At 33.1% G+C, this 131,881-nt stretch overlaps 4 protein-coding genes across 6 annotated transcripts in view; 3 read left to right on the top strand and 1 right to left on the bottom strand.

Annotated features, from left to right (window-relative positions):
• The window catches only part of prel (preli-like), a 4,838-nt gene extending 1,927 nt beyond the window's left edge, over positions 1-2,911 (top strand). For all 3 annotated transcript variants that reach the window (XM_013315089.1, XM_013315090.1, XM_013315091.1), the window contains exons 4-7: positions 804-909; positions 1,566-1,712; positions 2,062-2,271; positions 2,682-2,911. In XM_013315089.1, coding sequence (XP_013170543.1) covers positions 804-909; positions 1,566-1,712; positions 2,062-2,238 — 430 coding nt within the window. In that variant the 3' untranslated portion in view covers positions 2,239-2,271; positions 2,682-2,911. The remainder of the gene's footprint in view (positions 1-803; positions 910-1,565; positions 1,713-2,061; positions 2,272-2,681) is intronic.
• A 2,466-nt stretch (positions 2,912-5,377) lies between these two features.
• LOC106119941 (probable methyltransferase-like protein 15) lies at positions 5,378-7,046 on the bottom strand. Its single transcript, XM_013315068.1, has 2 exons — positions 6,852-7,046; positions 5,378-6,767 (listed from the first exon to the last, which is right to left on the bottom strand). Exon 2 carries the CDS (start codon positions 6,491-6,493, stop codon positions 5,426-5,428), a length of 1,068 nt encoding a protein of 355 aa, XP_013170522.1. The 5' UTR covers positions 6,494-6,767; positions 6,852-7,046; the 3' UTR covers positions 5,378-5,425.
• A 2,996-nt stretch (positions 7,047-10,042) lies between these two features.
• Positions 10,043-95,603, top strand: LOC106120392 (neurexin-1). The gene is made up of 28 exons (XM_013315736.1): positions 10,043-10,159; positions 29,255-29,651; positions 29,768-29,901; positions 50,764-50,908; positions 68,666-68,807; positions 81,150-81,299; positions 81,613-81,773; positions 83,005-83,031; positions 84,804-84,962; positions 85,190-85,342; positions 87,007-87,114; positions 88,418-88,610; positions 88,860-89,051; positions 89,219-89,362; positions 89,451-89,665; positions 89,843-89,960; positions 91,176-91,775; positions 91,917-92,117; positions 92,324-92,440; positions 92,623-92,801; positions 92,889-93,060; positions 93,150-93,367; positions 93,464-93,640; positions 93,769-93,875; positions 93,946-94,166; positions 94,243-94,536; positions 94,623-94,768; positions 94,911-95,603. The coding sequence occupies exons 2-28, from the start codon at positions 29,322-29,324 to the stop codon at positions 95,067-95,069; spliced, it is 4,962 nt and encodes a 1,653-aa protein (XP_013171190.1). The 5' UTR covers positions 10,043-10,159; positions 29,255-29,321; the 3' UTR covers positions 95,070-95,603.
• Positions 95,604-99,211: 3,608 nt separating this feature from the next.
• Positions 99,212-101,137, top strand: LOC106119928 (uncharacterized). The gene has a single exon (XM_013315054.1). It carries the CDS (start codon positions 99,212-99,214, stop codon positions 101,135-101,137), a length of 1,926 nt encoding a protein of 641 aa, XP_013170508.1.
• Positions 101,138-131,881: the final 30,744 nt, after the last annotated feature.

Genomic DNA, 131,881 nt, shown 5'->3' on the forward strand with positions numbered 1-131,881 from the left:
ACCACACAGAAATCAGGCGTGAAGTGGAAGAAATTCCGCGTTTCGTCTGATGAGTGTGCGTCCCAGAGGCCTAATTTAGTCCTCTTTCCCTTCCCACCCTTTTCTTTTAAGGAAAGGATTCGAAGTGGAAGTGGACTTTCCGGATGAGAGGATGCACGGAAAGGGAAGATATTTTCTTTCTGTGCATCCTCTCCTCCGTCGATTAAAGGTAGACAACGCATATGCAATTGCGTATGTCTATGGGCAACGGTCACTTCGCTATTTTAGCGATTTCAGGTGGCCGCTCGCTCGTTTGCCGCCATCTGATATAAAAAAAATATGTATTTTGTATACAACATAATTTTTAATCTGTTAATACTAGTGTTTTTATCATCTGTTCTATGAAATGTATAAAATAAACCATCAAACTTCCCTAGTTGTTTACATTAATCACATTGTGTTAAAGCCTTATCTTATCTGTGGTGATGCATTAATGTTATCAGTGTTTATTACTCTCTCAATTTTAAACAAACCTTAAATATCCAAAATTGTATGTATTAGCTGTCGCCTGTGACTCTCGGAAATTTAAAAATGTCTCAATAAGCTAAATTTCAGCAAGATCCGTTCAGTTGTTCCGATGATACCTACAAACATCCATCCATCCATTCACATAAACATTCACTTTTGTAATATAAGTAAGATTAGGAATTTCTATGTAAAGAAATGGGTTTTTAAGAAGATATTTGAACTTTAATGAATTCGAAATCAAGGTCATTTATGGATTTATTTGTTAATTCTCTGTTTAAATTTACATTTTGTTATAGGTTTTTCAATGCCAAATCAGTAAAGATTATTGAAGAGAGTATAGTTGATCCTAAGGAGAAAGTTCTAGTCACATATACAAGGAATTTGGGATATACAAAAGTCATGGTGAGTTTTCCTGGGTTATCTCCTTGAGTCTACAGCAAATTGTACTAAGGGTCCACTTGCTTGGTGTAATATCATGTCCACAGAAGTGACAGTGAATGGAAATAATTTTGCTAGAAATTAGACTAGATGTGTATTCATTGGTGAGGTACAGTCACAATTATAATTCATTCCAATGTACAATGCAAAACATAATGTTGTGTTGTATAAAACACTGATGTTTCTATAGCACAGTCCAATTAGGTACACTGCAGTGTACTGTGCTGTACAAACACTGACCTCTGTATATGGACAGGCAATAAACCTTGTTATTTTGTGCCTATTTGATCGTCGCCATTTTGGCGCTGACTGTTGCGTTTAGTAGGGGTTGTGAGATTTCGAACTAATTACAGGAATAGAATTACTTGTCAGGAACTTCAACAGCCGCGTTTGAGTCGGAACAACGCAAAAACTTTCGTTTCCAAGCAATATCTATCGAAATGTCTATCCATTAATAGATATCAATGTTACACCGCTACCATTGCCGCCAAAATGGCGAAAATTAAATAGGCACAAACGCAAAGTCTTATTATCCAGTCATTTTCTAAAGGTCAGTTTGTATGTACAGTTCAGTACAGAGGTAGTTCTGTATTGACGGGGCTATGCTATACGTTGCGCAGAGTGTGGTGGAGCGCGTGGAGTACCGGTCAGTGGGCGGGCAGACAATCGCGCACCGCTCGGCCTGGATCGACTCACAGGTGTTCGGCTTCTCGCGAGCCATCCGCGCTTTCGGGGTCGACAGGTTCCGCAAGAATTGCACGCAGATGGTGAGTCGCTATACAGTAGTAGCCAAAACAAGCCAATTTAATTCTGACTGTCAAAGAGAGTATTGGGTTTGTATGTATGTAATTTCCATTGTGACGGTTTAGAGCTTAACCGACTGAACTGACTTTCATGAGTGAGGTGTCATTCGATTCATTTTCTTCCTTAAGAGATGTATTTCTAAAAAAGTAGTTAAAAGAGCGAGTTAAAATCTCTTTAGCCATGACTTATTTTTTCAGTGTTAAATCTTATTTTTCAATATTTTCAAGTACCTGCAGATACGTTGTAACATCCATCCATACATATAAAGATTCGCATTTATAATATTATAAGTATGTATGTATAATATTATAGGTGAATGGGTTCAACCATGTACTGCACGCGATGTTCCCGCGTGCGAGTGGGGCGGGTGGTGGGGGTGTGGGGGGCGGGGCGCCGGTGCGGGAGGCGCTGCGCGAGATGCGTGACGCCGCCGCCGCCGCCACAGACAGGGCCAAGCACAACGTCCTCTCCTCTGTCAACACCACATAACCAGACTAGTACCCTGCATCACCACTCTGCCTGGTCAGACATCGTTCTCTTCTCACAACTCACGCAGAGAAAACATACCTCTATTTATCATAGTTCTGACCTCTCGCTCTTTCTTTCTTTGAATTCAGTAAAAAATTCAAATTATAGTCACCATCATTATAGTCTGAAATAGTTGCTAAGTTTGATATTTAGCTCTCTTACCGTGGGTTTTACAGTATCAAAACTTATTGTCTCTCTTGTTCTATTTAAAACAGACAGAGATGACAGGATGTTTGAATAAAAAATACTAAAACATATTGAAATTTCATGTAAATAGCAAAAATATAATAAAAGTTTATTTTACCGAATTAATAGTTTGTATAATCTTACATTTTACGCAAATATTTCATAAACTTTCAGATTATTTGCTGAGGTCAACTTTAAACATTAACTTTTATTTGCAGGACCGGGCTCTCATAAACATTCTGCTGTCAAACTGTTGTCATAGAGCAGACATCTTCACACCAGTCACAGAGCAGTCCATAGACAAGAGGCAAAGATTTTATACTTTTGTGATTTAACTGAACTTAAATTTCAGTGATAAATCCTTATTTTGAACTCTGAAAATAAAGAGAAATGTATATTACAAATCATACCTCGTAAAATTTAAATATAGTTATATCATTTTTAGAAATTTTCTTGTTTTTTATTAACAGATTATGTTAAAATTATATCTAGGACATACTAAATATAATATATATGGTAAATTTATTATTATGCCTGATACATACAAAAAATATTTAAACTATTAATTTCTTCATAGAAAAATGGTTCATCGGAATTGTAAAGCTCAAACGGTTAACAGAAGTTTTTTTTTGTAAAAATCCCTTATAAAGACAATGTTTTTTTTTTATTAATATTTCAAAAGGGATTTTATAATTATGTAATTCTTATATATAAAATATAATCAGCATAATATATTTTCTATTTTCTTCACTTCGTTCTTTCAAAATGCACCGATATGAAAAAAAAACCTATTTAAACTGATTGAAAATTTTAGTAATATCTAGTTATTTACTGTTAAAATTATATAAGTAATGTTTAAGAAAACAATATGTATTTGCCATATTCTATATGTAAAAGTATGACCTACATATATATAATTATATAGATTTTAATATAATTACAACATAATTTAAGCGAGGCTTCCACTGAAATGTAATATCATTCAAAAACTGTTTGTCTTTATCTTTATAATAGGGATTTTTTAAATTTATCATTAATCAAATTCCATTTAAAATATTAAGTAAACTTTTAACATAATATGGTTACCAAAAAATAATACCTTCTCTTCCCATACTTGTCTTTTCTCTTCCTCTCTTCCTCTCTTACTCATTCACGAAATACATAAAACTGTCATATTTATACCATTTTTCACTGTGAAAACATGTATATAAACATATATTTTCTTACCACTACTGACGAAACCATATATAAAAATATTTTTCAAATAATTATGAACCTTTTTAGAGGCTTAAAAACACTAATTTAGCCATAATTTTGTTATTGTTAGGAAGAAAATCCGAAATTTAGCCAGTGTATTGACTCAACGCTAGCCTTACTAAAGTGTCAACGTTTATGTCCCCTCACTATTCATTCTGACACTTGACTTTGTAACGAAAGCACTTTCGCGCCAAAGGATTCATACTAAATAATGTCTAAAATTATGAAATGTTTTTATTATGTTCCATATTTTCACTGCCTACGTTTTGTATTACATTAAAAATGTAAGCTACTTGTACCTTTAACCACATTCCTACTGTGGCCTTGGAATATGCTTGTGAGTTGAAAAAAAATATTTTTATTTATAATAGAAATTCAAAGGTTAGTCGAAACTGCATAAGCGAGAACTTGGGGGTCAGACAAAGTAACATTCTATAGGCGATGTTGCTAATCCAAAAAATGTATGGATGTGACTATCACTTCCATTTTTTTCTATACATTTAACACGTGTTACACTCTAGCCCCCAAGATGAGCGAGAAATTTTTATTAGCGAGATTCATTGTCCGGTCCCAATGAACCTCCATAAGCGAGAAACTACTATAAGCATGAAAAATATTGTAGTTCTTTATATTCTCGTTTATCCAGGTTCGACTTTTATATATTCTGGATTTTATTTAAAATTCTAAAATCTTATGTATTACTTTTGATAATTTTCAAAATTGTAAAAAACAAGGGTTTTGATTAATCAATTAAAATAATATTTCTCAACTTGAATTATGTACGGAAATAAGCATTTAAAAACTTGACTGAAATCTTCCATTAACATCTGAATTTGAGAACTAAAATTTTGCTTAATGTTTTGAAAAAAAAAATTGTTGTAAAAATGCATAATAAAGTTTATAAATGAAATCTTAATAAAGCTATAATATTAATTTTTTTTAGCTTAAAAATGCTTTGATTGTTTATGAGCTTTGTTTGAAAAAAAATTATGCGAATCAGATGAGCATCGATGTTATTCCTATAAAACCTTTTTTTATAAATATGTCTATGTTTATCTACCATTTTTTGTTTTTATCAATTTCGCCAATATTAGTATAGGATATCTGCATTTTAGCTTCTTTACTAATGATTATAAATAAGAAGTTTTAACATTGATTTAAAAATATTTTTTTAAACTTAATACAATTTACTTAGATTTATGTATAAAAGAGAGTCGAAAATGGCCAATATTTAGGTTCAGAAATGTTTATTTAAATAGTAGAGTGATAATTAGAAGTAGAACCAATGTGGGAATGTAAAATGGAAAGATGCAAATATAAATTATTTATCAAATAATTCAATGTTTTTTTTTCCTATAAATTATCAGAGTGACAATTGACTATTTAAAATGGCAGAGTAAAATACCAAGGAATTTGCTGTCTAATGCAGAAAAGGCCATAAAAAAAAAGAAAAAAATATCATAAATGCAAATAGGATGGATGTTTGTTAGCAAGTATGTCTAGAATGGCTGTATTTAATATCGCTGAAACTCGGCATAGATGTAGAACATAGCCTGGAAGAATACATAAGCTACTAATCAAGTTTTTTTTTAAATTCCTCGCAGAGGAAGTCGCAGCGCCATCTACCGACTTCATAATGTAAGTGAAAAATGCGTCATATAAAATAAAATGTATATTTCTAGTCTAACATGAATAAAGTAATAAACTATTTAATTTTGACAGCGGCTCGTAGCCGTGCACTTCTACTTCTAGGGTTCCTCTCCACTTCATCATCAGATGGTACTTCTACATGCTTATTTATAGCTTTCCACGGACTGTCCAAAAACTGATTGATAGTATCTTGGTCTTGAACCAAAGTTGGACTCAAATATCTCAAAGGTACAGGATTGGCTACATCATTAACAGTGTTGCCAGCGATATGTCTTTTTACTATTGTATCTTCCAATGAATGAAAACAAATTGTTACCAGTCTACCGTTAAGTTTCAAATAATACTTTGATAATACCATTCCATAATTTATCTCGTTTAGTTCATTATTAACGAATATCCTTAATGCTTGGAACACTTTTGTAGCATTTGATTGAGGTCTTTGTAATTTATCAAGTCTAAATTCATTTGGACAACATGAATCAACAATATCAACCAATTCTCTAGTTGTTTCGATGTTCTTAATCATGTATCTAGCTTGTATTATAGTTTGTGCAATTTTTGCGGCCTTTTTCTCTTCACCATACACTTTGAAAATTTTATACAACTCTTGTTCATTAGCAGTTGCTAACACTTCTCTAGCAGTTATTTGATTTGGATCTCGTCCAGCATCCATTCTCATATCTAAATATCCATTTTTACTGATAGAAAATCCTCTTTCTCCATTATCTAGTTGCATTGATGAGCATCCAAAATCAAAAAGTATACCGTCTATTGATGATTGTTTTATATTTCTTTCTTTTAAAAGTGCTGGCAGCTCACTGAACCTTCCAAGTAAAGGTATCACTCTATTTGGGAACTCTTTTGACAGTTCTTTAGCCTTTTCATATGCCACAGGGTCTCTATCAAGTGTTATTAGCTTACAATCGGCAGATGTAAGTAACTGTCTAGAGTGGCCACCTGCACCAAATGTCATGTCTATGTACAATTCATTGTTTGTAGGTTGTAAATACTTATTAACTTCATTTAACATTACAGGCACATGATCCTTATATTGTGCAGCTTCTGTGTTTATTTTACGCTTGAAAGTGTACCGATAGAAATGTTTTAATTGCCGAGGTAACATTTTTTAATCTTTGTTAAATATCTTTTTAAAGAAACCTTTGTTTTCTTCTTTTAAGTAAGTTAGCACTTCATTGGATAGCATCAAGTTACACTCTTCCGTGTTAAGACCAGTTGCTGTACTGGTCTTGAGTCTCTTGTACTTGTTTTTATAGTAATTGTCAGCTAAACGGTTAAGGGAATTGTACTGGCGATTACACAAGTCTGTATCTAAATTTTGTGTCTGTGAAGTTTCAAACGCTGCCTTAACTTTGTCACGTATAAATTTCCCTAGGTCCCTGAAAACAAGGGTATCATAAACATGTATTATGCAACATTAATGGGTTTAAAATGCGTATTATTAAACATACAAGAGAACTAACCTGTCGCCCTTTGTACTGTCAAGAGGCCACTTAGCTATGAGTCTTGTAAATTTTTTGTATTGCGTAGTCATAGCTTATTCATTATACAAATTTATTTTAGAAAATTATTACATGTACACATACAAATTAAGGCAGCTAGAAATAACCTTAATCAATAGACATTAATATTTGACATTAGACTGACGTTTGACTTTGATATAAGGTTGCGAAATACGCAGTGAAAAGAAACAATAGGTAAGTAACGCGATATAATATAACAAAAGAATAACAATAACAGAAATAAAGAAGTAAAAGAGAAGTTAGTTTAAGATGATGGGTGTACGTTTTAGTAAAATGTTATATAATGAAATAAAACAATATAGCTGCCCGGAAACATACAACTCCTTGCCGCATAGCGGAAAACCTACGGAGCTAATTTCTTGTACTGGCAAAATAATATTAAAAACAATCGTTACCATGGCATTGATATTGTTGATTGGTACCAATTTATCAAAGTACGTTATTTTAATCTTTGCTGACTTAAAAATTTTATGTGTAAATGCTAAATATGCTGGAAAATATTTATAGCGGCGGAGAAAAAAATACTTACGCAATTAATGTAGGATATACCGAAAATAGTGGATTTTACTTTTAAATTACATTAGGTTGTTTGATGTATTGCTATATATCAATTTAGATTGTGGCGCACTCATGACAGGGTTTATTTATTGTTATCGTGGGTTTCTGAGACGAACGTACCAGTTTAAAACATATTACTGTCTGTTTCGACAAGGATGGCGATATGTTTTACAGAGATTTTGGTTTCAGAAATCAACAGTGAATGAAGCTTTATATGCCATTTCTCCAAATAGAAACGTCAAATGCCGTACCTGACAGTTAAAACGACATTTCCACATATTTTGAGAAAAAGAGATAAAATGAAGTAAAGTTGGGAAATAAGGGTAGCTAATGTTACATAGTTGAGTAACTATAATGGTAATTATAGACCAAAGCCATGACTTTCCAAATCAAGGGAATATAAAAAAGTACCTTTGATTTTTAGCTATGTAGAGTCATTTTGTGAAAGTATTGCCAAACGGGATCCTTGTTGCCCTCGATTTTCTATCAGAATGCTGACGTCACTGGACGTCGTTTCATCCGATAAGGGTACATTCACATCCAAGTTATAAAATACTTATCAAATTAATTTGATTAAATGTAACTTATCAATTGCGATATCTAAAAAGAAGAACAAAATGTGAATATTTTTTCCTCTGCTACAAAGTATCAAAAACAGGCCTAGATCGTGTTATTGCGATGTTATTCCGTGTGCATGACCCCTAATACTATGATTGATTGAGCGTAACCTCATTAGAGGCATCGACCGACGTCTGGCGGCCGATTCCAAGACGATTCGTAAATGTTTGTCACATTTAGGAATTTCAAACTTTATTTTTTTACGAAGACCGAAAATGATATTACCTTTTCATCGTTAAATTACTATAACTATTTTTGCAGAAAGTACCCAGTAGAAAGTTTAGTCTGATCTATTTCTGTACTTTTTTATTCTGTGTCCTAATATTATAAAGAAGAAAGATTTGATTGTGTTGAACAGGCTCCAAAACTACTGAACCGATTCGTAAAATTCATTCACTATTGGGAAGCTTTACTATCCCTGGGTGACATAGGCTATATTTATTACTAGATTTTTTAAATTTCGCGAGGACGAAGTCGCGAGTGGTATATGCTATATTAAATAGAATTTATTTATTAGACTTACCGTTTTGATATGACGGCTCAAAAAAATTAATCTAATAATTTTAACTTCGTTCTCGTTAATTTAAAGTGACTCTGCTTATTATATTAAGTTTGATATTTTTCAAATAATGTTGTACATAAATAAATATAATACGAAGCTTTAATTTATTTTTACTTTGAAAAGCTAAACTATGCTGTAGAAGTACGACGGAAAAATGAAACGAAAAGTAAGAGTTTTGATCAAAGACTAAAAAGAAAATATTATAATAAAATGTTTTGAGCGCGGCGCGTTTGAAACGTGAGCCGCGTGTCTTCCGCTAAGCGAAATGAGGGCAACATGAACCGTTATATTTGCGCAGCCTTGTCTTTATTGCTCGACTTCCCGCCCAAGGAAGTACTCTCCCACTGCACTTCTGAACGACTGATTCTGTTCCCGAAAATCAACATTTTTTCCCCTCGACTTGTCTCCCTCTACCATTAATAAATACAATAACGACTTAAGTTACAACTTCACATTTCATTGCTGCTTTAGTACTACAATGGGAAAGCATTTTAAAAGTTCAACAAGCAATGGAATTTAATATTGTGTAATCTTCATCATCGAAGATATTATTGGTAGCGGGTAACACTGAACGTTACAAAGTGTGTGCCTTTTGTCTAGATTAATGTACGCTTTCATCAATGATTTAGAATTTTATCCCTTTCAGTGTTAACAGCGATTACGGAGTGACAAAGTTTGTTGATATAATGCTCTCAGGCAAACACTTTCACTGTATATAAAGTTGTTTGAATACCGTTGTTATTCACACTATAATAATTTTCTAATAAGTCGAAATTGACAAGCGAGAATTGGATGAGCGAGACACCTCTGTAAGCGAGAAAGAAAAAATCGTGTTTTTTATATTCTGACTTATCCTGGTTCGGCTGTATTTAAAGTTAGTTTACGTGATGCTTAATTGTTTAATTATCATTAATTTCCATGAAAATTGGAAAGTTTACTACGCTACGCAATGCTACGTGCTACGGCAACATTACTACGTAGTACATTCGGAGCGCATTGTAAGTTCGTAGCACTGCTATGAAAGATATATTTGTTCAAGTATTAACAAGTAAGACATACAAAGTTACAATATTAATGATATTGTTTTGTTACACATCTACCAGATGACCCCAGAATCTAATGAAAGTTGTAAAAGTTGTTAAAATAAATAAAATAAACTGATATTCATAGCCATTTGTAGTCGATCTACTACGTTTCATGATTGATAGTAAAGTTAAATTTTAAAAACCAAATTTTTTTTATTAAGATACAAGTTTATTTCTTTTACTTGCAATATATAATTTAGTGGAAGTCCAGCTTAAGCGGTGGGCGTGTTGCGCGCGCAGTCGTCCGCCATTTATGTCTGCAGTCGGTGTCGGCGCGCTACGCTCGCGCCATGCAGCGGTACTCGCTCTAAATTACATAAGCTCAACTTATATATTTTAATTTCGAGTGTATGTGTATATAAAAGTGTACATAGTGTTTGTTTAATTTAATATTTGGATGCTGACGGTGGATAAAAGCTGTACAGGTAAGGCTTTAGTTTGCGAGTACATCCTTTATGACGCTACGCTACATCCTATGTCCTTGTTTTATGTATCTTATGTTATATACGTACTACTACATTCAGGAAGAGGATTTATATACACGATTTTCATTTAAAAATTCCTATTCCTATTGTTGTGTACGCGTGAGTCCTGTTTTGTTTGTTATTGGGTTGTTTCGATTATTGATTTTGTTGCAAGGCTTCTATTCTTTAGACGAGTTTGAAAGTCGTCAAGACGGAAAGTAAATAACGTGTACGAAATTCACAACTTAATTTTATTTTGTACAGAATTCTGTATGCCATTCGTGCATACAATAATAGACGAATATTATTAGTAGTATATGTTTTATGCATATGTCAAATTAAAAAAAAAAGTAAAACTTTGCTGTTACGCTTTAGGTAGACGGGATTTGACTTCTTTTCTTTTTTTAATACAATGTTTCAAGCATTTTACTTAAATGTTTTCTTTTTGCATGTATTTTTTACATTAGCTTTTTAGCCTTAATTTGTTACCCGATTAAGTATGCCTAAATTCTTATAACTATAAAATTAAATAGATCTTTTGGTAGTTTTGTGTCAAATTCCTTATGACGTATTCAGGAAGTATACCTCATGTTATCTTGCTCAGGTAGTAATGACATTATAAAGGTACACATATTGTATGAGGTCAAGCGTAAAATAAGGATTTCTATTAAATGTTAACTCGGTAGCGTGTAGGAGGAACATCCCACGCGCTCACGAAATGTCAGTTCATTGAAATTGAAGCTTTATCTTGGAAATACGTAGTTATGTATTAACCCTGTATATATTTCGAATATTTCAAAAAACGTTCTAACATTTTTAATGTATTTAAGATAACATTTGCTGGGAAAAGAAAATAAAATTACGAGTAATTTTGTTAGTACAAAAACATACTTTAAAAGAGATATTAAAGTTTTCTAGAAAATATAACAAGATTAAAGTTATGAATAGTCTGTGGAAGTTAGAAAAATATACTTTTCCTTTGATAAATACGAGTAAAAAGAATTTCTCTTCAAAAGCAAACTTTATCGGCTTTAGATATCGTAAAGATCCGTGTCTAAGAGTTTTTGCAGGCTGAAAACGCTGTGTAAAAGTTCCTTACATTTCTCCGACATTAGTTCTAAAAGGTCCGACGTGTTAGCTCTATAAATTCTTAACTGGAATTGGAGTTACTTTTATTTTAACGATTCAACTTGTAAGGTACTGAACGGTACGGTAAAGTCAAACACGATTTTTTCTGACAAATGCCATCGTATCATCATCGACAAAATTTGTATTAAAATTAGTGCAGCGAACCCCACTCCCGCCCCCTATTGAGCGTAAAGTACACCAAAAACTTCATACTGATCTTGGCACAAATGACTATGACGATAATATCTCTTGTCGGAAATATTCGTGCTAGGCCCAATCTACGGTTATGATATTTTACTTACTATTACTTATCTATTCCAGGATAAACTTTAATAATTATTTTACAATGTACAACTGCAAATTAATTAATACTTTTTTATTGCTTGGCATGTACTTCGTTCCTTGACACATGTGTACAAGAAAATATTTTAATCAACATTTTAAATGATAAAGTTAACAACATAATACAAAACATCTTAATTTTAAATAAATAACGCTTCGAAGGGCGTAGTAAAGATTTTCGTCTTGTGGGAAATCACGTTACAATATTTTCTCATAATTAGTTTAACATCGTTACATTGTCGCTTTTGATATTATCTTCTTATGAAATGATGGAAACAAGAGAATAGACCTTTGATCGTTATGTGATTCTTGAAAGTCGTGAGCAAAAGTACGCTTAATTTAGAAAACTTGCTGGTTCCTGAATTTTCCTGCAGCCTGTCTAGGGATACCTTCTAAAAATATCTATGCATGCAAACATTCGCATTTCAATTACTTTAATGTTACAACAATTTTTTTTAATATCTTAAGGTGGCAAATGAGCCAGCGGCCACCTGAAATCGCTGATATAGCGAAGTGACCGCTGCCCATAGACATACGCAATTGCATATGCGTTGCCTACCTTTTAGCTACGGAGGAGAGGATGCACAGAAAGAAAATATATTCCCTTTCCATGCATCCTTTCACCCGGAAAGTCCACTTCCACTTCCAAACCTTTCCTTATAAGAAAAAAGGTGGGAATGGAAAGAGGATTAAATTAGGCCTCCGGGACGCACACTCATCAGACGAAACGCGGAATTGCTTCCACTGGACGCCTGTCTTCTGTGTGGTCGTGGTATTTTACCGGGCGAGCCGGGCCAATACGTGCGAAGATGTTAAAGCGGGCTCTACCACTGTTAAATCAGTAGAAAGATTAGTTGTTATCATTCTTTATATACTCTAGAAGTAATTATAGTAGGAAATACGTACATTTATTTAACACATTGAACCCGACTAGTGAAATCCTACAATATACAAATAAGACAAATCTCGATTTTGCTGAGTAACAAAGATATGATAACAATGCGTTTACTCAGGAGCGAGGAAAGCTTTTTTGCTGCTCTATTCTTTTTACAACAATTGACGTAAAACACAGAGGGTCATATCCTATTAAGATGAAAAGTCTTTCTCATTCAAAATGTAGGTAAAAGTCTTTGATGTTCCTGACTAAAGGAAGATATTAATTATTTTGGAAATGCACGTAAATGTGCTCTTCATTGTGTACAGGTTTCAATAAAATTTCCCATATTCATTGCTAATTATGACCACAATTCTGTGTTACAAGCGTGTTAATTCTAAGTTTGAATTTAACTCGTTATAACATATGTATGATTACTATTGTTATTTCTATTTCAAAGGGATTAAAAATGTTGGACAGATAATCTGAAAACAAAAAACTATATACGTATAAAAGTTATAACAAGGTGTGGTGGTAACCGGCAACTGGCAACTTGGGCAGTTAACGCGGAGTTCGGGTCAGCGCAGGCAATTAAATATAGAGATGATGCCTGTTAGCGCTCCAGTTAGATAAGTTACTGTAGTATTATGTCGGAAATCATTGAGAGCAAACTTTATCTTTAGTTAGAAATGATAGTGTTTTGTTTTACGATGTTAACTTTTTTACGATAAAGGAAGCAGTTTGTTGGTTTGACGGCAGGGACACAATATTTTAGTAATATACTAAAATAGGATGTGAAATTTTTAATTAAGAACAGTTATAAAGTCTGTGTTTCAGACCTGTAGCATAACTCCGTGATAGTGAAACTGTAGTGAAACGTCGCGAGTAGAACTTGGTCTGTCTTAGATAAGATTGTACGCTGTGAATCTAGCTTTACTAAACTAGACTACTAAATATAAAATGTAGATTTGGTTTGGATAAATTTTGATAAAACTTGGACAAATACTATTTTGCTTACAAGCAGTTTCGCTAGTAAGGTATACCTTCGTTATATACCTTAGTTAATCTAGAAATTGATAGACATAACCTTAAATAAATGTAAATGTTCCTCAAGTCGCAGACGTTTAGTAATTAGATAAGAAAATTAGATCTGGTACCGCGAAGTGAAGTGCAGATATTAGCGTCTAATAGCTTTAATCGCAACACCTTCGTATATTCTGACTACCGACTTAACAATTTCTACCAATTTATATTCAAGTCGTCTTTTGTTCACATGTATAGGTACATATTGCTATCTCACTCACACTCTTTGAAAAAAACAGAGATAACAATATTTTTGTTGGTTTCACGTTTAAATAAATTTAAATTTTGGACACAACGTATAGGTTTTTTCCCAGGTATTAACGTTCGGAATTGTTTTTTTTTTATATTTTGGGATTATACAAAGATTAGCTTTTTTGTTAGTCAAGATATTATTTGAATTTGTATAAGCTGCAACATTTTATACAACAGAGTTAAGTTGGTGCTTAAGTCCTTGTTCAATTTACTCCGACGTTCAAGCTCTTAAACACATCTATGTAATTGCGCTTCCGGTGCAAAAGTTTATATAATTCTCTAATCTTACTTATTCTTGCTAGCTAGTAACTTTAAGTTTTGCAACTTTCTGTTTGAGATAAAGTAGAGAAAAGCAAGAGAAATTATACCGTTATAAGGATCTCTTTGTGTTAAAATATAATTTGCCCTGCATTATTTTTTAGAGATTTATACTTCACAACTAGTCTATATATATAAAAAATTGGTGTTCGTTAGTCTCGCTAAAGCTCGAGAACGGTTGAACGGATTTATCTTATCTTGGTCTTTAAATGTTCGTGGAAGTCTAGGGAAGGTTTAAAACGTGAGAAAAATTTGAATAATTGCCGGGAAAACCCTAAAACAGTCCTTTTCTTTTTACCATATAAACGACTGATTAAATCTCGTTGAAATTGGCATAGATGTAGGACATAGTCTGGAAGAACATATAGGCTATTATGTTTTCATAATTACGCACGGACGGATTCGCGGGCAACAGCTAGTAAGTAATAATTTATAGTCCATGTTGCTTAATACAAATATTTAACTACACAACAGCGTTACGTCCGAATTGCAAATCTGAAATTCAGCTCTGTTACCTTTACGTAAGTAAATAAAGCTCGTCTATGCTGCGCTTTGAATACAATTAAAGCTTTTAAATTTAAGCTTTTGCTACGAACGCAAAAAACGAAAGCAGGTTTAGCAATTTATGCAGATTTATACTATCACTGTTTTGTAACTGCTGTTTTGTATACGAACCTGACTGTAAATTTTCTGAGAATTAAAAGTTATGTTGTCCTGGTACATTAATTACATAGAAACGGTTTTTTTTTAAAGAAAAGAGTAAGATATAAATGTTTTTATTGTTTCTCTTTCAACTTCTGTCTTTACATCAATCGTACATTACATTTTGTATTCATCTCAAATAAGATCCCAAGAAAGTACGAGTAACAATTCTAACCTAAACACCATTACTTTAAATATAATAGATACATATATAACATTTCTCAGTTCCGTACTGTCTCTACCACAGGTATTTGGAAGTAAACCACACTAGAGATGATATCATATGTGTAAATCAGCTTGCATTTAGATAGTACGGCAGCTCGGTTGTTTGTAATTGATATTATATGCCACTCAATGTTAGTGGCATTTGATACTAATCAGGCCTATCACGAATATTTGTGACAATGGTATCGTCATCGACAAACTTTGAATTCACATTTGTGAAATAGCGAAGTGACCGTTGCCCATAGACATACGCAATTGCATATGCGTTGCCTGCCTTTAATCGACGGAGGAGAGGATGCATAGAACGAAAATACTTTCCCTTTCCTTGTATCCTCTCATTCGGAAAGTTCACTTCCACTTTCCATCCTTTCCCTATAAGATAATGATAGTAGTACTAATTCAATAATAACTTTGCAATTACTTTGATATTGTTTTACTAAGGTAACACAATATTGTTTGTCAAAATTAGGATGTTAGATTGTCTGTCAGGACCCTGCAATTGAAGTCCGTGGTCCCTACCTACCCCTCTGGTTTACAGGCTTAAGGATATATAATATTTTATTGTGTAACAGTTTTCATAACTATTGTTAGTAACGCCGTTGAATTTGTAAACGAATTATGTTAGTAATTAAAACTAACGTAAATTTATGAGAACCTGCAAGCGCAGAAGCTTCGTAGTTATGAATTGCTTTTGTTCAAGTGCAGTTGTTACATTGGCTGCAGGATTCACATATTATTTATGTCGCATTGTTCTGATAAGTTCAAACAGTTGGTACAGACAGACAATGGACTATTCTTGTTGTCTTTTTATCATTTAAGATAAACGAGTAGGTGGCCTGATGTTGAGTTACCGTGAATTTTCATTTTACTTTAGATGTTAATTTCGGTATTATGATGCAAAATAAATATTAACAGGGCTAGAATGTTAAATAGAAAAAAACACGCTTTTGAAGACACACGATGATGACAGCATGACAATGATGAGGACAGGCTATTTGCATGTTTATCTCCCAGCAATCATCAAATACACTTAAATGTTTTTAATTCTATGTTTTATTGATGAATTGTAAGAACATTTAGTAAGTTTTATAAACCGTACAGTGGAGGTTTTCGTCTCTAAGGTCAGTTTGGTCTAGAGTTCGAATTTGTATTACAAAATGGTATATGTGTGTGTTTAGTTTAAACTTGAAGTTATTATTTTTTACTGCCTACTAACTTTTAACTGCAGGCCTTTAAGTGTCTAAAACGATTGCAAGACTAATATGGTTAAATTCTTGCAAAGTGTTCATAAAATAATCGAGTTGAACCAATTTATGTTCAGTATCCAATAAAAGGTATTCCCCAGTACATTTTAGTGAGATAACAAAAGCATTGCACAGGGTAGCAAGTGTTTTGCGACGACAAATACTTCGCTAACAATGCCCCGAACCAGCAATTTATCGGAGCACGAAATTGTCTGCTCAGCCATACTTGCTTCTATTAAATAATTAATTGTTTAAATTACAACATCTTACTAATATTATAAATGTTTAGATGGAATTTTTATTTGAAGTTATATCCAGGACGGCTGAACAGATTTCGATGATATTTGGCAATGGCGCATTTCTGTTTTGAGAAGCTCGATTCGTCGGAATGTAAACGCGGCAGTAAATTCTCGGAGCATTCGCTATGTGCTTTAGCGTTCTTTTATCATTTTGTTTATAGTTTGGAAGAACACATAGGCTACTAAGTAAGAAGTAAGACACACAATTTTCACTCCAAAATAAAAAAAATGTAATAATCATTCGAATAGATACGTATACCATGTTTCCATTTTCATTATTTGCGATAAAATGAGCAGTGTAATGGAAACACGTTGTATTTGCAATAGCGGAGTGTTCGCGGAATGCCAGGCCAGAGCGCGCCGAGACCACAATTTGAACTAGCAATGCATACAAACATATAATCAAACACGTTCAAACATATATAACTTATATTGAAATGAATATACATATACTTTACGGATTCCACTCTCTCCAACTCCAAGCTATTTTAAGCTTTATGTCCGTTCGCTTATGACCTTTAGTAGCCTAAAGGTTTATAGCAATTATTATAAAGAGTTAGGTTGTCATTATAATATTATTCCTTGCGGCAGTATTTCTTCTTTATTTATAAATGTCAGGTTTTAGTTTTCTAACGTTATGGATTTAGATTTTGAGAGAGAAAGTGAGGAATTCCGCGAAAATTAGTAGTAGGTAATCAAGTAGCATTTAACATGATATTGATTGTTTTAGCTATTGGGCTGTTTTAAAACTAAAGCTAATATAAGATAGAGTACATTCTTTGGGTTATTTTATTGGCGACTCAAAGCTGAGAGTTCTCAGACACGATATCGATGATAGCGCGTGAAGTGCCGTCGAGTGATGTCTTTGAGGCGCAGTCACTCCATCTGCGGTTTTCACAAACCTCGTAACTTAAATGATATATTAAAAAAACTTATCCATTGGTTTTAAAAATTATAAAAAGGCAAATACATGCATGCAGAGTTTCATAATCGTGTAATACATTTCGACGGCTTGGCTATGGTTCAATATGGATAAATTTAAGTTCTTAACCCAGGAAATTATTACGTTCTTTTATTATACCAGCAATTTAAAGTTACAAGTTGTCAAAAGCCTCCAAAAGACAAGCAAAATTTAACACATTTCCTTTACGTTATAAAGAATTTTATTCATATTAGAAATTGTTAAGATATTAAATTTCCAATAAAAGTCGAAAACAATTTTCGTAAGTTCAAAGTTGTCCTGTACAACCCGAGGCCGCGGAGGGAAGTTACATTGAGTTCAGAAACGTACATATAGTGGGGAAGAAGAATGGCCTAGTATCAATTAATTGTTAGGCTACAAATTTTGAGTCGTAAAACAATATTTGCGTGGAAAGAGTTTGCAGTGTGATGACAACTGTTTTACAACAATTATCGCCTTTCTTTTCATTCTCCTAAACTAAACAGAGCTAATAATAACGAGTTAGAGCCGACAGCTGAAATTCAAAGTAAACAACTGATGTTTTTTTTTTAATATTGTGTATTCTACCTGCGTCATTCATCGAACAATATTATAATAAAATAATTTATAAAACATTTTATGTTGTAACAATTCTAGAAAAGTCTTCTTTACGTTATAAAAGTATCTTTTATTACAAAGTCAATAGAAAGAGTGCAAATTATTTGATGTGGAATACTCGAACGTGTCGAGTGCCAGTTCGTGACTTTTGCAAGGCTTGAAAAAGTGTACGTAGTGATCTTACCTTAATGTAAAAAACTTATTACGTACGATCAATTTTCTAACACTTATCTGATTTGAAAGAATTTTTCCAAAGAACTCTTTTCTTCACTAAACATAAAATTGTGGTAAAGTGTCATAATGAATTATAAAACATAACTTTTAATAAATAAAATATTCACAATACTTTTTACCAATCATTAACTTTTACCGCCAATTTCTATGTCATGTTTCTACTATATGACGTGGCGCGTTCTGATTGGTCGATCACACGAAAGCTGACGGGCCGTTCGGATACGCGTTATAACAATTGTTAAATCACTTCTAAAGATCTTCTCGGTTGAATTCAAGTAAATCTATGGTCGGTCGTAGCTTATAAAGTTTAGAAAGTTCTCGTTAGTAATTATGCGGTAAGGATTACTTAAACTTGGCTTTATTTAAAGAACTTGAGATTAGGGTGTGATAGAAACTTATACAAAACAAGGGTTTAAAATTTATTTATTTTTATACTGTTGGTTAGAAAGATTGATCATTTATTTAGAAACGTTCATGATAAATAATTCTGTTTTCTAGACATGTGTACATATTATTGATATCTATTTTGCATTATTCTGACACAATCGGATTTTACACGAATAAATCTATAGTAAATAAACATTAGAAATCATTTGCATTGGGTTTACATAAAGAGTCAGACTGACAGATATATAACAGTGTGCCTTCGAACGTGAAAAGCCGGATTTCTTGAGCCCGTAACCAATATATTTGGCTGAAACGTTTTCAGACGGAAAGTACTAGGATTTATCGATACCTGCTCAGTTCATATTTTCGACCTTTGATATTTTGATATTTCAAGTTACGCAATGAACTGTAGACGCTCAAGAAAAATATATCTTTATATATATAATTCTTCTGTGAGTGTGTATGTCACTGAACTTCTCTCAAACGACTGGACCGATTTTGATGAAATTTTTTGTGTGTGTTCAAGGGGATCTGAGAATGGTTTAGATTCACAATTTTGTCCGCTGGACAATGTATTTTTAATTTATTAGTAGTTGTTGATTTTGGAATGTTTTACATTGGATCCGATAGACGGCGCTACCATCGCAGTGTCAAATTGTCAGACAACTTCTGTCGGGTCCGCTAGTATTATTATATATTTGATAACAAACCGACCAATATTAACTTTAAAATAATCTTTTAATATGTATTTTCTAAGATAATTTATGTCAACTATAAAATAATTTTCTTTTTAATGTCATATGTTATAAATAGCATATATATACAGCGTGTCCCTAAATTCAACGATAAAACACTAATGGTGTAGCCAGATCGATAAAATACTAAAAAAAAATCCAACTCTCTTTGTTTAAAAGTTACATTGACTTTTGTAACTTTTCTTCTAATTTTATACCCCCCCTCCCACCATATCATTAGACACTGTGGCTCCAAATATGTTTTTTTGTATTAGCTACCAAAGTAACATACCTATCAATTGGAGTTAATAATTGGACCAAAACAATCGTAATTTATGCAGAAAAAATAATTAACTTTGACAGTTTTCTTGAAATTTTAAAACATTTTAACTTTTGACCAACTTTGACATGCTACTGTATAAAAAAATGTATAAATGACACGCTGTATATACATATAAGTGTACTCAATTCAATGATTTCTACTTCATTAACCTCCAGGCTGTGCCCTATATCAGTAATAACTTCAAGGCCAGCCGTGTAGCTGTGTGAAATAGGTCACTTAATTACGTTGGAAAACATAAGGAAAAAACTCTTGTCGTATTTTATCGTAGCGTATATCAGATTCATTCATTTATTTAACAAATACTTTTAAAATCTGGCAATACCGTGTTCCTAACACAACATGTTTAGTTTGGATTACGTTCAAATGTGTATAAACAAAGTTAAATCGCAGCGGCGGCTGTGCAGTGCGATTTAAATTGTGTTTACTCTCGCGGAATGGTTGAATCTGTGCTTGCAGTTTTACGGCTCCCCCCGCACCGCACCATACACCTCCGGTATTACTGCGATTCTAGTGTTTATTACTACTTATACTGAATAAGGATTATTACTATGTTTTTTTTTATTCAGCACGTAATCCTGTCATACTTGGACAGATTCTATCACTGGCAATGTGTCCCAATCCTTTATTGTCCAAATTTTGTAGCCAAAAATGTATCCGTAATGAAAACAGTCAAACATAACGCATTTATACTTTGAATTAAATAAATTTAAATGTACAAAATGAAAAATAAAACGATAGATATTATAAAAGTTATTTCGAGGAATTGCTTCGCGGTAAACTTAAATATGCAACTTGTCATTGTGACTAGATCTCACCGCTTTCAATCGGGAGATGTCGACATTTTTCCACGCTTCCTGAAATGAAATTGAATAAGTGAATAAATTTATTTCTGTTATACCGATATTTTAAATGTTACAAAATTGTATTATTTAATGTAAAACATACTAGCTTTTGCCCGCGACTTGGGCGGTGGTTTAAAAAAGAAACTTTGAAATTAACCTATCTGATGTTCCAGACTATGTACTATGTCTATGTCTTAGAGCGAGATTCATGTAGCTGTTCTCAAGATACCTTGTAACAAAGATCTATCCAAACATTCGCATTTATAATATTAGTAATATAAAAAACTGTTCTCTTTAGAATAGACAAAGTTGTGGCGTAACAATTATAGCGTAATATTATATTAAGATACATGTTATTGTGCATGTTCCACTTGCATGCGTTGGCGGAGATCATAGAATTTTAATAAAATACTTTGTATGTTGTAGATTCAACATGACTGATATTGAATCCAGAAGGGTTTGTTTGAACAGTATCTTTGAGATCTCCACAGTTCCATTCAGAGAATGTCAAACTTGTAACTTGAATATAAAGATAAGATGAATAGAATATTTTTATATCTTTTTCGAATGTTTGAATAGCTTATTGGTTTTGAGCTTTATTAGGAATAAGTTGCACAAGAATACATATTCAAATACACAAAAGTCTTTGGGAAAGAAGTTTATTTCAAAGTCAAAAATTGTAATTTTTCTTAACATTCTTTTCTCGTTTTTAATTATTGAGACGAGGCACAGAAAATGTGAATAGTTCTTCACGGGGCAGTGTGGTGCCAAAAGCCTGTTCACATCTGGAGAGCAGGTGCAAAAAACTTAAATTGCTCGCGTGTGCCAAAAATGTTCACGTTAAAAACGTGTTGGACATTTTTCTATTATTGTCCAATCTGATGATATATATCATTGGCTGTTATTCAATGAATAAAAAAAACGAATAAGATCGCACGACTACATAATATTTAAAGTAACACGAACTGACTTTTTAATAAGACAGCGTTAAAATACTTAATAAATTTCAAAAGGTATAGATATATGACCAGATTTTTTTTTATTTTCAGCAAGTCCTTTGCAGCGAGGCTATACAAAGTGCTTTCGCTCGGAAGAGATTCCATAATGAACTTCAAAAATGTATGGAACTGACACGCGACAAATAAGTGACTAAACGAAAGTTATTATCATTTCTATAAATTTTTTTAGTTCATTATGGAATCGCTTCGGAGCGAATGCTCATCATATAAGAATCATTTTGACTACTACATTAAAACAACCATAATTTATTTATTTATTTAATGTTCGCAGATCAGTAGAAAGATGAAATATTTAACTCAGAAACAGTAAATACATTTGCAATGCGTTATATCTCAATAACAACAGTATAATCCAGTAATACGAGACGGATTGACAGCTCATTACGTTACAGCTTTAGTCTGTAATGAGGCTAATTATATTTACAAATACTTGGCTTATCGATTGACGTTTCTATTAAATTATTCTGTCCTCGTCGGTATTTCCAAACCGCTAAGACTTAGGGTCCTTCAAGAAGCGAGCTTATCACCACCTCAAAGGCCGACAACGCATCTGCGGTTCCACTGGTATTGCTGATGCCCATAGGCGTCGTTGAACACCTCGGTGTTCCCGCTGCTCGTTTGCCACCTTCTGTTATAAAAAAAACAACATGTGCGATACGAACAAAACACCTTCTATATTTATAATTGTGATTTAAAATTCTCAAATACACATTTTATTGCAAGGCAATAAATTTTTTGGATTAGAAGTAGAAATAGCGTGGAGTTTTTGAATGTTTGAAAAATGTGTACATTATTTAATCCGTGTCTTCGGTGTGTTATATTTTTGTAAAAATTTGTAATAAATTAATTTGTATATGAAGGAAGTAATGTGTCTCAGCTGCCAGCAATTCTTATAATAATTGAAGGAATCTATTTATAATGTCCTGTCTATACTATATTTAAATCTCTTTGTGTGCAAATAATTTTAGTAACAACTTTTATTCCATCAAACTATTAAAAAATTCAAGTACTCAAATCAATTTTAAAAGGAGTACAAGTAGAAATTCGTATATTTTCTTTATTAATAGTTCTTAAGATGTGGCACAATTAAAAGTTTTTAATTAGCGCGTCGTGCCAAAGGCCAAAGTAAGTCTTAATAGGCTTCTTGTGACGAGAGATTCGTGCTCCGGTCTTACAAATGTCGGCCAAAAGTAACCAGTGTACGTTTGCCAGATTCTCGAGTAAGTTATAAGAGATTTATATCTAGAATATAATCTTTATATGCCTAGGAAAAACTCAAAATACAAATATTATCGTGACGTGGTTTAGTTATTCGGAAAAATTAATTCTTGTAAGATAAAAATAAACAACTAACCTTATTTAAAAATTATATAATAAATGCGAATATTTGGACGGATGGATGGATGTTTGTTAGATTGTATTGAACGGTTCCATAGATCTCGGTGAAATTTGGTATATATGTAGAACATAGCCTGGAAGACAAACGGGCTATTACTTAAGATTTTTTTTATTCCGTGCGGACGGAGTCGGGGCGACAGCTAGTAATGTAATTTAAAAAAGTCATCATTGAATATGAGAAAACTTAACGCCTCGCCTGTACTTCGAGTTTTGTGATAAAGCCAATAATACTGTAAGGGCAGAATCATGGTTGAAAAGCTTATTACACGAAAGCTTAGTATCTAACAAGATTATTAGCTGCGGTGAGGGCAAAGGAGCTTTAGTAATAATCAATACTTGGTTTTTACCTGTTTAAACCAATATTTTTGAGTGCATGATAATTCTTTTACATTTAGGAATAAATCGCGTCGTGGGTTTAGACAAAAAATTTGATTAAGGATAAAATTGTATTTTTTACGTTTATTTAGTCACTAGATTATTATTAAATTTTAGAAGTTTAGTACAACGCTTAGGTTAAGAAATTTTCGTTTCGTGTTTAAAGTTCATTGTCCTTTGCACCTTTGATGTTTTTCATTAAAGCAATAACCGTGCGAGAGCGGCTCGTGCAGAGGGCGCTGGAGTGCAGGTGACCACTCCCATTGAAAACATTACGAGCTTACTCTGATGCGTGAACTTTTCTTTTTTTTCTACCCTAACTATTTTATTAACAAAATAATATTGAATATTATTAAATAAATAATTTTTATCGCTGAAAAACAAATCTAGTAAATAATTTATTAAGATGTTTTTAATAGGTTAGGATAAAAATCCTACAGCTATGAAACTCAACATGAATAAAAACCGAGTTTAAAAAAAGAAACAGTCACAAGTTAAAACGATATTTTATATTTTACTACTCTGACATTATTTTGTAAAAAATAAACATTTAAATATAGTGTCTTATAGTCTCAAAAAAAATTGTTACACGTTAATAATTCACTTAAAATATACAAAAACAATTGAAGTTTTGCAATTTAACGGGAGCGTATTTCACCTCAACGTTACCAATTCAAACGGTATTCAACATTCCGAATCCTCTGGAACATTCCACTTGCGAAGTAATATCGGGGATATTACGCGATTCACACAGATTTACCAACATATTACTTATCGAAGCTTTGCTTTTAAAAGGTTATGAAGAAAATAAAACCGTTTATTTTAGGCTTAAGGTTAATACAATGAAAGGAATATTTTTTTAATAAGATAAGATAAGATTAAAAATCACACAATTTCATATAAATTAAAATAGTAAAGAATTACTATAAAAAAGTTAATTAAGTGTTTGTAGATCATTTGAGTTTCTCGCTATAAAAATGGCACATTTTTATATTTTACCTACAAAGTAACTACGTAGGATAAATATTTACCTACAAAGTCACTGCTAGTTCATAGAACTTGTAACATAGTAGTGATTGGTCATAGTACGCACAAAGCAATCACGAATGGCGGATTGTGTTGTGCAAACAATTTGCATTCCGCACGCGAGAGGGCGCGCGGGATGCGAATTTAACGACCGCAACCCCCTCCCACTACCCCTCACCCGCCCACAGACCGCATCTGCTAATATTGTGTCCGCATTGCTTGTGTTATTGCGTTGAATAAGGTATTTAAATTAAGAACGTTCTTACTAAGGGTTTTCATTGTCGAAAAAAACACTGTTTTTCTAAAAGGCATCGGAACGATCTCACATTTTTCAGTCAACTGAATCATCGAAGTTTAAGTTATTTAACTACGTCTTTTTCTATCAAAATTAGTAGACATTCATAAAGTAAAAAAAAAAGTTCACGAAGCAGCAGCAGCAATGCGTTCATCTGTCCAGATCCACACCATTCTTGACCCCAGAGTCTATAATTACGTTCGTCCGAAATTAAGAAGCACTTCTAAAGAAAGATATACAACTATTCTGAAGTACGAATAATGTCTAATATTCTAAAGATATATTTATAACAAAGAGATAAATTAGACAGCAACAATTTGAAGCGGGATGTAAGCACGTTTCGTATTGAATCGGCTGTGTCGTGTCAGTGCGGGTCCCGATATTAAACTTTACTGCACCACAATGTTCCGAATACGATATTAACCGTTCATATAAACGTAGCGTAGCCTAAATAAAATGTTTTATTTCGATATAAGCGAGATAATATTAAAGAAAATGTTGTTATCGAAAAATAATGTAGTTAAGTTGCGTTTATCCTCATGTAAGATTATTTGTGTGTGCATTTTGAATTTAGATTTCATGTTGTGTAACTTGATTACCAATGAAGGTCCAAATAAGAAATTCTCTCAACTCATTATACGTCCCCAACGAGAGGCTCGGAGCCTATCCTATGCTAGGGGTGACTAAGCCATAGTCATCCACGCTGGCCCAGTAATAAGAGATTAACCAAGATTAATAACAAAAATGGAACTCTTTCAAATCTTACTAACATATATAATATATAAATGCGAATGTTTAACAGATGGATGTTTGTTAGAAGGTATCTTCAGAACGGCTGCATGGATCGTTGACATTTGGCGTAGATGTAGAACATAGTCTGGAAGATCATATAGGCTACTTATAATTTCTTTTTAAATTTCGCGCGGACGGAGTCGCGGGCAAAAGCTAGTATTTTATAATTTGTATCAGTTTCGTTTATAATTTTTTGTTGTTTGACCTGTTTGTCAAAAGAGATTGGCGCATTTCTTTTTTGAGAAGCTCGATTCGTCGGAATGTAAACGCGGCAGTAAATTCTCGGAGCATTCGCTATGTGCTTTAGCGTTCTTTCATCATTTTGTTTGATCACTCGAATGAATCGGCAAAGTGGCCTCCTTTTATGCAGTTATTGCGGAGAGATATCGAAGCTTTTGAGGTCAGTTATCTAGATTATAGATCTATTTTTATGCTATTCAGTATATTCTTCAAATTAAATACATTTAAAAGACTCTGTTCGCATTTTAGCTTGATTAGGATTGTAATTGTGGTGTTTGCTATTTACTTTTATTTATGATACCTTTTTTTTAAGATGGGGGAAAGCGTTACGCATACCGGGTGCCTTTCGGAAAGTCACTCCGGATATGTGCGACTCCACATGCCTAGAGGAAATGGGACATGGAGCCTACCTACTAAACCCCCTCTGATGGTATATGATACCTTAGCTTACTTATTACATTTCTTCTATAGGTATTATATTATAATTTTGATTAATTACGTGTCAAGCTTTATGTCATGTTTATTAAAAACACGCCACAGTCGTACCTAAATTACATTTAATGTATATAGCGTTGGTCGTATACCTACGCTACTTTAACGCAACATTGTTTTTACTGTGTTCATTTGATTGAAATTAATGTTTAATCTTTGAGAATTATTCAAAAACTATTTTTAATTATTTAGAATGAATAAGAAAATGATTAGAATATATTATGCTTTTAGATTGTTATTGCGATCTTTAGATTGAATAAATTTGGACTAAATGGATGTTATTTGCTGATAAGGATAAATGGTTCAATGCATGATTTCGGTTTTGAGTTTTAATATGGTTTAAGTATGATAGTATGCAGTTCTTTTATGTTTTTTATAAATGTCAAATTATCGTATATTTCTTTGTGGTTTTTTGTGCTTATGAAGTACAAATACGCTTCGAAGCTTAAGTTCAACAATTGGAAAACAAAGTGGGACATTCCGAGCATTGTAGCAAACAAAGATGGATGTTCTTCAAAACAACGGAGTCGTACAATTTGTGCAAAAATCTGTGAAAAAACTGACAAAAACCGGTTTGGGGCGGATGCCAACTCCGGTATTTCGACTTGCAACACTATGCAAGTCACACACGTTAGGTTTAGCATGACGATTTTAACTTCTCATGTATGCCTGTAGGCAAACTTTAGCGTGTGTATGACAAAACTGTATATGAGTGCTCGTACATATAAAACAGGTCAAAATGATCATGCAAAACCTAACTTGTGTCGCCTGCATGATGACGTTATTTTCCGAGGCGTGAACTTTGCGATGTATAATATTCGTGGGGAAAACACGTGAACGTTGGATTGTTGTTTCTCAATAGTTTGTAAATGCAACCTTATTCTGATAAAATAAAATCTGATTCTGCTTGGACTTTTACTTTAGGACATTAGATGGAATAACTCCAAATATATATATATATGTATATATATATATAATATAAAAGAAAGTCGTGTTAGTTATACTATTTATAACTCAAGAATGGCTTTACCGATATGGCTGAAAATTGGTGAGGAGGTAGCTTAGAGCCAGGAGACGGACATAGAATACTATTTATTAATTTTTTTTCCAATTTATGCCTTGAAGAGCAGCTTTTTATTTAACTTACTAATATTATAAATGCGAATGTTTAGATGGATGTGATGTGGATGGATGGATGGATGGATGTTTGAAGATATCTCTAGAACGGCTGAACGGATCTCGATTAAATTTGGAATACGTATAGAACATAGTCTGAAAGTTCTTTCATGTGTTCACATAGGCTACACTAATTAAGTTTTTTTTAGTCGCGGGCGACAGCTAGTACTTGATAAATTACTTAAATCGTTTGTAGTCTGTTTTTGTGAGATAATATTATTTTGATTACGAAGACATCTATGGCTTTACTAAGAAATTATTTATTCACAGAATATTGTGAAACCTTAGAATATATTGTGGGAGTTTTAATAAAGGTCGTCTAAACAATTTGCGGTTAAGTTAAAATATTTTGTTTTATAAATTAATATTATATGAATAAGAATATTAAATGTAATCGAACAAATTAATTACGTACTAATTGAAAGAGACCGCCTCAAGCATTCGAGTATAGTAATTATCGTTTACGAGATTAATAATAAATATTAGTAATTAGGATAAATACTACAAGCTATTGGTTTTGTAACGTATAATTAGCAAAATAATATAATAGTTATTTATGTGTTAACTTGTATGATATTAAATGTAGATAGATGAAAAAGTTAATGTAAACTTTTAATGATAAGACACTATTACTGTACTTATAACATAGAAGAGACTCGTAGCAAAGTGTTACGGTTTTCGTAACACTTTTGCTACGAGTCTTTTGCTTTCGTGTATTAAAATTATTTGGACTAATATTTAAATTAAAAAAGAACTAATAAGAAAATTTTCCTTTGCATAAGTTTCTTAAAGTATTAATTCTTGTTAAATAATATATATTTTTATGTATTTATAACAAAACCAAAAGAGTCGCTTATAACAGTGTAGCAAAACTGTTAAATCGTTTATTGACTTCACGTTAAAAATGTCTAATTAACTTTATTTATTTCAATAGAAATTTTCCAATTGACCTAATTAAATAAATGAGAGCAGAACAACTTCCGTTTTAATATTCATACGACAAACTTGAACGCTAAGTCAAAACTTGGCACCACCGCTTTCCGTGTCTGAACAAATTAGGCACCTAATGGATTTTTACAGTGCAAAAGTTGGCACCTCCATCTACATTGAGAGAGCGTTTGCCTGCCACTACTGAACTACTAACTCTTACCTGTAGAACTGATTAAGAAAAACATATCCCTTCAGAAGTTTTAAATGGAACCAATTAATTGTTTAGTTAATTTGTCATTACCGGGACTATGAGTTAGTATGAGTAGTTACTATGAGAGTTATTTTGGTATTTATGCACATTTAGCACTATGCGTTTAGGAAATCATTATTAACGTAAACTTTACGATTTTCAGATTTTACATTTCGTAACAGCTCATTAGCTAAAGCTATATGGCATAAATGCCATAGTATACAAAAAGTATTTTTTTACATAACAATAACTGACGCACGGAAATACATTTCATTTGACATCTCGTCACCTCACTGACAAGAGTATATATTTTTATGTATTTTTTTATTATTATTTATGTTTTCCTCTATGTGAATGTGTATGTCTCGCACTTCCATTGTGTTGAATCCTTAAAAGATTTCGATGAATAAGATATCGATTTCTATTCCGCCCCGAAGTATAACAGTCAGTCGGCTTTATTGATTTCGTCTAAATTTAATTTTGCTAATTTTGTTGCAGGAAATCGAGAGATGAAACGTAAAAGGTGCAGGTGTAACGTCGCTCAGTGACGTGTCCGGTGTCCGCAATGAGCGCTGACGTCACCACAATGCTTCACGTCCTCTTCTGTCTTCTTTCGCTCTCTCTGCACAGGAACTTAGCGTTCGTCCTCGACAAACAGAACCCATACTCACAGTTTCGAAAATGGAACGCCGGACTCAACGGAACTTTGGAACTCGAGTTCAAGACAGATCAACCAAATGGGTTACTTCTGTACACTGACGATGGTGGAACTTACGACTTCTTTGAATTAAAATTGGTGAATGGAGCTCTGAGATTGAGATATAATTTGGGTGGGGGAGCTCAAATAATAACGGTCGGCAACAATCTGAATGATGGGCACTGGCATAAAGTTCAGGTGAGAGCTTAACAAACACATTTACCATAATAATTATTAAGTTTCCAGTGCAATAACAAAACAAGGTACTTGAACCAGTATTTTAAAAAAGCCTAAACTTATTTTGACATCGTCAGGTTGCCCGACGTGACGAGCACACGTCTCTTACGGTGGACGGCGTGACGCAGAGCAAGACGTCACGCGGCAAAGAATACGTATTCGGCAAGTTCGCCTCCAACTCAGATGTCTTCGTTGGAGGCATCCCGCCATCGTAAGTAACCTCATATCCAATAAAACTTTCCCATGATATTAGTGTGACGATCAAACATTTTTTAATAAAAAGATTATTCAAATAGTCTATTAAAGTTTCCCAAAGAATGAATATGAATTAAACGATTATTTCTATTAAAATAAATTAATTTGACACTTAGATCATTAACAATTCTCTCAGCTATCGAGTTTCAAAGGTATAAATTACCTTTGATACTCGATGTCGGGTAATAGCTAATGACTTTAACTAATTGTTCCTTTGTGTAAATTTCGGCCCCTCGGGCTAAACGTGCGTACACTAATTATGCCCTCAATTGTACAGACTATAATAGAGTCTAGCTAAAGATTTTACAACTTAAAATAATAATAAACTCTAGGCTATTTTCTATCTGCCATGAAAAGCTGTATTTTGACTTGCTCCAGAAGCTAAGTTTAAAAAATTAAGGGTTAAAACATTGCAATTATATGTTTAAATATCTGTCGCATGCGACTCCGTCCGCGCGGAATTAAAAAAATGATTAGTAGCCTATATGTTCTTCCAGACTGTTACACTTCGATTTAAGTTTCATAGATATCCGTTGCTCCGTTTTGAAGAAACTTCAATATATATAAACTTTCGCTTTTATAATATTAGTAAGATTACGATAACAGTTACTTACCTTATCTGCGGTGTATGCTATGCTTGCTAAGACATAAAACTTTTAGAAGGAAACAAACAACAAAATTAATTTCACGACGTTCCAAAAGTTAAAACCAAAATAATTAAAAACATTTAAAGTCTATTCTTGTAGTATTTATTTATCATTGAGAATGAAACAAGCATAAAAGAATTCAATTATCCACAGCGACAGTGATTAAATGAAAAATACAAAATCAACACGTGCCGTGCTCGTGATATCCATTCCTTGATTGAATTTGCCGAAGCGGATACGGATATCAGAGTTAATAATGCGCCCGCTACTGCCGAGTGGATTTTTCATTTCAAACGTTAATACACATGTCAACATTCTTTATTGTGTCTGTGTGGAAATATAAAATCTTATATTTCTTTGTAATGTTTGAAAAAAAAATTCTAAGTCGCCAGTTTCTTATTTTAATGTCAATTACATTTAAAGTTATTAAGATTATTTGTAACAGCCAAAAGAAAAAAAAACAAAAATCCTTTTTATAACATCAATTAATTTATATTTTTTCAATAAACCTATTTCTTTTTTCTTTAATATTATTAATATTAGGAAATAGTGTGGTAAAAAAAATAATAAATCAAGCCGTCCATTGAAGTAAAATGGGGTCTACGCCATTTTGTCATTGATGTCATCTTAAAGGATGTAACGCGAGGATACATTTAGGATACAAAGCGGGTCGGGGGTGGGTCTGCGGCCTCGATAAGCGAGGACATGTCGTCCTACTTACAAGACACTAAGATACATAATATAATAATAACTACTTAAGCTTTAGAAATAACTAAAAAGAATCACAGCATTTCATGTGCGTTGTGTCATTCACAGCGTGCTATATTATTTAGGAACGAAAGATTACCTAAATCTGATAATTGTTTTAGAATTATGTAATTAAAAATAATAAATGCAACTTTTTAATATTATATATTTGGGAGTTTATTATTGAGTTTAAAATAAGGTAATACTGAATTTAAAAGTAATCAAATATTAAATATAATTTAATATCGCATTAATTATTCTAACTTCACTTTAAGTAATTGTTTAAAGTATTTCAGGTATTTAATTTGTAACAATTAACCATTTACTACAAACTCTTGCTTATGTTAAATGAATGAGAAATACGCGCGTGAAATTATAAGACATTCCAACGTTTAAAATGAGATTTGAACCTACTGACTCGTAATTAAATTCCCGAGTACTTTGCTAAACGAAATTAAACACGACGGAGTCAATTTGCAAGATTGATTTTCGTCTTTTCAACGTCAATATTACTCGTACTTTCTTATCTTCAATCTTTTTAAGTAAAGACATTAACCCGCGTCAATTATAAAGAGTGAACAAGTTAGGTAGAGACTATATATAGTATAGTATAGTATAGATGCATTAAATTTGACTTTATTACATAAGTTCAAAAAAACTTAAAGTAAACGTGTACTTAAGCTACATCTTTGTTATGTATTTTTATAATTAATTACTCTTTTAAGTTAAATTGAATTACAGGAAATCAATTTCAATTCAACTTAAAACTAAACAATACACCAAAACAAAAAACTGTTTTCTATTCCCCAGTCTATCTAAGTTGTTAGGGTACTAGCATTTCCGCGGACGAGAGCGAAAGCGTGCCCGTGGCCCCGTCCCTATGCGTTGGAGGAACAGAGAGGTTTAGTGGGTAATCCCACATAACTATCGCGTCCCCCCTAGGGCTCGGAGTATGCAAAAAAAACAAAGGGTACTAGCATTTCAAAGTCGGTTAGTTAGCTTCAATACACAATCGGCTTTACTCTGTGGCACGTTTGAGTTACAAAAACCGTGGTACAACTGTTTTCATTCACTGCTAACGTTCTGAGGTTTGTTTAGGCTGTAATCTGAATGGAGTGTTTTGAATTTAAAATTTCTCTATAGATGTAGTACAAATTTCATGTCTTTGTACTTTATATGGGTAGGAATCTTGTTGTGATCTTTTTAAAATTTTAACACAAACAACATAATTACGACCGTAACCGAAAGGCGTAGGCAGAGACCATAGAGTCTTATTTGTCATGTATATATGAATAATTTAATGTTTTTAATTTTTAATACATGCATTGTTTATTACAATATTTTGGGGTAAAATCTCAAATTGTAAGCTAGCTAGCTAAGTGGAGCTTTAAAAATTCTTATTTATTTCATAATTCTATATACCATTTTAACAGTGGTAGAGCCCGCTTTAACATCTTCGCACGAATCGGTCCGTCTCGCTCGGTGAAATACCACGACCACACAGAAGACAGGCTTGAAGTGGAAGCAATTCCGCGTACAGTCTGATGAGTGTGCGTCCCGGAGGCCTAATTTAGTCCTCTTTCCCTTCCCAACCTTTTTCTTATAAGGAAAGGATGGGAAGTGAAAGTGGACTTTCCGGATGAGAGGATGCATGGAAAGGGAAAATATTTTCTTTATGTCCATCCTCTCTTCCGTCGATTAAAGGTAGGCAACGCATATGCAATTGCGTATGTCTATGGGCAACGATCACTTCGCTATTTCAGCGATTTCAGGTGGCCGTTCGCTCGTTTGCCACTTTATGAAATAAAAAAAATCATATAGTAGTTCTAAGTGTACTGTAGGACGAATGAAAATATGACGGTCGAGGGATTTTTAGGGCGTATGAATGCTTATATAAATATTATGTTCCATCTATTTGAGAAATATAATGTACTTATACTATATACTGTAGCGCGGGTACTATCGTGAAAGCTTTTACATTTTGTTGTAATAAAATGAAATGAAATCAACAATGAATTCGACCTCAATAGTTATCGACACCTTGGCCCAGATACTGTTCACACAATTAATAAAAATGCACTCTGACTCTGTTCTATATTACTACTCTTATTCATCAAAAAACAATTATTATTTTTGCTCTTTTTTCCAATACTGCGAGTTTACACTACCGAAACACGTTCATAAAAACATATCGTTGTCTTTTTATTTGTTTTTAATAAACCAAAGATAATATTTGAATTTTATACAGGACTTTAGGCACTAAATTAAAAATAAAAAATTCTTGTGGTACTTTTTTATTTAATATAATTTTGCTTCTTTGGTCAACTTTTTCTTATTTTTTTTAATTTCAGGGGTTTTCTTTTTTCTACTATACAATTCGTTACAATATAGAAGAATAGGTGTGTCAAAGGAAGGGTATCTCCATAAATATTCCTGTCAGGTACCTTACGGAACGCTTTGCATTAGATCCCCCGGAACAGGTCATGTGACGTCACTCCCCTCTGAATAATGGCAAAATCGTGTCCGTTATCACAAACTATTACAAAGTGATAGAAAGTTTCACTCTTATATGAAGAACGAAAAATTGGAAGACATGTGAGATTTTTTAATAATATTATGAATAAAACGCTACGTTACTTGTTACGAGATATTGGCAGTTTAGATTTTACATATGACTAGCCGTCCGCGACACCGTCCGCGCAGAATTAAAAAACATAATCAGGGAACTATGTGTTCTTCCAGACTATGTTAAATATCTATGCTAAATGTTATCGAAATCCGTTCAGACTTTCTGGAGATACCTTGTAACAAACATCCATCCATCCATTTAAACATTCGCATTTATAATATTAGTAACATTTTGATATTTTTTTTCCATTTCTGACCTCAGAACATACGTATTAAGGATTCATACTAAAAGGCATAAATACGAATCAATTTAAAGAAAGCATGGAAAGTGGAAGTGGACTTTCCGAATGAGAGGATGCACGGAAAGGGAAAATATTTTCTTTCTGTGCATCCTCTCCTCCGTCGATTAATGCAATTGCGTATGTCTATGGGCAACGGTCACTTCGCTGTTTCAGCGATTTCAGGTAGCCTTTCGGTCGTTTGCCACCTTATGATAAAAAAATACAATTTTAATACAATTAGTGTATACGCAAAATCTATTAATCAGCTTAATGTTGCCCTTTTAATAGTCACATAGAAACGGACACTGCTAAAGGACTTTTGTTTAAAACTTTCTAATCATTTCCATTCATTACAACTAACTTTAAGTTAAGTTTAGAACACAACCGCAACCTCAGCCGTAACCACTCAAACCCTCACTTGTTATTTACTAAGGGTGCGACTTTTGGTTAACACTAGAGAAAACTAATTTTAAAGTTTCATAATACTTTAAAATGAATTATACACGCTAAAAACATTACTCCTCTGTCAGTTGGGATTAATATAAAATAATAAATTAAATACTGAATACTAATTAAATTGAGTTTCCGAGAGTTTAATTACGTGGATAAGGACTTTTAAGGATTAAAATTAATTGGTTTATGATATTAACGGGAAAATATTTTAAAAAGCTTTAAAGAAAACTTTCATTGCTAAGAGTGTTTCCGCTTTCAAATTATGATTAAACATTTTAAATGCACTTTATATATTAAAACTAAGCCTATAATTTACTAAAATATATTATTAAAAGGAGTCCCTTTAGGCAAGGTCCCGAAGATACTGGCAGCGTTCCCTCTTTGGACAGCTAAACTAATTCTTTCAAATTCACTTATATGTAACTTGAACTTTTAGGTATTATTGTAATTGAATTATACAAAATTTAATTACTAATCTTACTTTATAATTAAATTAAAGTAATTCAGTGACAAAATGTTTCAATTTAGTCTCTAAACGCTAAAGTCTTGCTTGAGGTGAGTCTAGCTTTGCGGCGGCCATTTTGTTGCGCCATCGCCTCCGCAGCTGTATTCAATCCATTTAATACTCTAAATACTATTTCAATTCAGATGTATAATTGTATACAATGAAGTAAAATATTAAATTGAAATGGGAATTGCGATGCAGAGGTTGATAATGCAAACATTTTTTTTCTAAATTAGTGCTCGTTGTCCATAGACATTCGCAATCTAACAAAAAAAACAAACTGAAGTTTAAATTAGTCTGTTAAAGTCACGCAACTTATTTAAAAGTAAAATATTTTTTTTGTTAAGAAAAATAATCTTATATATAAAATTCTCGTGTCACAATTTTCGTTCCCATACTCCTTAGAAATGGCTGGACCGATTCTGATGAAATTTTGTGAGCATATTCTGTATGTCTGAGGATCGGCTACTATCTATTTTTAATCCCGCGCAGACGGAGTCGCGGGCAACAGCTAGTAAAATATAAAATTAATAAAGTTGATATTAATTTTTACAAATTTAATTCTAATATTAAATTCTACTTAGTTACATACGTTTCTATGTAGTTGAAAAAAACTCTAAAAGATGTTTTAAAAGATTCGTGAGATTTATCCGTTAGATAGCGACCGAGTCTTTTTTAGAATTCGTACAGAATAATTTATGAAAATGAGAATCCACTAAAGCCGGATTGCTTTTTGAATCTCGATTTTATATTACATTTTAAGGCCAATATCATTGTGAAAAATTTATTTTACTTAGTATTAAAGGTTCTGAATTGCACATTATTTATAACGAGCAATATTTGAAAGGAAAGTTTAAAAAAAAAAATTCAAGCTGGGTTAACTAAAAATTAGAATTTTTTATTGTTGAAAACATTTTAAATTTCTGTCAAGTATTTTAACCGTTGAAATATTTTATACCGAATTAATTCAATGTTAATTCTAATTTTTCAAGCTGTACAAATATAATGTATGAAAAACCAGACATAATAGAAAACGTCTTGAATATTTTAGTAAGTTTAAAACAGATGGCGCTCTGCACTCTGAGGTCGTCCGATTACATTCTAAATTATTCATTTTCTATTGTCTAGTTTTGTAACAGTGGTCTGTCATGAAAACTGATTGCTTTGACTTTTGACAATCCATTTTGTTGAATTTACTCTTTTATTGCTATGATTCCATGACATTGAGTACTAAAAAAAATGTTAGAAATATTGATAATGTAAATTTGATAAAGAGAAAATAACTCACTGACCTTTATGTCTGATTTGTAAAATGTTTGTTTTCAATCTTTGTCTTCATGTATTTTCTTGTTTTCCAAATTGTATCTCATAATATTATGCTTAGTTTTACATGATATGTACTGTTATTTTGTTTATGGCTAGTGCACTCCTAGGCCCCGAGATACAAGCTCAGCCTAGTTTGGGGTCTGCAAGATACTTCACTGTATATTATTCTAACGTGTTTTTGTGAAATAAATTTATTCTTATTCTTAAAGAGATAAATATTTCCGTCTACAGAAAGAAATGTTTAGAAATTGTATTATCATTTATATATAGAGTACCATTATTAATATTAATAGCTCAGAAAAGTATTGTGTAGGCGATGACTCTTATTTATATTGTACTAAGGTCTTTATTTGTTCACCCTATTCAAGGTAGCACTTAGCGTAACGCAATTCAACAATTATCAATTCCAAAGGGTCCGAATTTTAATAAGAGGTCGGGGATGTTTAATATTTGGAAATGGAATAATATATAACATTAAATAATTAACTACGCTGATTCATTTGACTACTTTTGTTCAACTGGGAGATTATAATTTGTAATTCTGTCACGTAGTTACAGGGAGGTCTCATATCTTAGTAAGTTAGCACTTTTATGTCCATGTGCATACCAAGAAGGCTGATTTAATTAAGATAGAATAATGTTTCTAAAAGTTCTACATTTGGTTCTTACTAGGATTTCTCATATTACTGTAATTTATTAAGTTTTGTAGATTTTGAATAATATTTTTATTATTTTTAATGTAATTTTACGCTACAATATTTTTCCAAACATTTTTCAGAAAGGTTTAGTTGTTACTTATTAATTTTCTTCCAATACTTGGCTTCAAATTCGCACCATATTTTCCATATCTAATCATTGTAATCAACATATTCTTAATTCATTGTTTACGTTCGGGTTTGATGAAGCGATAAGCCTGTAAACATCCCTGAGGGCGCGCGCTGTTTGTTCGAAGCTCATAACTTATGTCTCCCTCCCACTCGTGTGTCAATATGTTTGTTCATAACTTCCGACTCCCTCGCACTCTGAGCGTCGTATTTGATCTAGAGCTTTATTGTAAGCGCTTCGTTTTGTTTGTGTTTGAAGCGAAGGCGGGTTTTGAGCCAGTATTCGTAAATATAATGCGACATAGTTATGTGGCCCGGTAAGAGATGCACTGGAATCGCGGTTAGCTCGAATAGAAAATGTTTAAAGTCTTCGTAGACATTGAAAACCATTTAACTGGTTTTCAAAGCTTACAAAGTTCCTGTTAATTAAGTTTAAAAACATTGTAGAAGGATTTCTTTCGTATATTTTATGGGAAATAATGTTAAAAGGTAATTTTTGTAAAGTTTAAAACCGTCGTAGTTAACCGCTAAGTATAACAAATACGTTCGCAATGCGGCCGCGTGGTAGCGCTGCGGTCGACTTTTCATTGCTCAAATATTTTCTAGACGACATTTTCGTGTTGGAAGTTAAAATATACTTATGAAGTAGGCGTTTAATTGGATTTTAAAAATGAAAATTTAATTTTTTACGAACTTATTCAAGTAACCTTGGCATTGTTTTTAATATACCTTTTTGTGTTATAATGTTGGTGTAGAAATGTTAATAGATACAATTTAATATCGATGATTTTTATATCTAAAGGAGACAAAGCAAGCGCGCACTTGACTTCGCCAAAACAGCGAAGTGTCGTTGCCCATAGATATCTGCATTTGCAGATGCGTTGCTTACTTCTAATTGACAGAGGAGGGTACGCACAGAAAGAGGACATTTCCCCTCTTCTTAATATTATTATAGTTGATATTTCTTATTTTGTTTAGATTTGTAATTTAAATAAGAATCATCAAAGTTACGCTTTTCAAAGTAAAAATATTGTGCATTGTAAATGGAAATATCATATTATTTGTATTGCAGAATAAAAAAAATACATTTCCAACAAAATTGGATGAAAATGATTCGATTGAATAACAGAATTGCAAATAACATAACACCGCACAATCCTCTTCGGAAATTGCTCTCATTTTTTGCATTCAAATATTTTTCATCAGAACTTTAGGACATTGAATTCTTTTTGTTGCGATATTTATTGGAATGTAACATGAATTAAAAAAAAAATTCAAAAAATCTTGTAAAATACCACTGTTTTTTTTTCAAAAAGTTTACGAAGTTTAAATGTGTTTTGGCATTAGAAGCCTACTATTATTAAGACTCGTTAGTTATATTAGGGCCTGTATCATAAATATTAGATAAAGGTTACAAGGGGATTACATGTGTTAGCGGTCGTCCGTTTGCTCGTAACGTGGGAGGTTGATAAATGACGTCATATTGTAAACGTATGAAAAAGGTCCCTCATCGATCTTACAGCTGTTTACACTAAATTAGGTTCATTCAACTGAACTTTTGTACAGCAAACGTGTTAAAAAAATAAATCGATAAGGTCATAATAGGATAGCAAAATTTTATCTGTATTGTTTACCTCTATGAAAACTGAAAATGCCAGAGTTTACAGATGATGTTACAAGCTTTCTTATAAAAAAAAACAATGATATAATATTCATAACTAAGCTCCATTAAGTAGGAATGAGGTAATTTGGATAGAATATTGTGGTAACATATGCTATGTAATGTTTCAAACCAGAATGATATTTAATAGGAAACAATGTTATCTTTTTTAAAAGCAAATAAATAATATTAATGTGGAAATACGACTGACTAGCTGTCTGACTCTGTCATAAAAATAACATCATTAGTAGCCTATGTGTTCTTCCAGTCTTAGTTCTACATCTATGCCAAATTTCATCGAGATCCATACAACCGTTCTCGAGATACCTTTAAACAAACATCCATACATCCAAACATTAGCATTTATAATATTAGTAAGATGTTATCTGATATATAAACACGGCTAAACACTCACGTATATTCGTCCGGTAGCGGCACCGACTAGTTTCCAGCCCATCGGGGGCCCTTCATCAGGATGAGTGGTACTGGTGTTATTTCGCTGGTAATACTAGTCGGTGCCGCTACCGGACGAATATACGTGAGTGTTTAGCCGTGTTTATATATCAGTTTAGTATGTCTCACGAAAGTTTGAATAAGATTTTATCTCTATGAATATTTTTACTCTATTACAGTATACTGCAGTACCTTTAGTTAAATATACGTTGATTTTCAGTTGGACGAATGTAATTATAATAACATTTCAAAGATGAATATTGAAAAATAATATGAATAGTAGCTATTGATATGAAAAGGACAAAGGAGAATACAGTAATAACTGATTATTAATTATTCACAAAGGTTTTTGATGTAACTTGATGATATTGTTCCAATGAAATCGTTTCACATTACATTGGTTCGTGTCATTTGGTATTATTGATTGTGAATTCAGAATATATTAGTAGGCGTATTATTTACTCATTTTAACAAATTGTTTTTAGAAGGATGACATTGTCAATGAAAGATATTACTTTTGAAAGAGTTTGTGTCACACAAAGACCTATATGTATTTGTTTATCCAAAAAAAAATATATATATAATGATAAAATGTTCTTCAACTTTTATGTGCTATTTTAATATGGTTAATAGTTTTTAAAATGATGTATTTATTTTGTAACTTTTTGCAAATCCGTAATAATTCGGTCACGCGAAGTTGACAACACGAAGCGTTCGTTCGTCACGTGAAGTATTTTTCTTTTTTCTGTGTTCATTTCATTTTTAGATCTTATCTTACAAATATTTACAACCGTTTACAGGCGTAAGACATTTTTTTTCGCACTCAAGACGACGCCGCGTCGTAACATGGCTAGATAAGTAATTCGTTATTTTTAAACGAAGATATTTTTGACACAGAAAAAAAATTCTATTGCTACAAAACGGCAAACCAATTGTGTTGTTTCTGTAAAATCACCGAATAATCTTTATATATGATTGCTTGGTTTATTGTTTGGAAATTACAGCTTTTGCTTCATCTCGATTTTAAACCGTCTGTTGAAGTTCTGGCTGTTTCTATCTGTGTTATTAGATCAAATCTTAACCGACTGCGCTTAATCGAGTTAATCAAGTAGGCACAAAATATCATGGTTTATAGCCTGTCCATTGTCAGGGGTACTATCTACAGGGGTATCTACTACGGTGTCATCAGTACATGTGTGCTCTTTGAGAATAACAAAACGTATCTTATATATAAAATTCTCGTGTCACAATTTTCGGTCCCATACTCCTCCGAAACGGCTTGACCGATTCACATGAAATTTTGTGAGCATATTGAGTAGGTCTGAGAATCGGCCAACATCTAATTTTAATCCCGCGCGGACGGTGTCGCGGGCGACAGCTAGTATAAATATAAATGTCACGGCAATTGTACGGTTATATATTTCATTGTTTGAAAGCTTTTTGACAAGTTAAACAGAAGCACTAAATATAGCGGTATTCCTTAGCGGTATACTTCAACTGTGATGTACACAAGAAGCGACGTCAGAATTGAATCCGCATTCGAGCAAATAAGGGAACCGCGGAAACATTTAGCGATCCGACTTACTCCGTCGTGTAGAACCACAGACCGCAAAGGATTGTTGGGTGCTGTATGACGAACTAACTCCTCAAACATCGCTTAGTAAGATAAATAATAGACCTATTTTACTAGTAAATATGAGAGATGTCTATTGTTTAAATATTTATCTACAATTGGTTTAGTATTCTTTTGGTAGTTTTATAATTTTTAGTCACATGCTACAGAAGGCCAGAAGAAGAATACGGAAGGCAAAGCAAAAATAATATCTGTATATAATAGTCTACGTTAAGGAACATTTTAGTTTTCATAAATCAACATTGGTTAAAAGTACAAATGACTGATTATTTAGCCTATGTAAATTGTGCATTTACTTTAGTTCGAAGAAAAATCGTCGTTCGTTCAATTTGCTTTTATTTAGGGATGAAATGAAATTGTCTTTCTGTCCAACACAAAGAAAACTAATTTATATTTGTTGATTTGTTTCGTCCCAGTTGACAGAGATCCAAAAGTTATATAGAATTTAGGTTAAATTGTAAAAAGGTCAATCATTAATGCATAGTCTATTTTCTGATGTGAAACTATTCGTTCGTTCTTTTAGCATTGTTTGTACTAATTTAGTTATAGCGATCAGAGACGTTACTTTAGTTTCATCTCTAGTCAAAAGGCAATTGAAGATCAACGTTTTATAATAAGCTATGTCAGCTTATTGATTGTATCCTAGCTGTCGCCTGCGACTGCGACTCCTCGCGGTACTAAACAAAAACCAACTTAATAAATAGCCTATCTGTTCTTGTTGACTATGTTTTTTATCTGTGCCAAATTTCATCGAAATCCGTTGTGCGGTTCTGGAGATACCTTCTAACATACATCCATCCTACTATACATATCAACTTTCGCATTTATATTATTAGTAAAGTTTTGTTGTCAAGAAATTTTGATTAATATGGTAGTTGTATTGTTATCTCTTTTTTTTCAATGAGAAAAAGAGAGATGAAAATATAACCTTATGCAGATGTTTCGACAGATAGAAACATATTGTATCTCATCTTGGAAATGTATTTAGAGAATTCTCTTGACAATAATTGTTGATGTGACCTACTTTGACAGTTTCAGGGTTGGAACGACATTATTTTTATAATATTGATCTACATATTTGTCAGTCGAGTGTAGAAGGTTTCAGCTTTGTTAAAGTGAGACAGATTCAATACATTTGGGATATTCTATTTCTGTAACAGATATGGATTGATTTGAACTTTTCACTAGCTTTCGCCAGTGACTCTGTCCGTGCCGAATTAAAAAAATTAAATAATAGTATTTGGCATAGAAGCAGAACATCTATGCCTTCAGAAAGATCTTTGCAGCGGTTCTGACGATGCCTTCTAACAAACATACATCCATTCATCCAAACATCGCATTTATATTAGTAAGAAGAAGTGAAAAGTAGTAGGTCAAGCTTGTTTAAACCATTGAATTCTTATAGTTATTTATTTGTAACGTAATAACACAAGCGTCTTATTTGCGTGCAGTATGTCTAGTCGAAGTTCGGATCTATAAATTATCATCACTATTTCGTAACCTTAACATGTTCAACGCTGTTTCGTAGACGTTAGTCATGCAACAATCTAAGCTTGTAAATCCAATAGATAAGATCCAATGTATCGACGGCTATTGCGTGATTTTGAAAATATCATTTAAGTTATAAGGAAATTTTGTGTAATTCTATGACCAATTTACAAAATAATTGGCTATTCTTGGCAGATGGTTGGATGGATGTTTGTTTGAAGGTACCTCCGGAACGACTCAACAGATCTCGCTGAAATTTGGCATAGATATAGGACATATTCTGGAAGAACAAACGCTAATATTAAGCTTTATTTAATTCCGCACGGACGAAGTCGCGGGCGACTGCTAGTAATTTTTAATTTCAAATAATGTCACTGTTAATACATTGATTTTGTTAGCTTGTTTCCGAAAGACTGATCTTGATGAAAAAAAAATAACTTGAAAATAATCTGTAGAATAATCTTAAGAGGAAAAGGTTCATCGTATCACCGAAATTAAAGTGGATACATAATTTAGAGAGACATCTTATTTCGTTAGAGTCGTATTTATTGTTTAATAGGACAGCTTTAATGGGAAGCTCTTAATTTTGATAACATTATTGCTAAGGAACGGGATGGTAGAGCTTCTGAATGTTAATTGAGTTTTCTTCTAAGAAATTTGGTACGATTGAGAATTTTTACCTTTTTCCTTTGAATTGTTTTCATTTATAAAAAGAAATATTAAAAAAAAAAGATATTTACGTTAAGAGATGCGATAACATTAATGATTTTTTAAACAGCCAGAAATGTTGGCTTTTACTGATTGTCACAAAAAAATAAAAGAAAAGTCAATCGTAACAAAAAAAAACTTATTAAGTTATTATCAGTCGAATAAAGTAGGCAACGTATACGCTACTTCAGCGTATTTAGACGGCTTACTTGTTTGCCACCTTATGATATAAAAAAATATATGAATCATATGACAAATATGGTACAAAACATTTATTGACGTATTTACTTGACGTAACTACGATTTCCGAACGTAACAGAACAAAGACTATTATGTTTCGAAACTACGCCACGCTACGCTTCTAACTTACACCAGTTTTTATTTAGAAACTGTTTTCAAAATAAAAAGAGGGCGCTGTAAAATATGGTGTCATTAATACTTAAGTACTGCCGGTTTTCTTTCTTACATTCGGAAAGCGAAACGGCTCCGTGGTACAATATTTTGTATTTAGTACTTTTCCTACAACTTCCTTTTTTAAACCGATTTACTATACTTAATACTATACTTAAATAGTACTTAATACGACTGTCAAAAGAGTCCCTTCCTAATTTCGAATGATGTGACAATTGAATACAATTACTATCGTTGTCTCTATTTCTTTGAAGGGAATGAAAGGGATAGTCATATTGTTGTAAAACAGTGGTAATTCAACGTTAACTCTGGTCACAAAGGCGTGCGTGATTGTAAACATTTTTTCATTAAATTGTTTTTAAAGCTTACCTAATTACGTAGCTATTGTTATTAAGTTCTTTATTATTCATCTCTTGACACTTGGGATTGAACTTTGAACTACATATGGCCTCTTGACACCGCGCCACTGACACTCGTGAGTATCGCTGGATATTCAATAGCTGTTTTACATTGTTTTATTACGTATTATTTACTAAAAAAAACGATAGAAAAACACACTACGTTCGTATCTCCTCTTTTACTCTGCTAATGCAATCGCCTTCTAATTTTTCAGATTCTCTTGATTTAATATTATTTAAGAGTAACATTATTGCACTGCTTATCACGACCTCAAAGGCCGGCAACGCATCTGCGGTTCCTCTGGTATTGCTGATGTCCATGGGCATCGTTGAACACCTCGGTGTTCCTGCTGCTCGTTTGCCCCTTTCTGTTATAAAAAAAACTGTCATTTGTTTTTTCTCCTTTCTTTGAGGACTTTGTCCTTGTACATATCTTGCCTGAATAAATTAACGCAGAATAAAAAAAAATCTATGATTAATTTTAATGAGATCCATGAAGCCATTATGAAGATACGTTGTAACAAACATCCATCCATGTAAATATTCGCATTTATAATATTAGTAAGATAAGCAAGATTGTTAGTTGTCTTCGTAACTATTTTTATCCAGGCATATATATTTCACGTCTGAATGTAATCCCTTCTGTGTAATTAAACTGTGAGATCGCTTTAGGCTCGCGTAGACAACGTCTTTATTGCATCACGTAGCAATTCCTTTAGCTACGTGATACCTTAAAAATTCCAGAGAAAATTCTTTCGGATGATTCAAGAAAATTGTTATCTTTAAATATTAATAAGCTTTTTAATTAAGTCTTTTAAAATAATTTGTTGCTATTTTAAGTTGGATTTCAAAGAGTTAAATAAAAAAAATTGTTGATATTTTTATGTAGAGTGAAAATTAATGAATTTACATTTGCGGTTAAATTTGAGGTTATTATTGAATTACTTTTTGTTTTATAATAAATTTTTCGTTTGCCTTCTTATATTAATCAATGAAAATAAACACTATAAAACGACATATTTAAAATGACAATATGTGTTGCTTGATACGTGAATAATAAGAAACCACGCGATGTGATCCGGTTACATCAGCTGGTTACGAAGTCACGTCGCTTCATTATGCAGGGGCCGCGTGTTGGCCATTCATCCCGCACTCCGCTGCGACCCTGTTGAACCTCACTCGAGACATCTGCCAACTTTCAATGCTGCACCTTGCTGGTAAAATTTTCATGGAAAATATTACGAATTAAAAAAAAATAAGACGAGAATATAAATTAAAAAATCCATGATAAGGCTTAAATCGAATGTTCTAGATATTAATATATATTTGAATGTAAACACAAAAGTTTTGAAGTTAATAAAGACACGAATAATTAATACGCAAATAAGATGGGTTTAAAGCTGTGAGCCAAGTCAAAGAGGTAAAGTGCAATATAACAGCTCATAGCTTCTTGTAATATGAAGATTAAATTTTATTGCGTTTGAACAAAGTACAATATATTAAAAAGCATGAAATATTAAAAGGTATTTTGAAAATGGTTTCATAAAGAGTGGATCATTCCCGACCGACCGCTGTGACCTGATTCTCACCACTTCCTTTTGAAATAGGTAAACTGAATTCTATTCGAAGCGAAGACAATGACTGAAATAGGATTTTAGAAAAGAACAATTCGATGAGAACAAAAGAATCTAATTGTAACAATAAGACCTATGAATAGCTGAAAGGCAGTTTTTAAACTAACTCAATTTACTTTAGTCATGATTTCATGAAGATTTAATATTATTAATGGACACCTAACTTGTTTAATGTTTTTTTTAAATCATGAATAGCTTTATGGACTATTCAATATTACTTTAACTGTGTCATAAATTATGTTTGTCCGCTCGCAAAATTTTCTCAAAAATTGGTTTCGTTTCACATATTGTCATAATTGTTTTTATTTTTTTATATTTTTGTATTTTTATTTTTCACTGTGGTAATAATATTGAAAAGATTAAATAACTGTTTATTTTAGTTTAATAATTTATCTTTTTATATATTATATTTTTAATAACTATTTTTTTTAAATTGATTTTAAACAACTAAATTTAAAAGTATTTATTAGTATTGTTGTAGTCTTGACCTATTTTAGTTAAGACGAACCATTTATATTAAGGGACGGATCTATTAGAGAAGACAGTATTCATAGTCGCGGCCAACATCTGACCTTGTTCCGTCTAGACAGCTCGCGACAGACAATCTAGATAATCCCTTACTTAGACTATGGATTAGGGACGTACATCAGGACAACAGTTGATTAAAGTCAAGGAATAGAGGTACACAATACGTGACGCTTTGTGTAATTCTGTTAAATTAAATCCGATTTATGTTAATATTTTTAGCTATTATAATTTCATAGTTCTTTTTTTCATGTCTTTCTAAAGTATACAGATGAGTCTTAATTTATCAAAAATCTTTAAATCACAGTACCAAAAGTAGAACAAACCTTCTATTTCTGTTCAAAATTAAATTACTGGTACTTGAAAAATAATTGATGTAAGAAAATTTACGTCTTTACGGAAAAAAAAATTGCTATACGCTTAAATTTTTACAAATTTAGTTTCTTCCAAAGTATGTTTGAAATTTAATTTTGTCTTCGTCTGAAGTTTAAAAGATCGTAGACATAAGCGAAGATGCGAAAAGCCATTTTAAAATAAGCGAGCGACTTGTCTGCTTCACTTGTGATATATCGCAGGCTTCACGTTTAATAGAAAGGGACGGAAGATTAATCATGATAAGCCGTCCCTGTCGCACTGAGAGTGATGTTCGCTTGAAATGTGAGAATTGTTTTTCGAATCAAGTTGAAATTTGAGAAAAGTCAGGGAGCCCCAAAATTAAAATGACTCTACTGTACAAGTAAATATTAAAAAAATATATATACGTATTAATATACGTTCAAAAAATAAGAAACTCTGTACATTTCGGCTCGGTTTGTTTTAAAATCAATGGCTTTTTAGGCGAATAAAGTTAAGAAAATGATCTAGGGTGTAGAGGCTACAAGTAATACAGACAGATATACTGTTTGGATGTTATAGTATATATACTTATAGTGTATTTTCTTTAAAAAAAAGTTATAAACAAACATTTAACAAAGTAATAAATTCGCTGCAGAGGCGGCCGCCTTGTTATTGGATTTCCGCTCCAAGTATTGCTTGGACCTAATTTTGTTGTTGTTGCAGTTTCGTTTATGTTTCATATCAAAAACTGTTCAAATATATAAAATGCTTGATTTATTAAATATAGTTTCCATCCTTTATGTTATATTTAATTTGTTAATCTGTGATTTTACACTGAAACTGATTATTTAATAAGATAGCAAACTTAAAGTGTAGGAAATAACTTTCTACATCTAATTATGCTGAATCAAAGTTCAAGAACAACTAATTTGCTGACCGAATATCGTTTGAAATAGAGATAAATTGCTACGTTCAGCTAATAGGTGAGTTTGAGTACAAATGAAATGCTGCAAAAATTGACGAATTATTTGCAGTTTTTTTTTTAATTAATTTGTCTTTTCATGATAACACTGTTGGTTAAAAATTGGTTAGTTTATAAAAGGAAATTATATATTTTTTATATAAGTATCTTACTGTTTCTTATCTGTATATATTGTGACCTGATTTCGTATATAAGAGAGTACAGTTTAAAGCTCAATTTTATATTCGTTGTTAGAAACGTTGTTTCGTTTATGGCAGCCATCTTTTTGCACGGACTTAGAACAAAGGATGCTAGGAAAGTGCAATGGTTTGTGAAGTGTCGCGGAATAAAGTAAATGGAGCTTTTTTCGTTTCTTTGTTACGGAGTATATGTAGCGTGGCTTAATTTATTGAGCTTTAAGCTCCCGACAGACACAATATTATGATTTTACATCTTGATTTAGCCAAAATGAAGACTATTCTATATTTTTCGAAACTCGCTTTTGTAAAACTTGATCTAAATTTTGACTATTTTACGCTTTAGTGCTGATTAAAAATATTTAGCAAATAAGATATTTTTAACGATATCTGCTTGATATAACCTTATAACAAAATATGATAGGTGTTTTAAAATTTCACTCACCATTACTACTTTTCTTTAGCTACTAAATACCTTTAAAAATACTTATTAACTGCACTTTTTCCTCATTTTTAATATCCATTTAAAAACCAACAGAAACAATATTTGTTATCGTAAATCAAAACGAGTTCGCAAATCCGTTCATAAATCGTTTTGCATCCACCGCGTCATAGCAGACGCCATGTTTAATCGCGTCCATACATCAACTGTCTGCAGCAATGATTTTTGAAAATCATACTAGTTAATTTTCTGATTCATTCCGTCTTAACACGTCGTTTCATCTCCTCTTCGTAAATACCTTAGAGTCAACATAGCTCTATCAATATATATTATCGTTGATGAGGAAAGCAGATTAGAATTGCACGGTCTAAATATTCTTATCTCGACGCTCATTCTTTTAAGAAACTTGACTCAAAACACAGCTTCATTATATAGGATATTATAAAGGAAAGGTTAACATTTGGTTTATTAAATACAATTTAAGTAAGAGTCATATTTTTTATTTTATAAAGAATTGCAACAGAAAACATCTTCGTCGCTTAACATTTTAAAGAATAATATCTTCTATAATAGAGAGCTTTAAGCTTTATCCGTACTTTGAGCTTAAAATGCGAAAAACAATTCTCGCTTGGCAGCTCAACATCTATCTTACTGCGACAGGGACAGCGTGCTACGATTCGTCTTCCGTCTTTTTCTATTAAACGTAAACCCGGCAATATATCAAAGCGGATATGCGCCATTCGAAAGTGATGGAAGAATATTTCTTTTTAAAACATCTTAATTGGAGTTCATTTAGTTCTTAATTCGTATCTTTGCTTCAAATAATCGACTGAAAGCTTCGTATCAGCGACCATCTTGGCCGAATTTTATCTTACTAATTTTATAAATGCCAATATTTCGGTGGATGGATGGATGTTTGTTACCAGGTATCTCCGGCACGACTTAACGGGATTCGATGAAATTTTGCACAAATGTAGAACATAGCATAGAGTCGTAAGCGAAAGCTAGTACTTCATATATCGATATCGGTTTTGCGTTTTATAATTTAAAGATTAAAAATTGAAACAAAAATCAGATAGAACTAGATTATAATTACACTTGGTTATACTTAAAGTCTATGTAGTAAATTCTGTGATCCGTTTCCCAGTTGGAATGGTGAAGGCAAAACAAATGTGATATCATTAAATAGCTCATAGTAGTTGTGGAACCATGTACTGAATTTGTCATAGTTAACGTAGTTATATTATACAATTAAGGCTAACGCGTGAGTGAAGCAAATTGAATTATTTAGGTAACGTGACGCAGCGCTGAGGACAGCTAACTTGTGACCGACGTGAGCCGACACTAAATTATGTTTATTATCTGTTATAATAAATTCTGTAACCATTACACGCGTGTTTGTGTTACTTATAGTTGGTTTCTGATACCTTTAACAGTGGTAGAGCCCGCTTTAACATCTTCGCACGAATTGGCCCGGCTCGCCCGGTGAAATAACATGACCACACAGAAGACATGCGTGAAGTGGAAGCAATTCCGCGTTTCGTCTGATGAGTGTGCGTCCCGGAGGCCTAATTTAGTACTCTTTCCCTTCCCACTCTTTTTCTTATAAGGAAAGGATGGGAAGTGGAAGTGGACCTTCCGGATGGGAGGATGCATGGAAATGTTTTCTCTCTTTGTATCCTCTCCTCCGTCGATTAAAGTTAGGCAACGCATATGCAATTGCGTATGTCTATGAGCAGCGGTCACTTCGCTATTTCAGCGATTTTAGGTGGCCGCTCGCCTGTTTACCACCTTATGATAAAAAAAACTATTTCTGCGTGTAATATATTGTCATCTCTGTTTTGTTATTGATAATTACAAAGTTGACGATATGTTTTATATAGAGATATTGATTTCAGAAAACAACAGTTAGAGAATTATATTTTTATGTAATCCACAGCTTGATAGAGGTTATGATTTTTAAATTTAAATTTTACTTTCAAATATCAATTTGGAGCCTTTTGTAACTCAATTATAAGAAACAAACCGTTACTTCTTCTAGAACTTTGAAGAACTACTAGAACTTTTTAAATTCGTATATCTATGTAAAGATGCCCAGACACATAACATATTATTAAATAATGTGTTCTATGTATCTTTAAAGAATTTATAACAACCTTAACATAATAACAATGTTAGCATAATGTCTCGAGTGGCGTCGTCGTGTCGACGTGCAAGTTTTAATGGAGTCGTGATCGATCCGAACATTGTCCCTATAAATATTTTAACAGCTCATCAAAAATTAATTTATAAATTGAAACTACGATATCTTTACATCCTATGAGATCACGGGACTCTATAAATAAATTATATATTTAACCCTAAGGACACGACAGTACATAGTGATGAATTAAAAAAAACATTCTTCCCACTTTGCCCCAAAACTTACCTCTTAATTTGGTCAGCCTATGTGTCACCACAATTTAGTTACAATCAAGTTTATGATTCAAGATCACATACAAGATAAACACATGAATATTTTAATTCCTTTATAAGATGTTAAATAAAGCGTTTTATTTCAGATACAACACAAAGTTAACGGCGTTAGCGCTTCCGTCCGTAATCTTCGAGCCCAAGTTCCGAGGGTCTGTGAGGAACCTGGTATACTCAGATCTGCCCGGACAGCCACCGCGGAGACAGGAGCTGCGGCACTCCAGGGATTTAAAGGTAACATAAGAGTAGTACTGTAGCATTCTTGATGACATTATAGTGCTACGGTATTAAAAAATCGTAGCATAATGTTACGGAGTACGTAGCTCAGTGCGTAGCACAACAAAATAAATTTGTATACGGCTAGATGTTAGCTTTATATTCTATTATATAAGTACACAAATCGTTAGAACTTCATAATTGTATAATATATAAAGATTAGTCTCCTGCCATGTTTAGCTTTGTACACGAAGTTCACTACAATATTTACTGATGTGAAATAAAAATAATATCATAAATAAAAATGAAAGCGGAAATCTTTTTCGTTACTGTATTTAACTTTCCCGTCTTCACTCATCACTCAAGCACAACGCGGAAATAATATCTCGCGTTGTGTCCGCAATATAAATTAAATATAAGATGAGATCCCGCGCTGTCCCAGCCGGTTAGATATCGCCCTACTTCTCTATGGGTTTTTTTAAAACCGGTTATTTTTTTACTTGTATACCACTCTGATTGACATACTTGTTTTGTTATATATAACTAGCTGTCACCTGCTAATCCGTCTGCGCGGAATTAAATAAAAACTTAATTAGTAGCCAATGTACTATTCCAGACTATTTTCTACAACGATGCCTGATTTCAGCAAGATACCTTCTAACAAATATCCATCCATCCTTACATCGAAACATTCGCAGTTATAATATTAGTAAGGTGGTAAGATTAAAATCAGTCCCTTGTGACTTTCGTCTAGTTGAATTTCATATTGAAGATTTAATTGAAAAGCGTTGTCTATTTAAATCTTAATTAGGTTATAACAATACAAAACAATTGACTGTCGTGAACGTTATACTCTGCAATACTCAGAGTCATTAGGCGGTCACTACTTGAGCTGGATTTAAGCTTATGTCTAGTACGTCAGTTTTTAAGATAAATAAACTGTTTATGTACTAGTAATTTAAGTAAAAACAATGTTTAATTCGTCGTACTAAAACAAAACTCGTAAAAATAAAGATAATAATTGTTTCATAGTTAAGAACAAACAAGTCGACGTTTGGAGATAGGAGGAGGGAGGTGCATTTACACAACGTATACTTATTTTACCAGCTTTCATTTCTACCATTTGCTTGTTAAACTTTATAAAGTTCCTTAAGAGAGAAATTTTAATGATATTTTGTATATTTCGCATCGAATAGTACTCTTTATTTGTTATCCAGAAGTTTGCGAGTACTTGTTCAAGTTTTGTCTTCAAGCTCTGATTTTGTACAGACGAGTACTTAAATGTTGTGAAGATTATTCTTTAAAAAAAAAGTATTCGTGGAACTATTTTTCAATTGATTTATCAATTTTTCGTCTAAATTTAAAATGATGTGACTAAGTTAAATAGTGGCGCTCTTTTGCAGAGTGTTTTGGGTAACGTCGGCGCATTTATAACGGATTTATTTCCGAGGCTGCGGTCAGATTATACTCTTTGTGGCCAGATTTGAAACGGGCAATTTGTATAATACTAAAATATGGTAAATTTGCAATTCAACTTTGAATTAAAATTTATGATATTTATTATTGAAGTGTTTAGACAATTTAAAATACATTTTCTAAGGTTAAAGACACTTTTGATTATAATTTCCTTTGTTATTAGTATTTGTTATCAAATGTTTTATATTTCAAAAGATAAGTTGTAAAGATAAACTATCCAAATCTTAAACCGCAAAAAGTAAAATCAGCCCATGTTATATGTACCACTATAATTGATTTTCCTTAAACATGCAAATTTATATGATGAAACTTTAGTGGCCTTACGAAGGGTTTTCTTTAGGGAAATTAGTTCTTACAAAGTGAGGTATCGAAAGTAAATTACCAAGTCGCGGGGAATTTTGTTAATGTTCTTTCAAAGTAACTTTGGTGAAAGATCTTAAAAGCTTCTAAAGTCAAAAGTTACAGGCGTTAAAACGCCGCAGTCTTCAAGTTTGGACAAGTATGCAAAGACCTCATTACTCTCCACGTTGATACGCTTATGTGTGTTAGATTTAACAAATCTTACATAAGTAGTATCAAAATTTATGATGACGTATTTAATTCCAAATCTTACCAACATTACAAACGCGAATTTTTAAATGTATGGATGATTGGATATTTGTTAGAAATAAATCCAGATATAAAAGACTGCATGCATCTCGCTGAAATTTGGCATATATGTAGAACATTTAATTTTAATTTTCTTCAGACGGAGTCGCGGGGAACAAAGAACTCGTAAAGACAGTTTGAGCTATTTTTAAGTAGTTGTTAAAAAACTGAATTGTCGCGTGTATAACCTTTATCACTATAAGGTGTAAAAAATATATATTATCACACACCACGTGTGTTGTTGTGAAAAGTTTATTTTGTAATAAAAATAATTGCGAAATATAAATTGTTAAAATTGCTGAGTCTTGCAAAGATAAAACCGTGTAATATATTAGCTGTAATATCGTTAATCATAAACCGCAAAGTTAGCACAAGTTAGTCCACGTTCGCTAACATTTTAACGTCGCTGCTCTGTGCACTGCCGTACCAACTGTTATTTTTATATTTATGTTATAAAGTTGTAAAATAACGTTAACCACAATAATACGTTATGTATATTTATTTACACATGTTATTATGTTATGTATAGTTTACAAGCTGTCGCCCGCGACTCGGTCTGAGCGCGATTTAAAAAAAAAGATCAATAATTGAGATATAAACTTCCCTATCTCACAATAGGAGCAAATAACAGATGCTTACAAAATTTGCAAAGAATTAGTTCAGTAGTTTCGGAGTTTGTCGTGAACATAGATCGTGACACATTTTTTTTTGTGTAAGATTAATTTGGAATTCTAATAGAAAAGTTTTTTGCGATAAAAAGAAAGTTAAAGTATACTTTTATAGATTTTTTATACTTTTTTATATTACTTTTATTTTATATCGTTTTTGCTAATGGTTCTGCTTGAGACGGAACATCACAAACTAAAGAGCCATTAAAAAGCAATAACGCTTGCCTTAAAACATTTACAAACTTTAAAAAAGCTAGAAGTTTCAGATACGCTTCCATTACTTTCTTTTTCAAAAGATAACGCTTTATCTTGCTAAACAAAAAAAATTACTTAAGACAAGAATAAACTTGAAATTTATTTAAATTACGTAAACGTTTTTAATGGTTACTTATTAAGTTTCTAGGTTATAATAAAGAAAGGAAAGAATCCATTATGAACGTCGGCTTTTCAATTGTGCTTGAGTGGATTTCCTCGACGCGATTCTCCTTTTGTCATGGCCCGTCACGTTACAAAGACCGTCGTCGAGCACAAAACTAAATTAACTATAAAGATATTTGAGTCATCTGACGGAAGACTTTAAAAAAAAATTAATACGCTATAAGCCAAACTACTTTGACATTTTCCAATGAATTTTGATGAGAACTTAAATAAATTACTGTAAAGAAGCATTTTTGCTTACTTTATATTACGGCTTAGATTATGGGAAATTATTTTAGATATTAATAAAGTAATTATTTATAATATAACTAGTTGTCACCCCCAACTCCGTTCGCGAGGTATTAAAAGAAAACTTAATGAGTTCTTCCGAATATGTTCTACATCTATGCCAAATTTCATCGTGATCCGTGCAGCCGTTCTGGAGATATCTTGTGCTAAATATCCATCCATCCAAACATTCCTATTTATAATATGAGTAAGAAGTAAGATAGTAAGATAAGATTATTAAGGTCAGATTTCTGAATGTTTACTTCCTACTTTACTGATTACAAGTCACCTTTTACCAATCTTATAACTATGATTAGTTAAATCAAGCAAAAAAATAATAATACATGTCTTATAAAGCAGATTAAATCCAAGTTGTATTTAGTACAGTCTATACATTAGTGTCAAAGATTACGGGGGTATGCTTGACCTTATATTGCAAGTCCCACCGTCGCCCTAAATTGCCCACTGCTGCCGCCCGGCTCCACTTGAGTGGGCTACTTTACCAAGTATAGTGCTGCTATTATTATGTTACGATTTTACTGTGACATTTTAAGCATAACTTTAACAAAACGGTGTTTAAAAATTCGTACAATAAAACTACGGTTTTTATATATTGACATACTTGCTGTCGCCCGCGACTCTGTTTACGCAGAAGTGAAAAAATAAAACTTTATTAGTAGCCTATGTATTCTGTCAGGCTATGTTCTACATATATGTATTACAGCGAGATCCATGCAGCCTTTACAGGGATAATTTCTAACAAATATCCATCCATCCATTCACCTTATTAACTGGAGTGCTGCAAGTCTATGGCTTGCTACTTTACAGTAGAGTGTAAGAGTGAATAGCTCACCATAAAAACCACTTAAGGCACTTATTCTGTCTCCCTGTTCATCATTCAGTAACGTTGTCGCGGTCATTGACCTCTGAGAGTAACTGGTTGATATTGAACTTTTTATATGTAATTCTCTATGAACTGGATATACCTAATTTTATTCTTAACCCATTCAATGATCACAATATCTATCTAAAAACCTTATTTAAAATATTACCTAGCGAAGTAATTACAATGATCATAAGATCGTTCTTAAGGTTCGATTATTGGGTTGGGTTACAGATTACGAAAAAAAAACTGTGTACTGTTTTAAAGTGAAGTTAATTCTCTAATACGCCAGATATTTTGTGTTAAGTCTTCTTACTTTTTGAGTGCCCTTTACTGAGGGCAACTATCCATAGTGTATTTATTATGTTCAAGGATTGGTTAACGCCATATTCAAATAAGTAACGCGAGTATATAATCTGAGAAAGCAAATATCGAAGTTGGAAGTGTACGAATCACCTCCAGAGGTCAATGCCCCGAGAGAATAGCGAGCGAGAGGGAAGAAAGTATCGGTTGAAGTGCCTTTCATGCCTTTTATACTTTATCAAATCTTTCATCTTTTCAATAAAATTTCAACCAATGTCATTGATTCTTGCTATTCTACCGATTAGGTTCAGTTCTTGCCCCCTTTTGTTTACTCTACTATTATTTTATACTTAAATTTAATTAGCGGTTTAAAAAAAACAGTAGTTTTGTTTTTAGGTATTATAAAGGTATTAAGTAAAATTATAAATTATTATCTTAAAATACTGACTAATTTGTTTCAAACTAGATAATTCAGATTAAACTCTCTTTAAGTAAGTAAGTTTATGTTCAATGTTCCAAACTTGTCAGTCTAATCCCCTTTATACTAAAATTTCGGCAATAAATTTTTATCGATATTGTAAATTGGTATGAGTTATCGCTCATTTATTAAGAAAAGTTTGATAAGAAGTTCAATCTGACGACAGTTTTTTTAACTTTAAATTCAATGTATTTAAAACATACTTCTCGTTACGTTTAACTACATACGTTATTTTAAAAGATCAATATAAATATTTCATGTTTTAATATGAAACGATTTTCATACCTTTGTCTCCTAAACATAGAGCTTTTTAAATTATCGAACCGACGATCTACGACGTAGACCTGTATTTCGTAGTAATCTATATAACTTTACTGGAATTTCAACTTAGGAAGCTCTAATTATAAACATTTTTCACGAAATAAATAGGTAACGTGAAAATATTTCCTATTTTCAATCTCAAGGACCTTTATTTATAAAATCTCTTTAATTTTAAATTTTCTATAAAAGATATCTATGTTACATTGAAAATTAAGGTCGAAAATAAGAAATAGAAACATGCGTGATTAATATGCACCCTTTTAAATACTAAAAGGGACTCTAGTTAATGTACAATGACTGTCTTCCCTTCTTGAGGTTTCTTTGTTACTTGCGTGCATACCGCACAATAATCGAGGCGTTGCTCGAAGCACTTCCCCATTGTACTGCTCCGTGCAGTCGCTGTGTATCGACATATATTGACAACTCTTTCAAATTGTCTCTTCCACTTCTTTGTGTTTTATGGTTGCCTGGTACTTTGGAATTGTATTTCTCTTTGTTGTGAATAAAAGAACTGGTTAAGAGTTTATTGTTAAGGTGTGAGGTAAATTAATTTTTATGTTATTTTATTACATAAATTGTTATTTTAAAACGTTATTCAAAACTTAAGCGCAGTATGAAAAACATAAATTACGAAGTTTTTTCTTAAAAACAAACATTTTAAAAGGTTCCTTTTTCGAAATTAAAAATCCATCACGAGCCACTCTGTCGGCAATACTCATTAAAATGGATTCGCTAAACGATGGTGCGAATTGGGGCGACGCGACCGCGCCACTCGACTGCGAATTTATGATGAGCATATTTCTACACCGTCCTACAAACTCAACATAAATAGCGGTTTTTTTGACAATAAGTGTACACCGCTTGAATGTTTCATTTTGCGAGATTTCTATTTTCAATTGTTAAAATTTCATATTATTATTGCTACTGTTTTGATTAGTAATAAAACGCGAACACATTTTTATATATGACTAGCTGTCGCCCGCGACTGTGTCTGGCAGGAATTATAAAATACTTATAATGTGCTCTTCCAGACGTTTAGTGGTTCTAGAGATACCTTCTAACAAACATCCATCCATCCATCTTAACTTTAACATTTATAATCAGTCATCCAATTTAAGATCTTGACAAATCTAGATTGTTTATTGTTACAGACATCTATATGAGTTTTTGTGCCTATTTTCCATTAAATATTAAACTCTAAAAAGTAGTCATCGCGTTGCATATAATAAGGTTTTTATATGACACGGCGCCACTGTAACATTCGTTTATAGACGAAGTTAGTAGTAAATTTTAACGGCCATATAAAACTTAGACAATGGCCCGAACAGATAAAAATGTGATCACAACAGATGATAAATTCTGAAACCACAGACAAAGTTGCTTTAATGTGTTACTATCATCAAAATGGTATAACTTTATTAACTGCCTTATTAATTTACTAGCTGTCGCTCGCGAATCCGTCCGCGCGGAATAAAAAAATAACTAATGTTCTATATGTATGCCAAATTTCATCAAGATCCGTTCAGCAGTTATGGAGATAGCTTCAAACAAATCCATCTAAATTTCGCATTTACAATATTAGTAAGATTGAGTTAATAGCAAGTCTTGGGCTTACGAGCATTAATTAGGGAAATTCTAAAGCAACTAAAAACAAAGCTACATATATGAATATTTAATAAAGTAAATTAATATATTACGTTATTATCAAGTAATAACTTATGTTTGTTGTCGAGGTCACTTTCCACTTCTTTGTCCCGCGACGTTGAATCATAACGGCGACGAAGTCTAAAAGTTTTTAAAAAAATATTCACCCAAAGAGAAATATCACGTACAAAGAAATGTCTGAAGATGGTGTTACAAAGACAGACGTTTTTAATTCGAGACTTTTTTGGCATATTTTCCATGTTTTCTTTTATAAAAAAATCGTAATGATAGTGCAGCTTAAATGTTTCAATCATGTTATATCTATAAAAAGATTTGATTGTTTGTTTGAACCGATTTTTTACTGTTGGAAAGCTACGCTAATATAGGGTGGCGTAGGCTACATATATTTTTTATATCCGCGCAGACGATGTCACGGACAAATGTTAGTCTTTTTATAAGATCTTGTCTATCATAATTTTTCAATATATTATCCAATTTAAAATTGACTATTTAAAAAGTTTACGGGATTTATCATTTAACATTTTTAAGGATTTTAATGATTTTAATGTTATTTTTATCGTAACGTCCTGTGTCTAGTTTAAATTCAGTTCCCTTGTAATTCGCCTTTTAAACGAACACGTACAAGTCTTAACAGTAATTCCACGTACGAATTTGATACCAACGACCTTAACATGTAACTAATTTTGTACTTAATTAACGCATAATTAAGGTATTTTATATCTCACATCAAGACGCAGTTTCATTAGTCGTTAGCACCCGCGTACGTGGTGTGAAAGATTTCCTGTTCACAAAAAGGAGGTTAGTCCGCATGCGTTGGGCGATGGTATTAAATAAAAAAACACAGAAAACAGTAAGGAGGTAAGTATATAGTATTTGTCGTTCTTCCTTTCAATTTGAAATATGAACTTTGCTTTGAAGACACGGGATTCCCTTTTTTCTTGTATCCTATAACGTTAATTTAACGAAGCGTTTTCTTTCTTCAGAGAGTTTTAATTGCAGGGGATTTTTTTTTTAGTTTAGTTTTTTCTCATTTCTTCTACGCTAGATTTGCCATATAAATCTACACGAAAATGGTTCCATTTGTGGCAATTTAACTCTGAATTTGTTAGCAAAGCTTATTTAATTCCAATTAACAATTATACTGGAACCTTTGATAATTATTGGCAATATCTCGCTGCTGTATTATAATATAGAAAATATGTGGCGCTCCTTCGCTCTGATTGCGCCGTGTCGGCCATATTGTGACGTCATCGACACTTGACAGCCCGTACGCGACACGCTCGCAAGTGCCGTTGGAATAATTAATTTAATGATGTTTTCATTTGGACCGTTGCTTTTACAATTAATTGCTTTATACGTCATATTTCTATCATATATTTTTAGTTTTTAAGGAAATATCATTGAAAGAAAACCATATTAATTTGAATTTACTGTTTAAAATGTTCACGATCTCAGTTCCTTCGTAACTCTTGTCACTTATTTCTTGACCAGTGTGTCAAAATACTGTAATAAATAGTAATAAATTTCTTGCCTTTGAAAGCGTTATACTTCCGGAAGACTATTTATCAAAAATATCGATAAGACGAGTGACGTCATAAAGTAAATATTGCTTTTAAAAGTCTCAAGATGATTTGAGTTTTATAAATTATTTTGTAAACATGACTGGATTTTGATCTTTGGATTTTGATGAAATTTGGCATAGATGTAAAACATAGTCTGGAAGAACACATAGGCTTGTAATTTCTGACGGAATCATGAGTGGCAGCTACTTATAAAATAAATCAATTTAACAAAGAATTCGTGCAAACCCGTTAGAGACCGTCGTCTGTGAACAATTTCCAACTTATTTTGCTAGCTGTAAAGTCCGGGACAAAGGAAATGCAGACTAGGTTATGCATTATTAAATTAAAGGAGCTGACTTTGCTTTGTGAGACGTTAAAGTGCGACCGAGTGCTAGAGAAAGGAATAAATTTCCAATGAACATTGAGTCGGTTAATAAAAATTTATCAATGTTTAACTTCAGGAGTTTCTTAGCTTTCAAATTCAATTTTTAATTGTCTACATTTCAAAATTATTATTTCTCTAATGGACAATATTAGAAGAAAATAAAATAGAGAATGACGAAAAAATTTCATTAAAATATTCACACTCTTACTAATATTATAAATGCGAAACCTAAAATAGATGGATGTTTGTTAGAATGTATCTGCAGAACAGCTTAACGGATGTCCCAGAAATTTGACATAGATGTAGGACATAGTCTGGATGACCACATAGGCTATTGGGTTATTTTTTTTTTATTCCGAGCGGTCGGAGACGCTCGTGACAACTAGTCCAATATATGACAAAAAACAAAGACGTGAAATTACTACATCGTTATTTTTAAAAACAAAAGACATTTTAGTTAATAATTTCTTTTTGTATTGTTATTTCACAGTGGGAGCGATAATATTAATGTATTCAACATGTTAAGCTATCGTTCTAAAATCGATTTTACATTCCACCAAATCCAATTACGGCCCACCTGTGAAATTCGCATCCAATTTGTCGGTTATTATACACTTACGGCGACAAGAGTCTGCCCCGATTGCGGTTTGGCAGCTGTTATGTCGTGCGGATGACTTTTAACAGCTTGTAAAATCCACTAGTACTACTACAATTACTAATTAGTAAAATTAGTACAACTAGAAGACTAGAATTAAAAAAGAACTAGGCGCTAAAAATCGGCACTTTGAAAAGGATATTTTTCTTTTTCTTTGCCTTAGTATCCTTAAAGTTTAAAATATTATCTTTAAATTTGAAAGCTTTCAAGACTATAAGAAAGTTTAAGAAAAGTCTTAATAAACTTTAGTGAAGTTATTAGATAACAAATAAAATATATTTATCTTCGACATTCAACTCCTTTCATCTTTTGTTAAATTGAGTCCTGAATTTATTAAGTCGGTGCACAGTTTTCATATCTTTGTGAACTTCTTTTGAAATATAGTTTATTTAACTTTACACTTTGAGATAAAGAGAACTTATTGTTTATATACTTAGATGAAGTTTTCTTAGGTTGAAAGTGAAGTGAAGTTTACCTAAGTAAATATAAAATGAAGAGGTGTGAAATTATAATTCTATTGAGCTCTAAAACAGTTCTTTTTCACACTAATGGAATAACACAAATAATTTTACCAATATTATAAATGCCAACGTGTAGATGGATGGATGTTTGTTAGAAGGTATCTCCAAAACGCCTGCATGGATCTCGATGAAATTTGGCATAGATGTGGAACATAGTCTGGAAGAACATATAGGCTACTTATCAAGTTTTATTTTTAATCCGCGCGGACGGAGTCTTAGGCAACAGCTAGTGAAGCATAAATGATAAGTTTATTTATCGAGTAAGTTTTAAGTTAAATTATCAAAATTCAATTGCACAATAAGCTTTAATTTCGCGCTGTCGGCTTCGAAAATTGTACTGCTTCTTGGCATGTAAATCGCCAACACGATGTGATAGACGTCGAGTCACTATTATTAAATTAATTTAATGAATGCACCCCACTGAGAGAGCTATGAAGAGGCCTTTTATTTCTGCAATAAATATGACGTAATGTTTTATTCTTATGATAAATTTATTTATTTATATTCTATGATTATGGCTAATCTATATTATGTATTTATAAAACTTCCAGTCAGTTAATTAGGAGTTTTTTAGTGCTTGTTTTGCAATTATTTTTGGTCTACATTTTCTATGCGTATTCCGCATATTTCCAGAATCCATTTTTAAATATGCTTAAGAAGGCTGGTTTCTATTTTAAAAATTAAAAAATATTGTTAACAGTTATAAGCTTTCAAATGTCTAGAAGTGTACTGCTTGGAGAAGATATTAAAATGTGCATCTCTCGGGGCTCGTCCATTCTAATTGAGTTGTAGCTCTGCGGAACTTTGTTCTGCTCATTATTACTGTAACATAAGTAACGTCTTGACTGTTTGATTTGTTTCGAACGGGAGATGAGTCTTTATTTTCTTTTTTTCGACTTCAATTAGTATAATTGCATTAAAAAAAAAACATTGAAAGTAATGCAATATACGTTGTTATTTATGCATTTTAGTTTTCAATCATCTCGTACTAATAATAACAATGGAAATAAATTAATTTGATGAATATATAAATAGGACACACTTGTTTAGAGGAGCTGGATTTATTATTAGGCAACTCGTTTGCCCTCTTATGCTATTAAAAATTGGAGTGCTACCTTTTGTTGTCAAACTGAGTACCTCCAATACAAAGCGTACAATAAGAAAACATGAAGAAATGAAGCCACAAAGATGCTAGATAAGTATTTACAATGACCACTTTTTGTTGGACGAGTGTCTACATTGTACAAAACAGAAAAGAAGTCTTAGTAAGTTTACTTTGCATTTTATATTGATAGAAGTATATCGAATGTTGCTCTGCCCATAATCTTCCATAATTGCAAATATGTTGCGTACCTTTAATCTAGAGAGGAAATCGTACAAAAGTAGAATATCGACTCTTCCTATGCCTCTGCTCCTCTGTCAAACCCTTCTCGTTCTACTCTTGTAAAAAAGAGAGGGAAGGGATAGAAGATTAAAATTAGGCCATCGGCACCACACTCATCAGACGAAACGCAGAATGGTATCCACTTGACGCCTTTCTTCTGTGTGGTCGTGGAATACCACTGCAATGTGTAATAGCATCGGTCGAGCCGACACATTCGCGGAGCAAATGTTGTTGCTGGTTTACTTTTAAAATTGTTAACATGTTTTTGTTTTTTTATTATACAAAGAATAAAATGTGCTTAAAAAAGGATTTAATACATTTAATTATTAATATTGTAAGTGTATTCGGTTGTTAATAATTTGTGAGCGGTGTATAATTTATGCGAAGACACGAAAGCACTCTAGCAAAGTACAGTGCCGTACAACTGGTCTAAGTGTTCGCCAAGACGTTCTCTGCTTGACATTAGCGATGTCACACGACTGTACCGCACTGCTTTCAGACAAATTACGTGCGAGAATGTACTCGCACATACACATTGGATCGTTCGTTTGTAATCGTAGGTAAAAAGGTCTGGAACACGCTTTGTTACTATTTCTTATTCCAACTTTAGTTTTTTGCAATTAAAACTGCCGAAAGGAATCTTCTAATTATAGAAACTCATGTTATTCAAATTAATAATACATCGTATATTTACACTTTTATTATTAACTAGGTGTCGCCCGCGACTCCATTCGCATGGACTTAAAATAAAACTTCAAAAGTATCCTATGCGTTCTTCCGGACTATACACATCTGTGTCAATTTCATCAATATCCGTTCCGGAGATAACTTGTAAAAAACATCCATCCATCCATACATTTTTTTAATATTAGTAAGATTAATATTCGAGGAAATGTTCGCAACTTTATTTATTATGCACTTAAAATTAAATTAAAGTCGTTATAAATTAAGTTATACTTGAAATTTAATAAAGTTCAATCAAGTTATTTTATGGTTATTTAAGTTAATTTTGAATTCTGATAAACTCCTATAACTCTTGCAATACTTATTTAAAATAATATTAATTGTAAAAATTGCTTTTGAAAATTATGAATAATAATCTATTCATGGTGTTAATTTTAGTCTTTGAGATTTGGTTGTACTGTAACCATCTAATTAATTGGATATTACACGTTATGTTTGCGTGTAAAAACACTAGCGTGTTATTTCATATACAAAATTGCATGCCGATATCGATCTGAATGTAATGGAAATGCTCGATTATAAAGCAATTTCTAACATATAATTTTTTTTGCCTACACAAAATAAAAATGACTCGATGCAATCGTATTGCGGTGTTTTCTAATTTGCATAAGTGTTGTGTAAATTTATGATGTAAGAAGGTTAATACGACAATTTATAAAGGACTAGCTGTCGCCTGACTCCATCCAGACGTTATTAAAAAAAAAAAACTAGTTGCCTGTGTGTTCTTCCAGACTATGTTATATATATTCGAACTTGCAGCGAGATATATTGAGCCGTTCTGAAGATAATTTCTAAAAAAGAAGATGAAATGTCTATTAAATTGTTTACGATTTTGAATGTACATTTTTCATTGCCGTTCTATGCCCTTTCGCAGAATAACCTTAATATTTCTAGTAATAAGCTATTATATGTAGCCGGTTAGAACTATTATAAATAATGTAAAAAAAGGAATAAGTGATAATCTTAGCCATAGAGTAGGAGATTTAACGTTGTTTAATGATTCAGAATTAACAGAAAAGTATATGCTTAAACTTTGTTATCTTAACAAACAATAAGTTAAGTCTGTGTAAGTTAGAATCATAAGTTAGACAGTGAGTTTATACTGTTGCATTATTAGTGTTAAGTTAGTGCTTTAGATCAAAGCAATGGTTAGTGTAGCGAGCGGACAAGAACTTAATTAGCGGCAAGTCGCTCGCAGCTGCGGCGTTGTTTCAAGTTGCAACAAGTTATAATTGAAACAATATTGCATGAATTAAGTTGAGAACTTAACTCTACTGTTGGTTAAAGTAACAATTTAAATATTATAAAAAACTCACAACTCATTTATAATTTTTGTTAAAGATTTTACGTTACAAATGTCTGACTTTATAATTATGTTTTTATAAGTAAAACGTCATGATATTAAGTGAACCACTCGCTCAAATTTTTCTGCCATAAAAGATAAGGAACCAATATATATTTTGTTTTAAATGTTTTTGATATAACATGGAAAAACATGCAAGTTTTAAGTTTACACAACAAAATATTAAATTAAAATTATAAATCAAATATTTAATTAAAATGTTGCATGAAAAATCGAGGCCGAGAACAATAATTCTTTTCTCTTGTTTTATTTATTTATTTTTACCTGCAGTTGGTTTAGTTTACAATGTACTTTGCATTTTATATGAACAGGTAGAGTCGCGTGCTCACGTGGCGTGTACTGTTTGCTATTATATTCGACGTCAGATGCGTCATCCCTCAGGCGGATGTGAATTTTAAATTTTATTATTATGAAACGCTCATGAAATATGTTTTGTAATTTAAAATGGATTTCTTGTATGTTTTTAACTCGATTCATGCGGTAACATTTTTAAATCATATAAATCAGTATGTAAAGTTATATAAGCTTTAGAGTGTAATTTAATGCCATAAATTTTAAAATGCAATGGTTTTAATAAAGGAAAGATAGTCGATGTGATTTGCGAGAGTAATTTCAGCACGTCAATTATGGTACTCTGTAAATTACCTGAAGACTAAGTTAGTTAAAGTTAAAATAAATAAGAAGTAAACAAACATGAAAGTAACATTAAACAAAAGTTATACTTATAGGCTCCGCTTGCTCTGACTTCAAATGTTTTTTTTTTATATCATAAGGTGGCAAACGAGCGAGCGGCCACCTGAAATCGCTGATATAGCGAAGTGACCGTTACCCATAGACATACGCAACCGCATATGCGTTGCCTACCTTTAATCGACGGAGGAGAGGAAAGAGAATTTATTCCCTTTCCATGCATCCTTTCATCCGGAAAGTCCACTTTCACTTCCCATCCTTTCCTTATAAGAAAAAAGGTGGGAAGGGAAAGAGGACTAAATTAGGCCTCCGGGACGCACACTCACCAGACGAAACGCGGAATTGCTTCCACTTCACGCCTGTCTTTTGTGTGGTCGTGGTATTTCACCGGTCGAGCCGGGCCAATTCGTGCGAAGATGTTAAAGCGGGCTCTACCACTGTTATTTTTAAATACCTAAATAACAAAAGATAACTAGATAAAATATAATATGATACATTATAATATTAAACGTTTTTAAAATGTAATTTACGATTCCTAAAGGATTAATCTCATTTACGGTTATCCAATAACCGATCTGAATTTATCTAGCTAATGTTTGACGCGTGTCTTGAACTGTAAAGAGGGTCGCCGTCCAACTTAACTTGAGCTCCAACTTTATTGCTGATATTCACACATTATCTTCGACTCACCCCCGCTCTCCGCACTCTTCCCCCTACAGACTTCATCGCGATAAGGTCGTTAACCTTTTTACTTTCCGTTCCAAATGATTTTATTTATCGTAACCATAGTAACGTTAGTTTTAACGCCATTTAAGAATTTCTTAATTTTCAGTCGCGAAACACTTGTACTGAAACATACCTGAATTTTTTATCGCGAAAACTTAAAATAATATGTAACTTAAAATAATGTTTTTAAACAGGTATTTTGGCAGTGAAGACTCATGATTATTAAAAATATGTTGTTCTAAGAACACATATCATATATTTATTAGTATTAAATGTATAAACAAGTATAACACTCAACAAAATTAGTATTATAAATATCGAAGTTATTTCAAAACACTGCGTTACTTTTCACTGGGCAATATATTCCTGTAACAACGTACTTAACTGTGGAAAAAGCTATTACTTGCAAAAAAAGCTGTACTCATAATGCAATGAATTTTACGAGCGAAACTGAAATTCATTGCACAAACCTCCATTGTTCAGTCGTAAACAATTGCCGGATGAAATTTCAAAAATTTTGGCATCTTGTTTATATTCGACAGTAGCGCCATCTGTACGAAAATAATGCTTGTATCAATTTTCCAGCTTAAAATAATTTTTTATCAAAAATGAAATTGAAATTTACAGTTAAAGGGAAAATAGACACTTTTTGTGCTGTTTATAAAATCAGACTTTATAAAAAATTATCCTTTGTCCTTTTTTTACAACGTGATAAAAATGTGTTTTCCTGACATTTAGAAGATAGAACAAAGATATTTTATCTTATATTTTAAAACCTATAATTTTATAAAATCATTGACACTGTTTAATTTCGTAGGTAGCAAAGACAACTATAAAATTCTCACTTATTAGAATCAATGCTAACTTAAGTAATAACTTGCTTTAAGTTAGTTCCCGTTGCGTTGAGGGAACTTCGGTGAGGGTACGAAAGAGAGTAATTTAGGTGCAAGTCGGTCACGCTAAACCTTTATACAAGACGCCAACTTTACCGGAATTGACGTAAAGTTTCTCCTTTCAATACGACCTTTAAGAACATTTTCTTAGAATAAAAAAGCAAAGATGCTTCAATCGCCTTTAGAAATTTAGTTTTAATCTCATAATGTATTTCATCATATTAAAATAACTACAATTGAGAACTGGATCTTAATTCAATTGTTTAATCTTTTGGGAGATCGGTTACCAGTCACGTACGATTATCTGGTGACGTCACTAGAGTCCGATGCGTCTAGGATCACGTCACATAGTGTGACGTCACGCGAGCGCATGTACAGCCAGTACCCACTCACCCTGAAGAAGTGTCACCGATGACCCCAGAACTAGTCGATGCCGCCATCAGATAATCATACTAGAGTATTAGCTGTAGTTATTTAGTTAATATTGGAACTTAATTTTAAACTTTAACTTTACCAAAATACTTAAAAAAATATCTTAGTGAAATTTTATTAATTTAACATTCCGTAATTAATATGGTTTCTTATTAAACTTAATTATAATTAAATCTTCGTAGTTATAGTTACAAAGTTTCAAGTTTGATATCTGAAACTTTGTCTTACTTAACCCAGCTTAAAGATTTAACTGCCTAAGAAAATTTATATAAAGTTGTCGTATGTTTACTTTAAACTTTGGGGGCAAGACGTTTATACGTATACACTGAAACGGTTAAATTTATGATAAATATGTGCGTTTTGATTTGGAAAACATTTGGGAATAATTTCTCTTGTGTTCTCTCATAGTTTTTTTATATCATTAGGAGGCAAACGAGCGAGCGGCAACCTGAAATCGCTGAAATAGCGATGTGACCGTTACCCATAGACATACGCAATTGTATATGCGTTGCCTATCTTGAATCGATGGAGGAGAGGATGCACAGAAAGAAAATATTTTCCCTTTCTATGTATCCTCTCATCCGGAAAGTCCACTTCCATTTTCCATCGTTTCCTGACAAGTAAAAGGGTGGGAAGAGAAAGAGGACTAAATTAGGCCTCCGGGACGCACATTTATCAGACGAAACCCGGAATTGCTTCCACTTCACGCCTGTCTTCTGTGTGGTCGTGGTATTTCACCGGGCGTGCCGGGCCAATTCGTGCGAAGACGTTAAAGCGGGCTCTACCACTGTTAAAGTCTCTCATAGTAGTAATACATCACTGTCAGATAACTTTAATGCCTCATACATATGTTATATCAATGTATCATAATAGTTTCAGCTATAGAACATTATTAAAGTCCAAACACGGAGTAACATACAACACTATATTGCATCTAAACTCATGGACTGACGTTCTAATATCTTTGAACAGTATGATGTGTGTTTAAGAGCAATTTAATGATTTGTAAATGGCGTCACCAATACATAGAGCTGGCACATATTGACGCCATGACAAATTTAAGAAAAATGTTTCGAATAGAATAGTCTTTTGTTTTTTCATTCTAACTTCTAGTGTCTCTTATTGCAATGTTTTAAATATTGTGTTATCAAGAGAGTTTTATTCAATGTTTCGAAGAGTGTTTTGTTTTTTTTTGTTATAGTTGTAATGATAAATTCATAACATATAATTTATGTGAGGTGTGTTGAGTTTTGAACATTGTGTCCTTGTGCAGTCGTCTCGGGTGAGCAACGCGAGCGGTGACGCGTGTGAGCGCCGTGACCCCTGCCAGCACGGCGGGGTCTGCATCAGCACTGACAACGGCCCCATCTGTGAATGCAGGGATGAGGATTATGAGGGCGCCTTCTGTGAGAGAGGTATGTGGTTAGTGCAATTAAAGGAACTTTAGATATCTTAACTTTATTTTTAATCTTACTAATATTGTAATTGCGAATATTTGTAGGATGGATAGATGGATGTTTGTTAGAACGTATCTCCATAACGGTTGTATGGATGATGCAAAAATTTAGCATAGACGTAGAACATAGCTTTGAAGAACATAAGGTAATAATCGAGTTTTTTTTTAATTTCGCGCAGACGGAGTTGCGGGCGGCAGCTAGTATAGACATGATGCAACAAAAAAGAGAGTTAACTGTTGTTAAAATTTTATATTTTGTTACTTTATAATGCACAATATTTGAGAATATTTTGTAATTAAATTGTTTTTTTTTTATTTAGTTCGATTAGTTATAGCTTCAGTTCTATGTGTTAATTTTGTAACATTCTTAATCGTTAGTAAACTGGTAAAGGCAATTAGGTAGCAGCGGTATTCGTAGGCTGTGTTGTCGCGTGAGAGCGCGCAGTAACTCAGCCGCGGCCATTACTGAGCGCTTGCGTCTCACTTGAAAGCCTTCAGCCGATGCTGGGACTTTGTTAAGCGATATACTTAACTTGATGTTATACTTAACTTTAGGTTCTCTCAAAACAAAAACAAATTTTTCTTGACATTTTCTTTAATATACGGATAGGTCAACCTTAATAAATAAATAAAGGCTTATGAGGAATAGGTTATTAATAGTTTGTGCTAAAATATTTGGACGTTATTGAAATTTTCTTTAAAAAAATCCACCAGTCTCCATCATTCCAACTTATCTAGAAGCTTGAACTATCATCGCAATAGTTGTAACGCGTGATTCTTACCCACGACCATATTACTGTTGGTTCCTTTAACCATTATGTTATCAGTGCTTTGAATATACTACGTTACAGAATGAAACAAAAGTTTGATTTTAATTAAATATTTTAAGGCAATTATCATAATTTAATAACGATCATTTAATGTTTATGTCCGCTGTTTCATGGCAGCAATTAACATAAAATTGTTACGGCTTTTAGACCGTTTCGTTTTCATGACGAAATCAAAACCGACGATATTTATCGTAAATTATCTTAATTATTTAATCAGAATTATTAATTTATTTTATGACAAAACAGTTTAATGCTCCTTAACTACGCGTATAATATATTTAGGACACTAAAATTGACTTTCTTTTTCCGAAACTATTTCTAATATTGTGATTTACCGTGAGTTTTTGAGACACAATTTTTTGTATGAATTGTATCATCGTAATAATATGGTTTAATATAATATTATTAATTAACATCAAACCACTTACAGAACTAACAGCGGTATATTAACTTCTGAATTAAATTAAGTAAACTCTGTTATACTTATTAACAAAATATCAATTTTGTCCGGCTGAGTGTAATATAGACGCGTAGTTAACGAACAACAGTCGCAGACCGGAGTCGAGTTAATAGTCTTGAAGTGTTATTGCGTTATAAAAGATCCCTGCAATACTACTGAGACACGATCTCTGATATAATTATCTGGTAATCTTTATATTAGTAGAAAGATTTTAAAACAGCAGAAGTAGACTTATACAATTTACAATTTTTTTATTTAGTTTTTCAATGTCATGTTTAAAAATTTTAATTGTTTTTTCTTTCGGCACTAAATGTAAAATCCAATTATTGATAAGGAGAATGGAGTGGAGTGGCTCTTGAAATAAAGGGCTTAACCCTAGTTCACGAACCAAGGCTCCCACATATGTAGTTGTGTAAATATGTGTTACAAATAAAGCATTTATTTAGTTAATAGACAGAGAAGAAGACAGAAAAAGATCTGCTTTAACATTTTTATAAATATTTTAATAATGCTATTATTAAAATTCACACTAAAGACCCGCAAGCTACAATATAATCAAAATACTGTGGTTTATCCTTATTCAAATTCTTTAGAAAAATATTCATGTTTTTTTCCCAAAAGGCAAACAATTTTTTACCTACGCTCAATTAGATCGTAACGTGCCCTAAAAACAAATCGTCCTTTGCCACTTATATTTGTTTTTAGGTCTACTGATTTTAAAAACAAAAACAAACAAACTCAACTCACACCTGTAGCACAGAGGTGTAGACAGAGACTACAGAACTCCATTTGGCGTGGCTAAACGAACCTCCGCAATCCTCTTTACAAAATACTAAATAAACAATACTAAAAAAATAAACACAATATGTCAAAGTGTTATTTTCGATATTATAAACGAGTTTTATTTAGTTATAGTTTTTCTTTTGTAACACCTTTCAGTCAATATGTTGTGAAGCATTTAATCATCGACTAAAAGGTCAAGGTTTCTATATTAATATGTAGCTCGGAACGAGTGCGGTTGTAATTTGTTGCGCTGTTACCGACCTTCCACACAACAAAGCTCATTTATATTCATATAGACGTGACAACAAAACCTAAATTATATGCTAAATCCAAATCCCTGGATTCTAAACTACACTAGAAATATGTTCATCGATATCATAATACGAATAGTCTTCAAAGGCAACAAATCAGCTTCTTCTTGATTTCGCTAAAATAGCGAAGTAACTGCTACCTAAAGACATACATAATAAGTGATAAGTTTTTAGTTGTGTAGCCTATCTTTCTTGAACAGATTTTCCTATACGCTCCTTGCTAAATCTACTATCATTATTAGTATATGGTGGAAAGAGAAACAAATTTGGCTTTTGAAACTCACAGTTACTTTATTAGTTAGTTAATGTATTCGTTGTAAGTACTATGCAATTTATGTGTATTGTTAGTATAAGGCAAAGTTATAGACTAATTATTGCCGAAATGTTTGATGTAATCTTATAACAAACTTCGGACGTGATAGGCTCATATTTATACAATAGTGTTTGCTTGATTTATGATGAATGGACGTTGTTACATTTGTTATGAATTGGATACAACTGAAGTAGGTCAACAGCGTTATTTTCTAGTCAAAAATGAATGACAATGGAAAGTATGTTTCATTTATAGCCCAATTTTATGAAGCTTACTATAAGAAAGAATATAGAGTTCCTTATTATAATGTTTCAATTCAGCCATAAAATTAAAAAAGGAAATACGTTTTTGTCGTTGAAATTTCCTTGTAAGCTGCAAATGTTATTAATTCAACCCACACAGAAGTCTTAATGGCATGTTAGTTTAGGAGCAGGCACAAATTATACTCGTCTATACCGCTCTATATTTGTTTAACCCTCGCCGTGCCGCGGTCGTTGCGGCCATGACCTCTGTTTACGAAGTTAAAAAACTCTTAGCTGCCTTATAATTGAATAAGAATGTTTCTATTATGAAAAACTTACATAGGTACAAATTATTTTTATTAATTGCTTATATCAATCGCTTTATAAAAGTTTCTTGCGTAGTACGAATATAATCCGCAAGATTATGCAAAAATCTAAGTTATTAAGCCACTTTAATATGACATTAGGTAATCAAATATCATTGGAAACGGATACTTAAAGCAATAATGTGACTTTATTGTCTCTTTGCTTTAATATTAGCATGTAGATGGTATTTCAGTACGACAGAAAGAACGCAATGTCTATCGTTGCGTGAATCTCGTACAAGGAGATTGTTATTATGACTTACGACAGTGTAAACCCGCCTTAAGTCTGTAAGGAGGTTAAGGTTTTATATTCATTTATCAATTTATAGTCACATAAACGTTTCATTGAGTTATAAATTACTTTATTTGATTTTCAAAAATAAAAGCAAAATAGTGAGTCCAGTTATTTATCTCATGAAATTGCCGAGTAATTCTAAAAAGTCAATTAATTTTGTATGAGTCGTCACAAAAGTCGATTGAGGATTAAAATAATTTAATTGCTGTCAGTCGTATTTTAAAAGCCAGAGTTATTAAATTGTCGTTCGTTGCATGGAACAATGGAAATATAAATGCTATCGTCCATTTACTTTTGCGGCTGATTAAATATTGATTTATTGAAGGCATTCTTGAACATACGATGCAGTAGTCATATTATAAATATATTTATGTTTAAAGTAATGAATAAGCAATAGATAGAAAATCGCCAATTGCCTTATGGTTAAAGGTACACATTTCCGCTGACGTGGTCGAAAGTTCGATTCCCAATATTCGACTATTGTCGTAAACCATATCCTAGCACAAGCCTAGAGCTTAGTTGGATTGGTTAAGACAATGTAATGGTAAAAAAAAATAGATTAGTCAACATTTTTTTATAATATAATATAATTTTATTGGTTTTCAAATAACAAATATAGTTTTTTTAACGTTTTAACAGAGTATAAATGAGAAATTTAGTTTGGAAACTTGTTAGTTGAAAAAATTCAAAGCAAGCTTTTGAATGACTTGGCATTTGGAAATATTAAATGTAATGAAAGTGTTTCTTTGCGTCAAAGTTTTGAGTTTTGCTCCTCAATATCCTCCTCATTACGAACTTTGAAGTATGACTACAAACTCGTAATTTATTTCTAGAAGCATTCATGAAGTCACATGTCATTAAACTTTGGATAACTTAAATGAAATTATCGAAACGTTACAGATAAGTAAATGAGCGATTTTCAACTTATTTTTTTCTGGCATAGACTAAAAGAGCTTTTGATACATGAATAATTTCTTTTTATCTACACTTCATTAATTTAAATCTTGTTACTTAAAATTTTATTCCACTTATATTTGTAACGAATTCAACCAAAAAGTAGAAAAGTTTGCATTAAAAAAGAAGGGAACATTGGATTGTTTGGATTCAATTACAGAAACCAACAATATTGCAAGAAAGCCGAGCACCGATGTGCAATGAAATTACAAAGACGACTCCTCTATGTCTGATTTAAAAGGAACCGAGAGTGGATTTTCGTTCATTGATTTACTGAGTAAAAAAGAAAAGAAATACATATACAATAGAAACAGTATACATACCTATCGTTTTAGGCAAATAGAATGATATTTAATAGTTATTTATCTTTATATTTCTTGTTAATATATTCTAACAATATAAGAAAAAGTATCCTCAATAAAACAAGTTAAATACATAAATGAAAAACACAATCCGGTTAAAAATATTTTGCGGTGCACGTACACTCGACCAGCGGATGCCGCGGTTTTTCATCACAATTTACAAAAGGCGTAATCAAGGAAATTGCAAAATATGCAAATGTCGACGGTAGATGGCGCTGCGGAGTTTCAGCGCAGATTCAATTGCAAATTCCCGTAGTCGTAGCCTTGACACAACGATTTGCAGATAGCATTGTATTTTTCCATTACTTTGTGTCAACACTGTCTTGGTTATTACAATGATGTTGATCAATAAATTAAATGATCTTTGTAAAATATGGAACCTCCATCTTTTTGTTATACAGACTTTCAGTAAAATTATTCCGGTTACGAAAAGCTAAATTTAATCTTTCAATCGTTATATACTTTCTCAATGTATACTAAACTTTTTTTCATTGTGAAATTATTTGTGATTATTTAAAAAATAACCTACAGCCGTTCGCCAGTAACATTACCTATCAAGCTAATTGCAAAGAATGCAAATGTGTCCCGAGCGATGTGGTCATTTCGCCGACATGTCTACTCGCAAATCAAGACGATTTCTTAATTGAAATTGAAGCAATTGAATATTTAATAAAATCCTATGATATAGAGCATCATTATAAGTCTAGGAAACAATGAAATAAAATCTGATAACAAATAAAACAATATATTTATAGAAGAGACTTGATTTTAAACATATTAATATGTTTAAAGACAAGTCTTTCGACAATGGAATGTCATCATTACTTTAAAACATAACTGTAATTGATTAAAATTTTAGAAAAAGGACATTTTTTGCATGTCATTCGGACAAATAAACCGCATCATTCGATTATAGCTTCGTTGAAAATAATTATTTTATATTAAGATTGAATCTGTGTGTACATAAATCTTAGCTGCATAAGTTATTAGAGTTGCGAGCAATTACTAGTGTTATCTGGCTCGAGGCGGTTTAGTCTGCACACACACACACAACCCATACACACATACACTCACACACACAACTTTGTAGAATGATTAATAACGCAATTCGGTGCGCCGCGTACCTTAATCGAGAAACTTTGCACTCCCCTTCAAATTGCTTAGCGTATGTTATTCATTTTTTTTAATATACCAGCCTAGTATGTAATATCACGCAATTTTTCTTAATTCTTATTGCTCTTTATTAAAGAGATGAAAAAGTCCATTTAATAATCTATAAATGTAAATAAAATTGGATTGTCTGTATAAAATATCGAAAAAAAATAGAATATTTCGTACTGATGATGTATTTTTGTCTGTCTGTTTGTCGTCTTAATTTCTGGACTTGGACGGGATGGTAGTTTATGCATGTGGGTATATTATAGGCTACCTTTTTAATTCTGCGCTGACGAAGTCGCGGGCGAACGCTAGTATGTGTAAGTCGTTACTAATCCACAATGTGTTTATTATAACGATTGGAATATCAGTACGACTCAATCATCATCGTGTAGTTGTTCAAATAACAATCGAAGTATCATCATCAGCTCAGTATACGTCCCCACTGAGGAGCTCGAAGCATACTCTAAGTTAGAAATAACTAGGCCATAGTCAACTACGCTGGCCCAGTGCCTGTTGGTGGACTTCACACATATCTTTAAATTTAATCGAAGTGTATAACAGATAGCAATTACTCTCGTTTACGATACCTTTGAGGCATTAGTATGCAGATTGTTAAAGCCATTCCCGAGTTGCCCGAGCCGACCCTGACCGCCCCGCACCGGATTATAGTAATCCAAATAATACCATTTCTCTGCGTATATTGCGATGCTACACTACATTTAAGAGATTTACTGTTATGTTATATGTTTCAAATTGGGTTGTGAACTGTACAAGTTATTTGAAAAGCGGTATCGTAATTTTTGTTAATACAAGAGGTATATTTTTTAGACTTGTTGCTTTATATAATTTTAACATACGTTACGTAAAAAATATGAAGTTATACAGGGTGATTGCATCATTCTTCTTCTTCTTCTTCTTTCTCAGCCGTAAGTCGCCCACTGCTGGGCATAGGCCTCCCCCAAAGATCGCCACGATGACCGGATGCATCATTAAATCATTTAATTTGTGTAATTAGTAGCTGTCATGTGCGCGGAATTAAACGAAAAACCTTTGTAAGTAGCCTATTAGTTCTTCCAGACTATATTCTTCATTTATTTCTTCTAACAAACATCCATTCATCTATCTTTACATTTTTTACATTATATATTTTATAATTTAAGTAACTGACGCTCTCTAGATTCTACAATAAGGGACTGTTTAAGTAATAATTAAATAAATCTTAGGGTGGCAGTGAAAGATTTTCCTTATCGCAAAAGAAGCCTTATAAGAAGCTCTTTGTTTTCCACGAGGCTGAATATGTATAAAAATTTGTCTGTGTATATTCGCTAAATTAAGCCGAGATCCCGGTGTACGGATGTGCGATAAAAGTTATCAGTTTAGTGGCGTTAAGTGCGCAATTCTTACTTGTTTTCGTGCGGTAATGCGACAATTTAGTTCTCTTTATGACCGCCAGAGACCGTAATATGTGGGACTAAGCCGCAACACGTATGAGACAAAACGCTATTCTACTAGTTTTAATAAAAAGGTAATCATAAAACTACGACTTTGTAGATTAAGTTAATGCTTCGCTATTTCTTTAAAAACAATATACGGGAATAAAAAACAATCTCCGAACATCGATTTGCCGTGGGTTTCTGAGACCAAATTTTCCGTTTGAAATATTATCTCTGTTTAGTCAAACATAATGACTGGGATGACGATATGTTTTAAACAGAGATTTTGGTCTCGGAAACCAGTGGTTAGTCGTTTAACAATATTTTAATATTGTCGTACATTTCAATTTGATAGAATTATTGTGTAGCCAAAGTAATTGTCGTTTATAACACGTAGCAGATTTGCGCGACATTTTATAATACAATCGAGTTAGTGCGCGGAATGCGAATGGAATGTAAAGAGCCAACTTGACACAGTTGACTTTACTACTTGCTTGTGCAAACTTGGACGATGGAAAATTTAATTCCCTAGAGTTTTGATAAATATTATTCAATGGTTTTATTATTTTATTCAACTAAAGGCAACAAGTCATGTTTTTAAAAGTGTGAGGCGAATGGCAAGATATTGCAAATGTTTTTTTTCCTTGAATAATTATTCTAAACAAGAACAACATTAAAGATCACCTGCTACAGAAAAGTTTTTATACTCCTAGTTAATATTACTTCCGCATAATATTTCTGACAGATAAACAAAGTTTAACGATTCTTACTTTCTATAGATCAAGTTTTAAATGCGTTTAATTAACAATTTTACTTATCAACAACTAGATGGACGTATATTTTTATTTTCCTATTTAAATGTATGAAAAGCAAAAAATATAAAATGCATTTGACATTGTAAAGTCGTAGTTTACAAATCGGAAAGAACAGATAACATTATAGCAAACAATAGCACAAGACAGAAATCACAGAGTTTGATAGAATTTAAGAATCGTTTAGAGCAACATTAACTCACTGAGTGAACACAATCTGAACATGAGCTTTGGTCTATTTCCGGTGCACTGAAGCGGCACAATGGCAGGTAATTCAGCACATATCCACTGAGAACTCGAGACGGAACTATCCAGTGAGCTCGATTACATACAGGAAACTAACGTCTGGCTGACGGACCTTTGAACTAAAAGGTCTATGTCCTACCTACTGTCTACTTGTATACAGTACACTTGTTTAAGGGATAAAATTGTTTCATCTTTCATATAAGAGTCTCGTGACATAGTTATCGTATCGTATCTTTAATACGTCTATGAAAATAACTATACCTTTACTACATGTTGATTTTATATTCAAAAACAACATCGTTTACTAAAGAACTTCTGTATTAACTTAAAAATGGAGACTATTTTTTTATCTAATTATCTTCATGACGTCATTTGACACACAATTTTTGCAATAAAATTTCTTCAAGACATAAATCAGATGGAAACTTGGTAACTTTTTATCGAGTTTCGGATTACAATTTCTCAATCTTAGACCGCTCGGGATTAGCTTTATTTTAAAAATTTCATACAACTTTTTTTTATAACAATGTATCATTTAAAACTTTAGCTTTCTTTCACCATCGTTATATAATAAATTCTGTATATGTCCCTGAATTTTTTACATAAGAAGTAAGTATACCAACTAGGTATATATCGGAAAGTCTAGGTGGGGATTAGATTTGCGCGGGCGAGTGCGACACGGAAAGAATATGAAATGAAGGCAGCGGTAATATTCACAGCTATTCGTAACGCGTTTCTATTGAATTCACTATTTTAAAGAAGGGAGTAGAATTTTAATGTGACAAGGAAAAATCTAAGAAACAAATAATGAGGTAAACCAGAGTGAATTTAAACAAGCAACACTAATCGTAAAATATTATTTCCAAGTGTAGGACTGCAAAAAGATATAATGCTGTAATGGGCTGAAATTAATTAGAAATTGTTTTTGTAAGTGTTCAGCCTGTGGGAACGCATTATCTTATATATAAAATTCTTGTGTCATATTGTTAGTTACCATACTCCTCCAAAACGGCTTGGACGATTTTTTTATGCATATTCAGTATGAGAATCCGCTACTATCTATTTTTAATCCCTCGCGGACGAAGTCGCAGGCGATAACTAGTAATTATCTAAAAGTATATATAGGAAGGTGAAAGGATAATTGAATATAAAATAAACTGCTTGAATTCTGTAGAGGCTTCGTAGACGAATCCCTACGTCGTAACCTCGCATACTCAATAAACCCCAGTCAACAAGGATGCTAGTTTCCGGGACTACACGATGTGTCTATTTCCTTCAATCACAGAATGAGCTTTTACTGAAAAAATCATTTAGAAATTTGCTGCTGTTTATGTAAATGACACTTATGTTGGATGTTTAACATTTTTTAAATGTTGAGAGAAGTAAATTAACAAATTAAAAACCTTATATGACATGGTTTTTTTTATATCATAAGGTGGCAAACGAGCGAGCGGCCACCTGAAATCGCTGAAATAGCGAAGCGACCGTTGCACATAGACATACGCAATTGCATATACGTTGCCTATCTTGAATCGACGGAGGAGAGGATGCACAGAAAGAAAATATTTTCCCTTTCCATGCATCTTCTCATCCGGAAAGTCCACTTCCACTTCCCATCCTTTCCTTATAAGAAAAAGTGTGGGAAGGGAAATTGGACTAAAGAAGGTCTCCGGGACGCACACTCATCAGACGAAACGCGGAATAGCTTCCACTTCACGCCTGTCTTCTGTGTGGTCGTGGTATTTCACCGGGCGAGCCATGCCAATTCGTGCGAAGGTGTTAAAGCGGGCTCTACCACTGTTAAAACTGGTCATCTTTGTAATCTTTGGTACAACCGGGTGTCTATTGTATAAATTAAATCTAAAGCAGGTGTTTAAATTCTTCAAACGGATATAATTCTATTAAATTATTAAGATAAAACGTTCGAAGTTTGAAGAAGCTTATAATGACTTCTTGTTAAAGTTTTAACTTTAATATTATAAAGCAGGTTAAGTAGCGGTGCATCTAAGTGGTAAAGTTAGGTCATACTTTGACAGGAAATGATTAATGAGTACTTTTAATGTATAATTAAAAGTTTACGTGAAGTTTTTTTCAAATATAGTACATTAATGACAAATATAAATACAAGTAAAATATATAATGATGTCTGTGTAAAATATTTACTATTAAATTTAATATATAAACGGTTATGTATCGAAATTAACTAACTAATATAGTCCTGGGGGATGAGAAACTTACACATAATAATTTTACAAATAACTAGATTTCAGTTATATTTCTCAACGTTCATGAATGTAATTGAGCTCTCACAGATACGCAAATCCCTCGCATTAATTACCACAGCAATAAACTAGAAGCGATCGAAATTACAATTGAAGCAATAAGTCCGCATTACGATACCTCTGAGACATTTAGCATGCGGCCCGCGGCTGAGGGGTCGATTGCGTCCCACGCGGGCCACGGCTGAGGGGTCGATTTCGTCCCACGCGGGCCGCGACTGAGGGGTCGATTGCGCCCCCTAACGTGTGATTGAACAACCACAGGATCCTTTAATAATTTATCTACACACGGCTAAAGGGTAGCTTTAAATTGTAAATTTTCATTTTATCCAGTGAATAATTAATAAATAAAAATGTATATGGCGGATTTCCATGTCTTGTTTAGATTATGCCAGTACGGTGGACAGTAGCGCTGGTCTGGCATGGTCCTACTGGAGCTGCGCTGCTGCTATAATGTACTGGAATGATGTAACCGAGGCATTAATACTGTTTAAATTTCCTTATGTGCCAACACTGAAACATTTCGACATTGTCCCCCTCACGTTTACGTAAACATTTCTGTGACATGCAAAAATGGCATTGTCAAGTAGAAAGCTGACCCAATTCCCCCATTAACATTTTTGACCAAATTATGTCGCGCATTCATCAACGGTCTCAGTAATTATTTCACTTTTAAAATTTTAAAAGGCTTTACGAATGAACAGACCTTGGCCGCGGCAAGGGAGGGATTAAGTTGTGCTTTAACATAACACCTGAAAGAGGCTTTTATATCTCTTGGTAAAAATATGAATTACACATGAATATTTTTCTACGTTGTTTTATAAAGTTAAATGATTTATAAAGAAAGTACAACGTAAATATTATATCAAGAAAATATATTATATGATGCATGCATCATATGTTTAAACAATTATTTGCGTAGTTAAATTATTTTCCATGTTTTAAATCTTTTTTTACTATTTATGATTACAAATTGAATGTTTGGATGAAAATATGAGTGCATAGTTTGTTAGTATCTTTGGTACGTCTACATCGATCCAGCTGAAATTTGGCATAGATGTAGAATATAGTCTGGAAGAACACAGAGGCTTCTATTTTTTTTATTTCTGCATAAACAGAGCTGCGGGCGATAGCTTGTATTTTGATAAATGTTGTAACAATATCGTAAACAAGACAGATGTCTGAACAGGATATCTTGTAGTTTAAGTTTGAAAGTTTCATCTATTGGATCTTAAAAGTTAGCGCGCTCGAGGCAGATTGGGTTTATGTTTAATCGGCACTTGAATCTTTAGTACAGAATGAAATTAAATACATGTTTATTGTCAAATGTAACAAACAATCAAGCAGCCATCTGAAATATCAATTTTAATATTGGCGAGGGGACGAACAATATAAGGATTGTTACCTTACCTATACGTCGCTTCTATCCTAATACACTGACCTTGTTTGTTGTAACAGACAAGGCGCCGTCGGAGGCGACGTTCCGTGGCGCCGAGTTCCTCTCGTACGACCTGACGCAGACCGGGGGCGAGCCTATCGTTAGCGCGCAGGATGCCATCTCTCTGTACTTCAAGACGCGACAGCCTAATGGACTTCTCTTCTATACAGGTATACTTATAAATGTAACAAATAAACTGAGACAAAGAATAAAAGACAAGGAAGATATGATAAGGGGTTACGAGATTAACAAGTAAGTAACTTTGGTTGTCAATTTTTTTTTCTTAAGTAAGGACTGTCTTAAATAAACTTAGTTCTTCTGAATCTGATCATCAGTTTTTAGTATGTACATGTTAATATGTGATTTGAAGCCCCTTTTTAACGCATAGACTCAACCATTCACACTTAGAGAAAACTAGTAAACAAGGAGTAAATGACTTCTCTATTTTAACGATATTACGTAATTTATGTATTTCTTCACTAGGTCATGAAGCAGACTATCTGAATTTGGCCGTACGAGACGGAGGACTATCACTGACAATGGGCCTTGGCAACGGCAAGCAGGAGATGCATATCAAACCGGCGAAAACGAGATTCGACGATCATCAGTGGCACAAACTTACTGTAAGAAGACGAATACAAGAGGTAATAACTATTATTACCTATTCCATAAGTTACTCCAATTGATTATTATAGTGTAGTTCTTGATTACTGCAACTAACAACTGTCAAATATATTATAGTTGTTGAATTTAGTTTTCTGATATACCTTTACTTGGAAGTGGTGGCTTGGACAGTGGTAACACATTTCGTATTTTAAAAATCTGACATTTCCCGCAACTAACGTTGCTACATCTACTAAGGGTCGTAAGAAAAGCATTTTCTTAGTAAATAAAGCTTAAAAATTCTACAAAGTACACTATTACATAATAACTAAAGTAAGGGAACTATACCATCTACATTTCTTTCATAGTCACTGACCTGATGTGTAACTATTTTCTATGTTAAAAGCTAAGTCAAAGTCAAACCTTGACCTTTGCCTTTATTAAAAGTGTTAAGATTTTTTCGTCGCATGTTCTTTAGAAACACGAGCACTTTAAAGTCAAAGTTAAAGCTTAAAATTACAGAAAAATAGTTCCAATATAAAACTCGAGTTCACAGAATTTGGTAGATACGTTGCTATTTATAACTTTACGTTTAATGTTAGTTTAAACATATTTGCATTTTGTTGTAACAAATAGTTAAATATTATCTAATTTAGTATGAACAATAAGAGTCTAGTCTAATAAATAAATGAACAAAGCTTATATTTTGAGGTTAAATGAACAACGCGAGCGCTAACTTAGTAAGTTATTAATGCAGCCTGCGCCACTCTAGTGTACCTATACATACATTATGTACATAACTTTCTACTAGTCTGACGTATTGAATACCATCGATTATATATTTCTGTCTGTCGGATTTATTTAATTTGGTTATTTCATTTTCATGGTACTATACTAACGTATCGTTAAATCAATTGTTTATTAATACCAAATAGTTAATTTTGAAATTATTAATGTAGCAGAATTGACGAACTCTTATGTAGATTTATAAAATTACTTAATTGTATTAAAAACGCTATAGGTGACCCTTACACAGAAGATCAAGAAAAAGACTAAACTACCTAAAAGACAAACCATAATAATTTTTAAGTTTTTTAATTCTAGTTGTAAATATTAGAAATAATTTACTCTTAATAGTTTATAGTTCACATAATTATTTTTTGAAATCTAATATTAGTACAATTTAAGGAACAATTAAGCTATCTTTACATTTGTCTTTGTGTTGTTAAAAAAACTGTGATCTTTATTAATATGTAAAATTCCTATTTTCAGATTACGCCGTTTACAAGCTTTTGTCGGGTAAGTAAATATTTATTTGTAGATTTAATATAATATCTTGTTTTGTCTAATTGATTACAACACTTTTTAATCATATTCGTATCAAAATCTATATAAGTTCTATTATAACGCTACAAAAAAAACAAACACTAAATTATTAAATATAGATATTATTTCTGAGAGAAACTTGTTTCATAAGCGACGAAGAGTTCCATGAAATTTGTTTCAACAGGATATTACTCGTAAAATATATTGGAAAAATATTGTCCAAGGCTACTTTGGTAAGTCGCGCACAGATGTTAGCAAGTGGCCTTAGGCGGTAATATATCGCCTCGATACAGAATAGTCCACTTGTTTGAAACATTTATAAGTTATCGCTTAGGTTCTTGTTAGATTTCTTTGTAAGTAAGATGTTATTTTATTATGTTTTAATACTTTGTAATAAATATTTTTGGTTATTTGTTTGAAAGTATGTAAGTTTACTTATTGTTATATAATAGAAATTATGAAATAACTATTAGGTTATTGTAACAAAAAGCTTAATTAAGATCTATCTGTCGCACACACAATCGTTGTTTTAGATCTCTTAGTGAAGATTTTCGATGGCTCAGGGGTTTCAGCACTTGCCTTGCAATCTGCAGATCCTGGGTTCGAATCACGCCATGTACCAATGTGTTTTTCGATTTCCGATTTACATATGTACATTTATCCGACGTTCTTACTTGAAGGAAAACATCATGATGCACATATCTGAGAAGAAATTCAATGATATGTGTGAAGTCAACCAACCCGCACTTACCCAGCGTGGTTGACTATGGCCTAGTCACCCGTGACTTAGGGTAGGCTCCGAGCCCCTCGGTGGGGACGAATAGTGAGCTAATGATGATAGTGCAGATTTGTTCGTACTAAATCTTCAATAGTGCCAGTTTAATGTATTTTCTTGACAAATAAACTTATTTGTGTTGATTTACTAATATTTCTTATACCAATCTAACTCGGTTGTACGCTTGATGGGCGGGATTGAAACACGTTAAAAACCGCGCCAAATTTAGAAGAAAAAGTTTTAAAAAAAACAAGTTACGATTAAATTAAACTACTCAGTAAATAACACCGCGGGGTACTTCTATTTGTTAATAAATTCCTTCATGTTGTATTTTGATAAAGTTATAAGACAATCATACGTTCGAGGATAATGCTCAACGTTATTAAACCATACTCTTATAATGTTGCCAGCAAAAATGAGATTATATTCTCTTCATAAGCAATTACTGAGCTGTTGTTCCTTAAAAAAACTTATTATGTTTTATGTATATTGCGGTTGTTCAGAAACGAGATAAGGTTTCTAAAGATAATATGAATACTGGAATAAATAACGTTTTTATAGATTAAGTAGAGAAGTAATAAATGTATCACAAACTCTTAGATACATACGTTAATAGTGTAGTTCCTAACAACTACATATTTTGCACTTATAACTACAAAATTTTGTGATGTAAAACAAAGTATACGGACACGGTTGGTACATTTAAGCCTCACTCACATGGGATTCGTCATAATTGATTCGTGAAAAAACACGATTCGTTATTTCGTATGGAAGTTCACTTTGCACACAGAATCTTGAATTTTCACTTCGTCCAAATATCAGAATTAATGTTTACACTCGTTTCCTGATTCAAACTTATCTTGAATGAAGAAACTAAAAGGAATTTGGGTTTTAAAAGAGTATTCGTTATTTAAGAGGTGTTTGTCATTTTTCATAATCATGTGTTGTATTTTTAATAATATTTTTGCAGGTGTCGGCTGTGGTGGATGACGTATACTCGGAACATTCCCACGTGGCAGGCTCCTTCACAATGCTGGCCAGCTCCAGGGCTCATGTGGGAGGCTCGCTAAATGCTAGAGCTTTGCCCGGTGCTAGAGTTCATACAAACTTCATCGGCTGCTTGAAAAAAGTGAGCTTTATGTTTATAAGATTAAGATTTAAAATTGATTGTCATAAGTTTCATTGCAGTTTAGCAATTTAAGCATCTAAGTTTATGAATCTGATTTTGTCGATACAAAAGAAGTAGTAAGTTACACTCCAAATAACTTTTACAAATGGAACAAAAGACGTCGATTAAAGACTAATACTAGTGACGTTATTAGTTATGTACATCATAAAATTTCTCTTTTCTTTCAGGTGGAGTTCTCAGCAGATACTCTGCGACTTAATCTGATAGATTTAGCGCGCACGGGCAGCAAGCTGATAGCTGTGACCGGCCGGCTGGAGTACGCCTGCACCGCTACAGACTCCGCAGACCCCGTTACATTCAGTACGAGGGATGCGCATTTGGTACGTATAATTGTTATATTTTGGAAATGAGAGCTTGAAGAGTGTATGAACTGCTAAATATAGAGAAAATATCAGTTACTATTAAGAGGTACTCTCTTAATAGACTTATAGAGAATAGCCGTATAAGCATACTATAACTTATCAATTTAAATTTATTAAACTAATTTAAAATGACTACTTTCAATACAACAGAGGACAGTGTTTGCAATATTTTCTCGTAGTTCATTCGTGTTACTGTACGTTTCGGGCCCTAGAGTTTGATTGAATAACCGGAGTAGCTCCGGCGTGATTAGATCTGACGACCGTTATTGGATTTGTGTCCGACAATCGACTGGTCGCAGAGCTCAAGTGCGTTACTCTGACGAAAAATTATTAGGTTTTATTCCTGAACCTAAATCAGTTTAGATTGAGTGGACGTACAGAAAGTGAATTTTTCCTTTCCTATGTGTTCTCTCCTCTGTCGTTTAAACGGGTAGACAATGCAGATTGCATATTTCTACTGCGGATGTCTATGTGCAGCGGCCCCTTCGCTATTTCTGTGAATCCTGGTGACCACTTGCTTAATTGCCAGCTAATAATATTAAAAGTGTACATTTTGTACACAAATATAATAGATTGATAATGAAATTAGATATAGTTTCATACTGATTGTTGTACCGTGATCTTTGCTTGAAAGTATAATGCCAATTTGTTACATCGCAATTTACCTCGAATTGGTCCAATAAGTCTCTTTGACGGCTCATAAATCATTCCCTCGGCCCAAATATTCTCGTATCCGAAAGTGTTACTATAATGACTGTAATCACTGCTTTGGCATTTACACTGAGGTAAAGGAAAACTGATTTAATACGTGATAAAATGTAGAAATACATTATGATTTTATTTTACTTTTATTACTTTTTATGAGATATATACGAGTATAATTTATTTTGACGAGACTTTGGATTAAAACTACACTACATATGTGTAGCCAGTGTGAAAAAAAGACTGGAGTTATTGAAGTTACATACAGCGAATAATTTTTAATTTACTTGGATTTGTTCCTTCTCTAACATAAAGTCTTGCGTGATTGTTTTCGAGGATAATAAGCTAAACGTTCAAAAAATGCATAAAACAGAAGCTTAAAAATGATTTGTACCTATAAATCGCAATGGAATTTTGCAGTAATAGTTTAATAATAATTTCGCCTTCACCGCAATCCTCAGCTGTATGGCTTTTCATTTTACATTGCGCTACAAATATTTTTATCGTTACATTGATCTTGAAACTAATAACGCTCCGAAGGACTCGTGCGAACGCTCAAGGTCGTTCCAACTTATAATTGGCTTAATGATTTTAATTCTCCGTACGCCGACATAACTTCCACTGTATTCGAATCTAATTGCTTTCACCTGGTGGTCGTTATTTTTAAATATTAACGATTTATTTCGATTATTTCGACTTATTGGGGCATGAAATCCTAATTCGAATTAGAGGCCACAAAGCCAACATACTCATAGCATTACATCATGTTTATAACAATATACCGTTAATGTACCCTTCAGAAGTTTAGTATAAAACTAAGTATGGTATGATTTAGGAAAATGCATATTAAAATGAACAACTAATGATATATTCAATTTGAATTTAAGAAACCGTTCTTATTAATCATTCGATGTTTGCAGATTTTACCAAAATGGGAGGCGGTGAAGACAGGAACGATATCATTCAAGTTCAGAACGAATGAACCGAACGGTTTGATACTGTTCAACATGGGCGCGAAGCCACCAAGGGTAGGTTGCACGGTAAGGGGTGAAGCTTTTGGGGTTGAATCGAAATCATTAAAGACAGACCATAAACATTAATTCGTCGCTGAATCAGTTGTCACAGATATCATGTCAGTCAATAAGATTTTGTTTATGGATATACAAGAGATTGTCTTAATGCAGAATTAAGGAGTCTTAAAACACATATTGCTACTGTTGATAAATTAAACAAAATCCATGATATATTTCCTATAGAAGTAACAACATTTGTTTCTAAATGATAAAAGATTCCTTAATTTAACGAAGAAAGTAAAAATAAAGCAAACTCTTGTCTGTTATGAAGCTGTGGATACATATAATTATGTTTTTCATAATATAAATGCTTTAGAATGTTTGAATGGTAATACATTTGTAGATGAAGAATCAATATCCACAGTTTGAAGTGCATGGTAGGTAGACAGGGGATATCATTCAAAAACTCGTGATTCACAGTTGTAGGGGAATTTGTGTATGGTACCTTATAAAGTTTCACCCACTTTGAAGCGTCAAGTGTTTTGTGTTTATCTGTTTTGATGTGCACAGTAGATCCCTCGCACATAATGATTTGATCCCAGCACTAAGCAAATAGGAGCTAAGTTTTGATGGATTTTTACCAATACAAGCTTTTAGAAGGCTTTATTATTACCTACACAAATTCACATCATGGATGATTAAATATTGCATAATTTTTCATCTAGAATTTTTTAATTTGAAATTTAAACTTAACAGTCTTTGATATTACTATATAAATAATAGTTTGCATGAATTGCTGTAAAAAAAACATGAAATTCTTAAAAACTTATCTACAAGTGTTCATAGTATTTAACTTATTAGTGCTTTGAATAACAATTAGTTGACACACAATCTTAGTTTTTAGCTTAATAGAATGTGAACTGCTTAGTTTTATTTAATTTACTTCTATTTAACAATGATAAAAGTTTTTAACTAAAGATTTTAGTTAATTAATTGCTTTTGGATGTATTATTTGGTAAATATATATAACAAAATAGACACAATTTAAGCGAAAATAAATCACAACTTGTTAAGTAACACAATTTTTAATTACACTACACATAAGAAATATTCCTTATAAATGTTGTTTTTTGTGCGTATTTGTAATTTGTGAAAGTCTTTATGCACTTTGTAATTCATATTAATCAGTATCTTGTTCAAGGCACTTACACTGTTAACGTTAAATCTATATAAAGTTAATATTCTATTGATATCCTCGCTACTAACTACTATTAGTAGTTAGTAACGGAACAAGTTCTAAACAACTTACATTCTGTAGGCGGATCTCTTCGCTGTGGAGATGCTGAATGGCTACATATACGTCCACGTGGACCTGGGTTCCGGCGGTGTGCGTGTCCGCGCCTCACGACGTCGCGTCGACGACTCACACTGGCATGAATTTCTGCTCCGAAGGACTGGGAGGGACGGGAGAGTGACTGTTGATGGAGCTAACGCTGAGTTTAAGACGCCTGGTATGCTACACAATATCAATATCATTATGCCTAATCAAGAGGTCTTTACAGATGTAGGTGTCGTACTGTGGGTTTTGAATTGCATTGAAATATGTATTGACACATGTTGTCTCTGTTTTTTCAAAGAAAATTTGAGAGATAACAATATTTGGTAAAACAGTTATGAATCGAATTATAGATATGTCTCTTGTCCTACTGCTTTGAACAAATTATGGGTGTTATAAAACTTGTAATGATTTATTTTTCCAGGTGAATCTAACCAGTTGGAACTAGACGGGCCTTTGTTTGTCGGTGGCCTGGGATCCGAGTACTCCGCGTCTAGGACTCCGCCTGCGCTGTGGACGGCGGCGCTGCGACAAGGATTCGTTGGTTGCATCCGAGATTTGGTGCTCAACGGCAAACCACAGGACCTGACGGCTTATGCGAGACAACAGGATTCTGGTCAGAAAATAAAAAAGACAAATTATTATATTGACCTCAGTGAATTTGAAATTAAATATTATTATTTCTATTTTAACATCGTATTCTTCAACATGCAATCATTATTAAAGTTAAAACATTCGTTGTTATTTCGAAGACTTCTTGAATTCCTAACATTTTTTTTACAGCGTCGGTGCGTCCAGCGTGCCACGTGCTGATGAAACAATGCGTGAGCTCACCCTGTCAGCACGGCGGAGTTTGCTCCGAGGGCTGGAACCGGCCGCTGTGCGACTGCTCCTCTACCAACTACGCCGGACCTACGTGTGGAAGAGGTAACATTTTTCTAATAGATTCATAACAACGAAATAATTACATTCAGCTCACACTTTTGCTTGACTCAAACTCAAAACTATATTCCAGAATCAGCAACAATGTACCTGAATGGGAGCCAGCACCTGACGGCGGCGCTGGGGCCGGAGCACGTGACGCAAACGGAGGAGCTGATGTTGCGGTTCCGCACGAGCAAGGCCGGCCTGCTGCTGCGCACCGCTGCCGATCACTCCGCAGACAGGATTGAGCTGGCGGTTGCCGCGGGCAGGGTGCGCGCCAGCGTTCGGCTCGGGGATAGGGAAAAGGTACCTATAGCTTTAGGTTTTTATAAAGAGGGGACAGTATATAAAGAATTTTCATTATAATCATTATTCATTTTATAGTAGTTTCTAGTCTCCAATAAATGGGACTAGTTTGTGATGAGGTCTGTCGCGGTTTCAATTGTTTCGCATTCGTCTTGATCGTTTGATTATTTTTTTTAGAATCTGTTAGCGGGTTCTAACGTGGCGGACGACACGTGGCACACAGTTCGCTTCTCCCGGCGCGCGTCCAACCTGAAGCTGCAGGTGGACGCGGGCCCCGCCGTGCGCGGTACGTTATGTACGTATGCACGGGACCGCACCCGCACAACATTTTGTTTTTAACCTTAATTAGACGGACTTAAGGTTGGTTTTGGTGGCGCTTTGGAATCTGCTATAAATAATGATACAAATACAAATATCATTACAATATAATTAAATACAACAAACATTAATCAATAAATATTGGTAGTGCACGATTGAATCATACTGACAATTTCAAAATGTTCCAAATTCAAAAAGTTAATTGAGCGTTAAGGAACAACTATCTAAATTATTGTAATGTAACATGCCTTTTATACATGTGCAGGATAATTTTACACTTTTTTGCAGTATACATTCAAATAAATTTCAATACACAATCTCCTAAGAATTTAAATGACTCCAAAGCAAAACCAATTATTAAGTACTATTAATTTAGTTAAAATAGGTATATAAATATAATCTAGTTCGTGTTAGTTGTCCTATTAGTTGTTGTGGCTTACTTTTTGTTGTTTTCTAGCTGGCACTTTGTAACTTCACCTTTCATTTGTAGATCGCTTTTCTTTCTTCTTTTCTTTCTTTATTTTTTTTCTTGTAGACTCCTATGTCAATGTGCAGATACTTGTGATTCATAGTTTTATAATCTGTTTATATTTTTACTGCGTTCTCACAGATTGTTTAATACAGTATTAAACAGATTATAAACCTATCCTAACGTCAAAGGAAGGGACGCCATAAAACAAAATGTCTTTAACTTTATATCTTTATTTATTAAATTAATGATAAATAATGTTGTCATTGAATTATTCCCTGCCTTTGAATGTTAATGTCTGATGAAAACTAAACAAAATGTTAACTATTTACATACATGTATACTTCTACAAATTAGCTGCTAATGCTCATGTTCAAAACAAACACAATTCATGAAACAATTGATGTAAGAAATATAAAGAGAACACGTGTCAATTTTATACAACGATATGTGTGATGTGGCTATTCGATGTTGCTCTTTAAAATCGCATTGGAATTTATTTAAAGTAACTATAACTCTAGCTGACTGTCCTTCCAGCTTAGCTCTCTTGTATGTTACTTCCTCGCTAACATTTTAATGTAAATATTTGAATGAAATGTTGCTAATGAGAAGATTATCAAAGATTTTCTTTGCTAATATATTTTATGTTATTGTCAATGTTGTGTTTAAATGTGTCTATTTGTAAGAGAACAGTCCTATCATTTATTTTGATTTGTTTTGCAGCTGAAACGATTTTAGGTAAAGCATCCACTTTAGAAATCTCGACTCTTCACTTGGGAGGACTATTTCATCCCGAAGAAGAAATACAAATGACGTCAACTTTGCCAAATTTTGTTGGATATTTACAAAAATTTGTTTTTAATGGTATTAAATATATAGATCTGGCTAAGACCCTCGGAATCGGAAGTTCCGATGAAAACAATAATGTATATGATACGTCCAATATAATTTTTAATGGAAAATTTGTGAAGCCGGACTCTCTGAACGTTTATAAGTCTGTGACTTTTAAATCTAAACATACTTACGTCGGTTTGCCGTTGCTAAAGGCATATGGGAATACGTATTTAGACTTTTACTTTCGGACGACTGAAATGGATGGTCTATTATTTTACAACGGAGGAAAGAAACAAGACTTTATAGCTGTGGAACTAGTCAATGGCCACATACATTGCGTGTTTAACTTAGGCGATGGAGTGGTCACTATGAAAGATAAATTGAAGAATTTTTTGAACGACAACCGCTGGCACACGGTGTCGATTCGTAGACCCACGCCAAAGGTACACACATTGCAAGTTGATGAGGACTTGGAACTGCATACCACGAGTAAGTATTAACATTATATCATAAAAACAAACTAATTTAATAAACAAAGCTCACAGTTTTAGAATGTCATAAACCCTGTTTGGAAGTCAGTCATTTGTTAAGTGTCCAGCATTTATTTATATATTATGTTTATAATTCCAGGTTCAACGTTAATGTTGGAATTAGACAGCGTGTTATACGTAGGCGGTGTACCCAAGGAGCTGTACAGCGCGCTGCCGGTGGGAGTGCTGTCGCGGCAGGGCTTCGAAGGCTGCATGGCCAGCCTCGACCTACCCGGAGAATCGCCCTCGCTTATAGAAGACGCGGTCGTGCCTAGTTCCTCTCTCGTCTCTGGATGTGAGGGTACGTTGAGATTTTCACTGTCTTCTGTTCTGTATTCTCAAATTTATTATGCTTTGGACATAAGTCGTGAGAGAGGAATATATGTATGTTTTATGCATCTTTTGTAGATATCAGTTAAGCTTATGTGTGACTTTCAAAAGTATAAACTAACTTTCCTTTTTAAAATTTCTATCCCACTAATAAAGATCTTTATACTTTTATTTCAGGCCCAACAAAATGCACACACAACGCGTGCGCGAATAAAGGTGTGTGCGTGCAGCAGTGGAACACGTATGTGTGTGATTGCGATCTCACCTCCTTCACGGGACCGACGTGTTATGATGGTATGAATTTCAGATTTAGTCGTATTTTCGGTTCCTAACATTGCTAACAAGCAATAAATTAATGTTGCCGCTGACTTCACTATTCTTAGCACTAATTTCAATCACGTGTAAACAACTAAACCATAATTTAGAGGTTATTTTCACGTACTACTTTCCATTACTATTTACTATGTATATTACAGAGTCGATAGCATACGAGTTCGGCCCGGGTCGGGGTGCACTAACACACACGCTGCCGCCACACGCGCGCGCCGACACTGAGGTGGATCGCGTCGCTCTCGGCTTCCTCACCAGCAAACCAGATGCAGTGTTACTGCGTATCGAGTCCTCTAATACACAGGATTATATGCAGATGGAGATTGTGAGTATTATTAATTATAATGAAGCTATTGAATGTGACAAAAAACATTAAAAAATCGAAATTTTCTGATCCTTATGTGATGTACAGATCCGCGGCAACCTGTTCATGGTGTACAACGTGGGTGGTGGTGATCACCCACTGGGTGACGAGGCGGCGCGCGTCGACGACGGTGTCTACCACGTGGCCAGCTTCACACGTAATGGTAGCCGCGCCGCGCTTCAGCTTGACAACTACGCCGTCAATATACGACATCCGCAAAGTAAGATCACAATGAACCATTGACATTTTAACGAAAATAATTATATCTGTATATGATTTATTTAATCGAAAATGATTTTAATGTTTCAGGCGGTCAACAATCGACAATATTTAACAGCATGTCGACAATAACTGTTGGCGGGGGCCCTGGCGGATCCAGAACATTCAGCGGAGTTGTAGCTGGGCTGGTCGTCAACGGCGTCAGAGTACTGGACCTGGCCGCCGCTGGTGACCCCTCGGTTACATTGAGAGGAGACGTGAGGAGGGCTCACACTCCACTGGACAGAGATATTAACAGAATGCAGCAGGTTAGTATCCGTTTAGTTTTTTTTTTGAAAATGGATTTGTGTGATTGTTTTAATGGATCTCATGGCATATGACCAACTACTAACAAATGTTGTCAGACGCCGCCGTCAGGGTACGGTGGCGGCGCGCCAGACGAGCTGGTGTACTCTGGCGCGGGCTCGGGTTGCCGGGACGACGACGAGGACGCGTGCGCGGCGCCCGACCCGGCCGGCGACGACCTCATCACGCCCGTCTATGTGCCCGCCACCCGACGCCCGCCTACCAAACTACACAAGGTATAAACACACTTGTAAAAATTAATCTACCGTAAACAATGTTACTCCCTCTCTTTCTCGTATGTCGCATGATAATACCACATAGATTGCATACTCCAATACAATTATGATTACAAAATTGTCGTTAGGGTGACCAAAGCGGAAAGCTGATGAAGCCTTGTGATGATGAAGACTGCATCGAAGGCTCAGGTTCCAATGGTGAAGATATTACAGAGCCTGAACATCCCACCACAAGGTGAGTGCGCTTTGTAATACCTAATTTTACTTTCCAGTATGTTTATTATATTTCATGTATTTTATTCCAGTTCTGGAACAAGCAGCACTCACAGCCTCACATCACCAGCCACTGCAATATCGACGGAGCACGTAGACAAGACACTGCCGGGATCGACAACGGGGGGCACGCGAGGCACGGGGGGCACGGAGAGCACGGCCACCCCCGCGCCCACTGCACGAGACCACGACAACATGCACGCGCCCACTGTCCACTCTACTACCACTGATAGGAAGACCACGCCCACTGATGGTGAGTCTAATCGTGGTTTTTCTAATAGTACTTATATTATTTTTTATATTTTAACCATGATTCTTTTATTGTATAGAACACACTCACACTGGTCATTTTACACCTACAATGACTGGCCGACACACCCCTGAAACAACGCTTACAACGGAAGATACCAACCATATACCAGAATACGAAGACCGACGTGAGAACGAGATAGATATACGCACGCCTATTTACGAAGTGGGGAGCGAAAGAGACAGAGTGCCGGGGAGAATACACCCGGATTACAATGGTTACGAGCACGAGATTACTACCAAGTGGTACCACCCGAAAACTACTGACAGTAGGGTTGTCCCTCCGGAGTCAGAGTTCTTTGCCACAATAGTTGGTAAGTTATTTCATATTTTTGTCTCATTAATGATGTTTCTTTAAAACGAATAAAAAAAAGCTTAATTATAAATGTCGTTCTTACAGGGATAGTAGCGTCGGTGTTGATCGCAATAATACTGATAGTAATCATAGTGCTCAAGTACTATGTGTTCAAGATCGACAACTCATATAAAGTGACGGAAGACAAAAACTACCAGCAAGGCGCCAGCGCGGCTTTGCTCGGGAATCAGGTATGATTCGCTTGAACTTACAAAATATGCTTAGGAACATGCGTCACCAATTCACGGCAACGTTCCGAAATCGGAATTATGCGCTACTCTGAAGCTAATTTTATTTTTAGTCCTTTTGTAAAATTACGTTTTCTGTTAACAGCAAGCACACTCGAGCTATCAAAGTGCATCAAATGGCAACGGCAGCGGGGGCGCGTCACGCAATCTGCAGCCGTTGCCGCTCAGCCGCAGCGCCGCGCCCGCCGCCCCTCTACCCGCGCACCCAGTCAAGCGGGACGGCATCAAGGAGTGGTACGTGTAAATGGACCGTATATAGAACGACTTAAGAACAATTTTCCTCTGCATTTTGTGACAGCTTCGAGATAAATTAGAAGAGTCCTTTTCCAATGAACTTTTATTTTGTGAGAGCATTTTTAAGAGTCAAACTGTCTATTATTTAAAGCTGTACTCTGTGTTAAGTCGTTCCATGAGGCTTTGTAAATAAATTGTGGTGGTCAAACTGATCTCAAATTGAACTCTGTATTTTTTCCGCTATTTTGTAATTTTTATTACTCAATTTTGTTGATTATCTTTCTTATTGTTATGTTTATTATGTTTGGGACTAAGGGAAGAAAATGATTGAAAAGCAAAACGATATAAGAATGATCTCGTTAGTAAAGGAACATATCAACATGTAATGGCTTGTATCTGATAATAGCATATTTGCTTAACTAAATTAAATTTTAGTATTTATCTGTGAAAATTTTGATTCACTGTATCAGTTATGATATTTAATTAGTTACTATTTCCACCATTACTTACACTGTGAGTTCTTTTGACTGTTTCATGATAAAAATTAAGATAAATCATCACGAGACTAGAAACATAATATAATATGACATTGAAATTAAATTATCAATACATTTTAAAACTGTTGTTAAAATCTTAATCTCAATTTATGATATTTAATATTACTCGGCTTGCAATCATGAGAAATCATTAGGTTAAAAATGGATCCGTACATGTTGAATGCTGTTGCAAGTATCTAAATCATTAGAGAAATAAATTAAGTCATTGTAAACCCGACTGATAAGCGAGTGTTTAGAAATGTATATATTAACACTTAATTACCAAATAGAACATCATAGTAGGGGAACGGAACCGAGAATTTTGGATTTACTGGAACGTCGCAGTTAAACATAAAACGCAAACTTGGCACAAATGACACATTCCATCTATTAAATATTTGTCAATTTGCATAGTACATAAGTAAAAGTAGCCCTTAGTTACCCTAAAATGCGGCGCTATATGGAACCTCTCATTTGTGGTAGGATTAATTTATTGGGTGCAATGTTTCCCCCTTAAGTTTAACTGCTAAGCTCGAGTAAATCCAAGAATCCCCTCTTGGCCTCCCCTATTATCAGTTATGAATGTATGATTCGATACTGTAACGTTTATGAAATACATATAAGAACTCATACGCACTATGCGATTGCGAGCCGCTGTTGCAATAAACCGCGCGGTTACTATAACGGCTATCTGCCTAATGTATATGGGCCCTAATCAATATTTGAATTTGGAATTGGTTGGTGAATGGATTGTCAACTAAGCAGTTCTACCCTGAATCATAATGGTCTTTATTATTACTTGTTATATATACTACTGGCCAGCTAGATGTCATTGAGTCAAATAATATTAATTATAACAGATCTTTAAAAACATGGAGCTGCCCGCACTGAAAATGAAGCATATCGTTCTATTAAAGACTATAGTAATTTTACGATTTAAAATGTTTCTCTTTCCTATATAAAACTAGATCTTATACAAAATATTTTTACCGAATAGCTGGGGCGTGAGGATTAGGCATGTTAGGGATATTGGTATTACTCGATTTAGTAAACGGCTTGGAATAGGAAGGTGTTTGTAATGTAGTGGGCGTTACCGGCAAATGAGCTTGTAGATATGTTACGGGAAGTAATTCATGTCATGACCCATCTCCAGTCATTGCTCAACAGTTTTCCCTTTGGCTTTTCAAGTTTTTCCTATTTAATATCTAGAGGCCTAATCAAATGAAACGCTGATCGGAAAACGTTAAAGAATCCGTATCACGCGATTGATTATTGTAAATAAATAATTATTATACATAGCCTTAAATAAAACAATTTATTCCACAGAATCTATGACTAATATTAAAATATTCAAATTAAAAAATGGTCGTACATTACTTTAACAAAGTCTATATCGTTACAAGACGGATTACCTTAAAGTAAACAGCTAAGGGCCGCTTCATTTTAAATACAGATATGACATTTAGACAACTAACTGATAGATTTATGAGTGAATGTTGAAAAAATTATTCTAAAGCGACTAAAAATTGAAACGCATGCTGTTTTCCCTTTGATTCGTGACCTTGGAATGCTTATATTTGTACTATTAGATATTACACCCACCGTCCCGTTTTCCTCTTTCCGAATAAAAAAAAAATCTTCTCCTAGCTTTAAATTAAGATGGATAAAAGTCATATTTATATAGATTGTTATAAAGCACAGGTTCTAGGTATTCGAAGGTTGCATTTATTGTATTATATAGTTAATAATTATAGTAAATGTAAGCAGTAACGTACGGTGTAGACACACTCGTTTTACGGCACAAAATGTTAGTCAACAATTTGTTTGTCTGTCAATTTTAGTGTTAATGATTAATGTTTAACGTGTAATTATTTATATCGGAACATCCTGTATGTCATAATATCGTACATCTTCTACATATGAGCAGTTTATGAAATAATTTTGACTATAACAACTGAGAAGAAAGAAAATACAGAGCGGACTTTTATATGAAATACGCCGCTTTCTTTTGTTTTGTTTTATGATTTTGATAATGTTCTGTTGTATGTAGAATATGTACGTAGGATTTATTGTTTTTAGTTTGTACCTTATCATCTGAAATTGTTGTACAGTCGACGTCATTCATACCGTGTTTTGTTTATGTGTAAAGCAGTTTTTCGAATAAAATATTATTGTGTAAATTGAAGATTTGTTTTATTCCAACATCAAAAATAACATAAACATATTTAACTAGCTGTCGCCCGCGATTCCGTCCGCGTCGATATATAAAAAAACTTAATATATAGATAAGTTACATAAAAAGCAGCTCTTCAAGGCGTTATTCGAAAAAAAATAGTATCCCATGTCCGTCTCCTGTCTCTAAACTACCTCCTCACCAATTTTCTACCATATCGGTAAAGCCGTTCTTGAGTTATATAATAGTGTAACTAACACGACTTTCTTTTATATATGTAAAAATTAACAGCAGAATGTGAGAAGAGTGTTTTATACATTGGTTAACTTAAAGATTACGATCCTATAAATTTAAAACAACTGAATAATACTATGAAAGATGATGACTTTGATGAAAATTCTTTATAAGCAAAGATTTTTTAGACAAAGATCTTAAGAATGTTAGGGATACATTATGTTGTTGCAAGCTTTAAAGACAAAACGAACGTAATGAAATTAGAGAATAATAAGGGAATAAAGTCGTATAATACAACATTAATTAGTATAGGAATATTTCCAAACTAATACGACTTTGGGCCCTTCAAAGACCGTGCATACCATTTCCTTAAAGGCCGGTAACACATCTGCAGTTCATCTGGTGTTGCAAACGTCCATGGGTATCGTTGATCACCATGGTGTTCCCGCCGCTCCTTTGCCCCCTTCTCTTATATAAAAAAAAACTTACAGTACATTACCGTTTTATAATAAATTATTCTGTTTTTGTATATATTTAGTTTGTCTTAAAATCTTCTACAATGTGACTTATGATTTTATTTTTTGTAAAATTATAGTAAAATTTTAAAAAGAAATCCATCATTTTCTATAATCACAGTGATTATGGTTGAAGACGATTTGTTAAAGTTCATATTCTTGAAACAATTTGTAATTGATTACTCGTATATTTACTTTTAAAATGTCAAGACAATAATTTGAAAAGACTGTCTATGTCAGAAGTTGGAAACATTTCATGGTAATTTACTGTTAATATTTTTTCTATCGAGATGTTTTTTCTCCGATAGGAATCTAATATAAAACTAATATCAATGAAGTTTTTGTAGGTTACTGTATCAGAATCGGACAGAAGTTTACCAGGTGTTAGTTATATTAAATAATTAGGTGAACATTTTCTCATATATTATTTATTTAGTTAAACGTTTATTTCTTTATTTCTCATTACAAATATAACATATGAAATACCAGTGAAAATACGTCATTTTATTTCAGTCGGTTACAATGCTACCGTGAAATATTACAATCTAATCCGGAAAACATATTTTAATACAGTAAAAATGAAATACGGTAAGAAAATGTGATTAACCCCGACATGAAACCGCTTATAAAGGAAGGTAAAAAGTAATGTGGAATCTCATTCACGGGACGCCTTCACAACTCGCAGCTTATAATGATGTGTGACGGAAATTCGCTTCGTTACTTATTCCTCTCCATTTTTGTTCTTCTGACGTTCGCTGAAAATTCACTACTAATGACCACCGAGAATTTTAGTCAAACAGCAAAAAGCGCTGAATGCGTTTTAAAATTGTCTGCAAAATATTTCGTAGAGAAAATAGCATTAAGCGGTAGTATAGTTGTGATCAATATAAACTCTTATGCTTCTACTACTCAGAGTTTATTATTGCAAACCATTAATAGTGGGATGAAATATTCAGTGATGGTAAAGGATTCTACCTTTCCTCACGCTAACGCAACGCATTTCCCCGAGAAAGCGAAGAATTATATGTTAATTTTAGAAGACAAATCGGAATTGACGAGAAATATATTACAAGTGCATCAGTTACCATCGTGGAATCCACTCGCTAAAGCCGTAGTTTATTATCAGCTCCGGGCAGGAGAAGTGGGTGAAAATGTTGCGATAGATTTTATAAATGAACTACGTACTTATAAACTTCTGAAGAGTATTGTACTAATACATGATGATTTAGAAGATGAAGTAATTTCATATTCTTGGAGACCTTACACTGATAAAAATTGCGGAGACGAATGTAATTCTGTTTACATACTTGATATATGTCAAGATGAAAATTTTGTAGAAGTCGAACAACTAAGAAATACCATTCCCATAGACCTAAAAGGCTGTCCTCTCATAGTTCATGCTATCGTAGCGGAACCCTACGTTATGAGTCCATCAAGGAAGATATCTAAAGAAGCTGATATTTATGAATTTGATAAGGGCGGAGAAGTAAATTTAGTAAAAACTATAGCAGAATTTACTAATATGAGTCTTTATATATTTATGTCCGAGCAAGAAGAAAATTGGGGCACTATAAACAGAAATGGTACAGCGACAGGAACGTATGGTCTATTAAGAAATGACTCTATAGATCTAATGATAGGAAACATAGAAGTGACGAGAAGGCTACGTAAATGGTTTAGTCCTACAAAAAGCTACACTCAAGATGAAATGACGTGGTGCGTCCCAAGAGCAAAAGAAGCTGCGACATGGGACAATCTATTGATAATTTTCCAATGGCCAACGTGGGTCGCTATGTTTTTCGGCTGCATTATAATGGGTACATTATTTCACATTTTCTATTGCAATGAAAATTTAAAGCCCGTATCTATTGTTCGATCAATTTTGGTTACGTTTAATATGCTATTGGGCTGGACCGTATCATTTAAACCTAAAAGCACAACGTTTCGTATTTTAGTATTCAGCTGGCTATTTTTTAGTATGAACATGACGATCTCGTACGAATCTTTACTTCGCAGTTTCCTAATGCATCCACGATTCGAAAAGCAGATAAGCACTGAATCTGAATTAATACGATCCGGTATATCGTTCGGCGGCAGAGAGATTTATCGTACATATTTTGAGATGAATAACTCTACCTCGCCTCATTTGTTTAGTAATTATGAGGGTACAACATTCTCTGAGGGCGTGCGACGCACTGCGTTCGACAAGGACTTTGCAGTAGTCGCTTCTAGAAGACAAGCCGAATACCAAGATCAAAATTTAGGCAAAGGTACAAGTTATATCTACTGTTTTCCAGAAAGTGACAATCTATATAAATATAGCGTGGTACTTTTAGCGAGGAAATGGTTTCCGATACTTGATCGGTTTAATAGTATTATACGAAGTGTCATAGAGAATGGACTCATAGAAAAATGGAACAGGGAATTATTTATTCATCGACCTAGTGTAGAAAGAGTGGGGACCATACTACCGTTGAGTATCCAACATCTTTTAGGTGCTTTTGCATTTATTCTTATCATGTATGCTCTCACCATATTGGTATTTGTTGGTGAATTGGTTATGGGATATATCGAGAAAAGGAAATTGGCTGTTAAGGCCGTTTATCCATTTAAAATATAATATTTTAATGTTTAAGTTTCTATGACAAGCTTAGCGTAAAATTTATGTGTTTTGTAGTATAGTGTAGCACCGTTTTATATACTTACAGTGTGTTTTTACTCGAAAAAATAATGTCATGAAATTTGATTATACTTTTTTTTTGGATGATCGATAGAAAAAATTAAAACATTTAAAATGTAAATTTAAATGTCCTTGTGTCAGTACTGAGAGTAAGGGGAAGCGTTGGATGAAATCTGGTGAATTACGTCAATTATATCAACGAAAACCACACGCTGAATATCAATGTGTATAAGAAAACAGTCAATAACGTACCCTATTCCATTGAATTAAGCCTTCAAATCATTTTATTTAAATGTGCTAAAGGAAACATCGCGCTATGATACTGATTACGTGTTCACGTATTGTGCATTAGGATGTCAGTGTTACACTCAGAGAGGTACATTACTCATTGATTACTATTTCACATAATTCCCTTACAAATTGCGAGTAAATGTTTATGGCGTAATTTATATTAAAATTCTATGTTCTCGGTTCTCATGTTGATATTGTTTATGATTGGATGCATTAGGATAAAATATTATTGGTTATTTTAATAGTAATGCATTATTGTTGAAACGTTGATCCTGCGTTACTTTATTCTAGACCTAATCTTACTTCTTCACTGATATTTGATGACCACAACCAGTCTGAAAAGACTGCAACGACCAAAACGAAGAAGAATCTTACTACTTACTAATGTTTTAAATGCGAATGTTTGGATGGCTGGAAATGTGTTTGAAGGTATCTCCGGAACAGCCCAACGGATCTTTATGAAATTTGCTACAGATATAGAACATAGTCTGGAAGAACACATAGTCTAGTAATACGGCTTTTTTTATTGCGCGCAGACAGGCAGTCTTTTAATAAATAAAGTATGATCGATAGGCAACTATTTTATGTCACACTAGATTACTCTGAAAAGATCCAATATTTTGATATTTTTTGAAAATTTTAAGAAGGAGAATCGAAATCTTAGTCATTTTGGGTAAAGATATAAATTTTATTTGTATATACTACGTGCACGTATGCTATAATGGAGTAAGTAGTTAAGTTAGGATATTAACTGCTAAGGAGAGCTGCATTTAGCAGTTAGCCGTTAAACTGAAGCAGTTTAGCTTCGGGCGTCAATATACGTGCGTTCATTAAGAGCACGTGGCGCGTTTTGAATATAACATCAACGAACACTTCGCAGACCCACGTAGCGCACCTATTAGGGATACGAAATATAGCTTCCCATTTTCAGTAACTACTCCAGAGGGAGCGCGATGTTCAAACAAATTTCGATGAAACGTATCGGCGCTGTTATATTTTGTCAAGGTTCATCAGTTCACGATAACCTTTTAGTAAAAATACTGGAAACAAGAACTTAAACGAACTTTATGATTAAACCTACGATATCTAAATATGTAGATAAGAAGTAGCTATCTATTCAATTTTGTTTGTCGATAAATTCTTGGAGACTTAACAATAAAATTAAGCTCAACAAAAATATAAGAATGTTATTCGTCATTTTCAAACATAGATATACCAATGCCTTTATTCTGGTTAATAATTCTCGTTGTATTTAAAGATTCCTTCTTCTGTTTCGTCAAGTGGTCACACCCGGTGTCTATTATAAAGACCTTTCCACACGCACGTCTGAGATGCGATGACGTCATTGTTGCTCGCATTCAGCAAATGGATGGAGCGCTTTGTTCCCCGCGTCAGGCACAGATGCGGGGAGATAAATCGCTATAAAGGTAGTCTTGGTGATTTATTTATAGTAGGTATCGATTGGATATTGTAATGACATTTGAGTTTTAATTGGTTACAAATAAATTTAACAGAGTATCATTAAGTGTAATTACTCTTTTCAAATATCTTGGCGGCCCAAGGTCAACCGGGCGCTGCGCAGTGCCCTCCTCTCGCATCGCGCTACGCCCTACTATACCAAAAATTTTAAGAAAGTGTAGAGCCTCCTAGATATCTGAAAACAATTATAAGAAGTTTAAGGCTTAGCTTACTACATTTACTATATTTTCCTTATGACGTTTTTTTTATAAGATTTTAGTTTTAATGATAGTTTTCTTTCCAGATAACGTAATGGAAATAGTTCTTAAACCTAAGTATTACGTTCATCGGGTTAAAGTATTGTCTTATAACGAAATTCTCGTTACGCAAACGAACCTTTCGGAATGGCGTCGTAAGATTTCACGCGCCCCCGTATCCTCGCGCCGAAAACATATTTCCATCTTCACATACCGTAAATATATTTCAGCGGTGTTGTAAATATTAAAAATAATTTAGGAAAACGAGACGTGTACACAACACAACGCCTCCGCATAACGTCCGTAACAAAAACGTCAGTCACATTATTTATTCACAACTCATCACTCAACGCAACCGAATATCAGCTCTATACCTTGGTGTTAAGAGTTACACTTGCCATAAATTACGACGCGTCTAGTTATGCAATGATAAATTAACAACCACACACGCTAAATTACACCTTACGGCATTAACGATAGAGTTTAAACGTATGCAGTAAGTGTTTGTAAATAGTGAATAAAGATGAATGGTAGTGTCTGCCTGTCTCTCGGTAGGTGGTCCTTGACAGACAGATGCTCCCTTTAACACCATATATCACGGTTCGCGAACGCCATTTTTTAATTTTAGAATTCACAGCCCTTTAAACCCCGGAGTGAATGGATAAAATAACATATATGTAACGTACTAGATAATTGTAACGCAGGAAAGCGCTTTCAACGAGAGTTGCAGCGCAGTCTCAAGCGCTTATTTAGTGTAGGACTGAGCGTTGAACTTCGAGTCTACCACTGGTTTGTTTTAACAGTATAAAGCGTATTCATTTGTGTGAAGAACAGAGTAACTTAACTACGAAGTGATGCATTCACCACGCGTGTTGTCTGGATTTAAGTTGGCGAACTAAACCAACCCTAGAAGATGATTAAAGCGCTTACGTACATTTTAGTTGGTATAGTTAAAAAGAATACATAAAATGATTTGAAACATTACTAATCAAATAACACCCTTATTCGCATTTAAAATTAAAAAAAAATTGAATTAAATATTTTGTTAAAAAAAATCATTTTGAAATGTCACACCATAGGGACTATATTAGTTAAAATAATAACAAAAGGCCTTAGAGATCTGTATTATTCATAGATGCGACGTTATCATTACTTCAGGGAAGCGTCAAGCCGAACAGCTGGTTCCCGGCAAAATGAAAGAATGTACCCCTTACTAAAGCTATAGCTGTTTTGTAAATTATGCTACATATGCCGTATGACACAAACTGTGCGGTGTGCGTGTGTGGGTATGTTTGTGCGCTTGTGGACACAACTGTTTGTGTGTGTGGGTATGTTTGTGCGCTTGTGTGTGCAAGAAAGATACAAGTATTTTGGCATCTCACCATTACAAAAATTACCTCAAAACGTGTTGATTTAAAGCACAAAAAAGTGTTCTTTGTTAGATACTAAATTTTTAAACTAAAAAAAAAATTAAAAGTGCAAAACTTTGCAAACATTTAGAGTTGCAATATTACGATGTAGAGTGCACAACACTAGTTTGAGTACCTATTTGGTTCATTGTAAATTTTAAACTTCGCTACGGCTTACGTTGTAAAATTTTACGATCACTCCTGTGTCGGGCAAGTTTTATACGAGAAGTATGTGATAGTGTTTTGCCCAAATTTCTACACAGTGTAAATGATACTTTATGTGCTGTGAATCTTTAAACGGGAACCGCATTTCGTAAATATCTACGTGTTCATAGCAAGTGAAGTATTTTGCTACAAAAAATAATTTATTGAAGGAACTATGATATGTACTATTCAACTCTGCCTTTGTAACAATAACTTGATAGAATAAAAAAAACATTGTTGCGAATAAAATTTAATTTACAAGATGAAATTATCTCCTAACTTATCTTATAATTAGTCATTAATAAAAAAAATAAAAGCTTGGGAAAAAGGGAAGAATCAGAATCGAAAGACGACATATAAAAAAAACAAGACACAAAAGGGTGGCAATTCAAAGACATTCATTCTACTTACAAAGATTTCAGTCGAAAAAAAAACTGGTTGAATCCATCTAAAGCTCTCAATTTCTATAATAGCTAGTAAATTATTATTACATCGACGAAATAATGAACACGTTCCTTTGACCCAGTTATGTTACACAGGTTGTATCGCCCCTGGCAAGATATCGGAGGTATTTGAAGCTTGTATGAACCAATATCTTCTAACATTAACACCTATATTATAAAGGATATAACTAAACGTAACCAAGAATGTTGCGGTAACTTCTAAACTAATAACAACAATAAGTGGTTACGATAAATTCATTTTTTAAACACGATTTTTTTTTTACTATTAGCAAATTTTTGTTAATTCACTAATTTTTCTTTTACAATTCTAACTAAGCTTTATGCTTGTGCTAGGATATGGTGTATGACAATAGTCGAATGGTGGGATTCGAACCCCTGACCTCGTGATCGTAATCCGTACCCTTAACTAAGGCTATTGACGCTTCATGTAAAGATTTCAAGATAAAAAGGCTCTACAATACACATGTCTATATCGAAAGATACACATGTCTATACCTTCTCCTTTAATTATTTGGATAGTAATCGATGAGACTTACATTGGATATGATAGAATAGTCAATATTAATATGAGTTTTTGGTGTTCTTTGCGCCCGATATCCGCTGCACAAATGTTCAAATTTCGATATCGGTTCTTATAGCGGGAGCGGGAGCTTATCTCAAATATTCCTGCTAGGTCTACTGATCATGAAGATTTTAAACCTGCCACAAAAACTGATTTAGAATAGACCTAGATATATCCACAATGAACGCACATATTTTATTGGATCATTGTAACCGTGGCCTATAATTTTCGTGGTAACGATCTGACGGCGACCATACTCCGGCGTCGTTATGCTAGTTTTCCACGAAGACATAGTAGAATAAAACAGTACTGTTATTGTTTGACAGCTCACGCTCCAGCAGTACTGATATATCCATCTGCTCTGTGTTTCTGTTTTGTCTTCATGTGAAACGAGCAGTAAAGACATCTGACAATGCTCTAGCATTGAGGGCATATACGTGGTGCGTACCCGACTATAAAATTCAATCAAAGCAACTATACAATGCCAATTCATATTTTATATTCCATTTTAGTGCGACCTTAAGCATTACCTCGTTTCGATGTGTATCTTGAGTTTGTATTAATTATGTGTGTTATGGGATATTAATGGGGTTGAGTCACGCAAATATGATCTTAGTCGCCAGAACATGTTTAAATATAGAACTTCTAAAGCATAATCAATAGTTAATGACCTTGACTAAAGTTAATTAAAGTAAAATAATCCTATAGCAGTTGTTCCAATAATATTTTGATTGAAAATATCTTCATCTATACAAATGATAAAATTGGAATGTCTGTTTGTAATATCGAAAAGAAATATTTCTTGCATATAATGTATTTGCGTTTGCGAACAAAAAAAAAATAAAAGTTTTAAGTTCGTTAAACGAGACAAAATCGCACGAGTCGAATAGTGTGTGTGTTACATTGGAATATTAATCGGCAATTATTTGCAACAAATTCTCAAATTAAATACCAATGGATGTACCAATGATGAATATATCAGTACTGAAACTTTAAAAATATAAAATAATATTATGAACTGAACGTTCAAATATGGGAGTTTCGATAAAAGCTTATGGCGACCACAGTAAGTGCGGCCTTGTGACAAAAATATTTTGAATGCAGCTGAGTCACCGCTCCCCTTATCTTTTGCGCCGGACAAAAATATCCACCGCTCTCACAAGTCTAGTGAAGCGCGAAGACGGTAACTTACGGAGGGTCCTGTATGTAACAATATTTGTTTGAAAATAAATATGGTTTTGAAACTCAATACACGATTTTGTAATGTAAGTATGCTACATAGTATGCGTTTGTAGGTACACACAATGTGTCTCAAAATCAATATTTGATCGATCTAAAGATAGCAGTATCAATCGAAAAAACCTGCTTTAGACGCAGATCGAATCACTTTTGTACTCCATTTCATATAACGTAACTAAAAAATCAGACCGATCAGAAGGATACAATATTGATTTCAGCTATAAACCATAAACAATTTTTTGGGTACATTTTTAATGATAAAAACTTTTTTTACGATATTTGTTTTTAGAAATATTAGCAGATTTTTGTGTAAATTTACTAATATTTCTTTAACCATTCCAATTAAGCTCTAGGCTTGTGCTGGGATATGGTTTACGACAATAGTCGAATGGCGGGATTCGAACCGCCGACCTCGTGATCGGAAATCCGTACCCTTAGCCATTAGGCTATTGACGCTTTTATTAAATGACCCTTATTATTCCTGATGGTACCCTAAAAACAATGTTAAATTTAAACTTCATACGCGAAACTGTTGCAGTATGTGGGCATGTGACGCTGAAACTGTTTAACCGACTTTGTCGATAGAAAAAGAAATACCACAGTAAAACATTTTATGGTTAACAGGCCAAAGAAAATAGAGAGGGGGATGAAAGTACAAAAGGCGATCGGTTCCTGGCCATTACTTAATGGGACCCTTAGATTACCCTTCCCAATTCAAGGTCAAATGCAATTTATTTTAGTTTAGGTCTTAGAAAAAAAATTAAAGTTTTTACTGACTAAGTTTTTATCATTTTCCTAACAGGGAATACTTGATTTAAAAATAGGCGTTTTGCTTTTGGATAAAATGTGAAATTGAATGTTTACGTTGGTCAGTCTGGAATTTATTTAGTCTTTGAGTGTCGTTTATGCAGGACTGTAAAATTTAACGGTTCACAATAAAGCGTTGGAAACTAAGTCGAGCCACTCGAGCCAATAACTCGCGGCATGTGCATGCTACGGCCGACATCTCTCTATAAGGATATACCTGTTACCGTCAAATTGTAAACTCTGGTACTTTGTAATCTCCCTAGGGATAGCTGTTACACTGTAAATTAAGCGGATAACTGTTTCTTGACTCTTATAATTTACCGACGTCAGAACAATTACATCGTTTGACCTTGCTCCGAAAAATATCAAATATTAAAAGTTCTAAGGATAAGATTTATGGGGTCATGAAAGTTTTTAAAAATATTTTGTGAATAGGATTTTTAATCTGAACAAAAAGTATGTTTCCATTTGACTTATGGCATTGAAATTTTCCGTTATTTATGTTGTTAGTTATTTTTTTTATTAACATATTTACTCTTTGACGGTGACACAGGTATATTATAGCACTTGGCCATTTTATTATTGCCGAATATGCTCCCGCCGACCGCACATAACTTCCGATTTTATTCGCGATCAAAAAAAAGATCGTTGACCTTTCAAACAGAAGGAAGTTGGTTTAAATCTTCGGATTTAGGACTTCTTTATGAACTTTTCAATTTTTTGTCATTGTATAAGAATTCGATCAATAGATGGCAGCGTATGGGTAACTCAACCAAAATGTTTGACCTGCAAATCATCACACGACTCACACGTGTTAAGCAAATCAGTGAACCGACTCGCAGCTCAGTTCAATTTGTACCACCATAGAGTAATGATTTGCGTTTCGAGCTGCGACTCTCCAGGCACCTTGCGACTAGTTGACTGACATATTTATCATAGCGATGAGCCATGAGCTGCCGATTAAGCTGTTGAGCTGCGACTCAATAGCTGCATTGGCCTGAACCGGTTCAGAGCTGATTAACACAGGTTTAGTAGATTAATACCCTTTGTATAGACTTAGAATGATGACAAAAGGTCAATCAAAATCTAAAGTCGAAAAGATCTACGTTAAAATAATATTTTAACTTGCACATTGTTTTAAAATTGTAACCAAAACGTTGATTATTTTCATCACGAACGTTGGAAAACTGTTACAAAAATGATCCGTTATATTCATAAGGCTTGCGAACGTTTTGCGTCGTTAGTTTTTATGTTTGAACGTCAACACCTAGGTACAATTTCCTATCTCCCATTCTGCAATTGCAACGTAATGCGTTGCGATGCATTTGGATTCTAGACACGTAGCGTTGCAGTTGTTGTACCGAACAATGTTTGCAGCCCTTCAATGTGAACAAACTTAGACAATTTAATATCGTTCCAAATAATGTATCTTTATATATTGTTATTTGAGATTCTGTAAACTTATTTTCTAAAACTTGCCAAACAGTAAGTTTAGTTTTCTAAATTTTTCGTTTTGTATATTTAAAAGTATTGTGCTTTAATAACTTTATTAATTTACAGAATCAAACGACTATTTTATAAACATTACCAAAGTGAATGTCAAATGAATTTCGTTTACCGTGCGTTTTTAACACCAAAATCTCCGTTTAAAACATATTGTTATATCTATTTTGTCAAAGTTAATGATAGGGATGACGATATGTTTTATAGAGAATTTTGATTAGAATCAAACGTTTGTTCAATAACATTGGAAGTCAAATGTAGCACTATAAATTTCTTTTTAAATATGGCAAAAAAGAACGTACACATTAAATTTCATAATGTAAATATGTAAATTCAAAGTAACTTTAATTTACATAATATTATAACTTTATTTACATATAACATAGAGCCCGCGTACCGGCAGATTATCGTGAATCCATTGCAAAAACTCATAGCTGTCAACGCAGCTATTTCGATCCTTAATTTGAAAGGATTTTCGTTAAAATCCCCCGTAACAATGAAAGTATTAATTATTTGACATTTTCGCAAAAAAAAATCTTTTTTTAGTTTTTATTACTTAATCAATAACAGTTGCATTTGATTTATGATAACTTTAAGATAATTTGTTGAAGTCTTAAGAATAAAAAATGAAAAGTATTTAATTTCGCCCCATTTATCATCAACATTATCTAAATTTTATAAAAAGATTTTTTGAACTTTATAAACGCAATTTTGCTGCCAAATAGTCGAATATTCCATACCAAATTTCAAAGGTAAATAAAATAAATTTCTTTCAATGTAAGATACGTAATAAGTACTTAGTGTGTGAACCTTCAACAAAAGGGTCAAAAGCTCACAACGGAAATTTTGTCCAAAATTAAATATAAAAAGTCGGGGCGTCCTTAAAAAACAAATGTGAATGAAAAAGTTGATTGTGCAGAGGCGCTTAAAGCGCTTAAATGAGGGTTTAATTAAAGTAAAACTCCGCGCGAGCAAACGGATTCGACTCTATTAAGCCTTTATTAGGATATTGTGCCCAGAGCTTCATTAAAATTTGCTCTTTTGATCTCCACAACATATGTACGATATGTCGTGGGTACAAACTAGCTGTCTTTTGTCGACGACCTTTAAAACTTTCAGGAGGTTTTAGCGCGCTGTTATAATCCGCGTTCGTTAAATGGACGGGGATTATTTGAAAAACGTACAATTAGGTAATATAAAAGGCTATATAATTCTACTAGCTTTCGCCCGCAACTCCGTCCGCGCAGTATAAAAAAGATAATTAGTGTTCTTCCAGACAATGTTCTACATCTATGCCGAATTTCATCAAGACCCATGCAGCCGTTTTGGGGATACCTTCTAACAAACATCCATACATTCGCATTTATAATAATAATATGCATTTATTTACGTATTTAGTGAATTTTCCTTATGTTATTCTGTCAATAACGTTACTTATTTCCATTTAATTTGATCATAAATATAATATTGAAATCAATATAACTCGGCGCTGAAAGCAATTATTCCTGAAATACAGCGCTATTATGGTCATTTAAAACGGATTCGGGTCATCGATATATCCGTTTTGGATACTCAATAAATAGGCTGTATCAAACCAATGTATTTACATTTACTACTTTCTTTGTTATTTACTGATATTATCTGTATATATATAAATTAATTGCAGTTCGTTAGTCTCGCTAAAACTCGAGAACGGCTGAACGGATTTATCTCATCTTGGTCTTGAAATGTTCGTGGAGTAATTCGAATAATAAGTAATTAAGTTTTTTTTTTCATTCGCGGGCGGCAGCTAGTGATTACAAGAAATAATTATATTAAGTGATACCTTCTTACAAACATCCATCCATCCAATCATTCCCAATTTATAATATTACTAAGTAATAAGAAGTAAGATTTATTTTGATTTAAAATTGAATCTTAAGTTATAACAATTTTGTATTAATAATTTAACATGTTAGAATAGCTTTAAATAACTGTTGCTGGTATTTTTGGCATCTCTCCAAACATCATCTGCAGACCTAAGTTTCTAATCTTAAGTTGAGCAGCCGCTTGAAATGTGGCTTATTTAAGTAATGTGGCGAAATGTATACACTTGGATATTGAGTGTATAAAATCCTATAAAGTACGGTAAAGTAGCTAAATTCTAGACTATACCAAAATAATTCAGCTGACGAATTTGTTTGTTTGTACTCATTAATGTCAGTTACTAATGATGTTTAAAAATCTTTTTTGACAGACCAAGAAGTAGTAGATTATTTAGCATCTCACTAAGACCAAGAGATCAGCTGAATTAAGTAAAATGTTTACTGAGAAGTGAACTAAGTCATGTTTTTACTATCAATGCAAATTATATGTTGAATATCTTATATTAATAAAATTGGTATGTCTGTATGTATAATAAATAATTGTTCGTACACATGATGTATATGCGTTGCTAATTATAAGAAACAAATTTAAAATATTTCTGTCTGTTTGCAAGGCTGCGTTTGTTCCTGGTAATCTCCATAACAACTGGACCGCCTGGGATTTAGACGGGAAGGTAGCTGATGACCAACATGTTATAGGCCCCTTTTTTAAATTCTGATCTGACAAGTTAAAGACCGCTACTAAAGAATATAAGAAAATAATGTCTGCAACACCAGAAAAATATTAAATCCTATGAACAGTAAAAATAATTTAAAAAGCTCAACAAGCGATGTATTTTCCAATACAACACATCCAACTCCGAGCGCCTCTCTTATCCGTGTAATTCGTTGCACTTGACTAGAATAGAGTTCCATTAACAAACCCTTACCGTACATTATCAGGGCACGTACAAGCACTCGGGATAACGTTTGTATATTATGATTTTCCTGAAGGAATTCGTGGTATTTGTAAATAAGGGAAAATATATTTAGGCATTAAGATATAATTAAAAATATTTAGAAGCTATTTTGTATTTGTATTCTATTAAAAAAATGGAACTAAAAACGGCGTCAGTGTAAAATCCTAATATCATAAGTCTACAGGGAAAATACGAGTAGCAGAACGGTCTCTCTGATCTTCTCACTTAAGTAGGGTCAGTGCACCAGGTTTCCATTCTCCAAATCAGACTATTTGTCATATCCGTGGTCACCCCCTTTTAAGCATGTCACCTTTAACGCAATCCATCCATATCTTTCCTAGCCTACCTCCTGTGTATTCCTCCAAACTTATAATTAAGGTTCTCCTCGCCACATGTGATTCTTCCCTCCTCATAACATAATAGAAGAAACATAGCAGTTAATTGAAGAACAAAATGGAGTATTAAAAATAGTAGAAATAAAGAAAAAGCCTAGGCATATATTTTAAACAATGAAATCTATAAAGTAATCAAGATAAGGAAATACTAACAAGCCATTAGGTCCCCTTCAATGAAATTCCATCAAACTTTTACGAGTGGAAACGATGATGTATTTTGATTGCGGTGTCGTTAAATGTTAGAAACAATTAGTATATTTCATTGCTCAGTAAAAGTAAATTAAAGCAAGAGCAGTGTGGAATCAGACCGGAAATTATTGAAGGTTGTAAAAATTGTTCGCGGTGGAGTAGTACGAAGTCGTTAATGTTTTATAATGCTTTTTACGTCGATTTATGTTCTAGCTACTGTATTCATTCACAGGCTAGTTATAGTGAACTAGCTGTCACCGCGACTCCGTAAGCGCACAATAAAAAAAAAACATCTGAGCCAAATTTCATCCGAGAAAAAAGAAAGATCCGTTGAGCCGTTCAGGAGATACGTTAAAACAAACATCCATGCATCTGAACATTGACTTCTTACTTCTTACTAATATTATATTATAAATAGGAATTTTGAATGTATAGGTGGATGGATGTTTGTTTAAAGGTATCTCCTGAACAGATGCATGAATCTCGCTGAAATTTGACATATCTGTAAAAGATAGTCTGGAAGAACACATATGTAGGCTACTAATTAAGTTCTTAATACTCTACTAATTAAGTTAATTCCGCGAGGACGGAGTCGGGGGGAATTAGTAATATTAATTAGAAATAGTATTAACAGTTTACGGTTATGACATCTTTGAAGACGTGCATTTATTTTTTGGAAGTTCAATAATTTTTTAAGCTAATCTCTTGTCGATTGTTTTTTGTTTTTAGGCAGTTCATCAACCTCAAATCAAATCTAATTGAGGGTTCCAGTGGTGTTTTTTTTTAAGTTTTTCGTCAGTGGAAATGTATGTACGGTATATCTGCGTATCTTAGTATTAGATGGTATAACGTGTAATTGAATTTTTATGTAGTACCACTCAACGTAATGGCTTCGACTTCACATATCAAACTGAATGCGATAAAGATTTCATATCTGCAGATATTGGATCCGGCTTTAGATGTCAAATGAAATTTCAACTTAAATATGATTAAAGTTAAATAAAAATATTTCCAGTAATATAGGTAATATATAGGTTGTTATTTAGATATAAAACATCGCGTTAAACAAGAATTTCTCTTTTACAATTATACTGGCTACATTCGTTCTTTAACATATGAACAAGTCGATAAAACCAGTGTGTTATTTTGTTAATTCAATAACATTTCGCTTAACAACGTTTGAAAGCAAATCTAGACTACCATCTAAATATTTCTTGGTTCAAAGATTTGGTTACAATTGGTGCAAATAGCTGCAAATAAAATCACCATCCAAAAATAAATGCACTAATAGTGTGACGCATTCGCTCCCAAATTTCATGAACACATCTGGCGGCAACGTGCACTGATTGAATGAAATATAAATCATTCGTTCGCTTCTAGGAAACAGCGGCGAGGACGCTTTAAAAGAGTTCATTCACTCATTACTCTCGATTGTAAAAAGAGGAAGGAGTTTTCTCACAAGCGCTCCATTTAGCATTTCTTTTTCCTTTTTTATCTGTGAAAAGAGCAATCATACGTTATATGGGAGTGTGTTTTGTTGTCTGTTTGTTATGACCTAATTTTGATTTCTAACCATAACAAACTATTTATCTCATATGTTTTTATTCTTGTCTTGTAATATACTAACTTATTGATATGTTTGGTATCTAATTCGGTAAATAGAGAATAGGTTTTAGAATTTGAAGACTGTTATCAATTTTGGTCCGATTGTCTTTTTATATTTTTATTTTAAAGTTCACAAATTCAAATAAGAAGTGACTCGGTTTAGTGCCAGTTTGGTTGACTTCACACATATCTTTAAAATACTTCACAGATATGTGTTGGTTGCATCACGATGTTTTCCTTCATCATAAGAACGTCGGATGGGCAGGGAACGAACCTGGACTTGTAGATTTAGATTCAGTCTCGCAAGCGCTTATGATCTGAGCCACAAGACTAAAGATTCAGTGCTATTACATTCTTCTTCTTCTTCCAATGCCTCTCCATTACCAGAGGTTGACCGTCAGCTCAGCGAACCCTTACATTATTCAAGTAAAATATTCTGGTATTACTCATAAGCGTGCTGAGGCAATTTGCAATAAAAAGACATTTTTCGCGTCTGGCTGATGGCTTTTTAACAGCTGTATCCAGCACTTAAATCCACAGCACATTGTGTATCATTTCAGAATGTTACAGAAACAAAGTACATGATAAAAAGATTATAATGCGGAGTGTGTGAAAATATCTTCCAAATACGCCCTTTCAATGTCGCAGCGGCGCGCCGGAGACCGTTTGATATGGTAACATTAAGTGCTTTCGTTTTATCCTCCTTGTGCTAATGCTTTGCGAGATTGATTTATGTATTCTGGAAACAAAGATCAAGAAAAAAATTCAGATTTTAAGTTATTTTAAAAGAATATAAAATTCACAAAAATACACTGGATATTAGTAATTGTCTTAAAGCGTAATTAATCTGGTCCTTAGTATAGATATCTCATACATACACTAAGAGATGCTTTTATCGGCCTTTTAACCATCTAACCGTAAGTTTCTAAGACCAAAATCCCTGTTTAAAACATATAGTTATCTATATTTTTTTCAAAGATAATGAATGATAGGGATGAGGATATGTTTAACTCAGAGATTTTAGCCTAAGAAACTCACGGTAAGAGTGGTTGCTAGAGTTTTATATTTATTGTTTTATTAAAGACGTCAATGTTTAATTACCTAATTTGTTTGTTGTCAAAAAACAGTAATGAAAGTCATAGATTCATTATTTTGAGTGCGATACCAAGGTCATAAAATGTAGAGTACACTGTATGTAAAGTGGTGTATCGTGGTGTCTGACCAGTTCGGATATTTATTGGCAAAGTTCAGAAGGAGCTCGTTAGTACGAGACTGCGAGGAATTCTAATCGTGTCTAACGCATCTTGTGAGCAGTTTAGATACTTGTTTGAACGATAAATTGTTCATTTTGAACAATAGACTAATGGGTACAGATTTCCGATCATGTGGTCGAGAGTTCCAATCCCGTCGTTCGAGTATTGTCGTAAGCCATATCCTAGCACAAGCCTAGTGCTTAGTGGAATGGTATAAAAAATATTAAAAAACTGCTTATATGAAAAAATCATTATTATTATTGTCTCCTATCTTCATGTTAAGTTTTATTTAGTTAAATGTAAACGTGCTCTAAGGCAGTCTTTTTAACCAATTAAAAATAAAATTTACATTTATTAAATAAATTTTTAAAACTCTTTTGTTAGGACCAATTAAGTATAATAACTAGGAAATTAAACTCGGTAGCTTTTGACTGAACTTTCTTAGCTTTCTTTTATAGTTTTCTGAGAAAAAAAAAACATCAATGATGTTACATAAATGGTTAAAAAACTAATAAAATTTTCTGAAAAATGCCTTAATGTCTGTGGAAACAATTGACATTTAAAGTAAAAAATAATTTCCGTTCCGTGCATTTTACAGTAGTTGTTTTAAATGCTCGCTTGGCAATTAAGCGAAAACTTGCCTTTAAACTTCACGACACATTACTTCTTAACATCTGCTATTCATTATATTTGTTAAAGAGTTCAAACAGTTTCAATTCATTTTTATCTTATACTCCCACTAGATGTCGCTCGCGACTCTGTCCACGCGGAATTAAAAACATTAAATTAGTAGCCTATGTGCTCTTCCAGGCATTTATACATCTGTGCCAGCGAGATTCATGAAGCCGTTCTGCAGATACCTTCTAACAAACATCCAAACATTCGCATTTATAATATTAGTAATATATGAAAAATAATTTATAACAATAATATCGTTACAGTTACGTTGAATGTAAAGTGCTGATACTTTTTGTGATAATAAAACGTTCACGCAGTTTCTTCATTACTAGTCGCTATACAATGTATTATTTTTACATATTTTAATTATCTTTGACACTAATTAACTCACGCATTATATATGTTAGATCCTTTGTTTACTTCAATATTATCTGCGCCTATTATCGTCAATATTAATGTTTACGCAAAAGCGTCCAAGCTAAGTACGTAACAAATACGTAACATATTCAACTAGTTCACCTCATAACTTAATGGGATATATCCATAGATGGTTGTTCCTATCTTCAGATAGAAAAGATTCATTTGTAGTAAACGTAATTCATAAATGTAAACCTGATATAAGACGTACAAAATCAACGACCAAACGTCACAATGTAAAATGAGTTAATTTGAGTAAAAATAAGTTATAGCGCCATCTAGTTTAGTTAGTTGTACACGCTTTAGTTCAAAAATCGATACTGGCATCAATAACAGCACTAACATTCTTTCCATCATAGCTATTTACTTATCGATTTTTTTTAGTTTGCTGAATATTTGATAGACTTGAATTTAGCTACCTTTGATTTTATAGGTCTCATGTTCGTTAGAGTTTTAAATACTTGAGCACAAAGTTTCGTAGTTAAATTGATTCGACGTGCGATTTGTCGAAACTTTCCACCTGAATTTGTCTCATTATAACAGAGTGACCAACACATCAAGTTTCTGTTTCATATCTGTGAAGTTAGACGTTGCTTAGTTCCGATTCTGAACTAGAGCATGTTGGATGTAGGAAGTTATTTAGTTGTGAATTGCAAATCTTGTATGCAGATTTATTTTATCATATGTTTTTAGTTTCCAAAATAATTAAAAATATTACATCCGTGATAAATACAGCCGACAATCGATGGCTATTTAAAAAAAAACTAAAAAGAATCTATGACTATTTCAAGAAATTTCTTGAATACAGTCTTTTAAATTTGCCAGATAATTCAAAGAATAGAATTAAAACGAATCTCAACATTAAAAATCCCAAAGTTTTAAAGTATAGCTAGGATTCATTTTGTCATATAACATGAGTAACTACGATTGGATTGCACTTAGTATGAATATAAATCGTCTTCCTTCCCGGTCATTTGCTACGTCAAAGTGATAAGTCAAAGTGTGTATTATCAAGAGAAAGTGTGTTGACTTAAATCTGACTTATATGAATAAACTCATTGTTACGGAGACTGGGTAATGTTACCATTTAACATAATATATTTATAATCTACCTAGGCATATTGTTAATAGACAGCATATTAGATTACTTTTGAAATAAACAATGGCGGTACTGGTATTTATTTTGAATAAAACTAACACTCCTCAAGAAACAACGCCTGTGGTTCGAAAAGAACACCCGTTCGCTTTTCAGAGCTGCATTGTCAAGAGCAAGTTGCCCTAATGATCACCGACTTACGTAAAAAAGAACTTTCGAAAGTAACAAAATAATTGAAAAAATTTAATCAGTCCATAGTTTGCTAACAATTAACGAGTCTATTGTGATTTTAAAATAACGAAGCTTAAAATCCGTCAGTAAGCGGAGCTAAAGAATATTAACTGTGGGTTTCTGAGACTAAAATCCCCTTCAAAACGCAACTCTATACCTGTTACGTATTTCGCGTGTGAACAGGATCCGGATTTACTCCAGCTAGCTCATCTGTACGAAGAATACCAACCCGTGTTTTTGGTGATCTTTAGGAGTGTTTTCGGCGATCCGAGACTTTAATATATTTTGGTATTAGAAACTAACAGTTAGTGATTTAAACGTAATAATAACGTGTTATAGCACGATTTGACTTAGTATTTCTAAAACCGAAAGCAACACGCCAGAGCTTGCAGCAAGTTTATAGTAACATAGTTGCACTTATAAGCGCAAACTTCGTCTTGTAACTAAACATTTAATAACGTACAAGTATGGTAACGCAAGCTATTTCTCCTCCGGTTGTTCAGACACGTCCAACTTTCTCATATCAGAACGGGAACTACACAATTTGCTCTTTGCTATTCTATTTTAAAACTTTCACAAAATACATGGAGATTTCATATTTATAAGTGTGATAAAAATATCATCAGAAGACCAGAGAAGTATTAAAAACTACCAGTCATGAATTAAAATGCCTATTCCGGTGATAATATAAAAAATTAAAAAAAAAGTAATACGAAATACGTTAAAGTATAACAATACGCTACTGAAACGTATTAAAAACTACTGTCATTGTTCATATTGACTATTGACTAGAGGAAGTGATAGTATCCATTTAAAACGATCAAGTCATGTCCCAATTAAATTTGACAACATTTCAATTAAAAAGTTAGTACCCAAGTTAGTGCCTGGAGAGATGCCAAATGACGTCACGGGAGCAAACGCGACATTCGGGTTAGAAACTACTTGAATAAATTAAGTTATTCACTTAGAATAGAAGAGAGACGCATATCTACCTTCGAATGTGTTTGCGTGTCTAAAGTTTGCAGGATTTATATAATTCAGTGTATTGTTATTATTCATTCAATTTGGTTTTAAAAGAGTTCCAATTCATTATCATATTTTTTTCACAAATCATTGACCAACTGTGTGCCAGTACCCATTGCCCATTTGCAGAACACAAAAGTTGGTAATAGAAAAGGCATGATAAATTCAGTAATAATAATACTTTTCAATGAAAAGATAATATTTATTTTTCTGGCTAAAGGACTTAAATATTACACAAGTCGTATCAGGATTAATTGTGGCATCAGGCTTTCAATTAGGAAGTTCTTCGGAAACTTTCTACCTGGAGTAGTGCCAAGCGCATGCATTGGTGCGGATGCCATATGAGGTTAGGGAACTTGAATAAATTAAGTTATTCAAGTTCGAACCGCGCCACAGACAGCGGCTGTCGAAGTTGTAATAAGAAGCAAGAGAAAGCTGATAATAATATTTTACATTGCGAAGATTAAGATGTAATGGTCACAAACTTTTATATTCGGTCTTTTTAGAAGAAAAACCTTAAAATAGAAATAAAAGTGTTGATTACATGAAAATATTTCTATAAGCAAGAAAATGTTCTTCCTTCTATTTTTGGCCTACTTCAAAAAGAAGGAGGTTATTTAGAAAGATTTTTCGGACTTTTGTTGATTCCATCTTTTGGAAATATAACTAATCGTAAAAAATTGACCACTAAAGATAATATATAAATTATTGTATTTAGCTGATTAAAAAGTTCTTACAATTATAGTTACTGTACTACAAAGATAGTCTAGAATTCCTTCGGAACCTAAAGGCATTCTTTACCTATATTAAAAACCTAAATCAGACGCCTGCACAATGAGAATAGCGCATAAGCTCTCTTCTATTTTTGAAAATGAAAGAATAGCACCATTTTAGGTATTTCCAGTTGCAACTGAGTTCAAAAGTAATATTTTATAAGAGAACAATGGATGGATATTCTCGTCACGCGCTGTAACGTGACTGCTCGAATTTTGCCTGCGAAGCTCAAAGGGATCGCCGCGACGTCGATTTGTGCCGATTACAATGCTGACGACTAATTCTGTGCCGGTTTTTGGTGACCAATGTAAATTAATTTTATTATTTACTAGGGAAGCATTGTAGTTATTAGTAGGGAATGAAATACTGGAAGTTAACTGTCGAAACACATTAAGATAATATTTGCTGTCTCTATTTTTTATTTGGGATGAACGTATTTAAGTAGGAGCGTCGGTGGCTCAGGGGTTAAGCACGTGAATTGCAATCTGCAGGTCCTGGGTTCGAATCCCGCCATGCACAAATGTGTTTTTCGATGTCCGATTTACATATGTACATTTATCCGACGTTCTTACGGTGAAGGAAAACATCGTGATGCAACCTGCACATATCTGAGAAGAAATTCAAAGATATGTGTGAAGTCAACCAGCCCGCACTTGGCCAGCGTGGTTGACTATGGCCTTATCACTCTGAACTTAGGGTAGACTCCGAGCTCCTCGGTGGGGACGTATAGTGAGCTGATGATGATGTTGTATTTAAGATAACATATTTGTTTCAATAGAACAAAATACGTGACCCTTTGTCGCACTTACCGTGGGTTTCTGGGATCGTAACAGCCGTTTAAAGAATTTTGTTATATCTGTTTTTTTTGACATGCATGATATGTTTTACATAAATATTTTGGTCTCAGAAACTAACAGTTAGAAAACTGTGTAATAAGAAAACTAATGTAAATAAATAAACATATAGAAATAATGTATATACAGGTTGTTCAAGTTTGACTTTATTGAATTGCTAATGTTGAAAGTGTAACGAGGGAAAACATTTACATGAAGGAGAAATCACAAAACATTATATGTATGTATAATTGCAAACTTTAGCAACGTGTTTTGTTACGAAACATAAGCGAATAAGTACAAAGATTTAGGTCACGAAGTAACATGTTATTCATTTAAACTTTCAAATTCTTATCAAAGTTGCAACTCGGAAAGAAAACGGCAAAGTTCATTTCCAAGTTTTATGTTTTGTATAATGTGGCATTCATATTTATAACATAAATCTGTGATCCAATAGAACAATTACGTAATTACGTTTTAAATATTTTTCAAGAGTTCATTGCCAAATTTTGAACTTGTAAATGTAGTGTTGCCCATCTATCTCTTGATATTTTTAAATATTTATGTATATTACTCTATTATTAATAAAATGTACTGGATATAAAGTTCGAAATTTGAATTTATAAAGTGAAATTATTTTTTGTGTTTTTGGTACTTATGTCGTTGTTCCATTGGATTAGCCTTGGAAATTCCTTGGTATACAGAAAGGATTTATCGTCTTAATTGCTGTCTTAAGGCATATAAACTAAAAATAACTATTGTAACTATTTTCATTTTAAGTTACAAAAATAATCAAGTGAAGAAAATAAATAAAAGCATACAAAACTGCTTTGGCATGTTAATCTTACTAGTCTTACTAATATTATAAAAGCGAATGTTTAGATGGATGGATGAATGTTTGTTTGAAGGTATCTCCAAAACGGCCGAATGGATCTCGATGAATTTTGGCATTGATTTGGTACATAGTCTGGAAGAACACATAGACTACTAATTATGTTATTTTTCATTAGGCGGGGACGGAGTCGCGGGCGACAGCTAGTCTTATATATAAAATTCTCGTGTCACAATTTTCGTTCCCATTCTCCTCCGAAACGGCTTGACCGATTCTCATGAAATTTTATGAGCATATTGAGTAGGTCTGAGAATCGGCCAACATCTATTTTTCATCCTCCTAAATGTTAAGGGTAGTCCACCCCTATTTTTTTATTTTTTAGACAAACACGCGGACGGAGTCTAGGGCGACAGCTAGTATTTACATAAAATGGAGTTACAAAATTGCAATTGTAAAGTTAAATAAAGTCAAACAGTTGTAAAACATAACAGTTCGTATGAGTTTAATTTGTCTGTCTGTTGTTTACAGCACACGTACAACTTATTATAAATTTCTCTCAATGGTGTTTTAATGTTTGTTACATTTATTATTCACGTATTTTGTATGTTTAGTCGTTATTTTTATTTATCTTAATTTTTATTAAAATGTAAATATTCAATATATTTATTTTATGTCATAACACGATAGACCAACTGATATAAAAACGGCTAAACACTCACCTAAAATCGTCCGGTGGCGGCACCGACTAGTTGAGCTACTACACTACAGTAAGCGACGGGCCGCGTCCGCGAAATAATACCAGTACCACTCATTCTGATGAAGGGCCCCCGATGGACTCGAAACTATTCGGTGCCGCCACCGGACGAATATATATGAGTGTTTAGCCGTATTTATATCAGTTTAGTATAATGTCTCACGAAAGTTTAAATAATTTAACGATAGACCAACTGTGATTATAAATTGTATGACATAAAATGTAATAAGTTTTGAAATAGGTATTTATAAAGTGTTAATTCTGTTTATGTAAACTTAATATTAGAAAGAGAATAGATTTTTTTCCATTGAATAGGCTCCGTAACTATTGAATCGATTTGAAAGATTCTTCCAGTGCTTTGAAGCTACACTATCCCGGGTGATACAGGCTATATTTATTACCTGAACTTAGTCAATTACGCGTGGAGGACGCGCGTAACTACTAGTTTATTGGAATTGTGTCTTAATATTATTATAAGCTAAGGTGTCGTTAAAATAGTGAAGGGAAGGAAAGGAGACCACACAGAAGACAGGCGTGAAGTGGAAGCAATTCCGAGTTTCATCTGATGAGTGTGCGTCCCGGAGGCCTAATTTAGTCCTCTTTCCCTTCCCACCCTTTTTCTTATAAGGAGAGGATGGGAAGTGGAAGTGGACTTTCCGGATGAGAGGATGCATGGGAAGGGAAAATATTTTCTTTCTGTGCATCCTCTACTCTGTCGATTAAAGGTAGGCAACGCATATGCAATTGCGTATGTCATTGGCAACGGTCACTTCGCTATTTCAGCGATTTCAGATAGCCGCTCGCTCGTTTGCTACTTTATAGTATAAAAAAATAGGAGGAGGTGTTCGTACGTACTGTGCAAAATGTTATAAGGCCAAAACATCGTCTACCTTTAATAGACTTAAGAGAGGATCTACTTTGTACGTATAATCTTTGTTAAAATGTATTGTAATATTCCGTGTGATAGTGGAAAGCGATCTGTACTTGATGGCGTTCACACTGAATAATTTAATTTATTCCAGTAGTTGGTGAGTCTCACGTGGCATCCGCATCAGATACTTTGGTCTGGCATCTCTCCAAACACTAACTTGCTCCCGAACTTCCTAATTGAAAGTTTGACACAGACATTAATCGTAAACTTATTCAAGTATAAGATAAAACCGGAATCTAACAAATTTACTTTGAATTTATTTACTTATATGTTCCAATATTTTAATTAAAATACAAAATCCCAGAAATTTGTTTTATTTCAAATATAGTGATAATCAATTTCACGGATATCAGAGATTTAAATATCATTTTTTCGTATAAGAAAATGTAAGTAAGAGGATAGAAAGAGAGATAAAACGAACAGATAAAAATGGTGAATTTGAAAGCAAGCAAAAATTCCGATTACATCAAGAGTTACTTTTTTCATTTAACATTTTTCTACTTAATTATGTGAATGCAAAAAACTCATATGATTCGTGAGTATACGTTGCCAATTAAGACACCGAGTGGCTACATTTATGACGTGTTAAAGTCACGACAGGAATATAAATCCTATAATAAACGTAGTTAAAACGAAATTTGCGTAAAAGTTTCGAGACAATAATTTTGTTGTCGTAATTATGAATCCCCCACAGGTGTGATTTGTACAAGGGGACATAAAGTGCGCTGGAAACGGTGTAACATCATAACTTGCGAGTTTAAAATGTTTGAAACGTGTTTACGCACATCCTCGTGATTTATTCTGAATATGCCGACGGCGTAACACGTTGTTGTACTGTTTTATTGTCTTTACGCGGATGCTGATTTACTGGGCCGTTTGAAAAATGTAAACGAATTTTGCTATTTTCAAAGTTGCTCGAGATGAGAACTGATACATTGAACTTTTTTAACTAAGCCATTTTAATAGACCAACAAAAAATAAAAATATTGTATGTATAACTCCATTTGTAAAGGTCTAGTTGTTTCTGATACAATTTTTAAACACGATACATTTAATTTTCTGAAGAAATACAACGGAATCGTACACTAGAAGTGTCTCACAGCGGGGACACAGAGTAGTCAAGGACAGACGCGTGCACTGAGCGTGCCAATTTTAATCGAGCTTTGAGTTCTAAATGCATTCCTGCAGACGTTTGTCAAAGAATATTTGCATTCGTTCAAAGCTTTATACCCAACGCAAAGAAACTAAAATTTTAAAAGAGTTAAATATGTACAAAATAAATCTCAATAGACAAGATATATCTGGACTACTAAGGATTTAGGATATACAGAATTATTTCATAATAAGACATATGCTACTTATTTGATACTAAAATGATAAATTATGTTAAAAAGTGAATTAGGTAAATTAGGTAAAAATGTATTGTGTCGCATCTGAAGTGACTTAATCTATGGCCAGACTTCAAACCCTTCACAAATCAGTCGGTACAGTATCGGTACAAAGAAATGCCTTTTAAACACGTTATTTATTTAGGTATTCCTGGATACCGACGTGACTTGCTGTGTTTATATTGGAGGGAGAAATGTTCACGCATAAAAGACAATTAATGCGCACTGCTACTGATTTATTTCGGTGATGTTGTACATTAACGATAGAGTAATGTCGATTTAACTGAATTCCTTAAGGGACAATATATTTCTTAAATTGTCGTACCGTTCAGTTTTCTTAAGAAATAATTTAGTCTGTGACATTATTAATGAAAAGCTAAGAAACTTTATAACTTTGATGGGAACTAATGATGTTATTCCAAACATCAAAGGTTATTTATTATCCTAGATTCAATAGTATTATAATAATATTAAAAGGCTACTTGTATAAGTTATTGACCATATTGTTAGTCATAAAACATGTTTACGCTAAAACCGATGCAAATCATGAACAGTATCGTTTTCAATCGAACTATATAATCATATAAGGAACAGATGGCGGACATAAAACGCACCGTCCACTGCGCGGGCGCCAGTAAACTAACACATCCATAAAGGAACCCTGTTTACATGATGAACAAACAGACTATTTGTTCATCACATACCTATAGGTAATAGGTGCTATAGGTAAAGGAACATAAGCACTGATTTAGTATTTATCTGAAGAGGCATAGTTATTTAGAATAATCCATGATTATATTCGAATATTACATCACATTCATATATCTATATGTCTTGTCTTGTCGTAATAGATACGCTAATCCAAATCAACACCAACATAAGCTAGGTGTTGACAATAAAGGTAACATTTTAACGTCTAACTGTAAGTTTCTGAGACCAAAATTCCCCGTTTAAAACATATTGTTATCTTTGTTTTGTCAAATATAAAAGATAGGGATGACGATATTTTAATCTCAGAAACCAACACTAAGTAATTATAAAACATTTCACTATTTTTTTTTATTTATTAAAGAAAATGTGTTATAAAATGTTATGTGTGTTATAAGGCCACAGGTATTCAATATTACATTTAAAAAATACTCTTCCAAAACTCAACAGAAACAAAGATTATATAAAAGGTTTTTATAAAAATGAAAATCAAAAGAAATTCTCGACTCGGCATATCACTTAGAAAGATATATTATTAGAGCTGCGACACGTCTCCACTTTGAAAGGTTTTAAAAATAGCTACAATCGATTGAACGTTTCCCGCAACAACCTCCGTTCTCTACTAATATGACACAAAGCAGCACTTTGCGAACACCTCTTTATTGATTACAGATTTGCACTTGTATGTACATTGTTAAAGTGTCCGATAACAAAAAATAAAACAATATCGCAATAACAAAGTAAAATTTTATTAAACTGATATATAAACACGGCTAAACACTTACGTATATTCGTCCGGTGGCGGCACCGCTCACTGAGTGAGCGACGGGCCGCGTCCGCGAAATAATACCAATACCACTCATCCTGATGAAGGGCTCGAAACTAGTCGGTGCCCTCACCGGACGAATATACGTGAGTGTTTAGCCGTGTTTATATATCAGTTTAGTTTGGCTCACGAAAGTTTGAATAATTTAAAATTTAATTTGTAATTATCGTTATCATAAAAATCGTTGTCAATTGCTTCTTACATTTGAACAGATTAAAAAACGGACGCGATGTGATGCCATTTGTTAAGGGTGTGGGCCTTCAAACGAGCGGATCGCATGTTCATAGTATAATTGCCATAATACGTCAGAAGATTATTTTAAAAGGTATTCATTGTGTTATGTTTTAATTGCATATACGTGTAAATATTTTCTTTTATATTACTATCATTAGCAAAATTTCTATAAAAAGTAAAAACTACACTCTACAAGATGTGAAGAGGACAAATATTTCGTCTACTATAGGGTCATAAAATCAAATGTGTCACTTTACCTCTTATATTTATTTTAAATACGTATACATAACATTTTCCCATACATGATAATAAGTACGAAGTTTTCGGATTAAATACGAATTTGCTATAATGTCTTAAAAGTCCAAGATATGCTCGTACTCGTAGTTAAATAAAATCAAGCCTACGTTTCGGGCCCGTATTTGCATTACAATTATAGCTTCTTCTAAATCTTTGAAAGTACTAAAAAAACTTAAAGGTTTATGCTATAAATTACTGTCTTACTTTAATAATAAAACCTACGAAGTATTTGACAATAATTGTTTCTTTATTTGTGTTGTGAAAAAAATAATAAAATTGAAACATTAGATCAATTTTAACCTAATCTATACAAATTTCATTAGTCATTTTAACTAGTCATATCTAGGATCATAGGATTTACGGATGTAACAGCTACATATATGATAATAGCTAGATATTTGGTGCTCGATACCATACAAGGATTGGTCAAAGGCCTTCAGTAAAGGCTAAACAAACGAAAGCTGTCAGTCACATCGTAAAGTCATCAAACGATCACGATACGTACGTGTCAAATGCCTTTGACGGAATATGTTTTGGTTCCCTTTACCTCTATCTTTACTTTTCGATTCTGGAAAATAATTCTACATAGAAAACAATAAAAAATCTGAAAGCTACAGTTATCGACATGACACAGAAAAAAAGGGTTTATCAAATGAGACAAACCATCTTTTATTACTTCAAGGCAAAGACTAAATTACGTCCAATTTTAACAATCCATATATTATATTCTGTCAATTTTATGAGCTGCAGAATAGACAAATAATAAAATTTACTTAAACACACAAAAAGTCCACTCGCTTTCGGACCCGTATTTGCTAACCAATTAGTTGATGTCCTTTCAAAATTTTCCTTCAAGTGGACTTGGTTTTAAATTTTATTGAAAATTCCTAGTAAATTTTACATTTTCATAGAAATTACACTTTAACTTATAGCAAATAAAGGATATCAGCCACAATAAGAGAAACACTGCTATCGAGGTTAATTTTGGTAAATCCTACTATGCTAAGTTTTGTGGTATACTTTACTAAGAAATCATTACTTCCTCTTTCAGATTTAAGCTTTAGCAAGAAATTTCGGTAAACATCCTATTTTTATTAAAAGAAAATTGTTGTTTTATACAAAAAAAGCATGTAATAAACTAACACTCCAAGTGGCGACACATTAAATTACGCAACTTGATACCTCGTCAGAAGCTGACATAAAGGACCCTCATATTAATTACGTCGATATACCATCCTCTCGAGTTCAAGTGTGAAAAATAACACATATCACCTTGTTTAATTCGAAACACTTTTTAATACATATAAATTTTTGCTCTTTTATTTTGGTACTTTTTAGATTTCGGCCCGCAACGTATTGCTCATTGATAAATACTGTCTTTCGAAGAGGCGGCGCGGATAAAGAACGTAGTAATGTAAAATCACACAAAGCAAAGTTAAATACGTTGCGTTGCGTCCGTGCGGTGCGTCCGGAAAGAGCAAATGGATGCTTACCTTTAACAACTCTTTGATTGCTTAAAAATCTTAAACGGTTTCAAAAGATTCTCCAGACACATCGTTTTTACACAATTCTGCAGACACTCAGAGACAGTTATAAAATAGCATTCATGTTCTCAAATTTGATTTTGATAAAGTTAAGCTGATATATCTTTAAATGTACTGACGTCTTCAAATGCATCATAAAATTTTTATCTCTGAGTTCACTTTATATTGGCTATAAAATATCTGCGAATATGTACAAGACAATGTAATATTTTCCAGATTGTTTGTTTAAAGTCTTGTATCATAAAATATATTCATAGTTTCTGTAGCAAATGTTGTAGACAAAATCTACAGTAAATTCACTTTAAAGTAAGTTTACTTATTGTCGTACAAAAAGAAAAGAGAATTTATTGACAAAATATTAAAGTTATTGGTTTCAGAAAAATGTGATAAACAACAACCATATTAATCAAAAAAATTAAAAACCAAAAATGGATGAATTGATAGAAATGTGTTTTAAAAGAAACGAAGGCCAATGTGTTCTCAAATAAGTAAACTAAATAGAAAAATAAGTAAACTAATTAGAAAAAAGTATCGCTGAAACTTAAACTTGAAATACTTAATCCCATATTGCAAAGAGCTAAAGCAACTAATGCGCTAGAATTCATATAGAATATATATCATATAGTAACAAAAAGCAATATAGCAAACAATAAATCGTGCAATTGTGTTGTAAATAAGAATTAACGATATGTACAAGATAGCGTATATGAAATTAAGCAAGCCGATACGAGGCGATATTCATCACACAACTTGGAGCAAGGACTCTACAATTAATTAACTCCATGTATCTTTCTCCTGCTTTGATGTTCATTAAACATATATAAATTACCCACTTTCCATATTGCTGGATATATCAAACTGTTTTGTTAAACATTAGAAATTCATAGTATATAAATGTATGCACTTCCGAATTAATTCTGCAGGTTTTGTATATAAACAGCCAACTTTTTTTTATATATTTACGTAAACTTGGTTTCATAATTTCCTATCTTTGAATTCTTGTACTAATTTTTTCTGGTAAATGTTTTTATCAATTTTTGAACATTTTGTATCTCATTTCTTGTTTTCTTTCATCCAATTATAAGAAAAAAACCGTTTTCTAAAAGGTGTTCTTTAAAAATACTTTCTGTAGTTAATTGCTATTAAAACAGTGCAGGAAGAACACGAATAATTTACTTTTACTAAGTTTATGAATTTGCAGAACAGAAACAAGGCAATTAAAATAATTAAGTGTAAACACTTCCCTTGCTTCCGCCGCGTCGCTGGATTTCTCACACATTTGATGAAACATCCAGTTAATTTAGAGAAAATGAGCAAACATTAATTGTTGCTATCATCGACACCTTTATGTATGAACAAACATATTTAGTATTAGTTGTCTCCCGCGACTCCGTCCGCGCTGAATTAAAACAAAAGTAAATAATAGCATATGTATTCTTCCAGACTATGATGTAAATCTATTCCAAACATCGAGATCCATACAGCAGTTCTGATACCATCTAACCAACATCCATCAATCCAAACATTCGCATTTATAATATTAGTAAGCTGTACAGTCTTGTTTACACACATAATTATATTCCTATATACTATTACGAAATATAAATATAATAAAAAAAATGCTGACGACCCTGACCCTTGGTTGTATTAATCATTTTTTACGTTACGATAATAGCTGTATTGCAAAGGCGACTGAACCACAAAGCAAAATTCAAATAGACGCATAAATCCATTTGAATTACGAGTATGTCTTGTCCTGACTGCTCTTTCCTCCGGAGCTTTTGAGCAGTGTCGTGCGAAATTACAGCCTCTGTGCCAGCTAAGACATTTGAGCTACGCAAACCAACAGACTGTCCGGCCAAGGATATATGTTTACTTTGGATGTTAGACCTATATTCTTGTTATTAGAGTTGTTCATGCGATAATTGTCATGTTTGTAGGATTCATTTCTGAGAACGGATGGAGATTGGGCACAAATGTCTATCTAATATTATTTATGCCTAAAAGCTTGGGACTGGGGAAGCTTGTCATCATTAAAAAAAATCTAAGATAAAAAAACGTTTAAAGAGATTTATGTATTTTGTATATTTGAAATGCTTTCTCCTGAGCATATTAAGTCATGTACTTAAAGCAATTGTTTATTAAACGAATTTGTTTAACTTCTTTCGTAATTGATCCAAATAGGAAAACAAAAACAATGGATATTAATTCTCCCGTAATATACCGCATATAAAGAGATACGGTTCGTATTTAGCAATACGATTTCGGATAGACGCGATATTGTTTGTCGGAGCAATGTCTGTGCGGGATCATTATACTCTGTGTATCATATAAACAAAAGAACAACGAAAAATAAATTCGTTTTCAAAGCGCTTGATACATTAGTCAACAAGCTTATTCAAATGTATTTTAATAACATTTTTTCCATAAGAAGGGGAAGAAAATCAACGTAATATTAACTCAATAAGTTGATTATATTTTATTGTTTGATTTTATCACAGAGATTCAAATAAGTTATAGAGCGGACATTTGAAAAATTCAATAATAGCGTCAAATCTGTTCAGTCTGTCAATCAATGTTGCGGTCGTTCCTAATCCTTTTTACTTAGTGGTACTAGTAAAAATTACTTGGTGGTAGTCGTGGATTATGATTTCGTTATAGTTGGTAATTAAAATTTCCAAAAAAAGTTTTGTTCAAATTTTTAAATCAACTTCTATATATTAAAATGTATTTTGTATAGTTATATTTGTTTATATATTCTATAATGATATTAAATAATTTATAGAATATAATAACAATGCCATCAAGTTTATAATATAATGGTTTAATTAATACTGAAGTATGTTCCCCTCCATTGTTGTTGTGTAACGATCTTCATTATCTCGTTAAAACATCTCGAATATTATCTATCGAAGAAAACTTGGTGTTCGTGTATTGTTCAATATGTTATAATTATAAGATTTCTAACAAATTGTATTTAACCACTGAACGGGTATTCAATGGTTAAATATAAGTTTACTAATACTTTATCTTAGGAATTATTATTTATTAAATCTGATTAGGAACATAATAAAATATATTTAGTCATAAAAAAACGATAGTCTTTATAACTGAATAGCGATCGCCGTCGGCTTCGTCAACGTCAGAATTAAAAAAAATTGCATATTCCAGCGTGCATCAGCTACCTACCCGTCCAAGATCCATCAAAATCGGTCCACCTGTTCCGGAGTTGACATAGAACAAACTCACACTTGCAGACAGACAGACGCAAAACTTTAAAAAATGGTTTTTCGTTGCACTTTACACAAATATATCATGTGTACATAATACGAAGAGAGAGTTTAAACATTAATATTAAAGATGTTGTTTAATCTTAATCGTAATTTTTTTAAAGAAAAATAATGTAATTGACATAACAAGTATAAACGCTATATTACCATATTGTAAGATTGTGGTTTTAGGAAAAATTGCGTACATTTTTCGCAAAGGGCGTGCGAATGACGTCATTAAAGGAATTATTTATGGTGTCCCATAGTCAACTTCACTATATCAGCTGAATGTTGCCGCATAAAATGCTCTTCTCTGTGAGAGGACGTAAAAACTTTTTGTGTAGACCATGATAGTCATAATTTATGTATCCACTACTAAACTTTGCGTT

Source organism: Papilio xuthus, unplaced genomic scaffold (assembly GCF_000836235.2).
Source record: "Papilio xuthus unplaced genomic scaffold, Pxut_1.1 DF826961.1, whole genome shotgun sequence".
In the NCBI taxonomy this organism is placed as follows: domain Eukaryota; kingdom Metazoa; phylum Arthropoda; class Insecta; order Lepidoptera; family Papilionidae; genus Papilio; species Papilio xuthus.

Coding starts and splice junctions, on each gene's coding strand:
- LOC106119941 (XM_013315068.1), bottom strand. CDS start 6,493: ATGTTACCTCGGCAATTAAAACATTTCTATCGGTACACTTTCAAGCGT.
- LOC106120392 (XM_013315736.1), top strand. CDS start 29,322: ATGAGCGCTGACGTCACCACAATGCTTCACGTCCTCTTCTGTCTTCTT. Junction 85,343..87,006: donor GTACGAGGGATGCGCATTTG/GTACGTATAATT, acceptor CGATGTTTGCAG/ATTTTACCAAAATGGGAGGC. Junction 93,368..93,463: donor ATATTAACAGAATGCAGCAG/GTTAGTATCCGT, acceptor AAATGTTGTCAG/ACGCCGCCGTCAGGGTACGG.
- LOC106119928 (XM_013315054.1), top strand. CDS start 99,212: ATGTGTGACGGAAATTCGCTTCGTTACTTATTCCTCTCCATTTTTGTT.